This window comes from Nycticebus coucang, chromosome 6 (genome assembly GCF_027406575.1).
Source record: "Nycticebus coucang isolate mNycCou1 chromosome 6, mNycCou1.pri, whole genome shotgun sequence".
NCBI classification, from domain to species: Eukaryota; Metazoa; Chordata; class Mammalia; order Primates; family Lorisidae; genus Nycticebus; species Nycticebus coucang.
Window position 1 is genome coordinate 71104789 of NC_069785.1, and position 142433 is coordinate 71247221.

Here is a 142433-nt window from a genome sequence, read left to right on the forward strand (position 1 = left end):
TTTTCTTTTCTTTTTTTTTTTTTTTTTTGAGACAGAGTCTCACTTTCTTGCCCCCAGTAGAGTGCTATGGCATCATAGCCCATAGCAACCTTAAACCCTTGGGTTCAAGTGATTCTCTTGCCTCAGCCTCCCAAATATCTGGTATCCACCACAGGTATCCACCACAACACCTGGCTATTTTTTGGAGATGGGGGTCTCGCCCTTGCTCAGGTTGGTCTCAAACTTGTGAGCTCAAGTGATCCGCCAGCCTCAGCCTCCCAGAGTGCTGGGATTACAGGTGTGAGCCACCATGCCCAGCAAAATTATATTGTCTAATTTGCCTTTGATTTTTAAATTTGGTGTGCTCAGTTCATGAGAGAGGAGGACTGAGGTTTTTCCTCAGCCATTGGGAACAAAGTCTTGGAGATGGCATTTATTGAATACCTACCGTATGTCGGGTACTGTACTGAGTATGTACATATAAAAATAAAGCTGATCCTTGCCCTTGATAAGCTTGTTGTTTAGCTAGCTGTACTGATTTGACAATTACTTTTCTGTTTTTCCTCTAATTTTTCTTTAAACTTTGGATATTTTTTGACTCTGGCTTGGGCCACCTTCATTGACTTGCTGCACATACTTTTTAACACATGCCTGGGAGATAACAACAAGAAACATACAAGACTGATTAGTAGGGATGCATCTATCAAGGTGTGGTATCCCCATCTTTTTTAAAAAATAATTTTCTGCCCATACTCTGCTTTCAAACCTGGTGAATTTGCTAGGTACAGTTTAGACAAAAGTTTTAAAGCCCAGGTGCAAGGCTTCCAGTCCTCTCCACGCTAAGCCAGTGAAGCCCTGTTCCTGTTTCAGTTTCTGTTTGGGGACATGCTGTCCTACTTTAGTGTGATGTTGAAGCTAATATAATAGACGGTGGCACAGAAGCACTATGCTGATTTTAATGTGGCCGATTAAGCTTGACTGCCCTTTGAACCTAATTGATGTTTATTAACATAAAGGTAATTTGGGGGATCTATTTTTATAATGGTAAGAAGCTGAAGATAAAAGCCAAGGCCAGTGTAGTGGTGAATGAAAACGGGACTATTCATTACTAATGACTGTTGTAAGCGCCTAAGACCACATTTGGGTGGTGGAGATGCCTGGCTACCTCTTTCTGGGTGTGAGGCCTGATTGCAGTGAATCATTATGTCAGGAAAGGAACATGATTGAGCCAGCTGTTTCTATTACAGACTGCTTGGCGTCCTGGGCTTGAAGCCAGAGGGACTGACTCAAGTGTAGTATCTTATTCTGGGAGAACACTGATGCAAAAACCTCTCATATATTGTTGGAGGTAGCAGTTTGTCTTGTAGAGACCTCTAGGGAAGGAAAGGTCAACTCCATCTCTGAGAAGCTCTTCCGTATTTCCCTGGGCAGAGTTAGTCCATACTTTCTCTTTGTGTTTGTTTTTGTACTTTGCTGTTTCCACCTGGATACCTGCCTTGTTAGGAAACACTACCTTCCTTAATAAAAATAAAGCCCAGAAATTCCACTGTTTGCACCATAGCACCCCTCGGGGATTTGTGTTGATTATTGCTGCCCTCAAGATAGGCGCCAATGCGGAAGGGCAGCTGAGATACGCCAGACGGTTTAAGAAGCTGATGTTGGAGATTAGGGAATAGCAGAACAATGTGGCTGTACACTGCCTGTTCTGTGAAGTTTAATGTGTTCAGAATTACCTCACAGAAATTGAAGCTGTGAGGTCTGAGGTAGAATGTAGCCTTTGGTGGTTCTGACAGAGGCAGCTGTAGAAGCCCACTGCTTGCATGCCCGTGCCATCCAATGCCAGAAAGGAGCAGCACTCCCGTCAAGATTCTTCTTTCTCACTCTTTGCTAACTGGACCTGAGGGATGCTCCACTTCCCTAGAACGCTGTAGAAAGGCCTCTTTAATCTACCCAAGCTGCCCCACAGCTTCTGTATCTTCTCTGAGGACCTGTCCCCATCTGATTGGTAGGGACTCAGGTGGGCAGGGGTCTGCTGGCACACTGTGTCAGAATTCCCTCTGAAGCCACCCAGGATTGCACATCTTGCCTCACAGCTCCTGTCTGTCTCTTTTGCTACCCCAGAACTTAGAAATCCTGACAGTCTAAGGACCAAATTCTAAAACTATCTTCTGTTGGTAATTTGGTTTACAAGAGTCAGATCTTGCCCCAGATGTGTATTTCTCCGGAACACCTAAGTTTATTTAGAGCAGTGTCTATGGTGGGCCAATAATGCCTTTAAAGGGCAAAGCATTTGAAAGTTGGTTATATTTCCTGTTAACACAGAGCCTTAGCTCTATGATATTTTTAACTATCTGATAGAACATCAATGTTCTGTGAATGATAATGTACATCTGTGAACTGCAATATGGTTTTAATGTTGATTTGAGGTTGCATTTTTGGGCCACTTGCCTCTAAATGCCAAAATTGTCTTCAGAGACTGCTGTTGAACTTTCCTTCCAGGCAAAAGCAAATGTGTCCAATTCCACCAAGAGCGGGGGCTCTGAGGACCCTAGAAAACTGGGCAAAATCTCTCCCCACCCAGACTTGATGTAATAAGGACTTCCAGACTCTGGGCTAGAGCTCAGTTAACTTGCCTGGCACTGATGATGACAGGCAGTTCCTAGTATTCGTGGGGAAGTCACCTGGCACCTTAACCCCTTGTCTCTTCATTTTCTAGCCTATGTGTTCACTTTCCTGTTGAGCTCAACTCAAATAAGAATTATCTGGGGAAGTTTGCAAGCAACAAACTGAAACCCCTCTTCCAACCAATGAAATCTGAATCCCTGGGGGTCGAGCCCTTGCATCAGTATCTTTTACAGCTCCTAAGGGATTCTAATGTCTAATGTGCAGCCAGGATTGTGAAACACTGCTTTAGCCTGAGACTTTGCTCCCCATAAGATGCGTCTTCTTTGTTTGCCCTGCCAGGCACTCCTAGTCCTGGAGATTTATACTCCAGAGTAAATAGATTCAGAAGGGGAGAATTGGTTAAGAGGAGAAAAAGGATTAATAAAACGCTAAGCCTAAAGCAGCGGTTCTCAACCTGTGGGTCATGACGTATAGGAACTGTATTAAAGGGTCATGGCATTAGGAAGGGTGAGAACCACTGGCCTAAAGCACTTGAAGATACAAATCTGTCAATTTCAATACCTTTTGACCATTTAGTTGGTTTTAGTGGAGGCCCAGGGAAGGGTGTGGAGGAATGTGGAGTCCTGGGGATAAAGGCTACCTGCCTCTGACCTCGAGATCAGGGGTTGCAATTCAGTGGCCTCCAGGTTGCATCTGACCTGCAGATACATTGTTTTGTCTGCAGTGTTATCATACATGGCAGTTTCTAAAAAAAATTCCAACTTCTAAAAATCAGGTATTCCATAGGAGCATTCTCTCAGATCTGATGGGATTTGAACAGAAGACTTGGTGCAAAATCAAACGATGCTCTTCTGAGTGTGGGCTCATTAATTCTCACTTAGCCAGGTTGCCCATTCATAAGGTGATGACTGAAATGGAATATGATTTAACGTTTTCTGCTGGTTGTGTTAGAAGGAAAATGGGTTTTTTGTTCTTTTGAGACAGCGTCTCACTTCCTTGCCCATGCTGGTCTCAAAGTTACCCTCCTCTGTAGCTGGGACTACAGGTAAGTACCACTGTGTCCAGCTGAAAACTAGTTTTGATTTTCAGACTTTAATTTCACCATTTTTGCCCTTGAGATGCTGGGCTAGAGTGACAGAGTCTGGCTTGGGAGACAGCAGTCCTGGTTTAGTCTGGTACTGCTGAGGGGCCTGGGCTTCTCTCTCTGGTTTTGAGTGTCCTCATCTATGAGGAAGGTTCTACTTACTGGGATTCCAAGAAGTGAATGGTACAGGAATAGAAATAGAGACACCTTGTTTTAAGAACAGCCTGTGTGTTGAGAAGAAACTAGAAGTCAGAGTGTAGCAATGAAACTCCATCCTGGAGAAGTCTGGGAGGCCTGAGAGGGCAGGGCTGGAACGAAGGGCAGAAGCTACAGTGAAACATTCGGGTTCTAGCCATCACACTGGCCAAAAGTGGAATGGGCGATCTTGGGAGGAGACAGTGCTCTACCAGTGGCGATGTCACGCGGAGGCAAGGCGGCCCCTCGGAGGGCATGTTGTAGGGAGCAAGACGTCCCCTCCCAACAGATACTAGGAAGGAAGCAGAGAGCCCCTCATCTACCTCTCCCCATCAAAGAAGAGCATAGCTCACCGAGACACCCCGTGCCCACAGAATGGGATGTCAGTGCCTTGGTTATTTTTAAACACTGTATTTTTAAAAAATATTTACGACAGTGAAGGTCGTACTACACATGGGGGACACGTGCCTTTGATGTATACCCTTTCATTTCTACCTGGAAATAAGGTTAAAAGCATAAATTATTCTGCTGGGCACCAGGCATGCCCCTTGTCTTTGGGGTGCCACCATTGGCCATACCACTTGTCCCATGGGCTGGTGGATGAGATACTTGTCACTGAGGCTGCACAGGCTCCAGGGTCCTTGCACGGGCTTTATTCAGTGCATTCCAGAGAGGACCCTCAACAGCACCGGCTGGGCCCTACTCCCGTGCACTGATGGGCAGGAGGGAGGGATGGGAGGCAGTGTGTGTGCAGGGAGGGTGACCCAGGGAGGCGAGGCTCCCCATCCCTGTTCCTGCTGCCCTGCTGCAGCCAGGCCAGCATATCAACTGCAGTGGGAAGACAAGTGGAAGCAGGGAGCCCCAGGGACTGTGTCATCCACATGCTTCACATGAGGTACTCAGGAACAAAAGTAGCCCTGGAGAGGTGGCAGCCAGGAGCATAAGAGGCTGTGAGCCCATTGGGGAGTATGTGGGTGGAGAGCCTGGCTGTCTCTATCTCAGGATGGTGCCAGTATCCTGAGTCCCACTTGCCTGGTCGTCACTCCATGAGTCTCCACATCCAAGTCTTTTTTCATGCCTGGCCCCAGCTGTTACCATCAAGCCCTAGGGTTCAAGGTTCATTCATGCGGAGCCCCTGGGCCTATCTATGGGCAAGGGCGGGGGATGTGACTTGGGAACCAATGGCAGGGTGGGTGGGGGAGGACATGGCAGCATTCAGATCTGCTGTCTCCTGGGTCCTTTTGGAACTAGAGGCCTGCAGTGTGTACAGAGTGGGTTTGTATACACAGTCCTCCTCTCTGGGTTTCTTTGGAGGATGGGGATGATTAGGCATTCCTAGCACCTTAGTGGTTGGGCAACAAATGCCCTCCACAGAGCCCAGGAGAGGTCTTGGAATGGGCCTGGGGAGGGAGATCCCTTTAAGTCCCTAAGGATCTGTGTTGGTGGTGTCCCAGCCTCCCAGTAGGGCGGTTCCTCTTCAAGCCGACTTGAGTTCCATTCTAGAAGGAGCAGGTGCCACTGCTCAGGAGATGAGGTCAAGTGCAAAGCCGGCTGGCGTTCTCTCTGCTCCAGCTCCATGGGGCCTGGGCCTGGGCCTGGGCCTGCTCACCACCAGGACTGGTATCCTGGCCCTCATCAACTCGAAGCCTCCTCTGGAGCCTCACTCCAGCACTGTGGGGGTGTGGTCCAGGCCAGGCTCCCTTCTGCGCCTGGCACTTTTAAAGAAGCCGAGCTGTGGGGAGGCAAAGGGAGAAGTCTCAGAGGTGGACAGAAAGGACAAGGCCTGTTCCTTCCTACTGACCTGCCATGATCCCTCTCAGGCTTCCTCCTTGAGAGGGTTTCCCTCAATACCCCAGCTCACTCCAAGCACCCCTGACCCCAGAACTCCTGTGTGGACTGGAACAGAGTGGTGGATCCCTGGGGAAAAGGATGTTGGTTCCCACCATCTTGCTGTGTGATCCTGCACCAGCCTATATCCCTCCGTCACTTCATTCCTAACAGGGGGTTGAAAGCAGCAGTTCTTAACCAGAGGTTCAGAGACAGAGAAGGGATTTGGGAGGTTTATTAATGGCCTGATATTGTTAGAGAAATTTTGTGTAGTTGTATGTTTTTTGTTCTTTTTCTGATAAGAGAAGCTTGGTTTTTATCAGGTTCTCAAAGGGACCACAAAAGGATCAGAGCCATAGCGTGAGTGCCCTCTGATGGCCCTAACCAATCTGCCCACCATGGTCAGGGGCTAGATGCTGTGGAAGCCCTCAAGCTCTGGGAGGAGGTTGGGTGGGTGATAGCTCCCATGGAGAGGAGAACGTGGCCCAGGCCACAGATCCCAGAGGCTGGAGCCCCAGACCTAGGCAAGTGAGCCAGGCTGCTGCTCCATCCCTACTCTGTGGTCCTCACCTTCCACAGTGCCAGGACCAGCAGGGCCAGCAGCAGGAGGCCTCCCAGTGTGCTGCCCACGATGATCCAGATGGGGATCTGCGAGTCTTCCTGCTTGGAGACCTCAAACATGATCTGCAAGGGGGTGGGGATAGGGCCAGACCAAAGGCATTACTATTGTGGGGCTGGGGTGCAGCCTGGGCAGAGTAGCAGGCAGGGGACAGCAGTGGCAGGGTAGAGTGGCACCGCTTTCCTCAGGGGCAGGCCAGAGGGATGGGTGGCACATGCCAGCTGAGGCCTCAGGGTGACCAGCTGTGCAGGCACAGTGGACGCTTACACAAGAGGTCCTGCCTCCTTGAGACACTCTGCTTTTGGCCTCGGGCACAGCACTCTCCCTGGATTCCCCTACCAAGTTGCCTACTCTTTCTTCTTTGCTGCTTCTGCATGGTCTCCCAAATGCCTAAATGTTGGTGTGTCCCATCGTTCAGCTCGTCCTTTTCTACAATCACTCCCTGGGTGAACTCGGGGCTGACTTACCCAGCAGACACGAGTCACAGCAAACGTGGACCCAGGGGCCATAACACTCTGAGGGGCCCATGAATGCTTACAGTCTCACCTGAGTTATACATTCAATTGTCTTTATACCAACATGGTTGTAAAACATAGTTTTTAGTATTTTTCTATGGAGCAAGGGGCCCCAAAGGCAATGGTGCCCAGGCCCACGGAGGCACAAAGCAGCCCCGCATGGACTCAGCCTGTGGCTTCCACCAGCTACACGCTGACCCCTCTCACCTTTCTTCTGCCTGGATCCTCTGCCTACACCAAACTCTCGACTGCCCTCCTCCTCACCTCAAACCTGCACCTTCCACCGCTTGCCAGTGGCGTCATCTTCCCTCCTCACAGTTGCTCAGGCCAGAGGTTACAGGTTCCTTGCTGTCCCTTCTTGTCACACCCCTATGGAACCCATCAGGAGGCTGTCCATTCTCCCTTCAAAACACCTGCGGTGTGGCCATCATTCCTCCCTGTCAGCATCCAGACCTCCGTCCGGGGCCTGAGCACTCTCATCTCCTCTGGCTCGCCCCTGCAGCCTGCTGTAGGGACCCTCTAAGTAGGGAGGTCTCTGCTCAGTTCAGCGCCTGTGTGTCCCCATCTCACACCAAGTCTTGCCCTCACTGGCCTCATCTTTCACCCCCCACGCTCTGCTCAGCTGCCACCTCTGGTCCTGGTGCTGCTGTCCCTCTGCCTGCAGATGGCCACGAGACACTCCAGCATCCCTCACAGTCTCTGCCTAATGACACTTTATTGGTGAGGCTTCCCCCACTCCCCACCCCCCTATAAAATAGCGCCCCCGAGTCCACCCTTCTGTATGTGTCCCCTCTGGGGAGGCCTTTCTTCCCACCGAGCATGCCAGCTGCAGGAGGGCAGGGGCTTTATCTGTTTTACTCCTGCTCTAGCCTCATTCCCAGGAGCAGGGCCTGGAACACAGTGGGGGCTCAGCAAACGTGCTGGGCGGATGCGCCCCCTCAGCAGCTTGGAGAGCCCGCCCTGGCCACTGCCTCGCAGTCAGCTCCAAGCCAGTGCTGCTTCCCCCTGCTCTGTCTCACATGGCCCGGAGCCTCCAGATGTGAATGGTGGGGGCTGCAGGATGCACCTCTCAGTGCTGCGAGGAGTGAGTGAGCTAACAGGGGGAGAGTCCCTCGGCAGGTGCCTTATACGTGCGCATTCTACCTCTGAAGCCTGGGACAGTGCTCTGCCTCCTCAGCCCTGGCACAAAGCCCTGCATGCAGGGGCCTAATCTGGGGGCTGCTGGGTTTCTAAAACTGCAGCGAGGCATCCGGAGGAGATGAGAGGGCCTGGGGTGGGGGTGGGGTGAAAGAAGAATTCGCCAGAAGACACACACCAGTGTGGGGACAGGGGTGGTCTGTGTGTGTGCTGGGGGTGCCTGTACCACACCTCCCCTCCCTTGGCTGCCTAGAACATTCCAACATACCTTTTCATTCAAAGAGACCATCTCTAGAAAGCTTTCCCTGACAGCCCCGCCCCCAGGGTCAGTGCTCTCTCCAGGTGCTCACACCCACTTGTTTTCCTGTCTGCCTAATTTATCCCTCTGTCCTCTGTGGGGCCACCAAAGGAATGAATAAACAACAAAATGCTCCTTAGGTGGTCCCCTGAGCTGCTTTTGGGCTTTTACACCTGCTAGCCCCCTGCCTGGTACTCCCCCCATCCCAGCCTGTTTGATTGATTTTTCACTTGGTTGTTTGATTAAGGGCTGTTTCTGACCTTCCCTGGTTTGCTCTGGGCATCTCCCTGGGGGTGGCTGCATGTTCTTGGCCTGTTGCAATGCACCCTGAGCCTAGGCCAACATCTTCAGGATGTTATCTCCAGGATGTGGCCAGTGGAGGGCAGCAGCATCCCACACCCAGCTGCCCCATCTATTTTTCACAAGATCAGGTTTCTAAGACTCAACTTCCTGTTGCCCCAGGAGGGCATCTCACAGAACCTCACCCCATTCCTGGGCCCCGATTTAACCCAGTGTAATCTGTAACAGTCTGGTTTTACCCAGTGAACAGTCTCAATGCAAAGACATCCTTTGGTTTTCACAAATTCAGTTTGCACCAGACTTGCAAGCTGAGGTATAGATGGATGGAGGGGAGAGGTGTGGATGTTCATTCCAGACTCCCAGCCTGCCCAAGACAGCCTTCCTGCTCTGGGCGGCAATCGTTGAGCACTCCCAAGCAGACAGGCCTGGGCTCCAATTTCAGTTTACTCTAGTGTCAAATACCTGGGTTTTCTTTCCTCCCCATCCCATGGCGCAGTTGTGGTTCAGGGAGCAGAGCCTGGGAATGCTTACTTACATGGCCTTCCCCAATTTTGCCCCTGAAGACCCACTTGTCTTGCTTTTTTTCTATCCTCAGTGCTGCCTGACTCTCACCTGCTGGAACACGTGGGCAGGTGGTGCAGGAAAACTCCATGGGCAGGGTAAACCCTTTCCAAGCTGGCCCAGATCTATAGGGGTCCCAGGGGCTCACCAGGCGGCTGGGATCCTCCTCCCGGAAGATGAAGGGACTGTGGAACTGCCTCTGCAAGGCTGCGTGGACCATAATTTTCATGGACTTGAACTTGAGCTGTGTAATCAGAGCCCTCTTCAGAAGCTGGCCCTGAAAGCTTCTTTCCTGCCCCCTCCCCAAGAAGCCCCAGGTGGAAGATTCCTGGCAGCCAGCCCCTTCCTTCCAGCCCCAGCCTGAGGGCTCTACTTACTGCTTTTAGGGACCTCAACCACAAGTTCCCCAGCAGATGGAAATTGATTTCCTGGTTGGGGGCCAGCCTCAGGTTACAGCTGATGGAAACTACATCAGAGTTGCTGTGATTCTGAAAGAGAAGATGGGTCTTAGGGCTGAGCAGCTGGGCTGTGGGGAGCAGGGGGAGGCAGCCAGCCTGGCTACGTCCTGTACAGGGACTCAGGCCACCAGGGAGATGGCTCAGCTGTTCTGCCTGACCAGCTTGGAGTGGGGGACTCATGCGCTGGAGCTGCCAGGTGAATTCTGGAAGACGAATTAAGGATGATATATCTGATGCCCCATTTGAAGTTGTGCATAACGACCAGGCTGGGTGTATTCCAGGAACAGAACTTGGGTTCAACGTTAGGGAATCTATATCATTTCCATAAGAGAAAAAATGATGTGTTCACTGTAACAATTGTAGAAAAGGTTATTTTAGGAAATCAACTTCTGTCTTCTGTTCATGACAGAACCTCCCATGAACTTCTTGAACCTTTAAAAAAAGATTTTTTTTTTTGAGACAGAGTCTCAAGCTGTCGCCCTGGGTAGAGTGCCATGGTGTCACAGCTCACAGCAACCTCAAACTCTTGGGATTAAGCTATTCTCATGTGTCAGCCTCCTCCCGAGTAGCTGGGATTACAGGCACCTGCCACAACACCTGGCTATTTTTTTTGTTGCAGTTGTCATTGTTGTTTTTAGCAGGCCCGGGCCGGGGTTGAACCCACTAGCCTCGGTGTATGTGGCCGGCCCCCCACCCACAGGAAGCTACAGGCACCGCTACAGGCACCGCCAAACTTCTTGAATCTTTTAAAAGGGTATCTTGCAGCAAGTATCATATTTAAGAATAAAAAAATTTAAAGATTATTTTAAAGATCTGCTTTCATATCTATTTACTATTGCCTTGGAGGTCCCAGCCAGAGTAATATGACAAGAAAAACAATTTGTAAGAATTGAATGGAAAAAACTAACATTGATAGAAAACCCAAAGAAATCTTCAAACAATTCGAATTTACTAGGTTATAGTTATTTTTATTGCTATCTTCCTGCCACGCCAATCCCAACTATGCCCAAATCTTTGGTAAGGTGTACTACCTCCACAAGTGGTATACATGAGGTACATGTTTTATAAAACTAAAACAGCTAAGACTTTTGTCTGGGTAAGGAATAAAGAAAGCATGCTGAGAAGTTAGTATTTAGAGGCAAGAGGCAATCCTGAGAGCATGGGCCTGGGAACTAGCAGATGTCTTGGGAGGGCTTTGGAGTTGAAGCTGAGCTGCATTCCATATCCAATGGCAGGAGGTGCCAGTGGACATGGTCAAATGTCTGTAGTGCAAGTTGTGTGTGTCCCAGCCTCCATCTAGTTTCTGCCCCCTCCCCCTGCCAATCTGTATCCACCTGGCCCTTTTAGCCCAGGTGCAAGTCCGCTATTCCCATTCCTTTTTGCTGGATCACCTGACACACCCCGGCTGTTGCCTAGGCTCGTCCACACTCACTGTTTGTTTCTGTCTGCTTCAGCTCCTGCGAGATGGTGGGGGGCTCGTACTGGGCAAGAATCATTTTTCCTCATTATTTTGTTATTGTTGTTGTTGCAGTTTTTGGCCAGGGCCGGGTTTGAACCTGCCACCTCTGGTATATGGGGCCGGTGCCCTACTCCTTGAGCCACAGGTGCCACCCATTTTTTTCCTCATTCTGTTTTTACTTGGTGTGTGTGGTTTGAGACTCGGCACATATTGGTGCTCAATAATCTCTTGTTCACAAAGTATTGGGTCAAGAGAGAAACGGCTCCAGAGTGTGGGTGGTACTCCCGATGCTCCCCAGGGCTCCTGGTTTGGGGGATACTCACCAGTTGTGGGGCATGACTCAAGTCCTCCTCCGTTGGGGTGGGCCGGTACTCAGTGCTGTTTCCCCAGATGTTACAGGACGTGTTCACCTGCACAGAGGATACACACACTCACGCACGGCCTCACAACCAGTTCCAACAGCCTCAGGATTCCAGGGATGGTTCTTTTCTCCTCTTCCCAGAGAAGGCTCAGCAGTCCTGGTCCTGGGAGGAAGGCACTGGAGGCTGGGGACTTGGGGACACACCTAGGGGTTATGTCTGTCTCCTTCTGGTACCCTCCCCTGAGCCAGGGCACTGGTACCTGGTCAGTGAGGAAGTCCCTCAGTATCAGCAGGCGGTTGCCGCCCCTGGTGGCGATGGGAACTGTGATCTTCATCATCATCCCATGGATGGGGAACAAGCCCAAATTCTGGATCTGTACTCAGAGAAGGGGGAGGTGTCAGCACAAACAGCAGCAGTTGGAGGTGGGTGAAGAGCAAGGCACATGGCTTATCAGCCCCTGGGTGCAGTGATTCCCCCAGCCAGGCCTGGGGACCAGGCCCAGTCAAGACCCCTGGTGTTTTCACCGTACCTTTGGCTCTGCCACATCAAAGTGCCAGCAAACCCTGACGGGGCAGGCTACTGAGGCCGAGGACAGGTCTGTGGGGCTGTGAGTCTGGCACTTTCATTTCAACTTCTCTTAGCTGAGGGGGATTTTGTTGAGGGTAGGGTGAAGGTGGTGACATCAATTACACATCAGGAGACAGAATCATTAATTAATGAAGGATTCAAATCGCGAGTGTGTGATAGTTCATATTCTAGCAGCGACTAGAATTCCAGAGCTGCAGTGATTAGAAGCAGAGCTGTGGAATTAGAGAGATGGGGAATCTAACCCTAACCTGCCACCACACGTGAGCTGTGTGGCCTCGGGCAGGTCACTAAACTTCTTTTGAAGCCATGCAGGGCTCGGAGTCTGAAGTCCCGTTTCCAGCTGTCTGCCTGCCCTCAGCTCTCACACAGCTGTAGGACATAAACTTACAGCAGTTCAGTGGTGGTGGCTCACTGTAGCAGAGACTGCTAGGTTCTTCCTAATTGTCTCCCTCCTTCCTTCGTGACAGAACTGGGGCTAAAACCACATTCCCTAGCCTCCCTTACAGCTAAATCACGATGGTTTGGATATGAGCGGCCCCTGAGTCACAAGCACTGACTTAGGTACAACATGCATTTATGGACATAGGGTATTGCAGGTAACAGGTAAATGTACCTGTTCTAACTTACATACACATTCAGCTCAAGAACAAACCTACAGAACCTATCTCTTTTGTAACTTGGACACTGCTTGTAAAGAAAGGTAACTGGAAGTTTGAGGAACTGCCAGGGAGGTTCCTTACTAGGGAGGGGCCATGCTTTTTTCTCCCCTTCTTTCTTTAAGCTGCCTGGAATGAGGGTGTGATGGCTGTAGCTGTAGCTACTTTGGACTGTGAGGTGAACTGGAGGTCAATAGTCTCATGCTGCTGGTGGTGGAGCAGAAGACCCAATCTTGGGTGACTGTGTGAAGCTGCCAACTCTGGACTCTTTTATAAGAGACAGTAAACCTTGGTGTGTTTAAACTACTGTTTTTCAATATTTAAAAAATTTCAGCAGCCACATCTTATCTTCAGTGATGCATTTGTGCCCTCCATACTCCAGTCCAGTCTGGCTGTTTTTCAGATGAGCACTGAGAGGCCCAGAGAAGGCAAATGACTTGCCTACAGTCACACAGTGAGTGGGTGGCAGAGTTGAGGCTGGACTCCAGGAACTAGTGATGACTCCAGATTCCTCTCTTCCCCAGTGGGGGGAGGGGTGTCCTCAGATCCTTTCCTTCACTCTCCACCCTGCCTCCCCTCCAGCCTTACCTTGAAAATGCACTTGAAGGGAGGCCCAAGGCCATCATATTTGTCCAATGAGCTGTTGGACTTGACCTCGTAGTGGCTCAGGCTGCTGCTCCTGCAGAGACAGAGGACAGGCCGCTGTGAGCTCAGAGAGTGTTGGCCGATGGATAAATGAATGAAAGAGGGTGTGGGCACACACCTACTTCCCCCCCTGGACCACAAAAGACAGATTTTCTCTTGTGTCTCTTGGGAGTAGTGTGTTAGTAAGGATCCTGAAGTTCAGCAGGAATAAATGCCACCATGGACTAGCAGTGTCTGCCTCGAGTGAGGGTGGCATGTGTTAAAAGAGTCTGTTATCAGTCATCCCTGCCCTGGCCTCTCTGCCCAGGGGTGCCATCTCTTTTCAGCATGGCCTTACCCACTGTGCCCGCTTCCCCTCTCTAGGGACAGCTGCTGTGGGAGAGCCCGACTGTCCTCTCTGTATTTGCTATTATGTCCTAACTTCTCTGTCTGCCCGTGAGCTCTCGAAGGATAGGGCCTGCTTCCCCCATCAGACCAGGGTCAACAGCACACCAAGAGGGGGAAGTGGGGAGTGGTCTGCCCTGCAGGGCAGTCTCTTCTCACTGACAGCCATCAGAACTGCCAGTGCAAGGCAATGGTAAAAAAGCAGATTGGCCTGCTGTGGGTCTTATTACTGTTTTTAAATTCTCTACAGACCCGGGGTGGGGTGGGGGCATGGTGGATACTTCCTGCTGCCCCTCCCTCTTCTTTCCCCACTTCTGGGAGCTCCCTGGGGGTCGGGCCAGGCGTGTGACCTCTCCTCCCTCTCCTTTAGTACCCCTCCTCATCTGACCCACCAGAGACACACGTGTCTCCATCTCACAGTCCCTCAGTGCTGGGGCCAGGCTTCAGTCCTTCCACACCTTCCCTCTCCCCGGGCCCCCGGCGTCCACTTACCTGGTGAAGAGGACATCAGCCTCGTATTTGAGGTGGAAGCGTAGGAGGGCTGTGTTGTCTTCCTTGGTGCTGTCCTGCTCGTCACTGTCACTGCAAGGAGAGCCAGGCAGCATGTTCAGGAAGGATCCCGCCTGCTCCTTCTCAGCAGCACATGTAGCAGGAGGGTCTGAGGCAGTCTGAAGAAGCAGCACCCTGCTTCCTGGGGTGGTCACACTAGACCGCCGGCGAGGGGCCTGAGGCATCCCCCAGGAGAGAAAGGGCTGGGGGCCGGAGACTGATGACATCAGCGTCCTTGCTGCCTTCTCGGGTGCAGCCCACCTGGGCTAGTGCAGGCTCCGAGAAGGGCTTGGGGGAGCTGGGAGGCCGCACCTGGCCTGGCCATGGGCCCCCTATGTGACCCCTCACCCTGAGGCCCCATCTGCCAGGCCAACCCTGGACCTCTGCCAGACTCTCCAGGGGCTGTGGGAGATGGCACCTGTGAGAAAGGCTGTCCGCTGTGCCCGGGGAGGGAGGGACAACAAGGAATTAACAGTTGGTTAGTCCATTTATTCCTGAATGGACAGGGTCCAGCTCTTACGGGGCAGCTGAGGGCGCTTTGCAGCCATGAGGATGCTGGAGAGTGAAATACAGAGACTTGAGTGGGAGTTCTGTCAAATGTGCTTCCCTTTATATCGGAGACTGAACTACCAGGGCAAATGATTTTAGACATAAAACTGTCTGATTCCTGCTGGTTATAGGCAGTAGGTTTTATTCCCTTTGGAAGCCTTACCCGGGATTGGTGTTGTTGGTTAGAAAAGGGACCCCTCCCCCACACCTCTAACTCATAAACACCCACAGCTGTGCCGTGCAAGCCCATTCAGTTCCTGGGAGGATGGGACTGTGTCTTTAAAGAGCAGAGAAGAGCATAAGGGAGGGCTTGCAAACTTTGTCACGTAGCAAGTGACAAAGGATTCCAGCAGAACTGTAGCTGGGAAGGGAACTGTGACTGTAGGTGGCGTGTGGGTCCCTCGCTCACTTGAGACCTCCGACCTGTGTATGCGTGTTGGAATGTTGGTGTTTGGTTTGCCTGGAGTATTTATTTCTCAGCTAAGGGTTGTCGCCATTTACAAGGGTCTAGAGGAGTTGGAATCCCTCTCTCGTTCCCCGCACAGAAGTAATTCTGTGAAAAAAGAAAAGTGTGTTTATGACTCACACAGAGTGATTCATGGTGTCAATATATAGCAAGCTACCTCAAGGAGGCCTGGGAGGAAGCCAGGCAGAAAGACCACACAGAGTAAGGAAAGGTCTCTTAAAAACGGAAAAACTTCCAAGAGGAGAGACGTGACCAGGACAGCAAGAACGTTGGATGAGGTATAGTGACAACTAGTGTTCAGCTTCCAGTTGCACTATGTCTAAGCTGTGTATCATTGGGAAATTCACTCAACCTCTCCGAGCTTTCCTTTTTTTACCTATAACTTGGAGGGTAGGTTGGGGAACAACCCTGCTTTGCTGATCATAGGGCTGCTGTGAGGACTGACTGTGATGTTGTATGTACAGTGCTTCACAAGTGAAGGGTTTTAAATAACTGCTTTGCACAGGCAGAGATAAGGGACTGGCATTGTGATTTACAATAACAATGGTGGCAACAGGGGAGCAGCAGGTTGGCCCACACTTGTGACTGACACCGGACCCCCCAGGTTGGGGCAGTGAGGAGCAGCAGGGCTTGGTGGTGGGATTCAGTGTGGGGAGGGGCACTTGCTAGTGTGGAGATGAGAGAAAGCAGGGCTGGGGAGCAGGGAGCCTGGGGGAGAAGGAGCAGGCAGGCCCTGACCTGCCTGCAGCGAGCTGGATCTCCAGGTGGTGCAGGAAGACGGACTTGCTGAACTCAAAGTCTAGACGGAAAGCCACCTGCAAGGAAGGGTTGCAAGTCCGGGCCTTGCCGGACAGCCCTGGCCTGCCCCCCACAGCCCCCTGCAGGCTCGCTGGGGAGGGGGTTGTTGGTTGGGAATGGATGGCGGGAGGTAGGGGGCAGACCAGCCACTGGGGAACCTGAGCTGAGCTTGGGGGCGCTGAGGAGGACCCAGCTAAAGACAACAGCCACAGCAAGTTCTCTGCTGAGGAGCCAGACCCTCCCCCTCCTCCTCTTTTGTTTTTAATGAAAGGCAACTAGAGGGCAGCGAGTCCATAGGAGGGACTTCAGACTCTTAATGCAGGATTTCTGGGTGGGGGCCTTGATGGCAGGAGGGGAGATGGCCACCACCTTCTACCACCAGGTGCAAGTGGTGGGATAGCCACCCCTGCCCTTGTTCTTGGGAGGCGGGAGGGAGGAAGGCCCAGGGGGGGGTGAAGCCTCTGCCTCCTTGACCAGCAGCCCTCCTTCCACACTGCTGACCGGGGGCCTGCACCCCCCTTTGCCCTCTGCCCAGGGTGGCAGGGGGACCCTGACTGTGGCTCATCACATCTTTGCTTCCTCTCCACCCCACCCAGCTAACTGGGGCTCTGCACAGCCCTCTTCTTTTCTCTCCAGGTCTGACCCCCATGAGACAACAGGAGCCCCATTTTCCCCAAGGAGCCCTAATCCCACCTCCTGTTTCTTCCTGTTCCCTAGCCTGGGACACCCTGTTCCTGAGGACGTGCTGCTATCCAGCGGCTCCTGCCTCAAGCTCCTCTCTAATTCCTGTGTACAAGCAGCCTGGCCTCATCTTCCTCCTGCTCCAGCACCTTCTGTGTCTGCCCACTGCCCATGGCTGATGACCAAATCCCCCCGGTCTGGCATCTCCTGCCCTTTCACAGCCATCTTCCTGCTCCCTCACACCACCTGACCCTCTTTTCACAGGTGTATTTAAGCGGGTTTTTGAGAGATGGTCATTTCTCTCCCTGCCCCTGCAGCTCACAGCCCGGAGGCAGGGGCTGGAAACCTGAGAGACTGTGAGGATGAAGGATGGTGGGATTGGCCAAGAGGGGTGAGAGCATGGGGGGTGGGAGTGTAAGGATTCCCTCCAACATGAGGGGGTCCTGGGTGTTCTCCCAGGGGGCCTGCCGGCCCATTCATTCTTTCTTCTGGGAGAAAGACCTAATAAAAAGTAAGGTTTCTCTGCCCTCCCTTCTCTTCTCTGTTCACCCCAGTTGCTCTCGCCTCCCTGTGCCCCCAGGGCCCACCCTGGTCCCTTCCTCCACATTGCCCCCAGCCTCAACCTTGGCCTTGGCCCGAAAGAAGGGGTAGCTGACGTTGCAGACTTTCCTGTGGAGTCTCCGCTCCTCGTTCACACACTCGATGCTGCCGTCTGAGTCCTCCTGTGGGTGGGTGAAGGACATCAGGACAGCAGTTAGGGAGGGCCTGAGATCAGGTCTAGAGATACCCTCACCCCAGCCACTCCCCCAGGTGCTGTCACCATCCCCAACACCCATGTTGACTCCTGGAGCACAGTTTCACGGCACCAAACAAGGAAGAGCAGGGATGCACTCAGCGCTGTGGGGCTGCAGAGAGGGTGGGCCTGCACGCATGGTTTGTCATCCCCCCTGTATCAACCAAATGCTGGTCGTATCCATTTACAGGTGGGGACACTGAGGCCCAGAGATGAGAAGTGACTAGTTCAGATTCCTGGAAATTGGTATGGAGCTGGGATTTAAAGCTGACCCCAACGCCTGTGCTATTTCTACCTGAAAGTGGACGCAGTGACTCTGTGGTCTCTGGCTAGCCTTTCTCCCTCTGACTTCCCGGCCTCTGAGCAACTGCTCATCTGCTCATTGGAAGGATTGGGAAGGATCTCTTTGAGACATTAAATGAGATTTTCCAGATCTTGCATGATTTTGTAATCCAGAAAAACAGTGAGCAGGTTGTGGGCTGACCTCCCCTCAGGGGCTGTGAGGGACTTTTCTGAGGCTCTATTCTGCCCCAATCCAGGGCAGGGCTTGCTGCAGGGGTCCAGGAGCTCCCAGGGCCATCAGACAGCAGGTAGGGTGAAGAGACAGCAGGGGACCTGGGATTTTCCCCCACCGCGTGACACTGATGTCCTCAGACATGTCTTGAGGGCCTTCTTATGTACTCAGCCTGGCCCAGGCCTGGGACAGACATGGTAATTTGGGGCACTGGCCTTCATGGAGTTGAGGGTTTGGACAGGGCAGGGCATTGCTCAGAGACTCGTGATTTCCTCAGAGCACCTGTGAACCTGTGCCAGAGGCTTTGCAGGGCTGGAGGGGCCTCCATGGCCTCTCGGGGCTTCAGGAAAGACATCCCATGCTGCATGACACGAGGACTATGCTGTCACAAAGTGCAGGCTCAGGGTCCAGCCTCGGGGTGGGTATTCTGCCCTGCTGCTTACTAGTGGTGTGGTACTAAGTGGGCCACTTAACCTCTTTTCATGCCTGTTTCCTCCTCCGCTCTCACTCTGGCTGCTACCACCAGCACCACTGCTACCTCCAGAGGGTGTCGTAGGGTTAAATGCACCTTGAATGTTAACATGGTGCTTGGATATTTTAAGTGGGCAGCACGTGGGCGGTCACCAAATGGGACCGAGGGCTTCTCCAGAAAAGGAGAAAGGGAGTGCCAGGTAGAGGACATGGTGGGAGCCAGCAGGGCCCTTGGTGGGGGTAGGAGGGACTGAGGGGAGAAGCTGCAGGGGAATGCCACTATGAGGTGTCTAGAATCTGTTGAGACAGCAGCTGGGAATGTCCAGATGTTTTAAAGTGGGAACCACCAGCTCTGAGTCGTGGTGGAGGCCCTTCTGAGCAGTCCTGGGGGATGAACGGCAGGCGGGTGTGCATGTGCTGTGCGTGTGCGTGTGTGTGCCTCTGATGAGGGTGCAGGAGAGGGTGGCATTCCTGAAGCCCTCAGACTCACCCAGCCCAGTGGCTCTCAGCTCTGGCTGAGCTTTAAGAGCCTCCTGCTGGCCAGCCCCACCCCAGACCAAGTCAGTTAGGATCTCCAGAGCGCAAGTCTGGAGGCAGGTATTGCAGGTATTTTTGGCTCCCCAGCTGATTTCCCACCAGCAGCCAGGATCCTTCCTTTTCTTTGCATCAGGCAGGCGGCTAAAGTCTTACCTTCTGGATCAAGCTGGCAAACTGCAGGTTTGCTGACTGTGAGATATTTAGGACTGTGCTGTAGGCATTCTCGCCCCTGTTCTCCAGCATGGCCTCCACTGCCACCCGCCGACGCATACTCTCTATGATGAACACGGTGGTGTCAAAGGACAGCGTGTATGCGGAGCAGTCTTGCACAGGCCTCCTCAGCACCCTCTGGCAATACTCCCTGTGAAAGAGGCACCAGGGCTCAGGCAGGCGGAATGGGGAATGCAGGGATGAAGCGGAGCCCCAGGGTTGGGGCAGAGAGATGGGTCCTTGGCTGGCCTCTGCTCATGGGAATGGCCACTGGGAGAAGAAGTGAAATGGATGGCAGGGCTGGAAAGAGCCTAACCTGCAAGATCATATCCTGCCCCAAAGCCCCAGTCTTCCTACCACACGGGTCATAGCCTTCTTTGAACCCAGAGTTCTTGTTTGACCTCACTACCCCTGCATCATTCTACTCATGTTTCCCTTTTGGCCTTGGCTGCCAGGAAGCTCAGAGCTAAACATAGTGATAATCCTGATTACTAGGCTAGAAGGTTAAAATATGTGCTTCATTTTCCTTCTGCAGTATTTGGATGTGCTATTTTCATTTATTGTCTGTGTCATGGAATATATATCTTCTATCTAAATCATTTCATACTTGAGTAAAAGTCGAGCATAAATTATTAGAAAATACAGGGTGGCCATAAAGTTCATGTGCAATCACAACTATTTAAATTGCACACAAACTTTATGGCCACCCTGTATATTAAATAAATTTAACAAATGGTGTTGTTCATTATTTTTCCTTATGTGCTGGTTTGTGTCTTCCTGGGGATTTTGGGTCCCCTGCTCATCCTCTGCTCATCTCCTTAGCATTCTTCCATCGCAGGGATTGGGATGCCCAGGCATTCAGCCAATGGATCCCAGAAGTCACCTCATCCCGGGGGGAAGGGCAAGCACCCAGAACTCCGGGTTCCCTGTCTCTACCTTTTTTGTTTTATAATGTGGCTCCAAAGCAAAGGTTTCTTTTTTAAACAAAATGTATAGAGATTTGATTCGACTTAGTAGTATTTGTTTTACAAAGGAGGTAACTGAGGCCCAGAGAAGGGAGGGGACTGTCCTGGGGTCACACAGGAGTTAGAGGCAAAGCCTAGGCTAGAACCCAGATTCCAGGTTCAGTGTTTGACCCATGATGCCTGTGAGAAAAATGTGCAGGAAACAACCTGGGGTCCTGGGAGCCCCAGAGCCACCAGCAGTGAAGGGGAAGGAGCCGACTCACATGGCTGTGGGCAGGTCACTCCGGGCATCCAGCACGAGGTCAGGGACACAGTGCTCGTCCTCATTGCAGCCGTTCCAGAAGGGTACCTGGGCCAGGGAGAGCCAGGTGTGGGCATCTGGGCTAGGTAGCCATAGCCTCCAGTCCTCGATTTTGTTGTGGGCTCCTCACCCCTGGAGCACACTGGACTCTGCCTCTATCACTGTCTGGCCTGCCCCTTCCCCAGACAGCACACTACTTTTTCTCATGCTTTTGCATAGATGCTTCCCTATTTAAAACATGGCCCCAAACTCAGCTCTTCCTGTTTCTCCTCCAGTTCTTAACTGAGCTGGTAGCACTGGACCCCCTCCCCCCACTCACCCAGCAGAACAGATCTTGTCAATACTTATTTATCATCTACTGTGGGAGGGGGGGCAAGGCCTTTGGTATTAGGGATACAGGATGAGGAAGACCCAGTTTCTATCCGCAGCTCGTACAGAAGATTGGTATGTGAACAAATAACTATAGTGTGAAATGTACAAAAAACCAAAAAAGAACTATGTATGAGAAATAAGAGAGGCAGACGGGAGAAACAGCTATTTTGGCCTGTAGGTAGTCAGAGGCGGCTTCAAAGGAGGGACAGTAGGTCATCGTTCTTAAAGACAATCAAATTAGCTGGGTGGACCAGAGGGAAAGGGAAGTAAGTCCAGGAGGAAGGGCAAGCCTGTGCAAAGGTCCTAGGGCAGGATGGCATGGTGAGTTTGGGAAATGACAGGCAGTTCAGTGTTGCTGGAATAAGAGACACAGAGGTGGAGGAAATAAAGAGATGGTCGGAGGCAGTGTTTACAGGGCCATGCAAATGATGAGTCCAGGAATCTTTAGGCAGGGAGTGTCCTGCCAGACCTGCAGATCGAAGGTGCCCCTGGTTGCTGTGGGAGTGTGGGCTGGAAAGGTCAAGGCCAGAGGCAGGAAGAACCTTGAGGCGGCTGCTGCAGCATTCGTGCAAGGGATGGTGCTGGAGTTACTGCGGTCATGGGTGTGGAGGGAAGAGACCAGGTTTGTGACCTCAGAGGTGGGATTAATCGTATCCGGTTCAGTCTGGGTGCTTGCAGGGAGCTGCATATCCAAACCTAGAGCTGAGGGGCAAGGACTACCAGTACCAGGGACACAGCCCAAACCCAGGCCACACGTATCTTAAATTCACTAACTTTCCTCAAAGTTACTTTCCCCATCCTTACTCATATCTGTGAGCAAGCTCGCCCCTGGGCTTCCCCACCACACTGCGCAGCTGCGGCCACACCCAGCACACTGATGGCAAAGCCACACAGTATAGGCAGGGCAGACGACACTCAGGACAGTGACATAGTCCCAGACGGGGGCCTCACTGTATTCCAGCACCCAAGTTCATCCTGCTGAGTTCAAGTCTGCAGTGAAACACTCCCTGCTCCCAGCCACCATACTGGGTAAGGAAGTCTGAGAACTATATAGTAACTTTTGCAAAAATTTCTATCCAGCTAATTAAAAGAAAGAATTTGATGTAATAAGCAACTGCTGCACTCAATTATATGAAACAGCTTACGCCTATCATGGTGTTAGAACAATGTCAGGCATTTAGTAGAGACTTAAGTCTTAACAATTTGTGGAGTGATGAGAAGAATGTGTCTCGTTTGCTGGGGGCTAGAAAGAAATCCAGATGAACAAAAGTTGTAGGAAGGTAGCTGCTCTTTAAAGCCCTCCACATTATGCCACGAACTCTTCTTCAGCTCTATTGAAGAAGAGTTCTTTTCTCCTTTTCTTTCCACGTCCCTTCACCCTGCTCTTCCCGTTTCCCAGTCTTGGTGCTACCGTCAGCTCTCCTGGGATGAAAGCCCATCCTCCCCATCTCTGAAATCCTATCCCTTAAAGTCCAGCTGAAAGCCACCTCTTCCAGGAAGGCCCCCTGCCTCCTCACTCATTGCTTGATTATACTTCCTCCGCCCTCAGGCTGCTCCTGCCTGGCCTGTGACGCTCCTTGTCTCCTCTCATGGAGATCGCCAGTGTCGGGCAGGAATAGCCCGCATGTCCGTCTGCATTGTGGGCCTCAGTACGTTTGCAGAATGAGGTAGGTACTCATTCATGTGCTACGGTCAATTTGTAATTACTGTGATAGGGAAAAAGGTGACTTAGTGTGCCCGGCTTGGCCCCTCTCCTGGCTCACTAAAGAAGGAGCTGGCTTTGCAGCTGACGGCAGATGCACAGGAAAAGGGGAGGCGTGAAGGGCGAAGGTTTGGCGGAGGAGTGTGGGAGGTCTGGAGATGGGCCATGGGGGTGAGGGGCAAGAATTGAGGGTTCTCGGGTACTGCTGTGACCTGTGCAGTCTTTTCTTGCTGTTGGAGTAGGACCTGGTATAATTCTAAAATCACCTGCTGTCTGGTCTCTGCATCACTCAGAGCCATCGCTCAGTGACCACATCACAGAGGTCTTGGGTTATGAGCACAGTGTGTGTTGAAGTTGTTTCCTAAATTCTCAAGGCGCAGGCATTAGATATTCTATTTCATAAATTTTGCCTGCCACGTCGGGTGCTGCGTGTCACGCCTCTAATCCTCGCACTCTGGCAGGCTGAGGAGGACAGACCACTTGAGGAGTTCAAGACCAGCCTGAACAAGAGTGAGAACCGTCTCTACTAAAATAGAAAAAATTAGCTGGGGGTTGTGGTGGGCACCTATAGTCCCAGCTACTTGGGAGGCTGAGGCATGAGGATCACTTGAGCCCAAGAGTTTGAGGTTGCTGTAAACTTTGACAATGCCATGGCACTCAATCCCAGGGTGATAGAGTGAGACTCTGTCTCAAAAAAATGTTTTTTGCCTGCTCTACCAGCACAGCTTTGGTGTTTGCAAAGGAGGGCAGTGGGTGATAGAGAACTCATATCTCTTCTGATCCTATGATTCTCTGTATTTCTCCAGTGCTCCCCTGAGAAGCCTGGGGGAGGGAGCCATGCTGTGGGTTTGCTGGGATGAGAGATGGGAAGGTGTGTTGGGGAGAGGACTCCTTGGGGCCTGGCACACAGCGGGCCTGGGCTTTGGGGAGGAGGTTGGGGTTGAGGCTGGGGATGTGCCAGAGGTGAGTGCCCTGCATGCCAGGCTGTACCGAGACTCTGAGGGTAGTGGGCCAGCCGTCATCCAGTATGGGGCCGTGGTCAGGGTCCTCCAGGGAATATTCAACTGAGAAGGTCACTGGCTTCACGTAGTCAGCAGTATCCTATGAGGTAAAAGACAGCAGGGATGAGAGAGGAGGGAACATTATTTTCTGGGCCCGAACCACTGATGTTGAGCTAGAATGCCCACCTCCCCAAGGCCAGGGGAGTGGGCAGCTGCACTGTTGGCCATCTGGTGAGTCCATGGTGAGTGGAGGCTCCCAGGGGGACAGAGAGGGGAGCCTAGCGTGTGCCTGCCCAGCTGCCTCAACAAGCTTCTGCTTCAGGGCCAGGCCCCCATCACTTGATGCTCGGCCTGCAGCAAGCCTGTCAGCACCACCACCCCCACTCACCCCCGCCACTGCTCAGACCTGTTACCGCCACTGCTCCCACAGGGTCGAACCATCTGACTGTGTGAGTCTTCCCTCCCTAGCATGGAATAGGCCAGAAGTCTCTCAGCACAATCCTGCCACCGTAATAAGGGCTCAACAACGTTGAAATGATGAATGAATGAACAGACATGTGAATAGGACAGAGCATTCAGCTTGGTCTTGAGCACAGGTGGTAAGTGAAGGGGGATTGCTCTGATCTGTCTAAAAATCTCCCCTGGAACCTGCGAGCCCTGACGTGAGTGGCTTTTGGGTATTAAGGCAGTGGTTCTCAAACCTGAGTTGGCATCACAATCCCTGGGGGGGGGCCTGTTAACACAGTTTCTGAGTCAGTAGGTCTGGGATGGGGCTGGAACAAGCACATTTCCACCAGGTTCCCAAGTGACAAGGTTGCTACTGGTGTGGGACCATGGTGTGAGCTGCCGCGCACACACGTCAGAGGGCGCCACATTAACAGATCCACTGGCTTCTCACCGGCTCCTGCCTGGGGCCATGTGGCTCTGAGTGCCTGCCGCTTGCATCTCTGATGTAAGAGCTGTGACCTGGGTATCTGGTGTTTCTGGGTAGAGGCAAATTTCTCATCTTCTCTAGCCATGAAATAGAGCACCAGGCCACTGCCCTGCTGTGACACCACTTGTCCCCTCTCTGTTCCTCCTCCCAGCTTGGCTTGTCCATACACTGTCCACCTTGTCTGGTCTTCATCTTCAGCTGATGCCCACTTATCCCTTGCTTGGAGTCACTCGCCCTGCTCACTGACCCCTCTCTCTGACAGACCTCAGCAAACCCATCTCCTTCCCCTGAGCATCTGAGAGCTGGGGGTGGGGGTTGGAGAGTGGTACAGGGAGGTGTTCAGTAGTGTGTCCTGGTGGTAGCCTCTTTCTGAGGCATGAAGTGGGATCTGGAATGGTTGAGTTCTGAACACTGCCCCCACTGGCCTCCAGGGTCCGTGGGGGGCTTAGAACCAGCTTGGCAGTGGGCTCTCCCACAGCAGGTGCTGCTGGCTCCTCTTCCTGTGGGAGCCTGGGCTCTGCTGGTGGGGCTGCCAGGCTTACCAGGACGTGGAAGTTGATCCGCTCACAGTGCTCCTGGCTGGAGGACAGCAGAACTGCTCTGTTGGTAAATCGGTCCCCGCCCTCGTCCAGGTGGGCCCTCGGTGTATACCGCCTCTCATCCATGGTGGCGTTGTATCTGATGCCTGGGGAGGAGAGGGAAGCTGACCAGACCACCAAAGTGAGCCGCATTCCCTCCTAAGACTGTCTGACTTTCCCTTAAAATAGCTGCTGGGAAGTCTGCCTCATCCAGGAAGTCCCCCAGGCTGGCCAAGTAAGGGCTGCTGTTCTTGCCTAACAGGAGCCAGCGTGGGTGGGAAACTCCCACACAGAGAGCAAGTGTGAGAAAGGGTAAAGGATGGAAGCAGAGAAGAAGGAGTGGAGAAAGAGGGGAGAAGAAATGGAGGTCCATGCCACAGAGGAGAGGGGACCAGGTGGGAGGCTGGGTGGTGCTGCATCGAGCCCGGGCTGTGCCAACACCCCTCTGCACCGCTCCCTTCCCTGGCCTGGCCTGGGGTCCCTGCCAGGGCTGGTCAGGGGCTCTGCCACTGGGGAGGGCTGGCCAGGCCCCTCCTGCTGGCTCCTCAAGTCTATGACTCAGTTCTGGGTCATCAAGGCATGAAACTGCCTCCCTTTAAACTGGGGTAATCTTTTGCCAATTCCAGGAGCAGTGTGGTCTCTTCTTCTGTACCCACTCACCCCTCCAGGCCTTGTGTCTCTCTCATCTCATGGATGGACACTGAAAGAGAAGGGCAGAGCCACCCAGGCCCGCCTTTGTCTTCATCTTCCCCGGGACACCCTTGTCTTCTTTGGCCCTGCTCCTGGGCTGTGGGATGTCACCTACAGTCCCATTCCCTGTGCTGGCCCAGTCAGGTCTTGGTACCTGCTGCTGTCACTTCCTAGGGCTGCCTGGGCCCAGGACTGTCGTAGATAGGACTGTCGTGGATAGGCGTCTGACTCTAGCTTAGCATGGAGTGATGGATTCTCAGAAGGAAATTGCCCTGCCACAGACTCAGAGCCACTTCTGAGCAGGGACCTCTGCTCCTGGGGCCTCACTGGTCTGGCCCCCTTGTTCCCAGCTCCCCTCTGTTGGACTCCTAGATCGTACTCTTTTTCTGTGTCCAGAAAAGGCTTCCATAGCCCACCACCTTGCTCCTCTGCGTTCAGCCCCATGTTCTGATCCAAACTCTGCATTCAGACTGTTTCCTTCTCCAATCTGCTCTCTCATTTGGTCACCCTGCTCACTGCTACCCTCACCCCGGCATGACATCCCCTGTTTGCCCCTTGATGTTAGAGCATCAAATGGGCATCCGGCAGTCATCGGAGGTGACTTACTATCCATCTAGCACTTAGTATCCATTTCAGGGAAAGCCCAGATTTTGACCCAGAGTGACACAGAGTCCAGGGGAAGATTGAAGCTACAGGGTCAGGAGGGGAGGGGGCCCCGGTTTACCAACAGTTGCCGTTTGGAAATGGGGTGCGAGGAAGATGGGCGTGAAGCAGAGGAAGGCGGCCAGGCAGGTGGCGTCCCTGCCACTGCGCCTGCAGTCCCGGTGGAAGATGTTGATCTTGGAGGGCTCGAAGTGGAGGCTGGCATTGATCCGAACCACTGGGCGGGACCTGGAGGAGGAGGCCAGTGAGTGGAATCTGGAGGGTGGGATGGGGTGAGGTGAGGTGGAGGGTGGAGAGGGGATCTGGGTATCAGAGGCTTGGCCAGACAGCATGGGGGTAGCGGGTGGTAAGGGCCTGGAAACCTCACGGTGCCTGAGGTAGCCTTCCTTGTTTTCCTAGAGGCTGTGCCCACTGTTGACCTCTAGCCCTATAACACCTTTGACAGCAGGGGTTCCCAGCCAGGTATATGTATTCGGGGCATCCGAAGAGCTTTAAAAACTCCTGCTGCCTAAGCTATACCCCAGGCCAAACCAAGTCAGAATCAGGCATCAGGGTGCTCTAAAGCCGAGCTTCTCGGTTCCACTGTCTGCACATCCCTGATGGTGGAGGCAGATTCTCATCCCAAGTGTTGGCTCTGGTTCTGCATTTCTTTTTCTTCCCTCCCTTCTTTTCTTTTCCTCTCCTCCCCTCTTTTCTTTTTTAGACAGAGCCTTACTCTGTTACTCTGGATAGAATGCTAAGCCGTCACAGCTCACAGTAACCCCAAACTCCTGGGCTCCAGTGATCCTCTTGCCTTAGCTTCCCGAGTAACGGGGACTATAGGCATCTGCCACAATGCCTGGCTAGTTTTTCTCTTTTTAGTATAGATGGGGTCTTGCTCTTGCTCAGGCTGGTCTCAAACTCTTGAGCTTGAACAATCCACCTATCTCAGCCTCCCAGAGTACTCAGGTATCAGGCATGAGCCACTGTGCCTGGTTCTGCAGCTGGGTTCTGCATTTCCTTTTTTTTTTTTTTTTTTGTAGAGACAGAGTCTCACTTTAGGGCCCTCGGTAGAGTGCCGTGGCCTCACACAGCTCACAGCAACCTCCAACTCCTGGGCTTAAGCGATTCTCTTGCCTCAGCCTCCTGAGTAGCTGGGACTACAGATGTCCACCACAACACCTGGCTATTTTTTTTTTTTTTTTTGGTTGCAGTTCGGCGGGGCTGGGTTTGAACCCGCCACCCTCGGTATATGGGGCTGGCACCTTACCGACTGAGCCACAGGTGCCGCCCATGGGTTCTGCATTTCCAACAAGCTCTCAGGTGATGATGTGGACTTCCAAGAGCAAGACGTTAAAGCTCCTCACGTGATTCCTGGTGTGCAGACTATGCTAGAGATTCCTCCCCAACCACCCCAACGATGCTCCCGCCAGGTGGCCAAGGAAATACAAATTTACTCTTACATTGGTCTAGTCAAACCTAATTAGGAAAGGAAACTTATTGCCTCTAAAAGCCATGGATTTGTACAAAATACAATATAAGCAGTGTGATTTGTATGTTTCAAGTTTCAAATGACTGTATGTGCCAACGCTCTGCTCTTCTTAGCAAGGTGACTGGCATGGATTTGAGTCTTGGCTCCACTATGTCCTTACCTGGACCTTGGCAGGTCACATGACCTCTCTCGTAGGGGCTGGAGAGAACAAGGAGGTGGGTGAGGATGCCTCTGGCAGTGTAGAGCATGGTGCAAACACTGGGTTAAATCAGCCATTAAACCATTGGAATGGCCTGGGGACTTTTAACTGCTGCCTGGGTCTCTCCAGTAGAATTCAGTTTTAATTGGCCAGGTAAAGCCCAAGCAATGATGTTTTAAAAGCTCCCGGGTGACAGTCACATTTGCGAACCTCAGGGTTTGACCATAAAGTCTTCCCCAAGGGCTTTGGCCCACAATTTCATCACTGTATAGGTAGCACATAGGTCTAGAATGCAGAAGCTAGAGTTTGACCAATTCCCTTTCGTGTGACCGAGTGTCTTTGGGTATACACAAATCTGTCATTTCCTACAAAGAAGTTTATGTGTCGTTTTAAAGACCTGCTAGGCTACGTCTATCCTCTACCCCAGGCCTTGGTCACTGTCTTGTTTTCTTTGCTGAAACCTACAGGGTGAATACTTTTGCTATGCCTTCCAGGCTGCTGTTGCTGCCACCACCACCCAAAACCTAAGAGCCCCACGTATGGCACAGACCTTCAAAGAGAGACCACATGTCTATGCACTGGCTGGGCTGGACCTGCACAAACCCTGCTTTCCACTGCTGCCCAGCGGGCCAGGGCAGGGCCTGGGAGTGGGGAGCAGTGGATGTTTGGCTGTGAAGGGATCTGAAGGAGCTGGCAAGTCTGCTGCTGCCCTTCCTCCAGCACAGTGGGCTGTTCTGTGCTGCCGCTCTGCAGATGCTGAGATGCTGAGCGAGGTGACGCTGGCTTGCTCAGTATCCGCCCTCCTTCTTCTCTGCTTCACTCCTGCCTCTGGGACTGAGGCTCCCACGGCACTCACACAGAGGCTTTTGCCTCAGGCCCTGTTTTCTAGGGCACCTGGGCAAAGACATTTCCCTACAGGATTGTAATATTCTTGAGGACCAGGAGAGCATCCTTCCTTTATTCCCCCTGAAAAGTCACATATTTTTGTTTAAAGCCCTTTCAAAGCTATATGAAAAGTATGATTGCCTTTACATAAAATTATGAGTAGGTGGGAAACAAGATTGGGAGGAAATATGCCAATACACTAATTCACAAATTGTCTTCACGTTATTGTATTTATGATGAAAAATATCTCATCAATATATATGGAAAAAAACTCAAAATTTTTTGGCTTAAAAAGTAGCCAACACTTGGTAAAATGTATGGGCTTTTAGAAAGCATTAAAACAAGGCCCCAAATAAAGGAAAGGAAACATTGAGGGCTTTGGAAGAAAGAAACTTCCCTGTTACATAAGCACTCCTCCACAGTAGCAGAGAGGGAAAGATCCTCCCAGCTGCTAAAAATACGCTGCTCGATTTGAAAAGCTGAAGTAGAAGAAAAGCCCAAGTAGCTAGAACTCTTAGGGAAAATTCTACGAGGGGCTTTTGAGGACCTCAAGGACCTCAAGGTAACTTTTAGTGATTCTATGAAAAGGAAATTTGTAATCAGCATGGAATAAGAAAAGGGTGAGTTTGGCTGATGATTGTTAAAGACAAGGGACAAAGAGATCCCAGGGTATATCTTCTGTTGTTGTCTTTTTTTTTTTGAGACAGATCTTGCTCTGTCACCTAGGCTAGAGTGCAGTGGTGTCATCATAGCTCATTGCAGCCTCAAATGTCTGGGCTCAAGTGAATCTTCCTCCCTCAGACTCCCAAGTAGCTGGAATCATAGGAGTGCGTTACCATGCCTGGCTGATTTTTGAGTTTTTTGTGGAGTCAAATTCTCAATATTGTACATGCTAGTCTTGAACTCAGACTTCCTTGGCCTCCCAAAGTGTAGGATTACCGCCTGAGTCTCCACACCCAATCCTGAAGCATATCTTTTATTATTATTATTATTTTTTGAGACAGAGTCTTACTATGCAGCCCTCAGTAGAGTGCCGTGGCATCACAGCTCACAGCAACCTCAAACTCTTTGGCTTGAGTGATTCTCATGCCTCAGCCTCCCAAGTAACTGGGACTACAGGTGCCTGCCACAATGCTTGGCTATTTTTGTTGTTGTCATTTTTGTTTAGCAGGCCCAGGCTGGGTTCAAACCCACCAACCCTAGTGTATGTGGCTGGCACCCTAACCACTGGCTGCCAAATCAGCATATCTTTTAAATCCTGTATCCACCATAACCCTCAGGAGAACCCAACAGTCAGAAGTGGGGAAACCAACCACAGAATCACAGCGTTGCCCAGGGCACCCACTGCCAGGTCGACAAGCCCATCCTCATTGAGGTCCAATTGCCCGTGGATGCTGCAGCCAAAATACTGGAGGCCTGGAGCCAGCTCTGATGCTGCGATTCTCTGCAGGGAAAAGAAAGAGTGAGGTGTTGGCATGCTGTGAGTGTGAGTGCAGGGCAGGGAAGCTCTAAGGTGGAGACACAATTGAGAGCCATGGGGAGAGCCTGTTTGAAACCATCAAGAAGCTTCCCCATCCTAAACCTTCTCCTTCCATGTCCTGTCACGGGCATCTAAAATTCCCATTAATATAACCATTAAAGTTATATTCTTAAAATAGGTAAAGAATTTATAACTGCAATACTAAAAGCAATTATAGAATCCTCAATTTTTTTAAATTTATTTTTTATTTTTTTAAAGAGACAGAGTCTCACTTTGTTGCCTTTGGTAGAGTGCCGTGGTGTCACAGCTCACAGCAACCTCCAACTCCTGGGCCCAGGTGATTCTCTTGCCTCAGCCTCCTGAGCAGCTGGGACCACAGGTGCCCGCCACAACACCTGGCTATTTTTTGTTGCAGTTTGGCCAGGGCTGGGTTCGAACCTGCCACCCACAGTATATGGGGCCAGCGCCCCACTCACTGAGCCACGGGTGCTGCCCACTAAAAGCAATTATAATAAAAACAAAACCCACAAAGCTTCTACACTGTAAAAGAAATAGTCAAGAGTTAATAGACGAACAGAATGGAAGAAAATATTCACAAACTGTGTATTGGACAAAGGACCAGTATCCAGAATCTACAAGGAACTGAAGCAACTCAGCAAGGAAAAAAAAAAAAACATTAAAAAGTGGGCAAATAATCTGAACAGGCATTTTTCAAAAGAAGATATACAAATAGTCAATAAGCATATGAAAAATGCCCAATATCACTAATCATCAGGGAAAAATGCAAATTAAAACCACAATGAGATACTATCTTACTCCCATTAGAATGACCATTAATAAAAAGTCAAAACACAATAGATGTTGGTGTGGAGGTGGTGGAAAAGAATGCTAACACACTGCTGGTGGGAGTGTTAATTAGTACAAACTCTACGGAGATCAGTATGGACATTTATCAAAGAATTGAAAGTAGATCTACCATTTGATCCTGCAACCCACGGCTGGGCATGTCCCCAGAGGGAAATACATCATTATATCAAAAAGATACCTGCACTCATATGTTTATTGCAGCATAATTCACAATTGTAAAGATATGAAATCAGCCTAAGTGCCCATCAACTGACAAGCAGCTAAAGAAAACATGGTGTATATGTACCATGGAGTGCTGCTCAGTGATAATTAAGACTGAAATAATGTCTTTTGAAGCAACTTGGTTAGAACTGGAGGTCATTATCCTAAGAGCAATAACTCAGGAACAGAAAAATAAATGCTGTGTTTTCTCACTTGTAAGTGGGAGCTGAACTATGGCTACAGAGGGACACACAGAGTGATATAAGGCTGCGGTCCCCAACCCCTGGGTCTTGAACTGTTGGTCTGTGGCCTTTTAGGAACCAGGAAGCACAAGAGGAGGTGGGCCAAGCAAGTGAAGCTGTATCACTCCCCATCACTCGCATCACTGCCTGAGCTCCGCCTCCTCTCAAAAGGAAGCAGTGCCAGATTCTTGTAGGAGCCTAAACCGTACTGTAAACTGCACATGTGAGGATGTAGATTGCAGGCTCCTCAGGAGAATCTAATGCCTGATGATCTCAGGTGGAGCTGAGGCGGTAATGCTGGCACTGGGGAGCAGCTGCAAATATAGATTATCATAGTAGAGAGGTTTGATTGCTCAGAGACCATAATAATTCAATTGCTTGCAGACTCATATCAAAGCTACCACCCTTTCCCTCAGTCTATGGAAAAACTGTCTTCCATGAAACTGGTCTCTGATGCCCAAAAGGTTGGGCACGGCTGGTATAAGGGACATTGGAGAATCACAAGGAAGGGATGAGGACAAAAAATCACCTATGGGGTACAATGTACACTTCTTGGGTGATAAGTACACTAAAATTCCAGACTTCACCCTCATATAATGTGTACGTGTAATGGAATTAAACTCATATACCTTAAATCTATTTCTTAAAAAACCTTAAGGAAAAAAAAAAAAAGAAGAAAAATCCCCGGGCAGAGTTACGATTAGTCCAGCTTGAGTTCATTTACCACTCCTGTGGCCAGGATACAGAGTTTTGTTTTTTTTAAGACAGAGAGAGGGGTGGTAGGCAGAGAAAAGAGTAGCTAGTATAGGTCACAATGGGAAAGATGGAAAACTAAGAACAGAGTTGGAATAAATGGCTACCTCGCCATTTAAAAAAATATTAACCTAGATTTCTATGTATCTCCTTAAACCAAATTCAATTTTAAGTAAATTAAAGATTTGAATGTAAAATTAAAAAATACACATTGTGTCTTGAAAGAGTTCCCAAGGAAGTGTAAATACCTGTTACCTGGCTGGTAACCCATTAGCTGCTCTAACCTTGGTATATTTATTAGGCTATCTAAGCCAATAAAACATGTGGGCAAAATGGTGATCCCGACGGGATGGGACATGGTATGGGTCAGTTCTGAGGGGAGCGAGGTTTCCAGCATGAAGCATTTCTAGAGAAGAGTGAGCCCAGATGGGACCTCTCCACTCCTGGTTAATCCATTGCTCGCAGATTTTTCTACTGTCTTGTTGGGGGGATAAAGTTAAGCAAAGAGAGGGTGCAAAAGGGAGTGATGGAAGGTCCTGATGATAAAATGCACCCATTTCAAAATTTAGACTAGAGGCAAGTGTAGCTAGGGCAGACTGGAATCCCCTCCTATGTGAGAACACAGAAGGAAACTGGGGACCATCCGACCACATGCAGGCTACAGGGACGCCTACGGTCATCTCTGCACCACCCACTTCCCAGGGGGCCTGACCTGCTTGGGCTTCTTCAGAATGCTGCCTCGGAAGCCATGGAAGAGGTAGATGACTCCTCTGTGGTTGTCCTCCAGAGGGGCTCCCACCACCACGTCATTGTAGGAATCTTGATTGAGGTCTTGAACTGAGGCGATGGAGGCCCCAAATCGGGCATTCTGGTAACTGTGGGAATCCTCCAGCGTTCCATTATAAACACACCGATTCTGCAAAACCAGGGCCAGGAAAGGCTCAGGGGAACTCGGCTAGTGCCTTTGTGGTCCTGACTCCCTCTGCCTGCTCCACTCCACTTTCCCAGAATCTCCTTTCTTATTACATGAGCCTAGTGACAGAGGAGGATCCCATTGTCCTCTGGCCTGGCCCCGGCAGGGGGGCACTGGCCTTTTAGCAACCCATTTTCCTCACGATTGCACATGTCAGAACAGGTCAGGTGCCCCCGAGATGCTGCCTGGTCCCCGGTCAGCCGTACCTGTCTCAGGTGATAGACGTACACCTTGCCTCGCTCACGGCCCTCGCTGAAGTACATGGGTGCACCCACCAGCAGGACGTCAGTCACACTGTCGCCATCGATGTCCATTGAGGTGATCTCACTCCCAAAGTAAGAGCCTATCTGCGGCACACGACGGGAAAGGGGAGTGGGCTGGCTGCCCACCTTGCAGAGCTGAGAGCCCTCGCCTTGGCCATGGAGGGAGGCCAAGGTCATCCTTTGACTCCAAAGTTTTGGTGAACAAATGCATCCCCCCTTCCCATGCGCTCCCTTTCTCTCCCTCCTCATGGAGTGGACGCGCCTGTTTTCAGTTTCCCCTTCTTCCTTTCCTTCCCTCTCCTTCTGTTGCTCATCCCTTCCCCCACTCCTCTTTCTTTCCATGATTTAACTTTAGCGATGTCCATGTGTTATGTTTGTAAGTGATATAGTGGCAAAAATAAGGAAAATATTTAAAAAAAAAATAAAGATGAAAGCAAGGTACCCACAGTCTCAACATCCAAATATAATTACCGTTCATGGTTTGGTGTATTTTCTTCTAGTCTTTTCTTTCCTCTGAGTTGTGTTGCCTGTGTGTATGTGTGTGTGCTCTTACTGTTACAACTTGAGATCATAATACCTATACAGTTTCATACTAATTTTTTAATAAAACAATGTATCACAAGCATTTCTCCATGATGTATGTTTTTTCCTACAATCTAGTCACTGGTGAGTCCATGATAGTCCAAATTACACACGTAACAGAATATATTTAATCAATCCTCTATTAGCTTGTTTTCAATTTTTAACATTAGAAATGACTCTGGGATTAGTGTCTTGGATGGTAAATTATGATCTCTTTCAGTGCCTGTGGACTTGCTGTGTTTCTCTTCTGCCTAGGGTGTAGTGGGTACCCCACTTCGGTGACAGCACCACTCACCCCCTGACCAGAAACCTGAGGGTCCTTCCTGGCTCTACCCTTCACTTCCTTCACCCCAAACCCCATGAGCAAGTTCTGCCCTGTGGATGCCAATACCACCTGCCCCACCCTGCTTCTGCCTCTTCCCTCAGCTTCCTCCCAGCCTCAGGCTGGCCCCGCCAGCTCCCCCCTACCCCCACAGCAGCCATAGTGGCCTCTAATTGCTGACTGTGCAGTCACTTTGCCTTAGGAATAAAGCCTAAACTCTCTAAGAAAAAACCGGGTTTGGCAGGAGTACAGTGTGACCCTGCTAGACCAACCTCAGGGGTTGCGGGGACAGAGGCTGGGGAGGGAGTTTGGTCTAGCAGGGTCACACTGTACTCCTGCCAAACCCAGTTTTATCTCTTCTTCAAAAGCCCCAACGCCTGGCTGGGTTCTGGACTTCCCCTGCACAAGCTATTTTTTTGCCTGCACCCTCATCCCCTCTGCCCTACCCAGATGATGCCCTGCCATCCCTCAGGTCTCTGCTGAAGTGTTACTTCATGTTAGAAGTGACACTGTCCCGACTCCCCCCGCTGCACTCCCTGCAATGGGCGCCCCCTCATGTGCCCTCTGACCCCCACTCCCCCACCACCCTCTGTGCCCTCCACTGGGGGCCTCACCAGGGTGGGCATTGGGCCCTTGTGTTTCCTTGGGGCCTGGAACCTGTGCCTGGCACACAGACAGTACTTAATTAATGCGTATTGGATCCCTGGGTTGTTTAGGAAAGAAGAAGGCACCCCTTCCCATGGGCAGCCCCGGTGAGATGCTATAGCACACAGCCTTAGGTGAGAGCATGTGAGCCCCACACTCTTAGGAGAGATGGTCCTCCCCACTTTACAGGGAAGGAGCCGAAACTCCGAGCATGGGAATTGCTTGCCCAAGGTCGGAAGGCTGGTCTCGGCGAGGCTGGTTGGAACTCAGATCTGACACCCTTGCCCATGCATGGCTCTCCCTCCCCTGGCCATCTCCTGCTCAGGGTATTTTCAGAAGAAATCTATTGTAAAGCATTAGAAGCTTTTGTCTAAGGAGAAAGATAAAAAGAAAGCTGAAGAGAGACAAGTGAAATAATAAGCACAGGGCAGGCAGAGGGAAGAGATGTGCCTACACAGAGTAATTAGGAGACAGACAGAGAGCAAGTCGGGGAGCAGGGGGGAGACATTTGTCTAAATATGTGGCCTCAGCTATGTGGGTCACTGCGATTTGGAATCCGCTTAATTTAGCTGCCTTCAGCTCTGCGGTTTCTCGTTCGGATGTTGGAGGCGGAATTGGGCAGGAAAAATGTCATAAATTCATCAGCAAATTCCCTCCAGCTCCCAAGGTCTAGCCTTTGATTCCCGAGAGAGTTGGCCCTGGGGGGAATGTGGCGGGGGGCAGGGCCAAGGTTGAGAGCCCAGCACCAGGAGACAGAGGAGGAATGGTAGCCCGGTGGCATTCTGCAGTGAGAGGGATGCAGGCTGGCCACAGGGAGGAGCGGTTGTCACGGTGACAGGACAGGAGCAGGGCTGTTCCCAGGCTCAGGAGAGCCAAAAGGAGCTGGAAACAACAGGGAGGGTCCCATATAGCGTTCAGCTCGGCCCCAGGGCCATGGACACTGCTAGTCAGGAGGAGCTGAGGCCTGGTTTGGGGGATATCAGGGGCTAGGAGGTGGCGTCATGCTAGAAAGCCCCATCAAGGGGTTTGATCCAGCCACAAATCTGCAATATAATCCAAAAAGAGCCATGTTGCTTCCCTGGGCCCCAGGTCTCCTTGGCCTGATTTCACCACCAAAGACTTCTCATAGCTTTCCTAGTGCATTCATCACTATCCGACGAGAGACTCTCAGCAGCAGAATCTGCTTGCCAGGTGTATCTCAGAGGGGCAGTGGCATGACAGCCTTCCCATTCTGCATCTTCACCAGGAAAAGGGGTGATGTTAGCACCCTGGTGTCCCCTGGGGCCTTCTGTAGGTGGATGCACAACTCCTGTCCATGCCTTCAGGACGCCTAGCAGCACCGGCCTGCCTGTGTTCCCTGCCCTTCCCATTTGTCCAACCCCCCGCCCCCTCATTACCTGCTCGCCCGGCAGAGCCTGGTGGATGGTGAGACTCCTGTTATTGTGCATGGTGAACAGGATGACTTTTCCAGTGTGGTTGAACCGGGGGGCTCCAGCCACGTACACCCGCCCCTGCCTGGAGGACACGACCGATGTGACTGTGTACCCTGCCACAGGAGGAAACAGGCTGGTCTCTAGTGCTGTGTCCTCAGCAGGTCTTGCCAGGGCCTGGCTGGTGGCTCAGCTGTGTCGTAGGATGGGCCAGAGATAGGGGTGGGTGCAGGGTCGGCTGGGCAGGTGCAATCATGCAGGGCAGTAATTCGGGAGGCCTGGGAGAGGCAGGACCTGGGAGAGGGGTGTGGAGGGGTGCGAAAGCCTCACTGCACCCCACCTCATGCTGGAGAAAATAAAGGAAGCCAGTGGGGCCACTAAAAGACATTCCTGACTTGAAATGTTCACGTCCCTTCTTTGCCCACTCATGAGCAAGGCAGAGCAGGGAGCAAGGAGCTGGGCAAACTCGAGCCACACTTCATTTTATGTGGACAGACTTTGTGTGTCCCTACCAATCTAATCTCCTCTCTTGGGGACCAATCAGCATCCTTTCCATTACCCCAACCCCCTGCTGAGTGGCTTACTGATGGCTAGCTGCGGAGGAGGAAGGAATTGCTCCTCTGGGGTATTTACATTAGTCTTAGGGATCCTCGCAGCCCCATAGCTTTGCAGACTCAAAGAAGGAAGCTCCCAGGCTCCTCTCCGTCCCCCACACACCGTGCAAATGAGAAAGATGAGAAAAGCCAGGGGCTCTTTTGAAACCGCTGTGGATCTGCTTTCCTGTATAGTGTGCCCGACCCGTGTGGGTCTTGGGTCTCCCAGGAGATGAATGGCAGCACCCTCAACCAGTCTCCTGAAAGTGGGGCCCCAGCTGGTATGGCAAGCCCACGGCACCCCAGAGTCTCGGTTTCTGCCAGACAATCTTGGATACTGGATCCCAGATCTTAGATGGGTGTTGGGCCTTGTTGGCAGTTCCAGGGCTATTTCTGGGGGACAGATGTCCCTTTCTGCTGTGAGCGTGTGTCATTCATGTGTGTACATGAGTATGTGCGGTGCAGGTGCACGCACACGTGTGTGTAGCCACTGTCACTCAGGTCCCACCAGCCACTTCCAGAGAGGCTGCAGGATGTGCCCACGTGTGTGGGGAGCACAGGGTGGCCCACCCTGGTTCCAGACACGTTTTGACTGTTGGCAGTGTGTTCCGGGAAATGGGGCTTGATAGGTTTGTAAGGCCAGGACCTTGCACTGGTCTGGGTAACACTGCCCTGTATTTAGAGCGACCATAAACATACAGAAGTGGGGTGGGATTTGCCTTGTGGTGTGGAGCAAAAATTTCTTCCAAGTTGCATCCTCAGTGGCACTACTGAAAATGTCCTCAGTTGGCCGTGGGCTTGTGGGCCTTCTCAGAAGGAGGGACACTGCAGGGCCTGGCAGCAGCTCTCAAAGCTCATAGAGCTCCCGGCTTCCTAGCCGCCATCTGTTAGTTGTGCCTTCCATTCCCAGGTGGCGCTGAGACATTCTGAAGCTGGGCTGGGCTCCCCAAGGGCCTAATGAGAGGAGCCGTAAATCCTCACTGCTTCCTCAGTGTGGGGCTGAGGGCCAGGCCTTCCCGTCTCCTCCCCTGGAGGGAGGAGTCTTCCAGCAAGGACCTCTGCCCTAGCAGCGAACTCAGACACTGCCCTCCCCGGATGAGTCCCAGAGGGAGGAGGAGGAGAGAAGGCACCCTCGGGACCTCTCAAGGAGGCAACTGTGGTTAGGACAGGACACCTGGGTCTCATGAGTGTCCTTGAGCTTGGCTCCACCTTGCCAGGGCTCCTGGGAGGAGAAGCAGGCTGGCTGTCCTGGGTAGGTGGGATTCATCCTGCTGTGCCCTCGCTCAGATACCTCCAATTGTTCCTTACTGCCAACAGGAGAAAGCTCAAACGGCCCAGCCTGGGATCTGAGGCCTCCTGCTGCTCCAGCCCTAAGCTGCCTTTCCCTGTGCTCCATCCGTAACAGTCTACTTCTCAGGTCCTGAAACTGCCTGCCACTTCCCGTGCCTCCCTTCTTTGCTTGGCCCTTCTTGACTTATTCAAAACTTGCCTGTCTTTGAGGCCCAGTGTAGGCTCTGTGCCCAGAGTGTGCCAGCCTGCTGGGCCACAGCCACCCTATCGCTTCCCTCTTTCACTTGGAGCCCTGGGACATTGCTGATGGGATCTGTCTTCTAGCTTGTGCTGTGAGACACCTGTGCCTTGCACCCCCCATCCTTGGTTTCCTCACTTTCAGCACAGGGCTAAGAACCAGTCGGTTCCAGGTAAAGGGGTGGTGGCCTTCGTGCTTCTTTTTTTTTTTTTGTCCGGGGCCGGGTTTGAACCCATATGGGGACAGCACCTTACTCCTTTGAGCCACAGGCGCCGCCCAGCCTTCGTGCTTCTGACAGCGTTCCCAGGGCTGGAGCATTTGCCAAGCAAGGACTCCCTTATCTGTGCTGTTATCTGAGCCCTTACCTTACTGTGTTATCATCATCCACGCACATTGTCTCTGACCCCACTGGCCGGGAGGTGGCTTGGGGGCAGGGGCTGTGTCCTGCTCACCATTGTGCTCTGAGACCTCAACCACGGGCACTCGTCACACAGTTCAGATTTAGCACCTTGTCGATTAAATGGAACCCAGGTCCTGGAGCCAGGTGCTATTGGGAAATTTCTAAAGATCTACGCCTCTGAATTTTCCAGGATAGTCCCAATCCCAGCATTTTGTCCTATTGTTAGCAGAGAATCTCAAAATTGGGGTGAAATGGGGTAATAACAGTGTGGGCAGCATGTGGCTGGCAGGGTGTGTAGCTGAAGGGGTGAGGGACAAAGGTGGGGATGGGATGAAGTGCTTGTCACATCCTGGGCATGGAGCTGGGTGTGGTAGATGCCAGGCTGGAGAGGAAATGGCCTCTGCGTTGCTGCTCTTCAGGGCTGGTGCTCAGATCATCGAATGCACACAGCCGCCTCGCCCAGTTGTGGGGGCCTCTGCAGCACCTTGGGGTCCCTCCTTGCCCACGACCCAGCAGCCACCCCTCCACCAGGCTCTTACCCAGGTATGCACCATGGTTCTTGAGCTCCTCGGGAAACTCCTTCAGGTAGGACTCGCGGTAAGGAATGACCTTCCCGCCGCTTGTTTCCTTCAGCACAGCTCCGTTCCAGTCATAGGCACCAACAGCTCCCAGCAGAATCCCGTCCTGGCGTTGGGCAGGGGGCACACATCAGCTCCTGTTCCTGCTGGCCCCTTGCTGGGAGCCACACCAGGTCCTCTGACCAGTGAAGCATCTGACAGCCTTCCTTGGGCACCTTTTTCTGGGGTCATTATCAAGCAACCTAACTTCCAGCCAGGGCTCTTGGCTTTTGAGTGAGCCAAGGAGACCTGCTTAGCCCATCCCATCTTCAGCACAACATGGATTAAGCTGATCCCTAGCACAATAATTTAGGAAAACAGGAATGTTCTAGAAACAAACTCCCAATCCCGAGCCAAACCTCCATTCCTCCTTGGGCTTCAAAACCCTCTAAAAACTCTTTGGTCACCATCCGCTCCTAAACTCCTTCCAGCTGTAGCCCTGCCCTTCACGCCTTCCATATTCTCTTGGGGGTCTGAGTAAATCCTGTGGGTAAATCTGGATTTACCTTTTCCTTTTGTCAGGAGACATTCTTTGAAGTCTACTTTGTGCCAGGCACTTACTTGGCTCTGGGGATATTGTTCCTGCCCTCCCAGAGCTCAAAGATACTAAACAAATACTCAAACACACATGTGGCGGCAAACTGTGATCAATGCAACCAGGGAAAACCACAGTGAGCTTTAATTTTGATTGGGAGAGGGGTAAGGGAGAGCGTTTTGAGGATGTGATATTTATCCAGACACCTGAAAGCTGGGGAGGGCTGGACGGTAGGAGGGAAGGGCCAGGAACAGCCTGTGCAAAGGCCCTGAGGCTGGTGGGAGTCCAGAGCCTTTGCTTTCAAGGAACTGAGAGCTGTTTGGTGTCACTGGAGCACCGAGGAAAAGGGGGGCAGAGAGGGTGGACATGAGGCTGGACAGGTAATCCAGGGCCACACCCTGAGGACAGCAGTTTGTTTCTTAGGAGGGTGTTGGCTGCAATGCTTGAGGGGGAATTTCCAGGTGCTGACCCCATGGCCATTTCCTGACGATGGGGTCCACTGCCCAGCTTAGATAATCAAATGACTAGTGGGGACAGGGAAATAAACACTAAACACTTGGAAGAGGAATAAAAGTTACCAAGAACAGTGAGGGGCCCAAGGAAGGTGGTGGAAGCAGGGAAGGGTCACGTTTCTGGGTTGCCTTGCTGATCATGGGGGTAGGGGCAGATTGTCTGTATGACAGCTTTGGGCTTTTAAAGCTGGTAAAGTCACCTGTCTTCCTCAACCTGGCTGGATGGCTGGGTTGGAGGTTCCCCACCACTTTAAAGAGTAAAGTTGGTCTTAACAAAGGCTTAAGGAATCCTAACCCTCTTAAGGTAGACCTGCCTGTTCAGACAGAATGTTTTTCTGACTATAAATAAGCTGGTCTTGGGAGAGCCGATGTGCTTGGTTATGGTTAAGGCTACTTTCTAATTAGCCTTCTTCCTCTAAATCTGTTTGTGCCTCAGCCTAGGAGGCTCTGACAGTCTGTCAGGGACAGAATTGGAGCCAGGGACTCAGACATTCGCGGGTCCCCAAAGTCACCTCCAACATTGGTTGCATGTGGGGTGTGCTCCTTTCTTTCTGGGGCACTTTCTCATCCAGCCACCTGTTTGGGCTCACAAATGCTCTGTGACCCCAGAAGGATCATAACTGCGCTTCACAAAACAGCACCCGAGGTTCAGAGAGGGGAAGGGACTTTCCAAGGGTCACACAGCAAGTTAGAGGAATGGTTTGGACTTGGACTGGGGAGAGGGGTTGGGCAGAGAAGAAAATATCCATCTGTTGGGCGGTGCCTGTGGCTCAAAGGGGTAGAGCGCCAGTCCCATATGCCGGAGGTGGTGGGTTCAAACCCAGCCCTGGCCAAAAAAAACTGCGCAAAAAAAAAAAAAAAAAAAAAATCCATCTGTTTTCCCCAACCCCAGTAAGGATCCTGCTTCCGGTTTTCCACCTGGAGCCTCCCCTGGGAGGGAGGAGGTCAGCAGACCAGCCTTCTTTGTTTCATGGAGAGACCTTTGAAGATGAATTTTTGGCTTTGCAGATGACAGGGAGGCCCTGCGAGGCTTTGAGAAGGTCTGGGATTCACTGGGGAGCCCCCTCGTGCTGACTCTGCACTGGGGGGTTGGGAGGAGGTTGGGAAGTTCTTTGTCTGGATCTGGCAGCTAGGGGCCGAGTGGTCACTCTCAGCCTCCCACCTATGCCTCTTTACCCCTGGGAGCAGCTGCAGCCTTGGGCTCTCAGTGGGAGGCCCCTTTCCACAAAGTGGGTTTGTTGGGGTCAGAGGACACCTCCCTGAGGACAGGGAGACTGTGTGGAGTGGGCAAGTCGAGGCACCAAAGCAAACCTCAGTCTGCCACAAACTTTTCCCAGCTGGAGAAGACCAGACATTTTGAGTTTGGAAAAAATCTGGAAGGGTGGGGCAAAAAAAGAGGGCCAAAACCCTGACAGGGGAAGCCAGGCATGTGGGCCCAGCTGGGAAACAAACAACGGGGCATTCTGGGGCGAAGCTGCATCCCCAGCTCTGCAGCCCCAGCACAGGCTCCCTGAGTTACGGTCTCCTTTCCCGTAGGGCCACCTGAGCTCCCATCAGATGTTACTAAGGTGTGCCTGGATGGCGTGACTTGGATGGCCCTTCCCACAGGCCGACTTTCCTGGTGTTCTGCGCAGACATGAGGTTGTAGGTTTGGTAGCTTTCAGGTCTGAGGCCAATTCTGTGTCTTCCCCTAGGACTCCACCTACTGGAGTGCATGTGGCACCCACTCACCCTCAGATCCTGCCAGCTCAGCTCTTAGCTGCCCTCTGACCTGGCCTCTGCACCGGTCTGCTGAATGCTCACTCGGCGTGTGACCCTATCTCCCAAAGTTCTGTGTTCTGGCCAGTCCTAAGCCAGGGTAAGGCCCCAGCCCCGGCACTGTAGGCAGCATGGCCTCGGGCAGCGGGTCTCAACTGGGGGTTGAGTTTTTGCCTCTCAGGTGATGTTTGGCAATGCCTGCAGAGATTTTTGGTTGTTACAGTTGGGGGTAGGGGTGGGGATGCTGCCTGCACTTGGTGGGCAGAGCCCAGGGATGCTGCTAGATGTGTTGCAATGCACGGAACAGCCTCACCACAAAGGGTTACTCAGCCCCAGATGTCAGTGGGGCTGAGGTGGCGAATCCCTGGCCTAGTGGTTACAGCATTATAGCATGAACTCTAGGGATAGACATTTTTGGGTTCCATTTCCTGCTCCCAAATTCTAGCTGTGCAACTTTGGGCAAGCTTCCCTCTCTCTTGCTCAGCCTCAGATTCCTCAACTGTAAAATTATTTTAATTCTTTTTTAATTCTTAGCACAGTGTTTGGCAACCAGTGGGTACTTGGTACATAGTAGCTGGTCTCATTCATGAATTCATCTATAAAGCCTCTCCCAGGAAGGCCAGCGTTGGAAGAACCAGATCTCACAGTCAAGGGTGTTGTTTTGGTAGCAGGTGAGAAGTGCTCTGATGGAGTCAAGGGCAGGCAATTTTGGGAGTCCTGGGATTAAGTGACCTGCAGAGTAAAGGGTGAGTGCCTAGTGGGTTAGTGAAGGATCTTAGGAAAACCTTACTTGATTTATTAGTAAGTCTCAAAAGGAACACTTCCAGGTCCAAGCCTCAAGATTCAATTTCACAAGTATTTTTCAGATATCTACTCAAAGACTGACGTTCAGAGAGGTTAAATGATTTGTCTGAGACCACACAACCAAGCAGGGCTTTCCTCTTGCCCAGCACAAGGAAATTAGGATACCAGAAGTCAGCATTTTTTCCTTCCAGCTCTTCTTGGCTTTTTCTAGGCAAGACTGTGGAGCCAGGGGTAGCTAGTTGTTGGTGGGCCTTGGGCTGGTGTGATGGGAGACCCCTAGAGGGCACGAGACTGTCCTTCTCCAGACTCCCATCATAATAGTGACTGCAGAGGGCATGAGGCTCTGTGCCCAGGAGCCCCTCCAAAGGCACATACATCATTTGCAGGGTGGATTACGCTTTCACCGGTTGCCCAAATTCTGTCCTTAGAAGCCTTGTTTCAACAAGCTTAAAGTGGAGCTGAGCAAGTAATGAATGGATGGCCAGTAGGTTTAGATGAGGTGTGGCAGGAAAGGCCCAGAAATAGGCCCTAAGCCTTTCTGTGGAGAGGAGGCCCTCCCTACACTGGAAGCCAGAGGCTGGGGTGGGGGGCAGGGGACACCTTGCACTGACCGCTCGTTCCAGACCAGAGGAATAGTTGTCAGGGGTCCTGGGAAAGAGGCCCAGGAGTGGAGTGCCGGCCACTGGGGCTCATCCTGAGGACATGGCTTAGGAGGACCCAAATGAAGCAGAAATGATTCCTGCCACTAGGACTCAACTTGAAAGCCAGAAGGCCTTAGTTACCATGTCCTGCACCTCGGGGGAGGGGGCTGGGGACAGTCTTGACTGCCTATCCAAGCTGGCAGGTGGAGGAGTCCATTTTTTAGGGATATGGGGGTTCAGAAGGGGTTTACTGCTTTCAAGATCAACCCCTCAGTTTGCCATTATGGATCAGTTTTTCTTTCTCTTTCTTTCTCTCTCTTTTTTTTTTTTCTCAAGATAGTTTGCTCTGTTGCCCTGGCTAGAGTGCCAGGGTATCATCACAGCTCACTGCAACCTCAAACTCTCAGACTCAAGCAATCTTCTTGCCTCAGCCTCCTGATGAGTTGTGATTAGAGGTACCCACCACCATACCCAGCTAATTTTTCTATTTTTTTGTAGAAACAGGGTCTCATTCTTGCTCAGGCTGGCCTTGAATGCCTAACCCAAGCAATCCACCCACCTCAGCCTCCTGATGAGTTGTGATTAGAGGTACCCACCACCATACCCAGCTAATTTTTCTACTTTTTGTAGAAACGGGGTCTCATTCTTGCTCAGGCTGGCCTTGAATGCCTAACCTCAAGCAATCCACCCACCTCAGCCTCCCAGAGTGCTAGGATTACAACCATAACCCACCATACCAAGCCTGCATTTTTGATTAAATCAGATATATAAAACTAGTTCAAATGCAAAACTCTTCGGGAAAATTACATCTTTAAAGGCTAAGAACCTTAGATAATAGCAGATGCCTTTCCCTTTACTTCCCAGGAGGGCGTGGGAAGGGTGGTGGCTGAAGAGGCAGGAGGGTGGATGGAGCAGCTCATTTGGAATCTAAGAGGGTTCCCTGACCTTGGTCTGCAAAACTAAACTGGGCACATGACCTGTAGGATAACCAGGTGCAGGGGAAAAACAGAAATCACATTCTTAGATGAAAGAAAAAAATGACCTCTTCCCATCTTGTGTGAGTCACCAAGGTTTTTGTGTAAACAAGACCTACCCTAATAAAGCTGCTTCCTTCTGTAAACCTTTGGAGTGGGGGCAGATATATGAACTCCAGTGCAGGAGGATCAGTGTGCAACTCCTCCTGCCCAGAGGTGTGGGAGGAGTTTCTCGGCAGCTTGTCACCCAGGGCATTCCTCATTCACCGGCTTCTAAGGCTTCCACAGCTGCCCTTCAGGGCCCATGGGAATCACAGACTCTTAGCGTCTATTCCCCCTTGGAGGTAAGGATCCTTTCTATAAGTTTTCTGGTAGAATCATGTAGCTCCTGCTTGATTACCCAGCTTGGCAGGGAGTTCACCACTTCGGCAGGCAGCCTGCATTAAGAGAAGCCACACCAGCTCTCTCTGCATTTATTTCCAAATGCTAATGGAACCATTGGCTTAAAAATCCATTCTAAAGTTTGACCAGAGATCTATATCCAGCCTTCCTGATGGTAATTTTGGGAGTATTTTCTTTCTTCTTCCTATATTATATGAATCAAGACTAGTTTCCAGCTACCTGGGTTTTCCCAATGGCTCTGGTCTTCTGCCGCCAGCCTTGTGGCTTAGGACCTTGGACTCCGCATGTCATGTCTTGGGGTCTCCTCTCTATCCTGGGCTCTGGTCCTTCCTTTCTCTTGACAGTTTTACTCTTGCTAATTCAAAGGCTGGTTTCCTCACTAGATAAGCTGGCAGCAAACCAGGATATGAGGAGGCCTTTCTTCTGCTATCGGAGAACATTCTCCTAGGCCCCTCCCTGGGGCTAGAGACTATTTCTTCTCCCAGAACTGAACTGGCCCAGGGACACTTTAGGCTCCTCAGCACATGTCCAGCAGCAGCTGTGTGGGGCCACTGGTGGCACGCTTCTGCTAGAGAGGGCTCCCAGGGGCTTATCTGGGACCTGCTCAGGGCAAAGCTGAAGGTCTGGACCTGCTGCCCCCAAGCCCCAAAGAAGTCTAACTGACCTTGAGAGCCGAGCAGCTGGACCCCTGGGGACAGGATCGCTGTGGCCAATCATGATGGGCATCAGTGGCCTGGCACTGACAGACCTCTGTGCTCTCAAATAGCCACCCAATGGCCAGTCACAGAACAGAACAGCCCTCTGTCACTGTACCATTCCTTTGGATTTGGAAAGTTTTGTTTGTTTTTAATGCTAAAGCATCTCAGATTCAAATGTCATCACTCTCTCTTTAAAAGTCCTATCATATGAACATGTGAGGGGTGATAGAAAAACTGGTGTGTGTGGGAAGCAGCAACCTGGTTCTTGATGGCAAAGAAACTGTCAAATGCACATTGAAATGTCAAGTCAAGACTTTGACTTGAGTTTAGTAACAAGATGGGGCTCTGGGCTCCCCAGTCTGGAAGCTGGGGATGCCAGTGGTCCCTCAAGGGCCTTGGTTGACACAATGAGCTGCTTAGGCCATTTTCAAAGCTCGGCTCAAGCTTTGCTGGTCTCTGAAGCCCATCTTACTGTCCCCTTCTCTGCAGGTTCCTCCCCGGACATTCACAGATTACAGTTTTAGAAGCAGGAGAGTAAACTAATTATTGAGGAGTCTTTTCCCCCCAACTAGGCTGTAAACTGCTGTCAGCAGAAATGTTACCTTAATGTCTATCCGCAGGTACAGAGCCTGACACATGGGAAGATGCTCAAAAATGGTTATAGAACAGACAAAGGAAATACTGGGACATTCATTTTTCCTTACTGTCCCCGATGTCAGGGCTGGCTTCTGGTCTGTGCTTAGATTTCTCCCAGACTGTGCATCCCTGCTGTCCTGCTCACTGCTGCCCATGGCTGCCGAGCCCCTGTCTTCCAGGGTCCCGCTTCAGAGCCACCCCCTTCCCAGATTCTTCCTGACCACCCCCTCCCCAGCCAAGGCTTTCCTTCTGTGACACTCTGGTCACATGCAGCCTTGGTTAGCATTAGATCTGGACCTGTCTGCTCCACTCACATCAAGCAGGGGTCTTTACAGGGGCTCTAGAGCTTGGGGGGGGGGCTCCAGAAGCTGCACATTTTTACCCAAGAGGCACATACAGTTTCTTTTGTCCTCCTCGCAAAGCTAAGGACTGCTCTTGAGATTGCAAGTTGACTCCTGGTGGCAAGAATTGTTTCCAGTTCTTTTTGGAACATTAGTTGCATTTGACAAATGCTTGTGGGATTTGATTATATTGCATTTCCTTGTTGTGTTTCCTATTCAACTCTGATTGCACAGTCTAGAGACCTGGGCTGATCCTGCCGGAGCACGTGACTCACTGCCTGCCCTCATGCGAAAGGATGCTGTTGCCTCTCTGCACCCAGGCTCTTTACCCTTGGACTGTGAGCTCCTTAGGGGCAGGGCTCCCACCTCTGATTCTCCCAGGACCCAGCACAGGCTCAGCACAGAGAAGGCGCTGAAAAGATGGCAGATCCAAGCACTGAAAGTAGGGTTACCATCACCACCTGCTGACTTTGCAGGGCTGTTCTCAGAGTGAAATGAGGCGCAGGAATCTCCTGGAAAAGTTTAAACTGCTGTGCATATGTAACAGGGCTGTTGGCCAGGCATGGTGGCAGTTTATAAATTATTCCTGTAATCCTAGCACTCTGGGATGCCACGTGGTGGATTGCTTGAGTTTAGGAGTTCCAGACCAGCCTGAGCAACAGCAGGACCCTGTCTCAACTAAAAACAGAAAAACTAGCCAGGGATGGTGGCGGGTGCCTATAGTTTCAGTTACTTGGGAGGCTGAGGCAAGAGGATCTCTGAGCCCAAGAGTTTTAAGTTGCTATGAGCTATGATGCCACGGCACTCTACCCCAGGGGGTAGAGTGTCTTAAAACAATAACAAAACCTCAAAAAATAAAGAACAAAAAGCAAGGCTATCATGATGATAGGGCAGTTCCAGCATCTTGCTGTGTTTAAGAGCTGTCCAGATGCAGCTCAGAAAGCTCTGAGCATGAGTGGGGTTTCTGTCCATCTGCCTTCGTGTGTGGTAGGTTATGTGCCCCTCTGAACTCCCAAGTTTGGGGCTTCTAACTCAGACCCACTGAGATTCCTGCTCCTGCCCTCTCACGGAGGAGTTTTTGCTTCAGCAGATCTCCTAACCCTTTCACGATTCAATTTCCTTATCTGTAAATGGGGAACAAGGAATCCTGCCCTACCCACCTCACAGAGAGTTAGGAGGATCCAGTGGGATGATGGAAGGGGTGTGGAACTAGGATGGACTCGTAGGCCTTGCCTGGCAAATTAGAAGGCATAAGTACATTGGTGTGGTGCCAGGCCAGGCAGAGCGCGTGCGCGTGTGTGCACACTCACACACCTGGGACACCTGCGTTCCTGAAGCACACCAGAGGAGCGCCTACTGGCACTGACACATACAGTCAGTATGTTTCCCTGCGTGGAACTTTACAGTTTATAAACAAGGGAGGACTTTATAGTTTATAAAGTATTTCACAGACATCAGTTCTCTGTCCCTCTGGCAAGCCTGTGAGGTTTCAGCCCGATTTTATGAGTCAGCACCAGGTGAAGCACACGAAGGTCAGTGACGTGGAACCCCGGATACCATGTGTAGCTGTGATACGACATACCCCTCACTGTGCAAGCCAGGCCCCTCCGGACCTGTGCTATCTGACACAGAGTCTGCACAGGGAAGGGGACCACACGGGCCACTTGCCAGAGCATACTGGGACATCTGGACACTCTCCCAACATTGATATAGGGATATGCCCCATGCCGTGGTGTGCCCAGGGCTGTGGGGGTACCAGGGGTATGTGCCCTTGGTTTTGCTACCATAACTAGTTTTTGCACAGGGCGCTATAGACTAACTGGGACCCTTGGTCCTGCAGGGGAGATGCCCCATCAGCACTCCGTACGGTGGGGTTCACCAAGCACCTTCTAGGTACAAATGTGGGTTTGCAATTATAGTTCACCTGAAGAGAGCTTATAAAGACAGTATAAATAAGCGGAAACCCTTGAAAAAAGGAGGCAGAGAGACCCCAAGAAAGAGAGAAAGCAGGGCTAAGACCTAGCCTCTGTGAGAGGCGGGGTAGCAGACCTGGAGAGCTGGGCACAGTAAGAGGACACATGGGAGACAGAGGGAGCTGGCTTTAAACTCGTACCTCCACCACGTGCGAGGAGAAGCCTGTCTGTGACATCTCCAGCCCAAAGGAGGTTTCATTCTTGTTGGTGCCTACAGCAGAGGGACAGAAAAATGTTATTACTTTGTGCCTGGTTTCTGGATACCAGACAGACCTGCGGCTTGACCCGCGGCTCCTGTTTCCCAGGGCATCATCAGAAGGTGGGGGGCTCACTGTTAAGGGGATGCTGAGGCTGGGGCCAGTGGCACATCAGCCTTGTCTGACTTCCCTAGCACCCTGTGCAGTGAGGGGTGCAAAGTGCCTTCCAGGTGGTCATGCAGAATCATGACTAGCACCAACTCACTTCTGAAATGGGCTCAGGACAAGTTATAATACAGGGCATGAATACTACAAGAAAAAGTGCATGGAAATAAATAGTATACATTTTTGGCAGGAAATAGGATTTCCCTCTTTGTTCATTCCTTTCATTCTCCAGATTTGGCTCCAGATGCCTCTGGATGGCTCCCAAACATCAAATCGACCCTCACAGGGAGACTTGTCACTCACCCCAGGTTTGCATAAGAAATCCCATGTGTGCTGAAAGCCTCTTCCCACAGAGGGGCTCCCTGAACGTATCCTTGGAACGGATGCTCTCAGCACCCAAAGTGACTGTTTTGAGGAGAAATACACTGATTTGGGTGTTTAGGCTCTGCAGTGGGTGTCAGAGCTCATGTTCATATTTTGTGTTTATCTCCCTTTGCTTATGAGAAACTCTTTTTTCTTTTCTTTTGAGACAGAGTTTTACTATGTCACCCTCGGTAGAGTGCTGTGGCATCACAGCTCACAGCAACCTCAAACTCTTGGGCTCAAGCGATTCTCTTGCCTCAGCCTCCCCAGTTGCTGGGACTACAGGCGCCTACCACAACACCTGGCTATTTTTTGGTTGTAGTTGTCATTGTTGTTTGGCAGGCCCAGGCTGGGTTTGAACTTGCCAGCTCCAGTGTATATGGCTGGTGCCCTGGCTGCTGAGCTACATACAGGCCCCGAGCCACGTTTTTGTCTCCTTCCAATGCAGACTTCTTAGGCTCCGGGATGTTGCTTCTATGTTTTTCATAATCCTCCCATGTACAGAAAGCCTGATATTGGAAGGGCCCACTATAATAATAATAATATAATAATAATAATATAATAATGTATGGTGCAGACGCAATCTATGCAAATAAACATGGAGTTTACATCACAAGCAGAGATGCCCTCTGAAGGAAACCTGCGAGAAAAGAAATGCTTTTGGTGGAGTGGGAGGCATTGGCGCATGGGAGTTGCAGGTTTCAGACTCTGGAGTCAGGCCCAGCTGGGTTCCAACAAGGGTTGCCAGATAAAATATAATCAAATTTGAATTTAAGACAATGAATAATTTTTTAGTGGAAGTCTGCCACATATATTGTATTTTATGTTTGCTAAATCTGGCAAGCCTAGTTCAAAGCTTACCACCTTCCCAAGCTGTTAGAGCTCTGGCAGGTCACTCCTTGGAGTTTCAGTTTCCTCTGTTATAGAATAAGAATATCAGCGAAATGATCTTTCAGGGGGTTACGTATAAAGCACGCAGCCTCACACCTGGCACGGAGTAACACCCAATCATTGGCATTTATTATTAATGGAGGACTCTAGCTAAACCATTCCAATCTGTGGGATTAGATTTTAATCTATGAGGTTTACCTGAGGCAGGCTCCAGAGCGTGGACACCCTCTCAGCAGGTATTGCTCACCTTCCAGGCTGAAGATCCTGTCCCCCAGGGCATCGACAATGTCCTTCAGGGCCGCCTCATCAGTGACATTGAAGAAGTGCTTGTCATCGGGGTCGCTGGCGATGTATTTGATTTCGTTTAAAAAAGTTTCTGGATTGATCCCCCTGCGGTTATAGTAGCCCAGGACCTGCCAGGGAACAGGGGCAGGAACAAACCAGACTGTAGCAGAGATGTCCTCATGCACCCACCGTCCCTGACCCCAGGGGTTCCCGGGGAGGTGGAGCAGGACTGTTTTGGGGAGCCATGGGCGTTCCCTGAGGTATCACTGCATTTCAAACAGACTCTTTTAGAGGCAAGATGAGGCCCCCATGCCAAGCTAAGGTAAGGGAGTGGGGAAATTTGGGGGTGTTTTTAGTGTTCTGAGGTTACAGAACCTTCTAGGCAGTGGAGGGGAAAAATGCCCCCAACCCCCATAACTTTTGTGGATAGTCTTCAGCACTGCAGAAAGAATATTCTCAACTTGTTCTTTAGAAGAGAATGAAATGAGAGGTCTATTTGTAGGCCTGTACACCTGTTATGCTGGCCGGAAAGCACCCTCTTGCAGCCCCTAGGGGTCTGATGGCAAAGTCTTTAAGGGCCAACCCACAGCCCTCGGGCAGGGGAGGGACTTACAGCCACGGCATATCTGGTCACATTGTCCCGCTCGCTCTGCTGGATCACTTTCTCCAGGTCGGGGCTGTCATGGGACTCCCCATCTGTGATGACAATCATCACCTTCTTGGCCCCTTTTCTTCCACCCTTCTGGAAAGCCTCTGAGCTGGAACCCAAGCACAGGAGCAGGGTCATAAGAAGGAAGTGGCTATGGGGCAGCCCTAACACTCCTCCAGAGGGTCAGCCACAGACACCAGGGCTGAGTCCTCCTTGGGTCAACTGGTGTTAGGACCTTCTACCAAAGAAGTTACTGGATTGAGATGACCCAGCTACTCTTTCTCCAGCTGCCCACTGTTGTCTTTAAAAAGTGACTTTAAAAAGCCCCTTTGGAGTCCTGGTCTTGTTGTTCTGGGCAGGCCAAAGGGAGAAGGTGGACCTGGGAGAGAAGTTCAGGGGCAGATGGTGACCAGGAGCTAAGCTGCTGGTTCAAAAACCCAGATGCACATTAGAACTCTTGGGGGGAGGTTTTAGCAAATATTGGCCAGGCACCATGGCTTGTGGCTGTAGTCCCAGCACTTTGGGAGGCTGAGGCAGGAAGATCACTTGAGGCCAGGAGTTGAAGACCAGCTTGGAAACATAGTGAGACTCCATCCCTATCAAAAATTTAAAAATTCCCTCGTTGTGGTGGTACATGCTTGCAGTCCCAGTTACTCAAGAGGTAGAGGCAGGAGATTGCTTGAGTCTAGGAGTTTGAGGTTACACTGCGCTATAGCCTGGGCAACAGAGCAAGACCCTATCTCAAAAAAAAAAAAAGAAATTGATACCTAGGCCCCACCTTGACCCATGAAATTAGAATCAAATCCCTCTGGGGAGGGATGAGGAGAATGGCTTAGGCATCAGAATTTTTCGAAAGTTCTAATGAGCATTCGGAGTTGAAAACCACTTTCCTGAAAATTACAGAAAGGTGATGTGCCAAGGGTGATTAACATCCAAACTAACTCACAAAATACATGTGACACAACCTGACCGAATTCAGACTTTTCCCATGAAGGTGACGTTGATTGTATTTTGGGAAACATTAAATATCATATTCTATTAAAAATATTTCTCTTTCTCACTTTTTGTCTTGTTTTTCAGTGCCTGAAGCAGGAGCCTGGCCCACCTGTTGGGCAATCCAGACAGGAGGATCGCAGGGTTAGGGGTCTTGACCCTTGACAAGGCAGGGAGGCCCTTGCAGCTGGCCACTGGTCTGCAGAATGTGAAAAACTACACAGGCACTGGCTTTTGCTGCCTCTGTGGCCAACACTCTTTTACACCATGAGGTTCTGAGAAGCACAGACACAGTCTCACCCTAGAGTCTGGCCCAGGGAGTAGAAATTTCCAAGAAGGACTTCAAAATAAATGTTACTCTTAGACTTCTCTTCCCCTTGCACCTGGGCTGGTCTTAGTAATTGCTCGACCAATAGAATGTAGCAGGAATCATATTCTGGGACTTTAAGGCTAGGTCACAGGTAATCTCTTGGTTCCTGCCTGGGTCTCTTGGGAAGCTCCCTCTCATACCCCCATTGCCATGCTTTGAAGAAGCCAAGCCCCATGGCCATGTGTGGGTGCTCAGGTCACTAGCCCCAGCTGACCTCCCAGCCAACAGCCAGCAACAACTTCCAGCTACGTGAACATAGTGGGATATCCAGCCCAGTGGAACCTTCTGATGGCAGCAGCCCCATCCAACAGGCTGCAACCAGATGAGGAACCCGAGAGAGAACCAAGGAGATGATCCCAGTCAACCCCCAGAACGTTGAAGAATTGAAACATTATTTTTTCAAGGTACCAAATGTTGTGTAGTTTGTAACACAGCAATAGATAACTAGGACAGTATCTGTGTTTTTCTTTCATTACCGAGCAAATTCAATGCCAAATGCTGTCCGGGTCTCTGTGCCTCCTCTCTGCTCAATGTGGCTGGCAGCTTCCACCACATCTTTTACAGACCTGTAGTCGTTGAGGTGAAACTCATGCACCACATCTTCCCCGTACTGAACGACTCCAACCTGTGGGACAGAGAGGAGAGGGCAACAGATCATTGTGACTCCCTGAAGCTTAGATCTTTGGTGGTAAAGACCCCCGGGAATTGTCTCTCTACCTGGGATGATTTGGGAGTGAGGAGGGCTGAGGACCTTCCCAAGACAGTAGCTGCAGCTGAAGGGAAGGAGGCTCACAAAGTTCCAGGAATGAATGGAAGGCTTGGTGGGACAGACTGGGGTGCACACGGAGAAAGGAGACTGTGGTTTGAAGAGAGGCCCAACAATTTACGTTTCTTTCTCAGAAAGACAAAAGTTGAGCATAGAATCAAATCTAAGATATTAGGACCAGTGTAGGTGGAAGACCATGAAGCTGAGGTTCCTTACGATTTGGAAGAAAAGAGGCTCTTTTACAAGAGGGACTTTACCTAACAATTGCAATCAGTGTAACCTGGCTTATTGTACCCTCAATGAATCCCCAACAATAAAAAAAATAAATAAAAAAAGTAAAAAAAAAATTAAAAAAAAAAGAGGCTCTTTTATACCTGAGATTGATAAAATGTTGGTGACATTAAAGACCTATAGTAAGAACAGAACAATGAAACATCACTGTAGGATGGGTCCACAGGGTTTGTTTAGAGCAAATGCCCTTCTAATGCTGTACTCTCAGCTAGCAGTGGCTCTCAACCTTCCTAATGCCACAATGTATTTTCATTGTTACAAAGGGGTCATGACCCACAGGATGGGAACTGCTGCCTTATAGAATGGGGAATTTGTTCCTTCAGAATGTTCACTCCTTGTTTAACTGCTCTAATTGTTGTAAATCATTTCCTAGATTGATTGGAAATCTGCCACCTTGTAACTTCTATTCATTTGTCCTTCCTTGGCCAAAATAATAGGGAATAAGTCTACCCCGCACTTATCCAGGCAGCATTTCAAATAGGAGCTGGCAGCTCTCACCTCCGCCCCCGCTGTCTTCTCTCCTGATTCTCCCTGTGTCTTGCCAACAGGGCTCAAGTGTCCACCCAAATGTTCCTGCCTTTCTTCTCTCTCTCTGGCTGGTCACAGTCTTCATAGGTGGCGTCTCCTCCAGAAGACAAAGTTTGACCCATGAAACGAGGCCTCCCCTAAACTGTCCCTTGATGTGCTCACCGGAGGTGAGTGTCCTGGGCTGCAGACCCTGATGCTAGCTGCCCTCTTACACCTCCTTGGTGTATGCAAAGATGGTCCCTCACACCCCAAGGAAGCATCTAGAATGAGTCTGGGGGCCCAGTTCACAGGAGGAAAGAGCCCCAGAGATGCTCACCTGGATCTGGCCTGGGCCGATGTAAAACTTCTTCAGGATATTGATGAGGAAGTGCTGAACTTCCACCCATGGGTAGATGCTGTTGGAGCCATCCAGGACAATGATGATGTCCATGTAGGTTTGACACCCTGGGAAGTGGGGTCATGGTCATAGCTACCCAAGGAGCCAGTGTCTGCAAGTCTCTGATTTGCCAAACAGTTGTCCAAAGGATGACTGAAGAATGACTGTGCTACATGTGGGTCATTCCCTGGGCTGGACATTTATTTGGGCAACAAGAATGACAAGTCCTGGAGTTCCTGGCTCTGTTCCACTATTCTGCTGGCTGTTTAAGCAAACCTTCAAGTAAGCCTGAGCCCCTCTGGTTCTAAGCAGGGACTGACCTGACCGCTGCTGATTGGTCAGTGCTCCTGAGGCAGCCAGGACTATCCAAATCAGTGCGTGCTTATCATTTGTTTCACTGTAATGGGGAGGCTGGCATTTACCCCTTTCAGCCTGAATTAATGGAATTCCCTTTTTAGGAGGCAGATATAATGTCATGGCTAGGAATGTAGAATCCGGACTGGCCCCTGGCTTTGCCACTTGCTAGTCGTGTGGCCCAGGGCCACTCTTATAACTTGTCAGCCTTCATTTTCTCTAGTAGGTATAGTGATAGTTAAGAGTTGCCATGAAGAATGACGGAGAAGATGCTTTAGTGGGATGAGCACAAAGTAAGTGCTCAATTAACCTGAGCCGATCCCATTCTGCACTTTTATTACGCAAACCACCAAGTTAATGCGGCAGTGACATCGTCAGGTTGAGCTTTCATGCCTTTATCTCTGCCTCTGAACAGAAAGGTTTTTATATTCTGTAATATTTATTCCCAATTAAAAGGAAGACTAACAATCAACAAAGTATTCATAAAACATCAGTGCCATAAAAACATAATAAAAAAGCCCACCTGTTTTAAAATCTAAGTCATTTGTTTCTGTTTGTCAATGGTTCAAGTTACCTCGAACTATTGCATACAACTGTGTGTCTGGGCATTTGCTTCCTTTTACTGGAGAATTTTCATACTGTTATAAAATCTACTTTACAACAGTGCTGCAGGAGCCTTTTGTGTGTTAGCCATTCCAGTAATTCTTAAATCTCAAAGGGGTGGTATATTGAAGCTAGGGGTCACCAGACAGAGGAAGGTGAGGTGGCTTTGACCCAGGTGTCTGCTGCAGGCCTTGTGTTTAATAGAGCATTTTTGAATGCATGGGTGACTTAGCCATTCTGCCACTCTGTGTCCCACCCCAGGCTGTGTCTAGCATGTGATGATGACCTGACACTTCTGGTGTGACAGGGCCTGATAGATTTGTCCTTTTCCAGTTGGGTTTAGCTCAACACATGTGGCCTGAGGACTGGCTATGGGCTGCAGCTCTGCATGGTGCAGATGGCTGCAGGGGTGACTAAAGCAGAAACTTCTTGATTTAGAGGAATTTATGACCCAGAGTAGGGACAAGGTTTCTTTTATTATAAGCCAGTTACACTATTAGAATGCATCTATTATTGGTGATTTCTTTCTTATGATTTTGAGTTTTTCCTTTTAAGACATGTTGAAAAGAAACTGGCTTTAGGTCTGTGGTTGCTAAACATGGCCAGACACCCCAACCCCTTGGGGAGCTGACACACACAGTGCACGCACACACATGAATTAGACACACACAGGGGTGCCCTGAAATCTGTATTTGATAAGCTGCAGGGCAATGCTGCTGCCAGCCAGGCAGGGAGGCCTGCGCAACAGATTTAGGGATTCCAGGATGGTCACATCTTGCCATGGCATCTAGGGGTGGTGGCAGCGCTCACGTGCCCTGACTCCAGCCTCCTCCTCTGCCCTAGCACTAACTTTCCTGCTGCCATTTTGGGTGAATAGAATCCACACCTTCCTGTCCCTGAGAGGACCCCTCTCGTGCCTCTGCTGGACGGATGCTTCTGCCCAGTGCCATCTTTCCTCCTCTGATGGGGCCTTGTTGTTTGGAGGGAGGCTGCCTGATTGGAGGCAGGCAAGCCAGAGGTGCTAATCCCCTCACCCTCCATAAAACGGGCAGCAGCTGCTTGGGTGATGGTATTTAGCAAAGAGGAAACAATGAAGCTCAGAGCCAGAAGTCTGGGCTTGCGGGAGGCACAGTCTGAGCATTATTCCCCAGGCTTTCTCGGCAGTGGGGGAGTGAGCGGGAGGTTTTGTGCTCCATGAGGCTCTGGCAAGCTGGACAGAGCTTGCTGGCACCCAGGAGTGCTGGCTATCACCCAGGAGGTCTCTGCTGTCCTCAGCCCTCCACCTTCAGAGCTACTGCAATGTCAGGGCTGTCATCCCGTTGTCGTCTGAGGGAACAGTGCCCCCAGAGCTGTGCCACACATGGCTTGCTTGCTGCACATGGTGACCAGCCTGGCAACTCCTTCCATGCTCAGGGTTTTGCAGGGAGCCTCCTGGATGCTGGGATTGGCCCCACCATGTTAGCTCTTTCGCTCCCTGCCATCACTCTGCGGGGCCCACAGAGGACCAGACAGGTGAGATGACTCCTTCCTGGTTGTGCAGATAGCTGGGACAGGGTAGGGCTACTTCCTAGTCCCAGGAAAGCCATGGTCAGAGGCCCGAGCTTCTCTGGACTGTTCACTGCTCAGCCCAAGGATGCAGATTGGAAGCCACTTACTTTGAAGAGCTGGGGCCACGGTCTTAGAGAACCTGAAGTTGGAGTTGACTCTGGAGCACATTCCTGTGGTGTAGTAGGAGCTCCCACACTCGTGCGACCAGAGGGGGCTGCAGGCCTGTGAGGCACAGTGCAGACCCCGGTCAGTGAGGGGGCCTCCGAGAGGGGCCAGGGCCCATGGCTTGAAGCCCAGCTCCAACCTCCATGACCCAAGGCAGACGTCCCTTATGTGAGTGCTGGTATCCCAGGGGTCGAGGATGTTCTCTGAATCTAACTGAACTCTCTCTTGTTGCAATATGCAATAGTTCCCTTTGTTTCAGATGTGATGGAGCAAAACCAGTCTTGGAGTTCTCTCTTATTGTTCAAGGCCCCATTCTCCATCCCATCATTTAGGGTTCGTCACCTTCCCTGCCCACCCCACTCACCACACAGGATCTGAGGAAGCCTTTTCATTCATGAGAGTGCACCCTTCAAGGGTCACTAGAATAATTCCTCTGTTTGAAGTAGTCACCTGAAGGTCTTTACAGGCAAATTTCCAGGACTGGGTCTCAATAACATGCTGTGGCTCTCAGAGGGAAAAAGTGTCTCTGTTCTTTCTGTGAAAATTACTACCCCAAACACTGACATCAGCCTCTCTTTGGAGGACTAAGTAATGAGCTCCTCTCAGCCAGAATCATTAGAAATGAAAACCCAGCTCCAGGCCTCCATTATTGCCCTGCTGTCAGGAAACCCAGGGCTAAATTTCATGCTATAATTTATTTTGGTTTAGGGGAGTGATTCTTCTATTTGGAATCCCTTTCTTTAATTAGCTTTATTTTTTTACCTGGATCTTAAAGGCTATGTTTTATCTGTGTCATTTGTTGAAGCTGTTATAAATGATTTTTGGAATTAGGGGGAGGACAAAGAATGAATGGTTAGATAGAGAGATGATGGATTCATGGATAGATGAATAGATGATGGATGTTAGGTGGATGAATGATAGACAGAAGGATGATGGATGGGTGACTGATAGATGGAAGGATGATGGATGGATAGTTGGACAAATGATAGATGGATGATGGATGGATGATGATGGATGAATGACAGATGGAAGGATGATGGATGATGATGGATAAATTATAGATGGAAGGATGATGGATGGATACAGGAAGAGATGTATGGGAGGAGGGATGATGGATGGATAGTTGGACAAACGATAGATGGATGATGGATGGATGATGGATGGATGAATGACAGATGGAAGGATGATGGACGGATAATGGATGGATGATGGATGGATGATGATGGATGAATGATAGATAGAAGGATGATGGATGGATGATGATGGATGAATGACAGATAGAAGGATGATGGATGGATGATGGATGGATACAGGAAGTGATGTATGGGAGGAGGGATGATGGATGGCAGGATGAGTGAGTGGATTGATGTATAGATGAATGAATGGATGGATAGAAGAATGGAGGGATGGATCCCTGGTAGGGATATGGACTGATAAGTGAATCTATGACTAGGTGATGAATAAAAAATCAGGGACTTAACCTATCCACCGAGGGTCCCAGTGATTGTATCCCACTATTCCTCTTGGGCCTTTATGTCACCTTGTGAAGTAGGTGAAATCAAGTTAGTCGGAATGTAACAAGGAGCCTGAGAAGGAAAGGGGGGTAGAGACAAAGCCCCCAGTGGCCATATGTGTGGATGGGGCCGGGGGCCCTGCAGGGCAGGGTCTCTGTTTACTATGGAATCCCAATGCCGGGCATTGGCTTAGTACATTCTAGGTGCTCAGAAAGTGTTGTTTAAATGAATGAAACTTTCTACCACTTCAGCTCATATACTCTCTCTTCTCTTTCTTTCTTTCTTTCTTTTTTTTTTTTTTTGCAGTTTTTGGCCAGGGCTGGGTTTGAACCCACCACCTCCAGTATATGGCGCTAGTGCCCTACTCCTTTGAGTCACAGGCGCCACCCCTCTCTTCTCTTTCTTTCTTGCTAAGACCTGCCTCTTCTTTAAAAACAAAACAGAAACCCCCTGTTTTGTTTTCTTTTAGCTTTCTTCATCTAATCCTGGATAGCCCAGATGGCCTGTGGCTCTATATCCCTTCCCTCAGTTGCAGCAATTTGCTCATTTATGTTTTCTTATTTATGATTTCCCTTCAAAGTGTTCTTAGGGTGTGAGGTGAAGCCTGTTTCGACCTGGAGCAGAGATTCAGTCTCTGCCCTAAAAAACTAGCTTCCCAAGGGAAGGGACCAGTCCCCTGTAAGACTGTCTTTATTCCTATTCCTTTCCCTGTTCTCCCCTCCCCTGGGGTATCCACTCAATCCTTTTTCCTGCCTGGACTGTCCCCCACAACACACTCCAGGCCCAGCTGCAAAGCATGGTGTAAGCAGGAGCTGGAGGAGGACGGGTTCTGCTGCCAGGTTGGTGGAGTAGGGGCAAGCAGGTGTGGGGTGCACAGGAGCGTGTGCCATGGGATGGCTACCTTGCCCCCCACTTTTCCGGACCTCAGGCAGCAGCAGGTGGCGCTTACCAGGAAGCTGTTGTCCTTGGGGTTGGTGGCAAGGCTCAGCCCAAGACGCATGTTGTCCTTCCGCTCTGACACATTGGACAGGGTGACCCTTCCTAGGTGGGGGGAGAAGCTCAGTCTGCAACCACATCCTGCCCACCCTCTGCCCATAGCCTGCTGCTGCCACTGGTCACCCTGTGGGCAGGGTCGGTGTCAAGCAGAGTCTGCCCCAATTCGCCCTGCCCCCAGGGCCCCTGGCTCTCCTGCACTTTGGGACGGCCCATCAGGGTTTACTAAAGCCTTCCCCTGACCTGGCTCACTACTTCCTCACAATTCCCTGTGAGAAGAGGAAACTCCATCTGAGAGAGGCCAAGTAAGTTGCCTGAGGTCACATAGTAAACACACAGCAGGGCCTTCCATCTCCTGGTCCAGTGTTTTCCTCCAGCCATCTGACTGGGTCCTGACATCCCCCTGTGCCTGCACCCTGCCCCTAAACACACCGTGGCACCCCACCTAGGCTGGCTTCCTCTGTGCAGTGTCCCCTCTGCACTCCCCTTCAAGCTGATGCCCATGAAAACTGACCAGTCCCAGGTCCTACTCTTCCAATGCCCACTTGTCTGCACATCTGATAACTGACATGTGACAACTGAGAGGACTTTCTTTCCCAGGCAGCCATAGCCAACTTCACAAGAGCCTTCTAGAGGTGCATGGCCTTGCCTGGGAACCTCTCTCTGTAGTTGGCTGCCAAGAGAGGTGTGCAGGACGGGGTTATCAGCCGTCCGGGTGTCGGCAGAGGGCTGGCTCTGATAAAAATCTACACCAGTTTAGGTGTTACTGGATCATCCCATAAGCCTCTGAAGGAAAGGAAATGAGCTCAAAGTGCCCAGAAGTGTGCTGGGGTGCATATTAGAGGGATTGGGGGCTGCTGGGAGAAGAGGGTTGGCACCTCATTAAGACAGAGTGTGTCAGCCCCAGCCAGCCGTGAGGACCCTGCTTACCAGGAGGAGCAATTCCTAACAGGCTTGGGAGGCCTGACCAAGAAGGCTTTGCATTCTTCTTTCTGGGTGCCTAGAAGTGTGAGGCTCTGCCTGGCCTCTGGGGCCCAGGTCTGTAAGGCCTGCTGTGGGGGAAAGCACTAAAGGCTTGGTGCCCATCAGAGCCCACTTTGTCGGACAGGTGACTGTTCTGTGGACTGGAGGATGAGGGCAGCTGTGTTTTTTGTCTTTTCCTGTTGTTGGTTGTCCTTAGTTTTCAGTAAGGCTCCTTTTGAAATCTGTCCCTCTTGGCTGTGCTAAGTGACTGTTTTCTGTTTCGTCCATCTGAACATGCCAGAGAGAAAATAACAGAAGCCCTGGGGTTTCTAAGGTGCCTTATCATCTGCAGAGTGCTGTGTGCACCTGCCCTCGCAGACCCCTCATGGTCCTAGCTGGCCCTGGTGACACTGTTGCCATTTATAAATGAGAGAATAGAGACGTAGAGAGGGTTAGTGGCTTTCACAAGGTCAATCGCTGATAAATGAGAGCTGAGACTTTAATCAGACTATCTGATGTTTTGTCCTGAGTCCTGTGTTTTTCTCTATCTGATGGCATCACGGGCCAGTGGGAACCAGGGGAAGCTCTGAACTCGACTGGGCAATCTCTGCCTCTTGCCAGACAGGAGAATCCTGCCCTCTATTTGCCCCCTTCCTTCCTACCTCTCTACCAAGACTGAAGTCCTGGCTGGAGGCAAAGGGGCCTGGTAGAAAAGACCCCTGCACTGGAGTCAGACGGGCTCAGGCTCACGTCCCTCCAAGAACTGGAGACACTGCCACCTTCTCAGCCATTCTCAGCCCCCACACAGGGCCTGGCTTCCAGAACCACATCACCTCCCCTAGCCCAGGCCCCTCATTTAAAACCCCAACTCCATGCCTGTGTAGGGAACACAGACCCGGGTAGCCTCTTTCCCAGCTCACTGGGATGTAGGCAATGGACACCCTCTCCGCTGCCCTGGAGAGGAAGGAGAGAGCGTTCCTGGCACCGTGTGGCTCAGCGCCTGGAAAGGCTGTAGGAAAACCCAGGACTCAGGTTTCCCAGCCTGTGTTTTCCACTGCGGGGATGAACTGACAGATGTTCTTTCTGCCATGTGTTTCCTTAGTGGGAGGGAGAGCACCACCCCTCAAACAGAGGGTAATTTTCCTCTGTCCCAACTCTCTTCACTACCCACTGCCTCCTGGGCTCAGGCCCCAGCTTGGAAGTGTTTTCCAGGCTCTGAAGGCTTTACATCTCCTCCTCCCTCTAGAGGGAAATGGAGTGCATTAGGAAGCCTGAGCAACAGAGAAAACTGAATGACTGGCTCACGTGTCCACATCCCTACCTGGACCATGAGCTTTTGTCAGTCGCCTGGACCTGAGCACTGTGCCCACCTCTCTCCCTACCCCTGGCTCCCTCTGCCCACCCACATGGACTTTCTTACATTCACCAGCAGAGCAAACTCCATTTCTACCTCAGGGCCTTTGCACGTGCTCTTCCTCTGTCTGGAATGTTCTGTCCCCACTTGACTCCTTCTCACCATCAGGTGTTTACTTAAATGTCACTTGCTCAGAGAGGACTTTCCTGACCACCTTCCTAATGTAGACCCCCTCCCCCCGCCAGCCACCCTGGCCTCTTATCACAGTGCCCCGGTGCATTGCACAGCGTTTATCCCTACCTGGGATGATCCTGCTTCCTAATTTGTCTACTTGATTATTGTCCCCTCTTGGCTTGGCCCCTGGGCCTCTTGTTTCCTGCTGTATCCCCCAATAACTGGTATAGTGCTTGGGGGACAGATCAGACCAGGAATGGATTCTAGGGTTGTTGAGTCCATCCTCTCTGCTTTACACATGAGCAGACTGAGACTCAGAGAGAGGGTGTGGGCTCCCTGTGGACACACAGCAAAGACACTGCAGCTGGGCCTGTCCTGGAAGCCTGTGCTCCCAGGGGGTAATAATTGGGAGCCACAAGCCACCCACCAGGCTCCTGCCTCCCTCAGACTGTTTCCTCACTGGAGTCTGTGCCCCAGCTGCACTGGGTTTGAACTCCCCAGCCCTGGCGTTGATGCAGATGTGGACAGCAGGAGCCTCCACATGTGACAGAGAGCTGGCTGTCCTGGTGGTCCTGGGGATCGGAGTTTTTGGGCTTTCTCCTGAATTCCGGCCTTTCATCCCTGGCTTATCTCCTGAACTTCTGCCATCTCTCCTCAGCAGGCCCCTGCTGCCCTGCCCAACCCCCACCTCCCCAGGGAACCCTGCCCCTGCTCTAGGACAGAGGGTCCCTCATGGGACAGAGGAGGCCCAAGGTCCTGGCCCTGGGGAAGGCCTGGAATGGAAGCTTTTCAGCACAAATGAAGAGCAGAGCAATGGCCCAGCAGCTGTCTGACCTTTAGGACAGGGGAAGTGCTTTAGAGGACTGGCGTGCATGCACACCCACCCACTCAGACACACATGTGTGCACACATACACACTGGGAGATTTTACAAGGGCATGGAGGCTGGGCGCTGCTCCTGTTGTCTCCAGAACACGCCTGGAAGCTGTGCAGTGAGGAGCAGCCTTCATTTCAGAGGGCAGTGCTGCGCAGTGGTTAAAGGGAGCTGCAGGCTGCCTGGATTGGAGCCTTGGCTCTACTCCTTGTAAGCTGGTGACTCTGGGCAGGTCCCCTCACCTCCATGTGCTGTCATTTTCCATGTGTTTGATGGTTAAATCTCATATAGGTAGTGCAGGGATTAAAGAGTGGAAGTGTTCCAGGCACACAGTGAATGCTACCTGTGATACGTGAATGTTAGCTGTTGTTATTATTTCAAAATCAGAAAGAAGACAGGACATACTTCTCTCCTGCTGGGAGTGAAAACCCTGAGTTGAGGGGCAGTGGGTGACTGGGGCATTGGAGGTCTAGGTTTAAATCCTGGAGGCCCCAACAAGCTATGTGACTACTGGAAAGTTGATTCCTCCCTCTGGCCTCAGCTCCTCATCTATAAAGTGTGGGAGCGATGTCAGCCGGGTCACCTCACCATGGGGTGGCTGGGAGAGCCAGACACGGATGTGCATAAGGGCCTGCCTTGTTCTGGACCAGCAGCCCACGTTACCCAGGTTGAGTTTGGTGCAGTTTCCATCCATCACCGGACACTTGTACACGTCTCCTGTCTTCTGGTGGCCATTGATTTCCAGCGGGGCACCCACGACCAGCCTGGAAGGAAGAAAGACAAGCAAAGACGCTGGGGGAGGTGCTCCCAGCTGACGGAGGGTGGAACCTGGGGTCAGTGTTGAGGGAAGAGCGTGGGCAGGGAGGGAGGGAGGGAGCTCCAGAGGAAGTCGTGGAGGAGCAGCTGCATGCAGACCCTTGCGCTTGGACCTCTGTCCCCCTGGGGGAGGGATGCTGTGCTTTTAGCAGAAAGTCACTGTGGCCCATTCCAAGCCTTTGCCAGGGTCTGGAGAAACGGAGATGAAGATCACATGGGCCCTGCAGCAATTGGGATGGAGGCAAGACATTGGTAGAGGAGGAAGTGATGCTTGAGCTGGGTCTTAACGGATGAACGTGACTTTGGCAAATGGTGAGACAGGGTCAATGGAAGTCATTCTGGCAGAGAATGATGTTTTTAGAACCACAGGGTGTTGGGAATCTGTTGTTTCCTGCAGGGGTCTCTTTCCTCATCTTATATGGAAGGAAGATTTTCAGCTGGTGGGCTGAAAGTAGTCCCAGGTGGGCTACTAAATCTTTGTTCAGGGTGGACAGGGCAGTTGGTGGGCTGAAGAGTGACAGGGAAGCCACACAGCTGGGGCTCCTGCCTTGAGCTTGTGCCTTTGTGACCTAATTTGGAAAAAGAGTCTTTGCAGATGTCATTAAGTTAAGGATCTCCAGTTGAGAGCATCCTGGGTTATCTGGGCAGGGCCTAAATCCGATGGCAAGTGTCTCTATGAGTGACACACAGAGGGGAAACAGGGAAAGAGAAGGCCATGTGAAGGCAGAAGGAGAGGAGTGACGCTGCCACAAGCAATGGGACACCTGGAGCCACTTGTAGCTGGGAGAATCAAGGAAGGTTCTAGGGCCTTCAGAGTGCAGACCTGCTGCCATTTTGATTTGGGACTTCTGTCCTCTAGAGCTGAGAGAGAATATACGTACGTTTCTGTTACTTTAAGCCATCCAGTTGGTGATAATTCGTGACAAAAGCCCTAGGGCACTCACACACCTTGCTGACACACATACGTATTTCAGGGGCACATGAGGAGCCACTTATTCCTGGACTGCCAACCATGATGGCAGTGCCCTGGAGGAAAGCCTGTGATCCTTGAGGCCAGGGAGAATCCTGCCTCAGACTGGAGGCCCCGGGTGCTCTCCTTAGGGTTCCCATGCCCGCCCCCCTTCATCTCTGGCCCAGAGTGGGTAGCACCATCTGGGGGACCAGAGTGGCCCAGGATGCTGTCTGGAGTGAAGCCCTCCAGGGCCACCTGCCTGCTGGGTCTGCGCAGGTTGCTCTGGCACTCCTGGGGCTCTCTCAGCCCGCCGGGACTAGCTCAGCTCTCTGCTCAGGCTATAAGCTACTAGTGTAGCTCAAGAATGGTCCCTTCCCAGGAAGAGTTGTATTGTGTTAGGAGGGCCACTCCAGTCCACAGCCCCAGAAGCCTCCAGATCCCAAGGAATTGAGAATAGATGATGGTGGAATTCAGGGCACAGGGGCAGTGAGACTTTCTAGAGCCCTTTACGCCCTGCTCTTCCAGCAGCTTCCCACTGCTTGGCCACATAGCACAAAGGAGAAGCTGCCACTCGTGTTCTGACTTAAGATGGCTGTGAGGTTCAGGCTATGTGGGAATTAAGTGGCTTCTTGTGGTTAGATGCTCCCCTACCTCGGCCCCTGCCCACCTCAGTGCTGTCAGGAAGGAAAGCCAGGTCTGAAGTGGGAGTGAACAGACCTCTGTTTGAAATTAAGTGTCAATGAAATAAGAGCTGAGGTTTCTCCCCTGGGGAGCCAGATAATGACAGATTCTAAATATATTCCCCTATTAAGCATGCCTAATTTTGACTGGCAGGAATTAATTGGATCTATAAAATCTGTTTGTCTAGACAAGGTGATTTTTGGCTACTTAACTTCAAAAGTGATAGGGTGGTCAAGGTCACTCCATTCTTTCTAACAAAACAAGAAAGAGAGAGAGAGGTCAGTAAGGGAAGCTCAGGCTCTGAGCTTGCTTCTCCAGCTGCTCCAGTTTTCAAGGTCAACCTGAAGTGTGACCAAGCCTTCCCAAGGGCTGCATTCCCTCCTGGGCACCACTGCTAGGTGGTGGGTGCTTTCTGGGAAGGGTACTTTTAAGGAGTACCTCACAGGGTGTCTCTGGAAGGAGTCAGGCCAACACATTCTAGATTTGAAAAACCACGTCCACTTTCTAGAACAGCTAGTGCCATGTGTCTCCTAGAAAACATCCATCAGCCCCCAGGGGCAACTCCTCACGACTCTTCTTATTCTATAGGTGGACTCATGGGGTCCCATTGCCCTACTTGGAGGGGCTGGCTCCTCATGCTGGTTCTGTTACCAGCTTCCTGTGTGGCCTTGAGGAGTCATTTAACTTTCCAGACCTTGTTTTCTTTTCCGCTTTGAAATGGAGCTAAAGATTCCTGCACTGCCTCCCTCCCAGGGTCACTGTGGAAAGTGACAGGAGTTAAAGGGCATTGAGAAATAGAAGGGGCCGTGTCTAGGTAAGGTATGCACAAACAGTGGTGGCTTCCTGGAAGTTACGTGTTCCTGGCAGTGACCAAGATGGGCAATCTGGCAGTAAATTTACTAGGTTGCTGTGACCCCAAATTTGCAACAAGACTGGGCTTTGTCCTTTTCAAAGAGCAAGGGCCACTCCCTACATCTTATCTCCATTCTCTCAGACCTCATTTCTCTGGGGGTCCTCAGCACCTCATGAGGTAAGTGCTGAGGGCTTACTGTTCCCATCTTGGAGATGAGGACCCAGAAGGGGAGCTGACCTGGGCATTCTCCTGAGACAGCTTCCCTGGTGTTGCCCCAAATGTTTCTTTGCTATGAAGGGAGGGCCTGGGTCAGGCCTTCTCTCCGTTTTTGAGTCTGGGCATTACGTGTGCCTGTCGGGCTTGAGGTTTTGAGGATATGATTCAGTCTCAGTTTGAGGGGATAACTGCCGAAGTGCAGGGAAAATGTTCACGTCACCACTGAGACCAGCAAATTGTTCCTGGGGTCTGGCACCCCTGCCACCCCTTGCGGCCTCAGCCTTATTTAGCCATCTGCAGCCTAGGGGCCTGCTGTGGCTCTCGGGGGCCGGATACTCTATACTTTCTGGCGGAGCACCCGGTGGCAGGGCAAACCCAAAGGTCGTAGTGAGCATCGGGCCATTTCCATGGGCTGTGAGCAGTGAGTCACTGGCTGCGGGCTCCCAGCATTCTTCCCCCGCAGGCGCGGGGAGTAGGGCTCTGGCCAATGGGAGAATTGGTAGCAGATGTTCCAGTCACAGCCCCAGGGGACCCCTTCCCTGGTGACTACTCTCTAAGAAGGGCCTTGCTGAGGGAGGATGTTCCCTGAGGAGATGGCCACCTGAGAAAGGGTGCTGGTCTCTTTGGCTCCCAGGACACAGGCTACGAGAAGTGCCCCCTGGCTCTTGGGATCTCCTACCTGACCCCCTACTTTGCATCCTCTCCAACAAGGGCCTTTGGGGACTCATCCTGAATTCTGCTTATCCTTAGTGTCATCCTTTCAGGCAGTTTTGGTCTCCAAACTATTAAAATTGCAATCTCCTGTCAGAGGAAAGATGGCATGTATCCCCACCATGTGTAAATTGATATGGAAATCACACCAGTGTAAACCAATTTGTATAGTAAATATAAGTGATCCTGTTTTTTCAGATTAAATATAAGCCTAATAGAACTTGTATCATTTTTTTCTGTACCCCAACATACCACCCAGCCAACCCACCCCCCTTGTTATGCCCATCCTGCGCTGGAGAATGTCCCTTGAAGCCCACGCTGATTAAACAAATCAGCAGGTAAGCCTGCTGCCTGGTGTGGCCAATGTTGTATTGTCATGATTTCTCGAGGTCTGGGATGTTCTGATCTGCCCTGTTGCGGCAGCAAGGGTGGCCTTAAAGGCACTTGGTAAAGAAGTACCCACTGATTGAGCTAACCTTCTGTATGACAGTCTAGGGCAGTAGCGACTTTGGGAGCTTTTGGTTTTGCCTCTGGCCTAAGATAAGTCCCTGAATTCAATACTGGAAAAGGGATTGCTGAGAAATCAAGTATTTTCCATGCACAGAGGTTCCATGCAGAGACCCTGCTTCCATTCGAAAGTCAGTATGATTGCTACCCTGGTTTCCACTTCCCTCTTCCTGACAGTTTTCATTTCTGTTTGAAAATCCAGGGAATCTAGCTCGATTCCCAGTTCTAAGGATAGATCACAGAGCTCAGTTTAGGCCAGTTTAATCCTGCAGCTGCAGTGATTGAGTCAGGGTGGGCAAATGACTTAAATCACTCCAATCAGAGTGAATCTGAGGACTTCTATGTGGCAGGTAGGCAGCTAAGTGATCTCTTTTCTCTGGATGCCACAGTGTGTGAATGCAAAGCAATTGCATTCATTGTCACCTGAAACTCCTGGCAGGTGTCTTGTGATGATGAGGGTTTGAGCTGATGCCTTGAGAGGGGGAGGGATGAGAGAAGCATCAAGAGAAGGAGTTGAAGTCCTGATGCTACTGTGAATGCCTGGATGAAACTGTACGTGAAGACCATACTGCCACTGGACCTTTCCAGTATATGAACAATAAGTACCTTTTGTAGTATTAGTCTGTTTGAGTTTTTATAACTGAAAACATTCTAATTTTTAGAGTCTATAAGGCCAAAAAAAAGCACACATAGTTAAAATTACCCTTCAAAATCCCGTAGTATTACTATGCCAGAAGAGAAACCTCGCAACCAAGACCAATGAGGGAAGAACAGATTCACATCCTCCAGCTTATGCTCCATCGGGGGCCTATACTTACTGTGTGAGTGGTGGGTGGAATTTCCAGCACCACATATATTATTTCTCTCTTGTTTAATTGAATGCATAAAATCATCCCCTGGCCCAGCCTTGTGGGAACAGGAACCCCTTGTTCTATGCACATCCCACTTAAAACAGTTGCTCAGAGAGGGAGCCCAGCACTCCAGATGTTTCCAGTTACCTGCTAACTGGCCTTGAGACCATCAGAGCTGGGAGGAAACGTGGAAGTTCCTTAGACCAGTCTCAGGCAAGGCATCAACGCTTCACAACAGGGCAGTGCTGTGTGTCAGAGTAGGCCTTAGCAGAGCTGGCCCTGGGTGTCCTGACTCCCAGGGCAGTGCTTCCCCCAAGCTACTGAAAGCCTGGAGGCAGGGGCTAGGGCTCTAGATCCAGGTCAGCCTTTTCTTGGCTGTGTCTGATGAGGCAGGTGGGAGAAGCTCAGCTCCTCAGCAGATGTGGTGAGCCTGAGGTCATGGGCACATCAAGACCCTTAGATGCTTGGGAGGGAAGAAGAGAACCTTCAACTGATGGGCCTGTTGGTGGAGGGGGTCCTGAGCCCAGAAGCTGGCATGGAATTCCTAGGAAGAGCAAGATGTAGGTTCAGTCTTGTCCCTGGCCAGCCTCATGGTCTCTCTCTGAAAATCCAGTTATTACGAATTATCCTTTTCATTTTAATGAATCACTTTCAATGCAATTTAATTGCACCTGATTTTGATCAGTGGCGGGGCAGTTTGTATTTGAGGCTCAGAACATGGGTGCAGTAAGTCTGCAGAGAGACACTTGTCAGTTGCAGATCCGGGACTCCAAGTCCAGAGCTCTTGTCACCATTGTGAAGAACTAGAGAGCTCAGCACCCAGAGTAGGGAGAGGCCTGCCCTCTCCAGAACCCGTGGGGCCTGTCCCTACATGGCTTCTTGCCCCTCTTCTCTCTCATTCCATTCCCTTCCTCACCTGTTTCTCCCCCTCAGCGCCCCCATCCTCTCCCTACCTTAAGCCCACACTGGTCCCTTTGTCCCTTTTCTCTCCTGGCTTCATTTTCCTTTTCTGAATTCAGGGATCTCAGGGAGGGAGTTCACTTGAGAAGCTGAGAACCCAATGGAACAAAGGACAGACTTTTCCTGTAGTAAGGCCTTTTCTCTCTCTCCACGAAAAATGTGATCTCCTCCAGCCGGCGGGAGCACGGAGCCTAATGGGTTTAAGACAGGGCTGGGGAAGCACCGAGCACAGGGATCCCAGTGCCTGCTGGGTGGGGGCCCTGGGGCTTCACTGGTTGGGGGTTGGGTATCTAGGGAGAGCCTGCCCAGGGACCAGCTGGCACCTGCAGGTCTTCCTGGGGTGGTTGCAGGAGCTTGTGGTTCACCTGGGCTCACACACCTGGCAAAGCCTAGACTCCTGGAGATGTATCCCTTTCTTTCCCTGCCTCCATTAAACCCTCATCCAAGATGGGAAACCCGTGTGTGGGTTTTAAACGCATATGTATATGTGATGATTAATTTTATGTGTCAACTGAGTCACAGGGTGACCAGATATTTGGTCAAATGTTAGTCTGTGTGTTTCTGTGAATTTGCTTTTGGAAGAGATTAAGATTTAAATCTATAGTCTGTGTAAAACAGGTGGACCGCCCTTACATGGGTGGGCCACATCCAATCAGTTGAAGGCTCGAATAGAACAAAAAGGTTGACCCTTCCCTGAGTGAGAAAACATTCTTCCTGTCTGACTGCTTTTAAACTGAGGCATCAGCTTTTTTTCTGCTTTTGGACTTGAACTGAAACAGCTCTTTCTGGACCCTGAGCCTGCCAGTCTTTAGAATGGAGCTACCCCATGGGCTCTCCTCAGCCTCTAGATTACAGACTCACCCTGCAGATCTTGGGACTTCCAGTCTCCAGAATGGCATGAACCCATTCATCATAATAAATCTTTCTATATATACGAGGACTATCCGGACAGTCATATGGCTATCCAACCATGTAATATGAAAAATAGAGACATACCTGGTGGGCTACTTTTTGGACAGCACTCAGCGTCATGTTGTACTGTTTATCTGGATAGCCCTGATTAATGCATATACAAAGTGCTTATAATGTTCTAAGGGCTTTTCATGTGGCAGATGGTTCAGGCCCTCATTCATTCATTCATGGATTCATATGCATCTCCTGAGCTCCTGCTGATGCAGCAGTCCCCAGTCTTTTTGGCCCCAGGGAACAGCTCATGGAAGACAACTTTTCCACAGCGCAGTGGGGTGGAGGATGATTCAGGTGCATTACATCTCCCTTGTAGATCACCAGGAGTTAGATACAAGCAGCAGTCAAGCTAGATCCCCCACATGCGCAGTTTCCAGTAGGGTTCATGGTCCTGTGAGAAGCTAATGCTGCCACTTCTCTGACAGGAAGTGGAGATCAGGCAGGGACGTGAGCGATGGGGAGCAACAGTAAATACAGATGGAACTTCTGCCACTGCTCACCTCCTGCTCTGTGGTCCAGTTCTGGTCCACAGCCTGGCAGTTGGGGACTGCAGTACTAACACCAAACCCAGGGGCATAATGGTGAACATGATATCACCCCTGTCTTCAGGAGGCCTCCGGGAAAGCAGAGCACACCGGCAGGCCAACAGGCAGTTACAACACAGCAGTGGCTCGCTGACCAGCAGCATCAATCTTCTCTGGGAGCTTATTAGACATGCAACATCTTGGGCCCTACCCCAGACCAGCTACGGAATCAGAAACTGGAGGTGGGAACCCGCATCTGTGTTTTAAAAAGGGCTTCCAGGACATACTGATGCACTTCTAAGTTTGAGAAGCTTGAGAAATGCTTATGTGGGAGAAACAGAGTCATGGTGACCTTTGCTGGACTCCTAATAAAGTCCACCCTCTTCACTACATCTTCTGAGGCTTGGCATCGCCTCACTGCTGCTCAGCTCTCTGCCCCACTTTTACCAGGGCTGCTGCGAATGCTGTGCACAGCCAGGTCTTCATGTAGGGCCTACCTCCCCAAAGAGGCCTTTCCTACCCAGCTGTCACTCCCCTGCTCATCAACCTGCCTTATCTTCCTCAATTACTTTGCAGTTTCGGATGCTGCCTTCTTTGTATACCTTTTCACTGTCCTTTTCTTCCTGTGGAATCTGCGTGGCAAGGGAACTTGGGCCTTGTCGAGTTTTTAGCTGCAGATGCCCCAGCACCCAGAAAAGCATCTTGCACAGAGTAGGTACCAAACTGTCATTGTTAAATGAATTAGCTAATCACCTGGCTTAGTGGGATGACTGTGACCTGATAGCCTGCAGCTGGGGACCATTGGCTGCAGGTCCACTTGCTTTGTCTTCTGACACCTGTTGGCCCAGCTGGGAGAGTAGCGCAAGCTCTAGCAGAGGAACCAACAGATTCCACACTATGGCCTGAGACAAGGCCATTAACTGCCCTGGGCCTCAGTGTTCTCATCTACCAAATGGGACTGAACATACCTGGGTGCTTATTTTCTAGGGTTAGGAGATGTAGCAGTTCCTAGAATCACCAGGGGAGTGACAAATACATGTTCCTGGGTCCCACTCCAGAAGGTTCTGATTCAGCCAGTCTGGGGCAGGGCTTAGGAATCTGTATTTGCAGAAGCTCTTGGATGTACACGCAGTGTTGGGAGTCCTTGTTGGGAGGAGCTACCAAGGAAGGAGATAGGAGCTTCTCTGGACAAGTGAAGAAGGACTTCTGGCCCTGGGACCTTCCACTACATCTGAGGTCATGACCACAGGGACCTCCTTCACCATCCAGATTACCCTGGACTGGTTTTGCTCATTTATTTTTTAAAAAATCATTTTGGTCATAAGAAAATATGTAAGAAATACCTAGTTTAATTGGTACAAAAAAGTACTAACTTATTTTAAAAAGTATGATAAGCCGGGCGGCGCCTGTGGCTCAGTGAGTAGGGCGCCGGCCCCATATGCCGAGGGTGGCGGGTTCACACCCAGCCCCGGCCAAACTGCAACAAAAAATTAGCCGGGGGTTGTGGCGGGTGCCTGTAGTCCCAGCTACTCGGGAGGCTGAGGCAAGAGAACGCGTATGCCCAAGAGTTAGAGGTTGCTGTGAGCCGTGTGACGCCACGGCACTCTACCCGAGGGCGGTACAGTGAGACTCTGTCTCTACAAAAAAAAAAAAAAAAAAGTATGATAAGCCAGGGTGTGGTGGCTTATACCTGTAATCCTGGCACTTTGGGAAGCTCAGTGGGAGAATTGCTTGAGGCCAGGAGTTCAAGACCAGCCTGGGCAGCCCAATAAAACATATCTCTACAAAAACTTCAAAAAATTAGCCAGATGTGGTGGTGCACGCCTGTAGTCCCAGCTATTTGGGAGGCTGAGGCAGGAGTATGTCTTGAGGCCAGGAGTTGGAGGCTGCAGTGCGCTATGATCATGCACTCTCGCCAGGACAAGACTCTATCTCTTAAAAAAAAAAAAAAAAAAGATGATTAAATTTCTTTTAAACTCGACAGTTTTCTCCCTCTCATTCTCAATTTAGCTCTCTGTAGAAAACTACCACAAGCAACATGGGGCACAGACGAGCTGGAAGATGATCTAGAATTTAAAAACAGAGTCATGGGTGGCGCCTGTGGCTCAAAGGAGTAGAGCACCGGCCCCATATGCCAGAGGTGGCAGGTTCAAACCCAGCCCCAGCCAAAAACTGCAAAAAAAAAAAAAAAGGAGTCATTCTTCCCATGTGGTTCGGTATGTGCTCTTTTCACTTAATGTTTTGTCCATGGACACCTTATAGCAATGCCCCCCTTAGACCCTGTGATTAGTGCCGTTGCTCTCTGGGCCCTACTCCAGCTCTTCCCTGGCTGTGCCCTTCCTATGGGGTGAGGAGTCAAGGAGATAGGGCACAGAGAGAGCCATGTCCTCCCTCTCTGAGTACCTGGGATGCTGAATCCCCTGCCCAAACAGCTTGGGCCTGCTTCCAGGGCCTGGCCAGGCCTCTCCTCTGGATATCTTTCTGGTGGAGGCTCATACCACCAGCGTTGGTAGCTAAAGAAAGCTGTTTGCCCGGAGTGTGGCCAGAACTTAGATGTGTAGGCTAGAGTGTCCTCACGTCTAAGGCCCTTTAATTACCTAGAGGAAACTGCACATGGTAGGCTTTGGGCTAGAGCCTCTCTTTGCTTTTTTGCTCCAGGCCCCTGAGATGTTAGGAGTGAACCCGGTAGAGACGGGTAATGTAGTTTGGCCTCATTCTTTATAGTATTTGCATAGTGCTACACTTTTCTTTTTAACCATTCTCCTATTGATGGATATTTACGTGGTTTCAGCTTCTTTTCCTACTGACAGATGTTTAGGTGCTTTAAAAACATTTTCCTATTGCATACCTTTTATCCATACGAATAAATAAAATGGCCTCCATGCACTAGTAGTTATGCTTAGCCATGAAACCTGTGAACACAAAGCCCCTGCATGTTACTCTAAAGGCTAGATGTGGCCTTGCTGGTCTCGGCACATGGCCAGTGGACCAGCATCATCACAAACGTTGATTTGACAAGCTTGGCCCTCTGGTTTCTTGTGGGCCACTTTTGAGTCCACCTCAGTTTACATCCAAACAGCACTTTTTTCCTAAGTTGCAGATGTACTTGGAAGAGAAGAGGGAAGCGTGAGGGAAGGTGAGTACAAAGGAATTTCTTAATACATACGAAGAGGAAAAGAGAACCTTCCTCACTAAAAGTGGCCAACTTGTGTCATTTAGTTAGAGGGTGTCAAACCCTTTGACACCCTTCCCCTCTCACATCCTAATGGCAATCATACAGGGCTGCTTGGGGGTTCCCAACATTTTCACCTTCCTGCCCCTGTGCATGTAGTCCCCTCCTTTCAAACTCTCTAACCATCTCAGCTCCATCTGCTCTTAAGTGCCTCTTCCTCCAGGAAGGCATCCTTGATCTCTCAGCTGAAAGCCCTCTCAGTTTCTACCATGCTTTGTATCTCTTTTGTTTGTATCTTTTCTCTCCTCTAGATAATTTGCCTCTAGCTAGCAGAGAGAGACCTGGATGCATCTTTATTTTTAATTAATTAATTTCTTTTTGAGACAGAGTCTCACTTTGTTGCCCTTGGTTGAGTGCTATGGTGTCACAGATCATAGCCACTTTAAATTCTTGGGTTCAAGCAATCCTCTTGCCTCAGCCCCCCGAATGGCTGGGACTACAGATGCCTGCCACAATGCCCAGCTATTTTTAGAGAGGGGATCTGGCTCTTGCTTAGGCTGGTCTCAGACTCCTGAGCTCAGACAGTCCACGAGCCTTGGCCTCCCACAACGCTGGTATTACAGGCATGAGCAATCGCGCCCAGCCTTGGATGCATCTTTAAATCTCCCCCCTGTGCTGCTCAAAGTATCTTGGACATAGTCAAGGCTTAGTAAGTATTTCTTGGGTGGGATACATGGATGGAGAGACAGAGAAGTTTGCTCATTTTGCAAAAGTGAGTCTCCACTTTGATTCTTGGGATGTTTCTGGGAGCAGAGCTGGGCTGAGCTCTTTAGGGTCCCCTTTGTAGAGAGACCATCAAAACCTTGGTAAGCCCTGGGCCCAGCTCTCCCAGGAAGGTAGCTGTGGTCTGTTCTCTACCCCCAGAGAGCACAGCGTAAAAATCTCCCCTTCTCTTTTCAAAATGCCTGATAAACCTTTACTTGTTTTTCCAAGTCATGTTCAGAATGTTATTTTCTTTTGGTTTTATAACAGCTCTCGCCTCCAAAAATGAAACATAAACACAGCACTAGTTTGGACAGATGTTTCTCAGTTGAATGTATAGCTTTAATTGCTTGGTATGTGTGAGTCTGACAGTTCCTTAGCTATTGCTTGCGAGAAAAAGGTCCTCAGTATTTCACCTATTCCAGGGGGGGATGCTTCTTTTCATTCATAATTAGGACAGTGACAGTCTTAACTGTGACCAGCATCTACACACCCAACAACTCTGTCCGTGATATCATGGACCAGGGAGGTGGCCAAGCCAAGGACAGAGACTCCCAGTTGACTGGGGAAGAAAGCAAGGCCCGGAGAATGTCAGGATTGACCCCAATCACACAAGTCGGGAAGAAGCTGAGGCATAATCGGGGTCTTTGTAATCCCAACTGTGTCCACCAGCCACATAGATTTGGGTAATGTAGAAAAAGGAGGAACCCCGAGGGCTGAAAGAACAGACACTTGTTTCACTCATGAACCTGTTGACAGGTAGACCTGTGATCTACCCCAAGATGGACTAAGTGACCTGTGGTGAGTTAGCTTCTTTGGGCCTCAGTTCCTCATCTGTAAGGTGAAGAACTTGGGCAGGTTCAGTCCATTAAATAGTTAATGAGCATGTCTGAGTGCTGGGCTCTGTGAATGCAAAATCGGTGAAGCCCAGGCCTGGTATGGGCTGGGAGCCCTGCACTGGAGGCTTCAGTGTGCACTGCAGTGCCCAGGTATGATGGGGGTGCAGAGGGAGGGATCTTGCTCAGCCATCTGGGAGCCTTCTTGGAGCAGGCAATGGATAGAGGCTTGCACGATGAGTGTCACTCAGACAAAGAAAGACGGGGTCCATGAGGAGAGTCCTGCACAGTGACAGTGCTGATGTGTGTCATTTCTAAGGTGACTTCCGTAGTGGAGGGGGGGGCCCAGGATTGACCCAGAGGGATAGACAAGTCCCCACCTTCACAGAGCTTATGGCAGAGTCACCCTCCAACCAGGCTCATACCATTTATCCCTGTTCTTCCTCCCCAGCCATGCCTCTCTGGTTTTCCATGTCCCCTTCCTTCCCCCATCACTTATCCAGACAGCTCTACGGATAGTTTGACCCAAGTACAGATGGTTCCATGTCTGCCTAGGTTGATAAGCATCACATCGTCCCCCAGTCAGGTCACTCTCACCTGTTTCCTGGGGTCCCTAAATTCCTGCCAGTGGTCATCCCTTTGGATTCAGGCATTGAGAGTTGCTGTCAACTTAAGCTTGGAAAGGAGTTAGCTTAAGAATTCATGAGAACACACAGACCTCTTAAAAAGGATTAAGTCAGTGATTCCAGCACTCGGCTGGGCATTAGACTCACCTAGAGATGTTTAAAAACATAGATTCCCTTGGGCGGCACCTGTGGCTCAAAGGAGTAGGGTGCCGGCCCCATATGCTGGAGGTGGTGGGTTCAAACCCAGCCCCAGCCAAAAAAAACTAAAAAAATCCCCCCAAAACAAAATAAATTGCTTTAAAGAAAAAACAACAACATAGATTCCCACCTGCTACCTCTAGGGAGTCTGTCTTGGCAATTCCCGGACTTGATTGACAAATCTGTATTCCTTTTTAACTTTCACTGGTGATTCTATTCAGGGGCCAGCACTGGGAGCCCCTGGATGATATTATCAGGCCATTACTGGGCTTTGAAATAATGCAAAACAGTTCACATGGGGACAGGGTGCCCAACCAATAAATAGTTAACAAACACTGGGATACCCAATCACCCACCTTCAAAGCACTTTATAGGAAAAAGCAAATAAATGGTGCACAAATGGATGTTTGGGGGACTGTGCATATCACCAGGGGCTTCCTCTGACATTAACTTAATATTCACAATAACCCCCTAGGCAGAGAGGTAGCCTTCCCATTTTGAAGCCAACGAGACTGCAACACAGAGAAGCTAAGTCTCCCCTCTGGTTAAGGGGCAGCAAGTTGGCTGCACCCCTTCTGGGAGGGAGACTGGGCACAGGCCAGCAGAGCACACAGAAGCTGTTGCCTCAGGGAATCACTGGTTATGCAGGCGCCTTCAGAATACTTTGTATCAAAGCTAGGAGTTAGCGTCATCCTCTCTCTCTGGATTCTGACTAATGGCTATTCTTACAGAATTATTCTTATTTTGAGAAGCCATACAGAAATAGAAAGTCTAAATTGAATGATTGGAGGGTAAAGTCTGTCATTACATTTTGGAAATGTCCTCCTTCTGGGTTACAAATCATTGGCTCAAGAGTATGTGTCCCTCAGGGGGGACAGTGCAAGCAAGAGCTGCTGTCACTGAGCAAGCCATTCAGCAGATAGACCCGTCCTCTGTCTACCAGCCTCCTGCCCTCCTGCCCGACTTTGCTTTGGATGGGCCCTTCTAAGCTTTGCAAGAAGAAGGAAAGGACAGGAAATCTCAACCTTTCCCACACAGGGGCAACAGTCCCCCAGCCCTGTATACAAAAGACATTCAGCTTCCAGCTTTCCCGAGATTTAGCTTGGGTCACACCCAGACATCTAGAACATTCTCTCCTTCTCTTGCTGTGTCTCCTTCTGTGGGCCTATGCCAAACAGTGAGGATGCAAAGAAAAATAAAAAGAAACTTCATGGTTTCCCTCCCTTTATTACTTTCTTATTAGCTCCTTCCTTTCCATCTCATCTTTTCCTCTTTTTTTGCTTTCCTGTTTCATTTTCCATTTCTCTTAATTGGGTTTTTCTAAAACTCTTTTTCCATCTCTCTGTGCAAATTATTGGCTCAGGGTGACTCATCACAGCCAAACCAGAAAGAAAAAAGGAAAGAGGGAAAATGAGGAGGATTTAGGAATTCAACCAGAAATGACAGAAGCCTTGTCAAGATGGTCTTGCCCTTGGTGGTGTGTCTGAGTGCTGCAGCTGTGTAGACGGAAAGGTGCCAAAAGAGAAGAAAAGTAGTTGAAAGGTTGTGAAATCCCAGGGGGCCCTTGATTCTTCATGAGAGAGTCAGGGAAAGTTAGAAGAAGGGATACTATCCAAGCCTGGGGAAAACAGGGGTCAGGTTAAGTAGTAATTGATCAGAGTTAATTTTCGTGAGAAAAGCATTTATGTCATACTGATTTGTTTTTCTAATTGTATATAAGCTTAAATAATGCCCACTGCATTCTGTGGTTTTCAGTAAGAAGTTCTAATGGAAGCCATGGTAGGCTCAGAGTTAGGACATAATGGGAAGCCCCTGTGATTGGCTGAGGAGCCCTTAGCGGGTCACCTGGCTCCCTCTAGTGTCAGATATGATTATTATAAGTAAAGTGTCAAGGAGAAATTAAATATGAGGAACAGCCTTGAACTTTCAAACCCAGGAGCTTATAGAAGAAAGCCACTCTCAAGATAGAGAAAATTGCAGCATGAGTTTATCCTCTCTCTCATGTGAGGAACTCCTCTTTTCTTTCCTTCACTGGCCTTAGGAAGGGTGTTGGGGTCACAGGGAATGGCATTGGCTTCAGAGAAGGAAGGAGGTAGGGGTGGGGGTGTGGAGCCCACAGGCTGTTGGGATGGGGGGGGAGGGTTGAGGGCAGGAAGAGGCAGTGGAGAAGATGCAGAGTTGGCAAATCTCTCTGGCTTCCCTGAACTGCCCAAATTAAATTTATTTCTTGGAGGTTAGTAACCAGGAGACTTTGTTTTCAATGTTTCTACTACTGAGATTGTGAGTGTTAGCCCTAAAGCATGGAATGGTTGGCCCCCTACCTTTCTGAGTTCAGCACTGAGGATACTCTGTGGCCCTGTGGACTGGCCTTAGCTTCATCTCTGGTTGTGTGTGTGTGTGTGTGTTTGTGTCAGAAGTTATGTGGCCCCTCACTGACATATACTTCTACTTCTGGGACTTTCCTGTGTTGGTTTAGCATTAAAAAAAAAAAAAAAGAAAGAAAAAAAAGAAAGAAAAAGGAGAGGGGAAGAAATAGCTAGGAGAGAAGAGAAAAAAAATCACACCTTAAACACAGGCACCGCCCAGAATCCTCGCCTGGTTCTGGGGCTGAAGGTTTTCCTTGGTTGTCTCAAGGCTGCCTTGTGCTTTTGAGGGCCCGAAGATCTGGACTGATATCTGGATTTGCAGTCTCCCAGTGCTCTGCAGCTCAGCCTCCTCCTGTTCATGTGTGCCTGCCAGGGTCTGCTGGGTAGCTTGGCCCTGGGCCCTGGGCTGACATTTCCTCACAAGTATAGTTTTTTTCTCTCTCTCTCATATTGGGTGGTTTCATCCTATCCTGGGCTTTGCTTCTATAGTGATTTATCCTTTAACCAGAATGAATCATGGTGCTGGATTTTATATGTTCCAAGAGAAAAATAGCAGTGGGCATTTATGCAGGGTGGTGTGGGGAGCCTTCCCTGGGGGCCCAAGACAGAAACAGAACTTAGAATGTTCCTCAGCAAGACTTCTACAATAATAAAAGCTGAGGCTGCCACAGGCCTGACAATCAGCATGGTCACTGTTGAAAAAGGTCAGACTTGGATGTGTCTTTCTGCCCAAACAACAGATCCCAGGGGCCTTTTCCTCCAAATCTCTCTCTGGACACCATATCCTCTCTTTTGGGGGAGGCCAGCACAGGGAAATAACTCATCCAGCCCCATGGTAGACACTTTGCACACTATTTTCTATTCTTTCCTCTTAAGAGTCTTCTGGGATTTATATGAACATGCCCATTTTATGGATGGAGAAACTGTGACCCAGAAAGCAGATGTGACGTGCTTAAGTTCCCATGGCTAAGAAGTGCCAATCTGTGTAGGGAACCCAGCCCTTGTGTGGTCTAGAAGCCTAAACTTCCCCCGCACCGAGGAGCCGCTTAGATGTGTCTTCACGCAGAAGACCTGTGTGTGCCCTGAGAACCACTCCACGCCTATGGAAAGGGCCACACGTGAGAACAGGGAAAGCTCAGGGTTGGGAGAGGAGAAAATGGTAGGGCTGAGGGCATCACTTCTAGGCCCAGGCTTGATAGCTGGTTTTTGCAGATTTATTCCTCATGGATGTATTCTCACCCCTCAAATTTCACCATTAGTGGGCTTCTGGTTTTAGATATGTAGACTCTAGTGAAAATGCAAACTCAGTATCTGGGAAGGTCAGCATAAGGCCTTCATAAAAGAGTTATCACCTTACCCAAATTAGAATTTAGTTAAGTAGATATCCAGTAAATCTTGAGATGTGGGCTCCAGGATGGTTGGTAGACTAATCTTTTGGCAGTGTTCACCTGAATGTTGTTAACACATTGCTGACCTGTCACAAGTTACCTGGTGACATGGATAATTTCTGCGTAAAATTGCTGGTCAGCAATGTGTTAACATAGCAGCTATTTCCTGATTCACTTCTCCTAGTCTCAGTTCCCCGTTGTCCCAATTCAGCCTAGTTTATTCTTTCTCCTCTCCTATTTCTCAGCTGCTTATAATATAGAATCATTAGTGCCTCTAACATCTTAACACATTGTTGACTGGCAATTTAACGCAGAAACTGTCCATGATACAGGATAACTCAGAACTGGTAGCCAGGCAGAAACACCACAGAGTGGAAGCAAAGCTGGGCTGGGAGTTGGAGACCTAGGTTTTGGTTCTGGTTTTTGAATTTCTGTATGACCTTGGTCTAGTCTCTGGGCTTCAGTTCCCTTGTTTGTAAAATAAGCGTGTTAGGGCAAATAATTTCTAAGACCCTCCAAGGCCAGGGGAGACATCGCAGCTGGGGGAGCAGCCTCAAAGGCCCACGCACGGACCAGAGTGGTCTGTCTCTGACTCCTGGGCCTCCTCCAGCCATCCTGTCCTCCCTCCCCCCAACCCACTTCTGCCTCTGAGGATCAGGGCCTGCTGAAGACCAAGGTAATGGTGGCCCTGTCTTCAGGCCAAGGAACTGCCCTGAGGTCTCCATTAGTAGAAGACTCTGTGTCCAGACAGAGGTCTCTGGGGGAGAGATGGGTATCAACTTGTGCCAACCTTTGTTCACCCCAGAGGCTGATGAGTGACCATGCCCTACATGATGCCAAGCCTCTGGGAGGTGGTGGTGAGGGCTCTTGGCAGGATCTGCACTTATCCTTGGTGGGCTATTTGCTTCCCAGCCTGGAGGGTTTCTGGGTCTCCCTCCCAGTCCGCTGCTCAGTCCATCCACAGGATATCCAATCCCACAGCACTTTTGGCATCTGGTCACACAGCCCTAAGTTAAATTGTTGCAAAGGAATCCCAAAGGACCCTTCAAAGAGACAGGAAGGCTGTCTAGGACTCCAGGGAGTCCAGCCACCATGTCTGTCCCTCCATTGCCAAGGATGGTGAAAGTGAGGCTTAAAATATTTCTTTTGCCAGGTGTGGTGGCTCACACCTGTAATCCTAGTACTCTTGGAAGCTGAGGAGGGCTGATTACTTGAGCTCAGGAGTGTGAGACCCTGTCTACTAAAACTACAAAAAGTAGCTGGGACTTGTGGCAGGTGCCTGTAGTCCCAGTTACTTGAGAGGCTGAGGCAAGAGGATCTCTTGAGCCCAGGAGTTTGAAGTTGCTGTGAGCTGTGACATCACAGCACTCTACCCAAGGTGACAGAGTTGACTCTGTCTCAAAAAAAAATGCTCCTTTTTCCCCAAGAGAAGGTTCTGTTTCCCAAGAAGACACCCCAGGATTTAGAGGACGGAGGCTTCGGCATGCCCTACAAGTTCTGGTGCATCTCCTAGCCCCTCCTTTCCCTGACTCTGCTGGGACGCCCTTCCTCCATCTCCTCTGGGCCCAGGGCCCCTCCCTCCTGCTCCCCCTATTTTGCGCACCTCTCCTCCCTCCCACTCCCGGCAGCCCAGGCCCACTGGCAGTAGGTTGGCAGGGGCTAGGCACCTCCCTTTCTGGGTACAAGACAGATGTCATTGGTGGCTTCACATAGAAGCAAGGAGGGGATAGGACAGGGTGGCCTTCTCTTGCTTTGGCCACTCCCAAACCCCATCTCTGTCAGAGACTTGGGTGAGAGAGCAAAGAAGGCAGGGGGGGAAGGACAGAGGAGCAGGGAGGTGGGGACTGAAGGGGGAAGGGTGGAGGAGGAGGAGGAGACAAGTTGAGAAAATAAGGAGAAGAGTAGGAAATCCTCAAATGAGGACGAGGAGGAAATAGGTAAAGAGAAGAAAAAGGGAGACGGAAAAGTCAGAATTGGCAGAGGAAGGCCTAGGAAGAAGGTGGGGGGGGGGTCCCTGGTGAAAGAGGTATGAGCAGATCCCCTCAAAACAGCCCCTCTCTGTCCTCCTTGCCCCACCTCCGGCTCCCACCCTGGCTGTCTCTGGGCTCCCCAGGGCCCCACACATAGGAACAGTGACATGGTGCAGGGAATTCTGTCTCTGTGTGTTGTCACCAGCTTAAGACACTGGGCAAGGACATCCCTGGGCCTGTAGACTGCAGCTCCCAGACTAGCAGCACCAGCACCACCTGGAAAGTTCTAGAAAAGCAAATCCTTAGGCCCCTATGAATTCCAACCTATGGATCTCTGGAGGTGGGTGGCCCAGGCTTCCGGGGGTTTCTGGTGCCTGCTGAGGTCTGGGAATCTTCACCCTAAAGTACTTAATTCCAGACATTTTACATGCATGACAGTAAACTCTTGCGTGGGCTCTAGACTTTTCTGTGTGATGATGTGTACCCCAAATATTCCTTCATGTGCCCAGGGTTCTGGTCCTGGCCAAGGCTGTCCAGTGCGGTGAGCTCTCCAGCTGGCCCCCCTCAGCAGCTTCCTGTCCTGGGCTGATAGGGCCTCAGGGTGCCGTGCCACCCTCCTCTTCTTTGCAAGCCTCCTTGCCCTCCAGGTCTCACAGTCCCTGCCGCTCCTCAGCCTTCTCTCCCTCTTCCCCCTCACACTCGTGACACCCTGCAGTTCCTCCTCAGCGGAGCTTCCTTCTCCCTGCAGAATGGAGCCCTCCTGATACACATCTGGGTTTCTGCCCTGGTATCCTGACAAGTGGAAGGCCCTGGGCCCTGCTGCCATCTGTCTGCCTGCATCCAGGTGACCTTTGGGTACTTCACACCAGTAGATCCAAAGCCTCGCTTACCTGTTCCCCTAAAGCCTGCACCCTGTTGCTGGATTTTGCTTTGGTGTTAATGGCACCACTTTCTTCCCAGTCAGCAGATATGTCCTCAGTCATCCTTTATTCTCTGTGGCTCCCAGCTTGCTTCCTTGTGCTCTTGCCCTAGCTCACTCTACTCCAGCCACTTCTGTTGTTCCCTGAATATTCTAAGCATGTTTCTACCACAGGGCCTTTGCATTTACCATTCCCTCTCCCTGGAATTCTCTTTTCTCAGGTATCCCTAATTATTTCAGCTTCTTCCTTTCTTTCCATCTCCATGCCATTGAGGCCTTCCTTGCCAGCCTGTATAAGGCAGCAGCCCCCGTCCTTAATGCTTTTCCATTGCATGGATCACCATCTAACAGATGATGGACAAACTAATAATACGTTTGCCCCACTGGAAGAACAGCTCCATCAGGGTAGGGTCCTTGCAATTCTGTTCAACATTGAATTCCCAGGACCTGTTATAGGTACTCGAGTATTAATTAAATGAACGAATGAACTATGGGTACTCATAGAGTATGCCTCTTTGTCAAGCCCCCACCCCTTAGGTAGAGCAGCCCCTCTGCTCACCTACCTGTCTACAGCCTTCCCCCAGACTCCTTTCCTCCAGAGCCTCCTCCTTCAATTCATCTTCCAAACTTATCATCCAAAAGTACAACTCTGGTGACCCACCCTCCTGCTCTAAAACCTCCAGTGGCTCCCCATTACTGCCCAGATGCAGTCCCCTCCTGCTGGTAGTGAGGAATCTTGGTGATCTTTACCACTCCAGCTTTCAGACTCACCGCTCTGCTTTCTGTACCTTCTCTTGCAGTGAGGAGGGACAGTGTCCTTTCTCTGCATTCTTAGCCACGCTGCACCCTCCATGTGCTACTCTCACCCACGTCCACTCTCAACACCAAAATCCTGCCCTTCTGGAAGCCCCTCCTTCACAACCCTCTCCTGCCTCACACAAACTCCCGGGATCCTTCCCACGAATCCATCTCTTGGTACTTATCCGGAGTACTGGGGTTCTGTGAGCTATGCCCTCTCTTTGGGCTCATTGGATCTACCTCCCTGCATTTATGCAAATGCCTAGTGCTGGGCCCTGGGACACCACCGCTTCACTCTCAGGGGGCCAGCAGCGTGTCTGGAGGTGGGGGGCATAGCAGCAGAAGATTGTAGGCTCCTGGCCAGCCTTGGGGCTGGGGCGGTTTCTGTTCTGTACGCCCTTAGGCCTAATCATGCCCCTACCCTGAAGAAGATGAGGGTCAGACTGACGAAACTTCTTTTGGAGTCTCATTGGCCTCCCATGTAAAATAGGGACAAGCCTACCTCCCTTGTAGGCTGCTCTTTCTCTGAACCTGTGCCTAGAGAGGTGCAGGAAACCCAATGTCTGTGGCGGGAGACAGCTGGTGGGTCCTTCTCCGTGGCAATGCTGGGATGGGATCTGGGGACAGGGGCTAGGGAGTGATGTTCTTTGCCACCTGCCCACCTCACCACTCCCTTTTGGAGCCCACTAGGGGCTGCTAGTCTCCTGCTCTCCAACACCTTTCAGGGAAGAAGGTGAACTTCCAGGAGCTGAGGCTTCTCCTCTCGCCAGGGGTAAGCACTCCAATGACAAGCTGGAAACTAGTGGGGCCCAGCTCTGTTTGTTCTCAGCACCAGGAGGCTTACTGTTCAAGAAACCAAAGGCTCTGAGAGGCCCTCTGCAGACCCTGCACTGGAGCTCTGGGACATCAGATGGTCTGAAAACCAAGTGATTTAATAATTTCAATGTAAATGCAGTAGAGTCATGTGGATTAAATTTCTCTGAAAATACACAAGGCTTAAAAAGCAGGGGCAGAGAACACTCAGACAGGGGGAATTTATTTTCTCTGTCCTTTTGTGTGTCTGTGAGTGTTGTTATTGCTGCTGAAGCCAAGGCTTGTAGAAAACTGTTCAAGATGTCTGAAGCGGCAGTGTGCAGTCAGCTTTGCTTCATTTGAGTTTTGAGTTGGGGATGCAGTGGGAGGGGTTAAGAAAATAAAGTGGCCACCCCACCAGGCCTGTCCCCTCATCCTCCAGCCTTTTACTTGGGACTGTCCATTGACATTCAAGAGGCTCACAGCTGGGTAAACAGGACACGTCCCAATGTCCGTGGTGGGAGACAGCTGGTGGGTCTTTCTCTGCAGCAATTCTGGGATGATCTGGGGACAGGAGACTGATGTTCTTTACCATTGCATCTCCCTATCCTTGGTGGAGATGGATCCTCAGGAGGTCTCAGTCTCCCTGCTAGAATGTCTTGGTTCCCCCATAGGACCAGGAGACACAGGCCAAGGTATGTGAGCTCTGCCTAAAGGGCTGGAGGCCAGGTCCGCACCCAGGAGGCAGGAAGAGCCCGGGGCAGAGGGAGCCTCTCAACCATTTCACCAGTGGCCTGGCTTCAGGTTTGGTTGCTTACTGGCTGCAAGCTGCTTGATCCTCACTTCCTGTTTTTTGATTACAAAATACATTCACATTTTGGGTATTCTTTGATCTTGCCTAGCACCTTGAGACAGGTAAGCTCATTCCATTTTACATGTGGGTGAGTGGAGGTCCGGGAAGGATGAGAGAGCTTCTCCCAAGGTTGTCCTCCAAGTGGCAGAGGCTTTGCACTTCAACCTTGCACTTGTCCTTTCTCCAAGGTGCCCCAACCTGAATCAACACACCCCACTGGGGTCACACATAATTGCCAGTGTCTCCAAAAGGATGTTGGCATCGACCTCTTTTTCCCCATAATCAATGCTTACAGGGTCTTGGAATGCTGCCTACAGGAGAGGGGAAGTGGAGGCCAGAGGAGAAAGCAGAGAGGAGAAGGAGCCAGGCAGGACCTGCAGTGGGGAGAGAGATTCCAGAAAGGCTCAGAGTGCTCCTGTCCATTCTGCATGCGGCTTGGCCCCCCAGTGTTCCGGAGGCCACTGTATCTGTTTCTCTGAGTTCAGTTGTGGCAGTAAACATGCTTAGGTCCACTGGCTGCAATAGATGTGACCCTGCCCGTCCAGGGCACCAGCTGTCTCCCATGATGCTCCTGGCTGCACTCAGATCGGCAAAAGCCGCAAAGAGTTGGTTCTATTATATCTCTCTGCCCCTCTAAGACCAATCCCCAAGACCCTTTTCAAATGCCCCTCTTATAAGAAGCCTTTCCAGGGACCCCAGGCATAGGGCTTTCTCCTTGAACACTCCGACTGAGTTTCTGCTGTGAGCAAATGCTGTGCTTGCTCTCAGGCTGCAGAGAGGTGCAGCTGGTGCCCAGAAGAGGAGAGGGGCTATGGAGCAGCTCTGATACCAGGTGGGAAATGATATGTGCCATCGAAGAGAAGGCAGGGGGAGGTAAGGTCATTTTAGGCTAAGAGAAGGATCCAGAAAGCCTTTATGGAGAAAGTAGCCTCACAAATATGATTATAATTAACACCAGGTCATATTTGGTCTAAAATTGTTTTTAAATTATTTCAAGAATATTAATGTTGACCCCTCAACCGGTCTATGATTTCCTTGAGAGTGAAACCACATTTTACCCATAACAATATTTTGCAGAGTTCAGTAGAATTTATTAACAGATGCTTAATAAACAAACATTGGTCAATAAATTCTATTTTGGAAAAGTCAGTTCGGCTTAATCTTTAACCCTTTTAACCCTTGAACAATCTGGATGCTGTGCATCTTACATCTGGGCTGGTTGAGAGAGGTTCAGATTATTTAGTCTGTTAAAACATGTCTTTGAGCACCCAGTAAATGCGGGGAATTATACTCTTAATTTCAGGAAGAAAGACAATGAAGTAGGCAGTTACTATCCAGGCAATTCAATCTATGAAAGGGGAAATACAGAATTCTATGGTGGTAGCTAATCTAGTGATAAGAAGGGATAGTCAGAGAAGGTTTCTCAGAGGAAGTGATGTCTAGGTTGATACAAGAATGGGAAAGAGAGGCTTGGCGCTTGTAGCTCAGCAGCTAGGGTGCCAGCCACATACACTGGAGTTGGTAGTTCGAATCTAGCCTGGGCCTGCCAAACAATAATGACAACTACAACCCCCCCACCCCCCCAAATAGCCAGGTGTTGTGGTGGGTGCCTATAGTCCCAGCTACTCAGTAGGCTGAGGCAAGAGAATTGCTTAAGCCCAAGAGGTTGCTGCGAGCTGTGATGCCAGGGCACTCTACGAAGGACGACATAGTGAGACTCCATCTCAAAAAAAAAAAAAAAAAGAATATGAAAGAGGACTTTCAATTCCAGCCATCAACAATGATGAAAGCTAAACAAAATATATAAAATAACAATTTCCAGGCACGGGACAGCAATCAAAGCAAGCTCAATACTGTGAAAAGGGGAGTACCGGAGCTGACTCATACTCACTCCAGTCCCCTCTCTGCTACAGCACAGGAAAATACAGTATAGACAGAAGCACTCTTGCTGGGTGGAGGAAATGGTGATTGGAGTTTGGGTTACAAAGATGACTACGATTTGGGAGGGGCAGGTACTAGAAAGGAGAGAACCATAGAAAGTGAGTCTCCAAAAACTCTTACAAGTTCCCTTCAGGTTCTTGACTGACTCCTAAGTTCTGTGTGCATAGCGTGAGATCTAGAAAATCCATCAAAAAATAGCCCCTGGGAGCACAGATTTAGAGGCTGCCACTCAGTGTGGGGGGAGAGATGTTGCTGGGGTTCATGCCCAGCCAGAATGGAGAGACCTTAGTGAATCCTCTGGGTTTTCATTTGAGACCTCAGAAAATTATGCTCTAAGACTAAAGATCACATCTTGAGAATGAAGGCAAAACTAGATTAGACCTACCCCGACCAAGGCCCAAAGCCTGCCTTGGTAAGACCTAGATTTCACCAATAATTTAACTGCCTATCAGATAAAAATGTAGCATCCTTTAAAGGAAGGTAACATAATCTATAGTGTAAAATCAATAATACTCAGCATAGAATAAATAAATTACCATCTGAAATAAATACATTACTATTCTTTCCTTGTCAGGGAAGGTTTCTCAGAGGGAGTGAGAAAAGAGGAAAGAATCAGGAAAAAGTGACCTATAACAAACTATAAGATAAAACAGCCACTAGAAACAGACCAGAGATGATATAGATATTGGAGTTGATAAGAAATTCAAAGTAATTATGATTAATATGTTAAAGACAATAGAATAAAAGATGGAAAGATGGGACAAAGATAGATTATTGTGACAGAATTAAAGAAAACAGAATCAAATGGAAATTCAAGAGCTTCAAAATAAAATATCTGTAATAAAGATTACATTGGATGGGTTTAACTGCACACTGGATACAGCAGAAATCAGTATTAATAACCTTAAGAACAGCTCAATAGAAGATATCTAAAATGTAGGGAGAGAAAAAATGGATTAAATAAACCAAACAGGGATATGAAAAACATGGCAAGAAGTCCAAACATCCATACAATTGGAATTTAAGAAGAAAATAATAGAAGAAATGGAACAGAACCTATATTTAAAAGACTACGGGTAGAGAGTTTTCCAAATCTGATGAAAATATCAATCACGGATTCAAGAAGCCTAGGCAATCCTAAGCAAAACAAATACAAAGCAAACTATACTTAGATATATCATAGTCAAACTGACTGCTGACACAGAAGACAACCAGGAACGCGATGACAGGAAATTGTCATTTGAATGTCACAGCCAAACGATTAATGATGGAACTGAAGGTTGACATCTCAACAGAAAGGATAAAGCCCAAAGACCTGAAACGATGTTAAAGGGCTAAAAGAAAAACTGCCAACCTAGTATTCTATAACTAGAAAGATATATTTCAAAAAGTAGAGTGAGACAAATCAATGAAAGCCAAAAACAAACCCAACTTTCAAAGCTGAAAGAACCATTGTCAGCAGACTTGTACTATAAGAAACACTACATAGAGTTCTTTGACGAAAAGAAAATTATCTCAAAGAAGAGCACATGGCTGTATGTCAAAAACTAGAGAGCACCAGCATGGATAACTGTGTGGGTAAGGAGACATAAATATCAGCAGTTTAAAGCACCAATAATAATGTTATTTTGTGGAACTTCTTTTTTTCATCTTATTCTTGCTTTTTTGTTGCAGCTACAGAAATGTTTCATATCTTGTGGAACTTTTAACATGTACAAAGGTAACATACTTGACAGATGTAACACAAAGAACAGAATAGGTAACTAGAATTAAACTATTGTAAAGTTCTCATGTTATTCAGGAAGTAGTAAAAGTACAAATTAATACATTAGTAATAAATCAGGAAGGCATATTGTAATTTCTAGGGTGAGAACACTAAGAGACTAATAAAAGAAAGTACAACTAAGATAAAATCAGACAAAAAATATCCAAAATGTGGAATAATTCAAAAATTCAGAAAGGAAAAATATAAAAGGACAATAAGTAGGTGGGAGAAATACAACAGAGATGAAGTTGGACAATTAAGTTTGCGAACTCATCCTAGGAAAAGTGCTGCATGCCACAGTGCTGAATATCACTACAGTCACCTTTGAAGTACTTCCCTTGGGAAACTAGAGACTAATGCCAGTGCCTATTCCACCCTTCAAAGCAATGTAGAACTCTTTTTCTGTAATGGATATCAAAGCTGTTGTTGTACAAGCTTTGACAATTAAGTTCATGAGCTCATCCTGGAAAAAGTGCTTTGAAGGGTGGACTAGGCATTAGGATACACATGCTTGTGGATTAGAAGACTTGCTATTATCCAGATTTCATTTCCTTATCTATAAATTGATCTATAAAATGGAATCTATAAATTCAGTATAGTTTCAATAAAAATCTCAGCAAATTTTCTTAGAGGAAAATTGACAAGTCTGATTTAAAAATTGTATGACAATGTCAAAGACCTGACATAGCTAAAACCATCTAGTCAAAGAAAAACAAATATAGGGAGCTCACACTATTTGACTTCAAGACTTATTTTCAATCTACAATAACCAAAGAAGCTTTCTATTTGTGCAAGTTTAAATCAATAGACAAATGGCATAAAATTGAGTCAAGAAATAGGCACACATATGTACAGTCACCTCATTTTCAACAAAGATTTCTCTAGAATTCAGTGGGGAGGTGGTCTTCTAACAAACGGTGACAAATCATCCGAATATCCATATTAAAAAAATCCCCCAAATCTTTAAACATCAAACTTCTAAAAGAAAACAAAGGAGAATAGCTTTGTGATTTGCAGAGAGGCAAAGATTTCTTAGATGAAACATACAAAAACACTAGCCATAAAAAAGACTGATAAGTTAGACTTCATTAAAATCTTTAAAGTTAAGAACTTCTGTTCATCAAAAAATACTATTAAGAGAATAAAAAGGCAAGCCACAGACTGGGAAAGATAGTTGCAATGCTGAGTGGTGCCTGTGGCTCAATGGAGTAGGGTGCTGGCCCCATATGCTGGAGGTGGTGGGTTCAAACCCAGCCCCAGCCAAAAACTGCAAAAAAAAAAAAAAAAAAAAGATAGTTGCAATGCTTCTAACAAAGGATTTGTATACAGACTATATTTTTTAAAGTCCTGCAAATCAATAAGAAAAAGACACTCAACACAATTTGAAAATTGGACAAAAGACCTGATCCAATATTTCGCAAAAGGGGATATCCAAATGGCCAATAAACTTATGAAAAGGTGCTCAACATCATTCGTGAATACAGAAATGCAAATTAAGCCCGCAATGAGATACCACTCCACACAACCAGAACTGGTAATACCAGTTAAAATGACTGGTAATACCATAGGGAACAACTATGACTCTTATTTTACTAGAGATAGTTAACATTGCTAAACCATTTTGGAAAAAAAACTGCTTGGCAGATCTTAAACTTAAAGGCAAACTTATACCTACCCTTGAACTCAGCAATCCTATCCCTGAGTATAACATACCCAATAAAAATGAGTACACATGCCTATCAACAAAAAGACATGTACAACAGTGTTAATAGTGGCTGTATTTGAAATAGCCTCCAAATGGAAACAATCTAAATATAGTAGAAGAAATAACTTGTGGTATTATATTAATACAATGGAATATTATCCATCCATGTGTAAGTGTGATACTTTTGATAAAATGTTAAAGCTTATAGATACAATGTTGCATAAGAGAGGTGCGATTTCTTCTATATGAAGTTCTGTATAATTTCTTCTACATGTATATCTACTATATAATTTCACATATATGAATTTCAAAATGGGTAGAACGAATCTGTGGAGTCAGAATAGTGGTTACCCGGAGGGGCACTTGGCTGAGCTGGGGGAGTAGACACAGAGGAGCCTTCTGGGAAGCTGGATACCATATATCTTGTCCCAGGAGGCGTTTACATGAGCATACATGTAAGTGAAAGCCCACTGAGCTTGTGTACTCAAGATTTCTATGTTTTATTGTATGTAAGGTGTGCCTGACAGAAAGACAACTAGAAGAAAGAGGCTCTATAACAAAAGAAAAAAGAATAGGAGAGAATTAACCAGATCCAAATGGTAGGGTGGGAAGAGCAGGGAAGGAGGAAAGGGTGTCCCAGGAGGAGGGAAGAGCATTTTGGGAGGAGGTCTGGGGAACTGGAAACCTGCACTTAGGCAACTTGGCCATAGTCAAGTGTTGGAAGTAGGAGAAGTGGGGGCGGGGCCAGGGGCCAGACTGAGGAGAGGGCAGCACAGAACATCAATTGCCGGTGTTCATGCAGTCCCTTGATCTGCAAGGGCTTCTCAAAGGGCCAAGCAGAGGCCTGTCCCTTTCCCCCCCAGGCAGGCAGGAAGCAGGCCTTGCCTTTTGTCAGCTAAAAACCAATCCAGAAGGAGAATAGCGATTAACAGTAAATGTGAAAAACTGATTGGTTGTGATGGCTGCACGACTTGGTAAAATTACTAAAAAAAGAAAATATGGACTTGTATACTTGAAATGAGTGAATCATATGATAAAATAGGCTACAGTAAAGTTGTTTTAAAAATCGGGCACAAATCCTTTCCTCCTCTTGATTGCCTGTGCCCTGGGGGGGGGGAATTTTGGGATCTTTTATTTTGATCTTAATTTTTATATTTATGTATTTTTTAGACTCATGAACTTGCTCGGTCACCTAGGCTGGAATACAGGACATGATCATAGCTCACTGTAGCCTTGAACTTCTGGGTTCATGGGACTTTCCTGTTTCAGCCTCATGAGTTGCTGGGACTACAGGCGCCTGCCACCTGGCGATCTTTCTGGCCTTCTTCCACCACTGGCTCTTGCTCTTCCTCCCCTCTGATAAAACTGTGTTTTAGCTTGTGAGCACACTCACATCCATCCCAACAGCACTCCAAGAAGGCAGGACCAGAGATGCTGCCCCCATTGATGAGAAACCAAGGCCCTGAGTGGGGTTGGCAGAGGACTGCCTGCTACCTGTGCTGTCATATAAGCCATGAAAGTCGAGGTGGGGTGGGGAATTCATTCCCCTTTCACAGAGGAGAAGATAGAGGTCCTGAGGCGGACATGCTCCGGCTTGCCTAATCAAGGGCAGAGCCTGTGCAGCCTCCGATCTCCTGGGACAGAGTCAGGTCACTGGAAAGAGGAAAGTCTGCATGTGAGGGCCAGTCAGGCAGAACGGAGGGGCCAGGTGTGGGCAGCCCCTGTCACTCACCACTTCTTGCCATTGATCTCGTGCTGCTGCACCGTGTAGCCAAAGAAGGCGGTCCTGGAGCCAGGGATGACCCGGGGCTTCCTGGTGTCCACGTTGAAGGTGTCCGTGAAGCCTGGGGTGGGGGCAGAGCAGAGGCAGAAGAGTCAGACAGGTGCGGGTGCAGGTCCAGGGCTGTGTTGGGACCCACAGGCAGGTCACCCACCTCGGAGGGTCTTGTTGGGGGATATGCGTAGGCTCCCTTTCCTTGGGGAGCCCCCATATGGAGCAGTTGACATAGTCCCTGCTTGGAAGAGCCCCTGGGCTGATGGGAGAGCTTCAGCCCCTGTCCTGGTGGAGCCATACAGCTGGCTTTGAGGGAGACCCAGTCTGAGAGGAAGACCCAGCCTCCCCTCCAGAGAATCCTGCTCTTACAGGAACAAGACGATTTTCTTCTGACCCATCCCCCCTTCCTCCACCCGGCTCGTTCCAGCTTTTCTTGGTCTCCTTTTCATTTCTTCCCTCTTTTCCCTCCTCTCTCCCACTCTCTCTTCTTCTCCCTCTTCTCTCTTTTCTCATCTCTTCCCACTGAAGAGTCAGGGAACTGGCTTCCCTCCTCCTCTCTCCTCAAAAGCCTGGGTCCTAGCGACCATGGGCTCCAGCACTGCTGGCCGCTGCTTCCTTCTGAACTTGTTGGCAAAGCTCTGCCTGGTTTCAGCAGGGGCTACTGCTTGGCTGGGGCAGCTGAGGCAGAGCAGAGGAAGTCCTGTAAGCCCCTTGCTCCGGCCCCCAGAGTCTTCCCTGTTTGGGTAAGTCACACGTCAATTAACTAATTCTTCCTGGCGAGAAGCCTGGATTGAGCTAAACACTTGACCTCTTTGGGCAAATCACAGGAAATGACATCTCACACCTGTGTGGCAGCTCGGCTTTCGGGATCTGCTCACATCTGCCATCACCCACTCTCCCAGGACCTTGGAGGAATGACCAAGCATCGTCCACGCTTGCCAGACAGGCTGGGTACAGCAGCAGAGAGGTTCAGGGGAGCACAGTGGGTGGGTGGTAGCACCAGGGCTGGGACTTCAGATGCCTCCTCTGCAAGTCCTTCCCTCCATGAGGCATTTTCAGGCCACATCTGACTTTGATACCTATCCAAGTCACACCTCTGCCTGCTTGTCACCACTAACAGGATCAGCAAACTTGGGACCGTGGGGTTTAAAGGCTGGGATCCAGGCACGAGCCAAAACTTTTAGATAAATGAATCAGAGTAGAACTTTCACTGTTGTTGCCTTTCATACATGCAGCACCTTCTAAGTTTCAAAGAACATTCACGTGTATGTCATCATTCAGTCTCCATGACAACCCTGTGAGGGGGGCAGTAAGGGCCAAAATGAGCTTCAGAGAGGTTTTAACTGACCTGCCCAAGGTCCCAGAGCCTGCTGTACAGGCATTCTGAATCTGAGGCTTGGACCCTCCAGTGCGGCGCCCTCCTTCCCCTGGGCACTGACCCCTTGGTCTAAATGTTCAAGGGTGATGCCCTGGGGCACCTACTCGAATAGGCCTATTGTTCAGAAACCCATCTTTGTTTACAATTCCTTTTTTTTTTTGTCCAGCAAATGCCCACTTTTGTTCCATCGTTAGAGTCAGAATTAGAGTCCCCAGAGGTAAAACTGGAGGACTGGTGAGCAGGGATGCTAATTATCAGTGCTGTCTGGAGGGAGCACTAAGTTACTTTAGATTTGGAGGTCAGGTCTGTGCTCAGTGGGGAAGAGTGGAGTGGAACAGGGAGGAAACAGTTTTTTCCTGTGGGTTCAGGGCAGGATGGTGGCAGCAGGTGACTGCAGCAGCTGCCAGCCCTGTCTTCAGAATTCCTAAAGGGCCATGTGAACTTAAGTGTCATGGCCCTGGAATGGGGGCAAGAGAAGAAAAGTGCGTTGACCAACTAGTGCCTGGTTGACACAGCCCGCACCATGAATGGACTTAGCCTGGTTAGCAGCCACTGGGTTTGGGATGTGGACTCTGGTCAGGTGAAGACAGGAATGAGAAGCACAGGTCCCTGGCAAATGAGGGCATGTCATGGAGCAGAGACAGACATTAGTGTCACCTGTGCAGAGCTGGGAGGTGGGAGGCATGGGGGGACCAAAGGGCTACATTTGCCGAGGGAATCTCACTCTCCCTCCAAATGTGTCCTGGGAGTGAACATACACCCGTGTACGCCTGCACACACAGAGATATGCATGTCCATGTATGTGCACACACAGACACACCCCGGCACAGGGCACACACTTTCCCTGACCGCGGGGCAACACCAGCTCCCTCGTGACCCCTGGACACTAGGTCCTCCCTCACTGCGTTGGACCCTAGCAGGGGAGGTATGCTGAGCACGGGGAAGCTAGAGGACAGCTCTGGGTGTCAGGAACTCCAGACCACCCACCACTTCCCAGCCTGCAAAGGGGTCAGTGGAAATGAAGCCATCAGTTGTGTCTCAGGCCTTCACTACCCACACCCTCTGTCAGCATTTCCTGGGCTACCACAGCCAGGGGGACCCTTCCAAGCCCTGTCAGATCCCGTCACTCCTCAGCCTGTCCCCTCCATTGAGGTTTTCTCAACTCACTCACAGCAAACTAGACTCCACATGCAGAGCCCTGCGTGCTGCCACCCCACCCACTCTCACCCCTACTCCTACACTCCCCTCAGCCTGTGGCTCTGGTCCCACTGTCCTCTGGCTGCTTTAGTGTGTCAGACCCGTGTCCTCTGCTCAGCATCTTTGCCCTGGCTGTTCCCTCTGCCTGGAATGCTCTTCCTCCCGCCCCTGCAGCCCCTCCCCCTCCCACCATGTCGTTAGGGTCTGTGTTTCAGCTCCATCTTGCCCAGCATCAGGCCTCCTGGCTCTCTAAGTCCTCTCGCTCTGCTTCATTTTTCCTCGTAGCACCTATCACAATATTATACGTCTCGTATTCATTTACTTACTGTCACCTGGCCCATACTTTATAATATGCCATGAGATTCTGCCATACTCTTGCTTATCCTTAGGTCACAGTACTGCTACGTACTGTACCTGGTTGAAAAACAACCAGAACCCTCATTTGGTTGGGACACTCTTTCCCCTCAAGAGAAAGGAAAAGGGAAAGGAAAGAACGCCCGAGGAGCACTGACATATTCCAGACACCAGTCTAGGTGTCTAACCACTAATTCTACCTGAATCAATTAACTCTCACACCAGCCCTGTGAGATAGATAGTGTCATTACATAATTTACCCCAAATCACTCAGCTGGGAATATAACTAAAGAATGTGGGGTGCTGGGTGATATGTTACCCTCTTGATCAGCCTTTCATAAGAAGCACCCACTAAGGAGAAGAGAAGACTCTTTTCAGAGAAGAGCTTCTCCCTTTCCTCTCCTCTGCCAGCCAGGAGGGAAAGCTGTGGCCCAAGGGAGGCGGCCTCACACGGGCTTCACGTAGGGTCAGTCTTGCCTTCCCCTGTACTCCCACCCCATCTTCACGGGGGACAGGATTAGTGAAATTTGGCCACAAGGAATAGGCATTAAGTTACAAAGCACTGGTTTCTTCCCCAGAGACCAGTCGGCATTTGCTTCTGACCAAACCGAACCAACCAGAGAATGAATTTCCTAAAATGATGTCAAGTTCATGTCTCTGACCTTGGCTCCTGACAAGATCCCTGGCCTTCTCCTCTAGTGGTGGGTGGTTTTCCACGTTCGGGGAATGTACTCCTTCCGGAGATTTATGACCCCCAGATACCAGCAAAAGAAAACAAAGTTGTTTATGGGAGTCATTAGGCTAATCGCAGTGACGCTGGGAGGCGGGTTGGGCGGCTCGCCACACTGCTGGCTTATATTGATGACGGAGGGGAAAAAAGCCACAATTCCTGGGCTGCTTTCTCGTGGACTGTGGCCAAAGTTAAGTCATCTGTTGCTCCCTTTCTCAAAATCTTGTATGTCTTTTGAAAAAAGCATCAGTTAGTCCCAAGGAGGGACCAACCATCACATGATGTTTGACCTCAACATCACGCTGTGGTCTTCAAGCCACGCACTGCAGGTTAAGGTGGAGGCCACCTCCTGCCACCAGGTGGGGCAGCCCCAGTCCCTAGTGGTGACCACAGCCATGGACAACTCAATAGCTCCACAGGGAGCATTCACTCCAGGTTAAGGAGGCCTACTGTGCCCCTCCACTTTTACTACCTCCCCTCCTCCCTACCAGTGTGGAGTGTGGCCCCAGGAAGCACAGGGAGAGTAAGCCCACACTGTAGGCAGAAGGCCACGGGTGTGGGAGAAGGGAAGGACCTTGGAGGGCTGGGTGGTTTCTAGAGATGTCACATTGGTCTCAAAGGGCAATATGTAGTAATAGATGAGGTGGCGCAGAGATGACAGTTAGGCTTTCCTGGTGTGAATGTGGAGCCAGGAAAAAAGAAGAGAGGAGTCTACCTGGGCAAAGGTGTCCAGAGTTTCCATCCAGCCAGCACCTTGAGGGTGAGGCCAGGCATGGAGGGAGTGTAGGCTTTGAGTTCAGGGAGAGCTTGGTTAGAAGCTTAGCTCCAGCATTCATTCACTAAGTGAGTGACCCTGGGCTAGTTACTCTACTTTTCTGGTTCTTAGTTTACCCAGCTGTAAAATGGGAAGAATAATACTTACCTGGAAGGGTGGCTGGCAAGACTAAATGGAGTAACATGTGTCAGTGCCTGGTACGCAGAAGGCACCAAATAAATCTTGGTTAAATTGAAAGAATCAAGATGCCCTGTTCTTGGGCTGCCTCAGTGCCTTTGCCCATGCCTGGGAGGCCTTTTCTCCCCTTCCTTTCACACCTGTAGGCTCAGCTCTGATGACAGATACCTCTGCTATACAGTGATCCTTCCTCTGAGCCTGCGTGGCCCTTGGCCTGGCTGCTCATAACTTTGTAACCCCCTGCCTTGGATTACCACTGTTTCCCCATGTATCTTGATCTTTTATCAGGTTATATACTTTTCAAGGCCACATCCATGAGGGGCTTTTTATCCTTGCTCGTGTCCAAAGGATGCAGATAGACTTGTCTGTTGGATTCCTCAATTTCTGAGAAGACTCATTCTTAAAATGAGTACCTCTTGGCTTCTTTCTGCCTTGCTTTACCTCCTAGATTCCCTGACTGAGGTACTGACAGTCCTTTACCATTTAGGGAACAACAATAAAAATAATGGTATACATACACACACTAGGTACCAAGCTCTGTTTTAAATTAATTTAATGCTTACACAACAACCTTTTAGAGTAAATATATTATTATCCTCCTTTTATAGGTGAGAAAACTGAGGCACAAAGAAGAAGGTCAGCAACTGGCCAAGGTCACACAGCCAGGGAGCCCCAAGGGTCCTGTGCCATCCTGCCACCACCATCAGGCCTTCTCCCATTTGAGCTACCCACTCTCCTCAGTCAACAAGCCTTCCCTGGAATGGTCTCACCCAGGCTGTCCTCCCACGCTACCTGTCCTGCAAACTCATCCACCTTGGGTCCCCTCCCCTCAGATCCTGCTCGCTAGAGAAATGGTTGATGACTCCCTGACCAGGACAGGTAGAAGATGGAGATCAGGAATATGGAAGGATGGAGCCTTGAACGTCTGGATGAAGGCCCAGATCTGAGCTGCCAGCCAGAGGAAGCCCCTCTGTGGAATCTAAGAGGGAACCTCCCTGGAAGCCTTCCCGCTGCCAGGCCTCAGGCCCTTGCTGCTCTCTGGGTTCTGCTCCGTGAGGCAGACACGTGTAAGCAAGAGCTTTCATTTTCCTTGGTGGGAAGGAGCTGGGATGGGGTGAGGGAGGCTAGATTTATCGCTAAGATTCTCTGGCATTTTCTCCCTCTTGCCAGTTTTACTTGGATACCAAGAATCTTCATGTCCAAAATCCAATCACAGACAGGGACAGGGGAGGGAGGAAAAGACCATAAAATTGTCCTAAGCAAAAAGATATGGCAAAGTGAACCTCCCGCTTCTAGGAAGAAGAAGAAGAAGAAAAAAAAAGAAACACAAGCCGTCCCAAAGTGAGAAAGAAATGAGCTTTAGATGCCCAGCTGCTTCAGATCCTCTGCATTCTAGCCCTTCTTTCTCTGCTGCCAGCCAGCCTTCCCTTCTGCTCTGAGGCTATTGGTCCAAGAGACAGCTAGGTGGAAGTGCCAGGTGTGGGGGCATTGCTGGAGGCCAGAGGACCCTAGTCTAGGCTCTTGTAATAGGCCCTGGTCAGATAGCAAAGGAGGGCCAGAGGACGTGGTCTAGAGATCAGAGAAGTTTCCAGCTAGTTGAAGGAAGAAGCTTCCACTGGAGAAGAGGGATTTTCCAGCTTGGAGCCCTTCAACTCCAGAGAGAAGTGGGGAACCTACCATCATCAAAGGAGAGCTAGTAACTATGCCCTTAACCGGGGGAGCCCCCAGGCAGGAGGGCATCGGGGTCCTGCCCTTGGGAGTTTCCAGGCAGGTGGGGAAAGTGTGTAGTCCCTCCCCAGGGGTAGCTGGACTGTGGGCTAATCATGGGCTTGTGGTGTTCAGAGCCTACAGCCACGCTGGGTAGGCAACAGATATGTTTGTAAGTCAACAGAGCCTGAAGCCAAGAGAAGATTCGCCTAGGGTGCGGTGGTCTGGGTTCTAGTCTCAGCTTTGTCATGGACTTGGCTGTATGTCCACAGAGAGTCATAACGCCTCTCTGGGCTTCAGTTCCCTGTTTGTGAAATGAGAAGCTCCTGCTCTCTGACATCTCAGGCCCACTCCTGGCACACGTCCGGAAGGTTCTCTTGGGCAAACATGCAGCTGACTTCCAGTTGTCAGCACTCGAGCATCTATCTCGAGTCTCCGCAAACAATTTAGAATTGGAGGCCAGGCAGCGTGAAGGAATGCAAATTCATCTTACTGTTGGCTGGAGCCAAACACATTTAGGAAGGGAAATCTCCAGGCAAAAATGATAATATTTTGCATTCCCAAGCCAACGAACGGGAAGGATTAAAGAAAATCATCATCTCATACTCTGCATTAACCAGGCCCAGCTCCCTCTCCCAACGTTTGCACCATGGAGACTTGGCCACCGGGCCCTCCTGCCCTGGATGGGGCTTCTGGACACTCCCAGATGTCAGAAAGATGGACCCTTGATGGGGGTCCAGGCGATGTGGTCACCTTTCGACAGAAAGCCCTGCCTCGTCCCAGAGCTGGGCTGTGCTGAACCCCAGCCAGACGCTCCAGGGCTAGTGGTGAGGTGGGGGCCCTGGCTCTCATCAGACCTCTCTTAGTTCAAAGAGGGGGGACTGTGTGCACTGACTGCTTGAGACCTCACTGTGTGGCCTTGGAATGACCTAGGCATCTCTTTCTCAGGGGTCTTCTAGGAATGGGAGCAATATTCACCTCTGTGAGTACATAAGGCTGGAGGGCAGAGTGCCAAGGTCAAAGTCCAAAAGGCAGACTTCTAACTTTTGGACAGACAGCTGGTTTTAGGACTCAGAAAAGGAGCCATGGGAGTGAACTGCCCCCCTTCTAGGAGCTAAGACTGCTGTGGTAAGAACTCAGCTGGGCATCAGGATACGTGGTTTTTGCCACCAATGGACTGTGTGACTTTAAACAAGATACCGCCCCTGTCTGGGCCTCAGTCTTCCCTTGTAGAAAGTGAGGAAGCTGGACCAGGGCTTCTAAGAACATTTACAGCACCAGTGTTCTGAATCTGTGTGCTCTGCCAACTCTGATTCACTTCCAAAGCCACTCCCGTGAGAGGGGAGGGGTAGCAGACTGGAGCGGGGGCACCCCTGTGGACAGACAGATGGTCGTTGCCTCTACAAGTTTCCATCAGATCAGCTTCTGAGACTGAGAGCATTCCCCTCTTCCCACCAGTTCTTGGGTCCAGACAAATGTCCCTCAGCCTCAAGCCACTTATGAAAGTAAACTATAGCCCCTCCTCAAAGAAACTTAGCACCCAGCCAGGCCTGTGATTGGGACCAGCCTGGTGATGCCAAGACAGCCCTAACCACCAGGCCTGGATGCTGTCCTGTACTTTGGAGCAAACTTGCCAAAACTCAGGTCTTCCCTGGAGAGGGATGAATCTCTCCTCTTCACTCTTGCAAAAGATCAGCCTGTTTTCTAGCTTTTCTAATCAACTCATCAGCATCTTGCTTCTTTGCCAAATGACTGCCCTTCTGAATGGGACTTCATGTCTCTCTACTAACTAAGCATTATCTCTGCCTTTTCCCCTGAAGGAAACCCCCCTGGATCCCTCTTACTTTATGCTCCTTCAGCCACCCACCTCACCAGCCAGCTGCCTGAAGAAGCAAGTTGGAGTCTTGTCTAGGGGCGGGTCTCAGATCTCGGTTCCGGCCTCCATATGGGTGAGAACACTGCTCACCAGGAGTCTAGGGTGTGTCACAGCACAGCCAAGGGATCGGTCTATGAGCACAAGGCCGGGAGGGATAACTGGAGGAAGAAGTTTTATCTCCCCACGGAGATAAAGAAGAAAACTTCTTTCTTTCCAAAGAAAGAAGAGGGTTCCATCCATTTGAAGGCTGGCCAGAGACTGGCCAGAGAGGGGAGGGAGAAGGAACACAGCAGCACAGAGGCTTCTGTGGAAAGACTTCATCTCTCCCCGTGGTATGAGCACACCACTTGTTTCTTAGAGGAATCTCTCAGGGAAATTATCTCATTTGGGAAACAGCATGTCCTCAGTCCACACCCTCTGCTGCTTCTGCCAGCGAGTGGCTCTGGGCGCGCCAGCGGTTTGAAGCGAGGCCCGCTGCATGAGAGCTGCGGCCACACTGGCCTGTGTGTACTTGCACATCCTCTAATGTCAAATCTGTGAAAAACACATCAGGAACCAGTATGTGTGGTGTGTATGATGAGGGGGCTGGATATTAGACGATTTCAAGAGTCCACTTTAGCTGGGAGTCTTGAACACTCAGCTGGCCTTGATGGAGATGCTCGCTCGGAATGGGCAAAAGATGTGCTGCCTGGGTTGAGTTTCTCAGATTAACTTGATTTTCATCCAAGAAGGACCTGAACAGAGGGACACAGGGTGGGCTTCCCTTTACCTACTGCCCTCTGTCCATCAACCTCCCCTCTCTCCAGCCAGGTCCAGGTGTGTCCTCATGGTACAATCCAGGAGCACCCTGGACTTGGCCTGTCTACCTGTCTTCTACTTCAGTCTCATTAACTCACCAAGGGCCTTATCTGTTCTTTGGCCTGTCTTTTCATATTCTGTTCTGGAGAACAGTGTCATATTCTGTTCTGGAGAAATCAATGCATGCAAATGGGGGACTTATCACAACAACCTCCCCTCAGTTCATTCTCCAAAGTGTCTGCAGCTCTATCTAAGGGAGAATTCTCCAAATCAGAAGCAAACACACAGGGCTGGGAGCCTAGGGAGTAGTAAGGGCCCCTTTGCTGGGGTGTGCAGGAGACCAAGCGCTTGCCAGGGCCTGTGGCATGTGGGCTGCAAAAAGGACACTCGCTTAGGTGTCCAGAGAGGGGGATACAGGATAATTAGGTGCTGGGGAGAGCCATGGCTGCTCTTTGCATTTTTTCCTGAGAAATCAGGATATGCCAGTGTGCTGCTTAAGCAGATGTTGGGCTCATGGAAAACAGTCCTAAAAATTGAAAACAGTGGATAGCGTGCTGAAATTTGCTGTAATTACTTTTGTTTTTCCTCTGAGTCCTGGATAGCCATCTCATGCCTCCAGTGAACATATGGATCACCTCCGTGTGTTCCCAGTTTTAGAAAAACCAGTGTATTTTTCTGTCTTACACCCTTTACCATTTTCTCTAAGTAGGAAAGTTGATCAAAATGGATCTCCTTCTTCAAGTTTTCAAGAGTAGCTATGAAGGATATAAACACAATAATCTTGACATCATGAATCTCTTAAGTTCTCTTAAAGTATATAAAGTCTTGGTCAATTAAAGCACATAAAAACATACGTCCGAATACACACACATACATGCACATACCCACATGTATACACACACATACACAGACATGATCATACACACATATGAGCTCCCCACTGACACACATTCACACACGTCCCCCCCACCACTGCCACACTTCCACACTGGGTGAGAAACTGAAGTCTGAAGAGCTGTAACCACAAGTGGACACCTGCAGGATCTTGCTGACACAGGATCAGCCCACGTCACATTCCAGTCCAGCCCAGCCTGCCCTCCGAGCCCCATGGACAATTGTCCAGCCACCTGTGGGACATTCCCACTTGGATGTCTCATAGCATCTCACATTTCCTTTTTTTATTGTTGGGGATTCATTGAGGGTACAATAAGCCAGGTTACACTGATTGCAATTGTTAGGTAAAGTCCCTCTTGCAGTCATGTCTTGCCCCCATAAAGTGTGACACACACCAAGGCCCCACCCCCCTCCCTCCGTCCCTCTTTCTGCTTCCCCCCTCCATAATCTTAATTGTCATTAATTGTACTCATATCAAAATTGAGTACGTAGGATTCATGCTTCTCCATTCTTGCATCTCACATTTCACGTGACCAAAGAGGAACCCAGACTTTCCCTTCTGAACTTGTTTTCTCCAACCCTCCTCATCTCGATAAATGGCATCACCACTGCCTGAATGCTCAGGTCAGAAGCTTGGAAGTCATTCCTCATGGTTTTCCTTTACTTCCCATCAGCAAATCCTGCAGGTCCTACCCCTCAGTTCCTCTTAGATGTGTCCCCTCTTCCCTGTCTCCTTTGGTGTCACTCAGATTAAGTCACGTTCATCATTTTGTGCTTGTATTTGCCTCACAGCCACCTGGTCCCTTTATTCTGATTTTGCTCAGTGGCCAAGCTATGCTCATTACAGCAGCCAGAGTGATCTTTTAAAATTGCTGATCAGATCCTGGCTACTAAGAGTCCCTACGCAGCATTTAGAATAGATTCCAGGCCCTGGAGGATCTGCCTTCTTCTGCGCCATAATCTTCATCACTTACTCCCTTCAGGCCACACTGCTTCCCTTCTATTCCTCAAACACACCAAGCCCTTTCCCCCTTGAGGTCTTTGCACTTGCTTTCCCTTTGTCTGGAATGTTATTTCCCAAGATCTTTGTTCAGCTGATTCCTTCTCAACCTCCAGTTTTAATGTCATTGCCTCTGAAAAACCTCTGACCATGCTATGGAGAACCCAGTATTCTTCCTCATAGCATCTTGTTTATTTATTTTCAATTAAAAATAATTACAAATGTTTATAAGAGCAGTTTGCTTGCTTGGACACTGGCTCCTCTCCCACTGGAGAGGGGCAGCTTGCTCTCAAGAGCTGATGAGAATGCAATCTTTCCAGTCAGTGATGTCACGCTGGTTGTTTTAAATTGACTATGGTGGGAGGATTTACATCGTAGTAATTGGCAAATGCTACAAATAAGAATGATAGGAACTCTCTCCATCCCATCCCAAGAGCCAGAATCAGTTGGTAAACATCCACTAGCACTGTCCTGGAGGAGAGTGTATCTGTCTGTCTCTCCACTTTATCCTCCACACCGAGAACAATGTCTAGCACACAACAGGCAATCAATATACACTTGTTAAATGAGACAGAAAAGATGAAAATAAGTGTTCAGGCCTCTAGGATACTAAGCTTCCATCCAAGGGTTGAAGGGGAATGTGATTCTCAGAGCTGCAAGGAGGGAAGGCACTTGAGAGTACTGGATTTTGGCTTCAGAAGCCCCAGTTGTAATCCCAACACGGATTCTAACTTGTTCTGTAGCTTCAGGCCAATTTCTCCCTCTTTCTGGCCCTCAGTTTCCTTCTCTCTAAAAAGCAAGTGTAGAACTACATGCTTTTAGTCCTTGTGCAGAATTTAAAGAAGCCCATTTATGGACACTCTTACCACTTTCTTTGTGCCTCCACTCCTGAGGTCACTGTTCTGCACAACTGCAGAGGATGATGTTTACACTGCAGTTGATGTAAACTATGCAGTGTGCAGCTTATACAGCTGTATGTGGCGGCCCTGCCCACTCTCATTCTGGCCTTAGGCCATTTCAAATAGAGCCAAATTGGACAGAGAGTCCCTCCCTTTCCTGACATACTAACCAGCTCAAAGGGCTCAGACAGTTTGGTTTTGGTTTTCCCACTCCTAAGCTTGTCTCCTGCTTGTCGTGGGGGTGTGGATCAAGAGCCCTGTGTATCTGGGATAAGCCCCAGTCTAGGGAGAGCACAACAAGGCTCAGGATATGCAATTTGTGGCAGGGTTTTCCCTCAGAGGAGAGGAAGTAGGGCAATGAGGACCCAGAGAGCTACTGGGCCAGTCTGCTCTGCTCTTTGAATGCAAACTAAAAAAAGGAATTGTGGGGCCCGTCCCTTCTTTGAAGGATCCGCCCTACAGTGGATATACTCACACCCATCTGAAAAGTTCTCTGGCTGCAGGGAGCTCAATATAGATCCACCAGATGCCTTTGGCTAGGTGGGGATGGGGAACTTTGGGGAATGGAAATGTTTTGGTTCTCTGACTGTTATTCAGAAGTCCTTTGGGTTTTTAGTATAGGTTAATTTTTCATGACATGGTTGCAAAATTATTTCTAATGTCTGCTGCCACTTATAGGAACATAGAGGAGTGAAGAGCTCGTGACTCCATCTGCCCTGATTAGAAAAGGAAGGACTGCCACACAGGTGGTTAGCTCCCTGTCACTGGAGAGATACAAGCCGAGGATGGTCACTTGTCTGGATGTTCAGGCTCTGTTAAGGGCCCTCCTCTCCTCTGGGAGCCTCTGAGGCCCAGGATGCCCCATCCACATGTGGATGAGGAAGGGCCAATCATGCCCTGGATCTACCCATGCTCTAGAGGCGATGGTTTTGGAATAGAATTGCTGCTGTCACTTTGTTTCTCATGCTACATCTGCCTTTATAATTGCAGTTCAGGTTCTGGCTCAGGAAATGTTCACAGAAGCATGGAAACGTAGAAGAGATGAAATACTTTTTAGAAATATGAAGGCCAAACGTTTGTTTTAGAAGTGACTAAATGGAAGTCCTGAGAGGGTTGGACTCTGGCCCTCTTGTTTAGCAGCAGATGTGTGACCTTGGGCAAGTCACCTGATCTCTCAACATCACAGTCTCTGGGGTTAGTCTGCCACGGTTCAAATCCCAGGCTGTGACTTCATCTTCCTGGCGATCTTGGCTACATAACTTAACCTCTATGTTAGCTGGTGTTACTGTTGTCATGAACATTTAGTAAGCACCTCATCCTGCCAGACATTGTGTTTGTTAATGAGCATTACTGCTAGTTAGTCATATTAATCCTACAAAGTAGGCATCATCATTTCCACTGTACATTCTAAAGAAAGGAAGTGACTTAACCAAGGTCACACACTTAAAAAGTGTCAAGTCCAATATTGACACCCCATGTCAGTAGCACATACTCCTAACATTGTTGGACTCAAGACTCAGTCTCTCTACCTGTACAAAGGGTCTCATGTCATCTCCCAAGCTACATGAGCAGATTCTGGTTTGGTGGTTCCCAGGGATTGGACCATAACCTGGGGTCTGTGTTCAGCCACCACCATCTTCCCTGGGCACTCCTGGATCCTTGGTGGGTACTAATAACTAATAACAAGGCCACATTCTGCAGTGTATAGATGATGTCTGAACCATTCCCTTTTGTGGGAAATGAGGCATTTTAAACTTCTGTTGCAGCCTCCCTTGTTTCCTAGGAAGTCCCATTACAGATCTAGGCCTTTCCTGTCTCCTCTGTCCTCTCTGAGCCACGGTAAGTATTGATGAACACCCTGGGGCCATCTGGCAGCCTGGGTGAAACAAATTGTCCCTTTTCAGGCCTTGTCCTTCCCTTTGCCCTCCCTCCCCTCAGGAGCCCTCCCTGCCCTCCCTACCCATGACTGATACCACCAACCTCTTCTTATTCTCAAAGAAAGCCTTTGATGACAAATGGCCAGGGAAATGTCAGGCCTGGACATGGGCCCACCTAGCAGACTGGTATCTTAGCCCACATTACAAAGTCCTGAATCTGCAGATGCTGGTGTAGATAGAGAGAGAAGGGAACACCTTTGCACTGTTGGTGGGATTGTAAACTAATACATCCTCCATGGAAAAAAGTATAGCGAATTCTCAATGAGCTAAAAGTAGACCTTCCATTTGAACCTGCAATTCCATTAGCAGGTATCTACCTAGAATAACAAAATTCATTTTATTTTTTATTTTTATTTTTTTGAGACAGAGTCTTACTATGTTGCCCTTGGTAGAGTGCTGTGGCATCATAGCTGTCAGCAACTTCAAACTCTTGGGCTTAAACAATTCTCTTGCCTCAGCCTCCCAAGTAGCTGGGACTACAGGTGCCTGCCACAATGCCTGGCTGTTTTTCAGTTGTAGTTGTTGTTGTTTGGCAGGCCCAAGCTGGATTTGAACCCGCCAGCTCCGGTGTATGCAGCTGGTGCCTTAGCTGCTGAGTTACAGGGGCCAAACCACAAAATTCATTCTATTACAGGACATTTGCACCAGAATGTTTATTGCAGCTCAGTTCACAATTACCAAGATATGGAGTATGCGGTACTATTCACCCACAAGTAAAGATGAAGACTTTACATCTTTTGTGTTTACCTGGATGGAGTTGAAACACATCCTTTTTAGTGAAGTATCTCGAGAGTGAGAAAAACAAGTATCCAATGCAGTCAATACTAATAAAATACAAGTATAATCCATCAATGGAGAGGGGAAGGAAAGGAGAGGAGGGAGTGCAGTTGGAGGGATCTCATCTAATGTGCACAATGTGAGGCTGTCCAGCATGCTCTCTGGATAAAGGGCTCAACTACAACTTGAACTTGGCCTTAGAATTAAAAACAATGTAACCTAAACTTTGTGCCTGCAAATTAATCTGAAATTAAAAAAAAATATGGAGGTTAAATTAAGCTAGAATTAAAGCCATGTAAACTTCATATTTAAACAGAATTACATGCACACTTGAAAAAAATGTTATAGGTGACTGTAGGTGAATGTTTCTCTTTCTTTGCTACTGTTGTAATATCATCTGTGTGATAAATCTTTTTTAATATAGTTAAAAGTTCCCTAACTATATTTCACTAGAACTATAGCATGGAGGGCCGCTCTTTATACTTCGTTTTTCCCTAGAAAACTTTTCATTACTTATTTATACTGTTATATGTAAAATGCAGTTTTAAACAGAAAAAGGTGGTAGGGAGGGGGAAGAAGGGGATTGGCTTACCTAAAAGGGGTGATTGATTGGTGAATGGGATTGTGGGCGATTGCTACAGGCTGGTGGGGAGATTTTCATTGATTTGTTGATTGATTCATTCTAGTACCATGTATTACTTGCCCAGTCTGCCCAGGCACTGCTGTGGATCCTAAGATACATAAGGGAATGCCATAGACAAAAATCCTTGCTCTCATGATGTTTACCTTCTATTGGGGGCAGGCAATACACAATATGAATAAACAAACCCAGCAATAATGTTGCAGTGAGACCAAAGCCAGTTGGGAGGGTAAGAGGACATTTGGGTAGATGAGCACAGGTTGAATTTTGGGCACAAGCACCAGGTCAGGCCTCAATGGGAGAAGGATGTTGGAGTAGTGACCTAGGAAGTGGGAGAGGCTCTCTGGGAAGAGCAAGGCAAGCTCAGGGCCCCAGGTGCCTGGTGTGTCTGCCAACAGCTGAAGGCTGTGGGGGTGGGGAGGGCGGGCCGAGGGCGGGGGACACTGGAGGGATGAGATCAGGAAGGCAGGGGAGCCAGATCACTGGGGCATCTTACTCAGAGTGAGGAGGGGGGCCCTGGAGGGTTTGGAGCCGAGCAGGGAGGTGACATGATCTGACCTACATTCTGGTGGCATCCCTCTAGCTGCTGGTAGAAGAGCCTTAAGGGATAAGAACAGATGCTAGGAGACCAGTTAGGTGACTGTGGCCAAAGCCATGGGAGCTTTTCTGGACCCCCTCCCACAGTTCTCCCCCAGCTTCTGCCCACCTATTGGTTTTAGTCCCTAGGGCTGAGGTGGACGGGCCAGATGATGGGCGACCAGGGCCTTCACATTAAGGGTGATGTGGGATCAGCCTTGGGGGGAGAGGGTGCAGCAGACCCACACTGAAAAGAGAGAAGAAAGCAGCGCCAAGCGCAGCAGCAACTTGGACACACTTGGGACAATCGGCAGGGCCCCTTGCCAAGCCTGCCAGGGCCCCTGCCCCTGCCGGCCTCGCCGTCGGCAGCAAGCACATTCCACAGCTGACATTTGGCTTGTGGTCTGGCCTGGTGCTCTCGCTGGCTTCTTCTGCTCTAAAAGGATTTTATACTCAGAATCTGAGTTCTCTTTAACTGTGGGGCACGAATCACAGCTTTGGGGCCCGGAAAGGGATGGAGGAACAGGGGCCTCCACACTGCAGGGTGCTCCCCTGAGGCACGTCTGTGTGGCAGCTCCCGGCCAACATTCCTCACTACCCAAGGGCCACCTCCACCTGCCCAACTCTGCACTTCCACTGCAAAGTTGACAGTCCAGCTGACACAACCTCCCCTCTTCAAACCTCTCATCCTCCCACATCTCTCCTTACGGTAGTGGCACTATTCTTTGACCTCCCAGACAAATTTCCTTCTCTGGTGACAGGGCCTTGCTAGATTCTATCCCCCACAGGTTTCCTCCTCTTTCACTGACCACCGCACTTCAGGCTCTGGGTCTCCTTGCCTGGGCCACCGCAGTAGCCACCTTATTCCACCTGCTCCCCATTGTTTTCCTATCTGCATACAACCTTCCCACACTCCCCTCGGGGAGGGCCTCCAAGCACAGATTAGAACATGTCACCACCCTCCCTCAAAAACCTTCAATGACTCCCATCTGCAAAATCCAAATGCCTTAGTTGGCATTCAGTTTCCCCTCAGCGGCCTCAGCCATGGTTTCATTCTTGCTGGAACAAGCATGGTACACACTCCAGCATCCTGCTGACCAAACAACAGGCGGTTTGCCCAGATGAACTCTCCACCCACCCCTCTCGCTGCCAGAGCCAGTCCTTTTTGCATTTACAAATCATCTCTCTTCCACCTCTCAAATCTCAGAGTCCTTTATCTGACTCTTATAGTCATTACTTCCCCCTTAGCATTGTGGTTGTTCATCTGAAAATCTCCCCTCCCCTACTAAAACATAAGCTCTTTGAAAGCCAGGGGTTATCTCGTCTCATCTTTTATCCCCCAGAGCATCTAACAGGGCCTGCCTCCTGCAACCTACTATATTGGGACCTTTTGGGTTTCTTCGGCAAAGAAATTTAAGATACATATCCTTGCCCTTGAATTTCTTTTACTTGGACACACAGTTCTTTCATTCATTTAACACATATTATTGAGCAACTGCTATGGCTGGTCCTATGTGAGAGCTGGGGATGCAGAGGTTGATAAGAGATGTGGTCCCACTCTCAGCAACCCCAGTGCAGTGGAGAGGGTGTGCATGCAGTTGGAATACAGTGTGGCAAGCACAGGATCCCGGAGATCCACAAGTGAGGCCTCAGCTCTGACTGGGGAATCAAGGGAGGTTTTCAGGAGAAAGCAGTGTCTAAGTGGAGACCTGAAGAATAACTGGGAGGCAGCCAGGAAAAAAGAGGGGGGGCTAGAATCAAGTACAGGCAACAAGGTGAGTGTCTCCTCTGCGTGTTGGAGACACTAAGTAAGAGAAGCTCAGTCTCGCTGGGGTGCTGTGGGTGCGTGCAGGTGCCCACACCTGTGTTTTTGCCAGAGGTGAGTCCTGAGTGCAGGCCAGGGCCAGACATTCAAGGTCTGGTTAATTCTGTGAAAGAGTCTGGACTCAGCCTAATGGTAGTAGGGAGCCACTGACCGTTTAACAAGGGAGTAAGATCCAACTTTGTGTTTTATCCTCCCTTTAGCTGCTGCTGAGAAAGGTCTGGATGGATAGGTGCAAGAGGGACAATGAAGCTCGAATTTGGGCTGGGTTCTCAGAGAGGCCCTGGGGTCCTCCTCCTCTGCCCCAAGGCCGCCCCCTCCTTCTCTTTGGTGGAGCATTCCTTCTCCATTTGCCCAGCTGGGCTTTGCTGGTGCCCGATTCTGAGGCAGAGGCTCCTTCTACCTGCACGCCCACGCAGCTTCAGCAGACGCAGCGTCACAGGTTTAGAATGACCCTCATGGGCTCCTCCAAGGCACACCCTCCATCCTAGGTGCTGGTCCCTCTGTCTGTGGGCAGCTCGGACTGGGGACTGGGATCTTCAGCTAATCTTTCTGTAGCTCCTCTTTGGTTTTCCAGCCTCGGGCCACACAGTGATCAAGTAGCTTACGGCCTTGTAGGGGACATAGTGTCACCAGTGAATGAGTGTCTACCCCTAAATCCCACCTTGCCCTCAGCTTCTCAAGCTGTCTCAGACTGTGTCTCTAGCCCTGTGTGGCCACAAGTCCTGCAACTTCAGGCTGGAGCAATGGAGAATTGTTTAAATCTTGGCTTTACCACTGATGTGTTATATGACCCTGATCAAATCATTTCCCTCCCCTGCTTTTCTCTTCTGCTTGACTAGGGATTGGGGTTTAGATTGCATTTGGGCTATCAATCTTGACTTCCCATTAGAATTATTGGGGAGCTTTAAAAAATGCCACTGGAGTCCTCACTGTGGAGAGTGATAATGTGTTCGGGGGAGGGGGTTGTCTGGGAGAAGGTCTTGTTTTATGTCTTTGTTCCCCCTTCACCCAGGATTGAGGACCACTGAATTTGCTGGTCCCTTCTGTCCCTCCTCGCACTGATTATCTCTCATTTCATGCCAAAAGAAGTGGGCCGGTGGGAAGGAGGTAGGTAACCCTTATTTAGAAGTGCTAGCTCTGCGGCAACTGCCACTACAAATACCTGGGGCTACAGAAAAGCCAGTAACTCTAAGTCTCAGCATCGTGAATTTATCAAGGTGGCCACTCCAGAGTCAATGTCAAATGCTCAGAGGTGGCCCTTAAAAGGTTCTCAGAGGAGTATTGGGAATGTAACTGGAGACAGAAGGACCTTCTGGATTCTATGGCTTCAAAGTGACCTCATAGCCCTAGCTGTCTGCCATTAGAGCTGCTTCATGGATACCCCTGCCCTCCATGGACATCAGAGCTTTGCACTACAGTCTGTGGGGCTGTGAGGTGCCCTCCTCCATGTTCCTTGAGGCGGAGACTGTGCCTTATCTATTTGGAATCTCCCAAACCTGGAGGGTTAGTAGGTACTCAGAACCTGCTGGTGAAATGGACAAGCCACTCAATTTCTTCATCTGTAAATTGGGATCATGGCATCTTCCATGCCAAATGACCAGCTTGTGGGAGAGCCACATGAGCAGGGCTGGCTTCCTGGGTGCTTGCCCTGTGCAGTGGCTAACACTCTCAAAACTAGAAGGGCTCCTCACTCCTTTTAATGCCCTACTGTGATCATCTTGAAATTTTAAAACACACCTTGATCTTGCACTGGGTCCCACAGATTGTGGATTTGGCTTATATGTATAGTAAGTGGTGAGAATAAATTCAGAGAAGAGCTCTGTCTACAAATTATTTATGAGACTTAATGATTACTAGCAGTCACTGAATATAAGGGGCAATGAGCTCCAGGGAAAGAACAATTCTAAAAGGAGAGGAAATAGACTGCATTGTGGCCTTTGTCCTGGAGGAGGAAGGACAGGCTTAGGAGGAGGATGGTGGGGATTGAGGATGCCCCCAGAGGCCTATAGAGAATAATTTGAGGTAGAAAATCCACCATTAGAACTTCATATCTTTGGCTGAAGCTTACTTACTCTTTAAGTTCTCCTGATGAGTATAGCATATTAGGTTCCTAATTTCAACCTTGGTCAGAAGACCTGGTCCTGGGTCCCCATGTAACCTTGGGAAAATCACTCACCCTTGAAGAGCCTCAGTCTTCCCCATCCATCTAATGGGTACACCAGCCTCGACAGAACCTTCTGGCTTCACCTGTCCTATCTTTTTTTTGAGATAGAGTTCACTATGTTGCCCTTGGTAGAGTGCCGTGGCGTCACAACTCACAGCAACCTCAAACTCTTGGATTTAAGCGATTCTCCTGCCTCAGCTTCCCAAGTAGCTGGGACTGCAGGTGCCCACCACAACACCTGGCTATTTTTTTGTTGCAGTTGTTTAGCTGGCCCAGGCTGGGTTTGAACCCACCATGCTTGGTGTATGTGGCTTGTGCTGTAACCACTGCACAGGCACCGAGCCCACCTGTACTATCTTGACTGATAGAAGGAACATGGGGAGCACTCTTTGCAGACTGTTAGGAGCTGTACTACTTTGCCCATTTTAGGATCTTTCCTGGCCCTCCTGAGGCCCAGTCCTAAGATCTGTAGGAAAGAAATGGGCCCTGAAAATCTGCAGTCAGGATTTCTGGTAGTCTGGGCCAACTGAGTGATGCTGCTGGGGGAAGAAAGCTGTCAGCCCCAGCTGTGAAGGCCGAAACCCCTTCTCTGTGTCATCCTGTTTGGAATCCCAGAGCACGTTGCTACAGCAACTTGTCTAACTTGCCCCACATGCCACGTGGAGAAACCTCTGCCCACTTCAGAGTGGCATTACCCAAGCCACAGGCTGGGTCCTTCCACGTTCTAGGACAAGGCTACCCATCAGCAACTAAAGTTGGCATAAGGTGCTTCTGACTGGCGATGGGGCAGGAGCCTCAGTGCTTGGACCCAGCCAGGGGGTCTCCCTGCCTCATCTATTTCCTCCGCTGGCTGACTTGCTGCCAGAAGTCCCACCACTAGCTCTAGTCTTGGCTCAAAGCACAGCCCAGTTAAAATTAAAATCCCTTTGGGTAGGACACATGAAGTTGTCCTCACTCATTAGTGCGGTCAGTATACAGACAGCCACCCTCACAGGGGTGCGGGATGAAAGAGTGGGCTGCATGGATTAAGAGCAGGGGCCTTGGGGTCAGATCCTGACAATGTCTCCTCAGATGTAACCTGCAGTTCAGAGAGGGTTCTGATTAGGGGCAGAGAGGAGAGGATTGCTAGACCTTGACCCTGAGGATGGGCTGAAGTTGGAGCCCTTGGGCAATCAGAGTGCCCCAGAATACTGAGCTGGGGGCCGTGGGGAGTGGGAGACAGGTGAGGGAAGTTGTCACATAAAGAGGCCCCAGGTGAGGACCACTTCTTTCCAAGCCAGCATCTTACTGGAGTCATAACAACCTTGTTGAGTCCACTGGAGGAAGCTGCCAGGCCTGACCCTGCACCCCTGTGAGGGTGGCTGTGTTCATACTGACCTCATTACCCTTAAAGACAGCTCCTTCAGGAGGGCATCTTATTGTGTTTCCATGTCCTCAAGGCCCATTCCCCAAAGAGAGTGGGCTGCATGGATTAAGAGCAGGGGCCTTGGGGTCAGATCCCGACAATGTCTCTTACTCTACTGACAGGTTGAGCCATTTACCTTCTCAGATGTAACCTGGTAACTGCAGTAGTATCTTCATTTAGCTGTGTCGAGGCCTAATTGAGATGGGAGAAAGTGCTCAACACAATGGATTGCATAAATAATGAATGATGGGAAGGCTAATAACTGCTCCTGTTAACAGAAGGCTCGCTGGGTGCCAGACGTGGCTGTGAGAACTGACATGCATGAACCACATATGGATCATTTAACCTCAGCCTCAGCCTGTGAAGTCATTATTCTACCCATTTTATGGGTGAGAAAATGAGGCCTAGTGGGCTCATTCAGAATCACCTAATTAGGAATAATCTGGATCCAGGTGGCCTAGGTCCCAAGCCCATACACACACTGATTCTTACTGCTGTCTGTAAGGAATAGGACACTGCTGTCAGTGGAACAGGACCTAAGAGACGGGGGTTTGGCCACACTGACTTTTTTCTCCAGGTGGGAGTTCACACATCTTGTGACTCAGGTCTTAAGCACACATAAGAAAACCCTCCAGGGAAGTTTTCAGAGCTCATTTATTTTTGCTTTATAAGATGACCAGCTCCAGTCTCCCTCCTCCCCTTCTTCCCTCACTGGTAATAAACTTCTGGGCATTCAACTAAGAATTTGCAGTTAGAGTTCACATGACCATGCTGGGTCTGGTCCCCATGTGGTCCACAGAACTCCACAATGAGCGTGTGTGGATGTTTTGGGAGCTTACAATAGCTTGAGGAAAATAGTTTCAAATGGCTATGAAACCTTGGTTGTAGCCATGGTTGGTGATGGGGGGGTGGATGAGTAGGTGGGAAAGGTGACTTAAGTGACGAGAAACAGTACAAATACTATTTTTGACCTGTGTTAGAGCATTTTTTTTTTTTTTTTAGTAGAGATGTGGGTCTTACTCTTGCTCAGGCTGGTCTCAAACCCCTGAACTCAGGTGATCCACCTGCCTCGGCCTCCCAGAGTACCAGGATTACAGGCATGAGCCACCATGCCCAGCCTGTGTTAGAGCATTTTTGAAAGCTTGCTTTGTAGCTTGACCCTGAAAGGGTCAGCCAGAGCCCATCACTGCCTGGGGAGGTTTATAAGAGCCAATCCTAGAACAATGTTGAACTTCAGTAAGACCTTGAAGTCTATGGTGAGACAGTAATGCTCAAACTCAGGGGTTATGGAGAAGAAAGGGCTTTTAGAATTCCTACATAGCAAAAGCCAAGCCAGGCCAGCCTAGAACATATTATTGTCCCTAGTGATGGTGGGAGGGAGAGGAGGGGAGGCTGGAAGGGAAGTTCCCTGCTGTTGGGAGAAGGAAAAAGTTCCCACTACAGGAGAGGAGAGTTTCAGAGAGGACAAGACGGGATAAGATACTATCTGAGCTCCTCCAAACAGCCCTGTGTGGATGGGCTGGGAATGATCTCCTCTCTGTAGAGTCCACTGATGGGTAGGGATGGGGCCCAGAGAATGAGGAGAAAGAGTGAGACCCTGCTTGTTATACAGAAGGGTCCAGAAGCTGCACAGCGGATGGCGGCTGAGGGGCTTGGCTGACCGGCTCCCAGCAAGGTGGACAATGAGGAGGCAAGGTGGCAAACTTCACCTCCCTCCTGCTCTCCCAAGCTGGAACCTTTGTAGTCTTTGTGGTGCCTAGCACTGTGCTTCTTCACACAAGGCTTTCTGTTGAATAGGCCCCCTACCCACACAGACATGTAAGGGCCATGTTGAGCAGTATAGCTCTTCTCTCTAACACCACACTATACCCACATGGAGATCACACTGACTTCAAGGCAGCCTCAATAGCACTCAAAAGAAATCTCAGAGTTTCTGTTATGATCAAGATTTTGGGCCAGGTGTTTTGGCAGAAGGGCTAGTAGAGTCTCCATTTATCCAGAGCCCTGGCTCTTGTTTTCTCCCCTGAGCCTCCAATACACTTCCTCTAGACTTCTTTTATGAACTTGAGTTTGAAAGTTACATTTCTGTGTATCCGTAGATCTGTACTGGATGAATGCTCAGTACCTTGAACACTGATGAAGATGATGTTGGAGAAGAAAGACAGCCTCCCTGAGTGCTTATTATATGCTTGGCACTTTCCAAGCACTTTATGTACCTTTGTTCATTTAATCTTTGTGATAATTCTTTAAATTCTATTATTATCCCTACTTCATAGTGAGGAAACTGAGGCACAGAGTCAGGTAGTCAGTTGCAGAGCCCAGACCAATCCCAGGCAGTGAGGCTGCAGGACCTTTCTACACTGTGTGTGACCTTGCTTTGTGTATTTATGGAGCCTAGCAGATAACAGATGCTGGATAAAGATCGTGCTTTAAAAACTCATCATCCTTACTACACACACGATTATAAAGTTCTGGTCAATGGGTCTACTCTCTCTAAATGTCAGACCATGAAAGTGTTTGGATTTGTTTACTTCTTTCTCCCCAGGCTTTCTTGATAATTTTGTCTACCCCATCATAATGCTCAGCCTGCATCAGTTGCTATGGAAAGGTAGAGGTTCTGAACTCCTAATGTCCTTGGTGACACTAAGTCCTCACTCCCTACTTGGTCTTTGACAAGTCGCCGCTAGGAAAGCTTCCTGGCAACCATTACATCAAACCCCCATGATGAACGGATGAGATATCAACATTGATCCTGTCCCGGAGTCAGGGGAATGGACCCAGTGACCCCTGAGACCTTCCCAATCTCGAGTCTAGACTAGTTTTAAAATATTCACCTTTTTCTCCTTTAACGATTCCCAGGAAATAACACTCCAAAATGTGAACATTCCTAGTTTAAGAACATTCCCAAGCATACTCTACAAACTCTTTGGGGGCCAAGATCAAAAGATGTACCTCCTCCAGGTACATCTGCCCTAGACCGACAGGAGGGTGCACTTGTTTATCTGGTTGAAACTGAACTTGTTTGAACGCTCAGCCCTTGATTTCCCTGCACCATTCACTCCCTAGTGTCTCCATTTAGCGTTCCCAGTAGTGCCTAATTCTCAGTTACTAGCAGGGCCCAAACTGCACACATGCTTGGGCCCCACCCCCAGCTCCTTGCAAGCAGATGTGGTTGTTCCAGCATTGATTGATATGTTTAATGAATCCCACATTTCAAGAACCCAAATTGACCAGACATAACTCAGGAGTGGTTTTCTCCATATAAACGGAGCTCTGAGTCACAAATCCTGTGTCTTCAGAGGGCCTTTAATATCCCTGTCCTTCACAGCCCCCAAAGCCTCCCCAGCAACAACATCAACAATCATAGATTAAAACCTACTGTGCACAAAGGCCAGTGTCAAGGGCTTTGCTTATAGTGCCTCACTTAATGGTCCAGGCCACTTTACAAACTCAAGATTTTTTATTTCTCAATGGGAAACCCTCATTTTGGGCGCCCACACCAGGCCCACACCAGGGTCCAAGGTTTTGTGGACTGCGCAGCCAGAATCGGAAACCAGGTCTGATTCCAAAGCCTTTGCTCTTTGCTTCCTGAGGTCCGGACTGCCCCAGCTCCTGAGGCAGCCACTTCGTCTCAGGTTCTGATGGAGCCACCTATCTGGAGTCACACAGGAGCGTGTCTCTCTCCCAGCAAGTTGAAGACAGTTACTGGAGTAGTCTCGCCTCCTGTCTAAATGAACCTAGAGGTTCAATCGTCCCCGGATTATGGAATGATTGCATAATTCCGAGAGAGTTTTGCCTCCTCTTGCAGCTGGTTTCAGTTGCATGCTGGCCTGGGGCAGTTCTTCCCCTGCCCTCTTCCCCAAACCGCTACGACATAAGGCATCAGGGTTTTAAAACCCGAGACTCCACGATCTGAACTGAACCCAAGCAATTAGAGCCTCTGTTCAACTGCAGGCTCTGCCAGAAGCTCTGCCCTAGACCGACAGGAGGGTGCACTTGTTTCTCATAGTACAGGGGGTGAGGGTGGGGAACCAGGGCGAGCGACTGCGATCTGGGGGCTCTCCACCTGTGCTCCCCGAGGGCACCGCTCCCTCAACCACTTCATCTAACCCCCACTACTCGCCTCACTTCAGGCGCCCACACCAGGCCAATCTGAGGCGCTGGCTCCCGCCAGACCCCTCGGCCTCGACGGGAGGGCCCCTGAAAACTCTGCCTTCCCCAGAAGAGCTCCGCTGACGGCTGCCCACGCGTGGAGGGTCCGGTGTTTAGCCAGGTGGGAGGCCCGGGTCGGGGTACCAAAGCTTGGAGAGCTCTGGGATGGCCTCCAGCGCCTCAGGCCGGAAGTTCCCGCAGCGACCGGACACCTGGAGTGCATTAGGCTGCTGCCCGCATCTGGGCGACTGCGGCTGTCCCCGGATTATTGATTAATTGCATAATTTCGAGAGCGGGGCGATGGCCCATCCCTACCCCGGGTGTCAGAGAACGTTTCCAAGGGTCCTGGACTGGTCTGGCCGGCGAGGACTAGCCACCGCCTAGGGGCCGATCGCCCTGGGGCTTCGTTCGGTCTTTCGCCGGAGGGACTTTGGTCAGCCTTCCCAGCCCTCCGGAGCCACCGCGCCCGGCCCTCCAAACTTCGGGCAGGAGGGCAGTCGGGGCACGCTCGCTCTGCGAGGCCGATGCCCTTCCCCAGCCGGGGCCGCACGCCCTCCCAGACCCAGGGATACCCGAGTGCCCCGGCGACGGCGTGGGAACCCCGGCGTGGCTCTCAGAGGCACCCAAGGCGCCCAGAAGAGCTGCCAGCCCTCGGCGCTTTTCACTCAAGCCTCTTCAACTCTCCCCAAACATTCCAAAGAGTCCGGGCTCTAAGTACCTACGCGCACCTCCCTCTTTTGCAGAACTTGGTGGAGCTGCTAGACTGCAGCCTGTCTTGGGGACCTTTGTCCCCCAGACCAGCCAAGGTCTGACCCAGGAGGCGCGGAGCGTCCGGCTTCTGGCAGCTGGATCTGAGGCCCCGGCGGCCCAGGGAGGGGGTCCGAGAGGCAAGGACCGTACATACCTGGCCACAGGCTGAGCGCCCAGGCCACCACGAGGCCCCTGGGCAGGTCCATGGCCCGCGGCGCGGCGGCGGGGGTCCGGAGCGGAGCCGAGTGGCGGGAGCGGGCGGCAAGCCAGAGCCGGAGCCTCGTCGGCGCGGCGCCTCGAGCCTGCACTGCGCCCGGCTCCCTGCTCCGGCTCCGTGCTCCCGGCTCCCTGCTCCCTGCTCCCTGACAGTCCTCATTCAGAGGAAGTGGGAGGGCTCGAGCGGCGGGGAGGGGCGCCCGGACACCACTCCGGCGGCTCTGGCTCCAGTCCAGTCTTGGCCCGTCTGTCACCTGGACGTGCGACGGGCTGCGGTCTCGGCGCGCCTTTCATCTCTCCTTTGCCCCCACCCGTCTCTGCTTAGGTGAAAATCCTAAAAAACCGCTCCTAAGAACATCTCACCTTCCTTCCCACCACCAATACCAGATTCAGAGTCTGCTTAGGACAAAGTGGTGCATCGTCCGGTCTCCCAGATTCACAAAGCTCAGGGGGTACCCAAGGTGCCGCAGGAACACCTGCTGTGACGCAGGTCGCCTTCGCTCCAGATCTCTTCCTTCAAAGGTCCATCCTGAGACACACCTCTGTCTCCCCGCACCCTGAGGCTTGAAATGTAAAGGCCACAGTGCTGCTTCTGACCTTGAGGTAACTGCAGACCTTCCTCCACTGCTCCACTTCCCCCAGCCTCCCAAGTATCTGGGGAAACGCGCACCCACTCTTTAAGGTAACATGACGCTCTTTGGAATCCAGCCACTTTCCTTCCCAGTCCCTCTAGCCACTGACAAATTCAATGTACATTTATAACAAGAGCTTTTAATCAGGTGCGGGACAGCAATCCGTGGGCATGGGGTCTGGCCTTCCCAGACTGAAGAGAGGCAGAGGGTAGGGGGACCAGTGACAGAGGACGCCTCAGGGACTCAGGAAAGGTTCCTTCACTCCCTGCCCCCTGGCGCCACCAGGTCAAGTCCCAGGTACGTGCTTATACCACCCCCACCCCCAGTGATTCCAGTGATCATTTGATTACCTTTTCTCTCCTTTTTCAGACTGAAAAACACCTTTAGGGTAGAAATCTCTGGTTCACAACCGAGTACTCAGCCCCCACTACCAGGAGCAAAGTAGGAGTGGGGACTGGTGGATGAGTGCAGGTGGTGTGTGGGGACAGAGGGTGGAGTTTTGTGTCTGCTAATTACTGAAAGAGCTTCCCAGAGCGGGGGATGTTCAGGCAGGGTCCCTGAGGCCGAGTTAGGTTTTGAGAAGGCCAGTGGTCACTTATGCATAGTGGTGTGCTCTGTGTTTTCCTCCCAACATGGCTTTCTTTTTGATAGCTGCCCTGGTGTGTACTCCAGTATCTTTGGTTCTCTGACTCAGCCACAGACTGGGGGAGGCTGATTCCATTGCTGGTGTGTTGTGTGTGTGTGTGTGTAGGCATGTGGTTCAGGCTAAAACGAGTCAGTGCGTTGCCATCCCCAGGCCGTGGTTTAAGAAAGGGCAGCATGCCAAAGGAAAAAGTTTTTCTGGGAAACAAGCTTTCTTGCTTTTCTAAAAGACCTCTAAGAACAGATAAATGAATGAACTATCTCTCTCTCCTCTCTTCTACCCTTGCCTCTCTCCCAGGCTGAGACAATGAATTCTGTAGGCTCAGAAGTTGACAGTGGTCAAGGCAGGAAAAGAGGGGTGATGGCTCTGGCCTTGGGGTGAGGCTGACACTGGATGACAGAATGGAGACATCAGTTCCAGGAGGATCTTGCTGAGCCACTGAAAGAGTCACCCCTTGAGCTCACTCCCCTCAGGACTTTGTGGATGTGACCAGTGGATGAGTCTCCTTATTGCTGGGGTAGCTGAATCAGGACACTTTGAACCCAGAGCACCCTAACAAATAACAGCTCTCTGATAGGCTGCAGCATACTTCCCTGCCTTGCGCGCATCAAGCTCTGCCTAATGGGTCTCAAACTCCAGGTGCATAGGGATTACCTGGAAGCACTTGGGAAGAATGCAAATTCCCCAGGAGCAGGGAGCTCTGGTGGGCACCCTAGGGTCTCTGGCATATGGGTGGTCTGCATACAGGAGGTGTCAGGCTGCTTGCTAAGGCAGCTGTGTTGCTGCTGGTCTTGCTGGTAACAATTCTGCCATTCATTAACACCCCTTGTCCTCCTCTGGGGCCTGGGGGTTCTGAAGATCAGTTTGTGTACTTTTGCGTAATATGGGAGGGTGGGGCGAGGGGTTGCCCTCATTTGTTCTTTCAACCCATACTTGAGCGTCTGCTGTGTCCCCATGGTCTGCAGCATGTGCAGAAGGAGCCCACCCTGGAGAGGTTGCTGATGGAGCCGAGAAGATGAGAGACACAACCACATATTTATTTATTTAACCTACTCTATTATTAATTTACTTAAAATCATTTATTATTTAATCATTGTTAAACATTCTTCAAATGGCGCAAGGCCTTAGCGTATGAATGACAAATACACGATCCAGGTTCCAAGGCTGGAAAAGTGCAGAGAATTGAATGAAGGATTTTGTGGGAGGTGGGCTTTGAGCTGAATGATAATAATAATAACAACCCTTTATGTACACACAGTGATGTTTTTATCTTTCAATATTTTTATTCATATGCCATAAATAAACCCTATGATTCAATAGTTTTTCATATATTCACAAGATCGCGTAACTATTATCAGTCCTTTCATAATATTTTCTTCACCCCCAAAAGAAACCCTGTAACTGAGCAGTCACTTCCCATGCCCTCACCCAGCCCCTGGCAACTACGAACCTATTTTTTGTGTTTATGGATTTAGCTATTCTGGGCATTTCATGTAAATGGAATCATACAATACATGATGTTTTGAGCCTGTCTTCTTTCACTTAGCATATTGTTTCCAAGGTCCATCCATGTTAAAAGATGTGTCAGCACTTCATTGCTTTTTCTTGCCTAATTGAATTCCATTGCATGGCTATACTACATTTTGTTTATCCATTCATCCAGTAATGCTTATTTGGGCATTTCCAGTTTGGGCTACTACAAGTAATGATGCTATGGACATGGGTGTACAGATTTCGCGAACGTGTGTTGTCAATTCTCTTGGGTGTATACCTACAGGTAGAATTGCTGGGTCATATAGTAATTTTATGTTTGATCACTCGAGGAACTGCCAACTGTTTCATACGGTTGCATTTTTCATTCCCACTAACAATACGTGTGTGCTGTATATGTTGTTTTACTATTTCTGATATCCCTTTAACACCCTAATCTCATTTAATCCTCACAATAGTCTTGCAAGAAATTATATAGTTTTAATAGGTAAAGACATTGTATTGGTGAGGATTCTTTCAGTCATGAGGGACAGAAACTCAACACAAACTGAAAAACAGAAAAAGAAAGTACAATGTCATGTAACTAGGAAGTGCGAAGGTGTCCTGGTGCACATATGGCTGGGTTAAGAGTCACAATTCAATGTTACTGTTTTCTCTCTGTCTTCTCTAAGTTTTACTTTGCTCTGTTCTCTTTTCCTAAGGCAGACAGGGCTCCTCTGGCTATTTAGCAGTCCCAAGGTTATACTTTATAGATTCTAAAGGGGAGAGACAGATTTTCCTCCTAGATTCAGCAGAAAAGTCCAGGGCTTTGGTTCATGTCCACCTCTGAACCAATCCCACTGTCTAAGGATATGGTACTATGATTGGGACATACACCCAGCCCTGAGGAGTTGGGAAGGAAAGAGCACTGTGACTGACAGCCCCACCAAGACTACATATTATAGCGGAGGAATTCCCTAAAGGAGTTGGGAAAAGGGGGATGGCCAGTATACTGGACTGACAAATCCACACTTGCTAAGTCTACTTAAAAATCTAAGCTCAAAGTAGCATTATATTCACCCAAGATCCCACAGTGTCTATATGGCAGAACTGGGATTGGAGCCCAGGTGTTCTGACAACAGATTTAGAACTGCTCACCACATCTCAGCTGAGCAGAGGAAGCAGGGATTTCAGGCCAGGACTGCATGAGCATGGTCAGCCCAAAGAGAGGTCCTGTGTTTGGCTCCTTCTTGTTCCCAAACTTTCAATCTGAGCACCTTCCTCTGAGTAGGACACTGGCTTCTCTAGGGAAAAAAAAATAGGGGAGAGGCCATCCTCTCCGAAGGAACCTAGTAGTGGGTGGGGGGCGCTGTGCTCAGCTAGGACCGACGCCCTCTTCTTTAAGAGAAGTACTTGGGGCAGCCTGGTGTGCATTCATTTTGGAAAGGCACCTCTTTATTTCTTCTCTTTCTCTCAATTTTTCACCTCTTTGACCTGGGGTTATCAACTGCCCTGGTTTTCCTGAGACTGAGAGGTATTCTGGGATGAAGTATTTCCAGCATCAAAACTGGGGTGCAATCTGTGCAAACTGGGACAGATTGGTCCTCTATGTCTGTCTTAGGCCCCTGCCTCACGTTCTCCCACTTTCTTCTCCAACATTCCCCCTCTCTTCCCTCCAGGCATCTCTCTTTCCTACTTGCTGGTTATTTCTCTCCACCCTTCTCTCTGCTCCTGGTTACCTCCAATGGAGCCATTTTTCAAATAAGTGAGAAGGGGGAGATCCCTCTTGGGGCACCCCTGTATTCCAGGCTCTTTTCTGCACCCCCAGGCTCCTTCATGGATCTGGCTTCCTCTCTGTATCTTTGGTTGGTTTGTGCTTAGAAAATGCAAACTTTTCTTTCTTTCTTTTTAAGATAAACTTAAGCAAACTTGCAGTTACTGGGAAGTCATATCTTCTGCCAAAAAAATGATATAATAAATTCCAAATCCCCAAAGGGAAAAAAAAAACTGTAGAAAAGAAAGCCACAAGATTGCTTTTGTTATCTGCTGTTTGAATGACGTGCACCACTGTTCTGGGCCAATGTTGTGTGTGATGAGTGACTGTCACGCACAAGTGGGCTTAGAGACTTCCTTGGGTTTCTACTTGTCATGTCTGGTCTCATCTCCACCAACAAAGTGAAGCAGGTTAACTCTGAAAACTATGTTTGCACCAGTAATATGGGTTTTCCCCATCATGTTATGTCCAGTCCACAACATCAGATGCTTACTTCTGTGCCTGAGGGTCAGTGACTGGTATTTTTATTAGGATCAAGCCCTCTACACAACCTATCATGAAGCCAGAAAGTTATTTTGTGATCTTTGTTTCTCAAGCCACAAGTATGTACAGCATTTGCAGTAAAGATATCAAAGCAGAAGAGTATGGCCACAGCACAGACAGACACGAGGATGGAGAGGGAAACATCGCTTTGAAGAAAAAGCCAATAAATGGCATGGAAGAATACAAATTGCCTTAAAGTCTAGAGGTGTCAGTCAACACCACAGTAGAGAGGACATTTGTGATGGGGCTTAGGTGGGCTAACCCCTGGACATCAGCTCAGACTGCAAAAGCCACGTCAGCACCACACGTCACAGCAGCAACGATATGAAGAATAGAACTCAACTGAGGAATTGATACGGGCTAAAGGTAACTCTGACACCATCTCCTCTAGTCCTCAGCACCACACAGTGGGCTCTTCAGAACTTCTGTCCTGGCCCTGGGCTGGCCTGAGATGCCTGGGAGAAGCCATGAGAGTTAGGGTCTGACTGCAGTGCACCCGGTGAGGTTGGGCTTCCAGGGACTCTCGGGAAGCAGTCACGACATTACAGGAGATGTGAGAAGAGTAAGGAATTCTCACGGGGCGTAGATAGGGTTCACGGTCAAGGGTGCAGCTCGGCAAGGGAACGGGAGTGGAGCCATGCTCTAAACGCATTTATTTCACACCACCCTGGGGATGGAGTGACAACCTGGATGTGGTTCTTGACTCTCCACTAATCTAGGAGAGGCGCAGACATGCACAAGAATAACCCAAACAACAACTTCCATTTGTTGACCACTTACTGAGCCAGACGCTTTCCTTTAACCTTTGTGACCATCCTGCAGAGCAGTAAAATTACTACTTGCTTTTATAGGCAAAGAACTTGAGGCTAACAGAGGTAAGGTCCAAGAATTCATAAAAGGCAGTCCTAGGATTTGAACCTGATCTTGCCTGATTCCCGATTCCGAGCTCCTCACCATTCTGCTTCATACCTTTTTGGTGTTGAGTAATAAATGGGACTGTGATAAGGGCTAAAATGGGAGAGGGAACAAAGTGCCAGGGAGGCACAAAGGAGGGCCAGAGAAGGGGGTTATATCTGCGTGGGCCTTGGAAGTAGGAGGTTTTTTTTTTTTTTTATTTTTGAGACAGAGTCTCACTATGTCGCCCTTGGTAGAGTGCTGTGGTGTCACAGCTCACAGCAACCTCAAACTCTTGGGCTTAAGCAAGTTTCTTGTCTCAGCCTCCCAAGTAGCTGGGATTACAAGTGACCACCACAATGCCTGACTATTTTTTGGTTGCAGTTGTCATTGTTGTTTGGCAGGAGCTGGCTGGGTTGGAAGCTGCCAGGTCTGGTGTATATGACTGGCACTCTAACCGCTGAGCTACAGGCACTAAGCTGGAAGTAGGAGGTTTTCAGAGGCGAAGTGGGCATTTTAAGTAAAGGAAACTGCAAGCCTTCCAGAGTCTGTGCGAAAAAGAGAGCGTTCAAGCCCTGCCCAGGGAATGGAGGACAGTCAGGGGGACAGAAGTTTGAGAACAGAGTCAACCCACGTTTTAGTTTCCTGCCCCTTCTCGGGACAGCTTCCGCTGGTGTATTGGGGGGAAGGGAGAACCCCTCACATCTCTTGGTTTCTGAGTTAGCCCTTGGGGAACCACTTCTTTGGTCTGAGTCTGATCAACTTTAAGTCTCTCCGCTGGCAGAGGAGGCGATGTGCAGATTTGCCCACCCACTGCGGGCTTTTGGTGGGGGTGATGGGCACACACATGCACATGGACACACATGGAGGTAGGCGTGCACACGCACACAGACACTCCACTGATGGAACACAACCCACATCCACGTTACAGAAGAGAAACAATTCCCCAAGGAGGCCTCAGATGTACAAATCACCCTGTATGTTTTGAAGATGCCGTTTCCCGTTGTTTCTCAGAGCGGCGTTGGTTCCTCCTGGCTCCTTTTTCTACTTCCAGATGATGCAGGATGCCTCAGTGTTAGGAGTCACTGTGGCCATGTCGCAAGCCTCAGGGACAGAGCTCTCGAAGGACTCTCTTTGGCTATTGAAAGGCTCTGTTAAAGCTTTCACATTTTTTATCCTTTTCTGGGGGAAGACCAAATTCCAAAAAGGCAAATCCTAATCTTTTGAGGAGAAGTGGTAATAAAAAGATAAAAGGGAAAAAATAATGCTAATTATTTAGCATTATAAATATGGAGGATTTTTAATGCCCAAATGAAGAATATGCTTATTCCTGCTTTCCTTATTTTCTTTCTTACTTCTCTCCAAACCAAACCACATACTCCCATCTGGCAAGTCCTTGGCATCCTCAGAACATGAATCCCAGGACCAACAACCAGCGATGGCCAGGCGCTGAGCATGGGCCCGGCACCGGGCAGTGGCTCTCCTTGGTCCCCTGGCGTGCAGTGGGTTTTAGGGCTGCAGTCACTGACACCACTCTGATTTGCTCCCTTGGAATCACTATTATGGCTGTGAACCCTGGATCTTCCAGCCTCCAACTGCAAGCCTCTGTCCTTTGAGGGGCACCAGGGAATCGATGGGAGCAGTCCTCAGCCTAGCTGGAAGCTGACAGGTGAGCACCCAAGGGACACCTCTGCAGGTGTTCCCCTTGGTGTCCCAGGGTGCCCGCAGGGAGAACCTGCTCACTCCTACACCTTGTACTGACTTCCTTCCTCATCTTATTTCTTCATTTCCTCAACAGTGTTTCCTGGGATCACTTCCCACAAAAACTACTTACACTTAAACCCTCATATCAGAGTCTACTTGCAGGGAAACCAACCCAAGGCAAGTGGGTAAGAGAGGAGAAGCAACTTGCCCCAGGTTTTGTAGCTAGAAAGTGGCAGAGTCAGGATTTGAATCCAGGGGTTCTGAGTACAACACTGATAGCATCTCCTACTGCCCTAATGGCACTGCCTCCAGACTCATCTGGGGTATCTGGAAATACTGGAAATTCTGCCTTTGAGTTTCTGGCTCTGGGAACACTTTTTGAGAAAGAATATCCCCCTTGGGATGAAGATTAACCTATTATACTAATAGCAGCCATTACCCATAGTGTGAGCTTATTTATCACATCACACCCAAGGTCCCTGAAAAGAGTAAAACTCTAATAGGCAAGAGAAAAGTATTTGATCTTGCAGGCCACATGGTCAAGAGCACCATCCCTCCTGCAGAAAGAGAGCCCAGGAGGAGAAAGCAGCCTCTCACAAAGGCAGCTGAGAGGGTGATAAAAATTAGTGAGTTCTGTTTCTCTGTTTAGCTGAGACCTGATCCCTAGCCCTCTGGGCTGGTGTCCTCAGCCTGGAAGGCAATGCAGGGACTTCTGGACATCACGAGTTGCGTGACTGATCTGGAAAGTCAAAAAAGAGAAGACAGGAGAGCAGATCCCAAGACAAACCATGAAACAGTTCGTGACAAAATGACCAGTGACGGACCTACTATCTAATCTCTACCTCCCATCAGCCTTGCTCAACCAGAATATAAAAAGGATGCTGCCTCTTTTGGTCTCCTATTCTGCCACAGGAGGGAGGGGCTAGCCTTGTCCTCGTGATCAAACACTTGCCAGGCTGGGGCAGCCACCAGCGTGGGGCAGCCACCCGTGTGTGGCTTCTTGGAGACTGCTTGTCTACACTTACTTCTGCAAAGAGGATGAACTTCCTGCTCTGCCAGGCGAGGTTATCCCAGACTGTCCCAGCTGCTACTGCAGCTCCTCCCTAAGCATGTCCTGGGAATAAACATCTCCCAAGAGATTTGAAGCTGGGGGCAAAGGCTAAGTGGTTGTGGTGTGGGGGAAGGTATGGTGACTGTGGATGTTTCAGTTGATGTTTGGGGAATGAATGCTTCTGTGAGCATTTTTTTCCTCTGCTGAGCATTCGTGAGGAAAATGGGGGTGCAAGTGTTGGGTTTAAAGATTTTTTTCTTTTTTGGAGATAAAGTCTTACTTTGTCGCTGTTGGTAGAGTGCCATGGCATCACAGCTCACAGCAACCTCAAACTCTTGGGCTCAAGAGATTCTCTGGCCTCAGGCTCCCAAGTAGCTGGGACTGCAGGTGCCTGCCACAATGCCTGGCTATTTTTAGAGACAAGGTCTCATTCTGGCTCAAGCTGGGCTTGAACTTGTGAGCTCAGGCAATCCAACTGTCTCGGCCTCCCACAGTGCTAGAATTACAGGCATGAGCCACTGCGCCCAGCCCGGGGTTTAAGGTTTCTTGAGAACTCCCCACTTAGTGAGGGCCCCAAATCAAGTATTGTCTGGAGGATTATTGCAAATGAAATGGAGGAGCATTTTCTTTGGTCTCTGCAGAACCTCAAACATACTACAAAGGCTGATGGACCCTGAAGTTGCTGGTGGGGTTGGTTGTTGGGGAGAGATTGCAGTAATTGAATGTGGGCTCTGGGGTCAGAGAGACTCAAATCAGCATCCCAGCCTGGCCCCTCAACAGCAGGTGACTTGCTCCTTACCACTATGTCACTATATATAAAATGAGAATGATGAAAGGGCAAGCTCTCCTAAAGCACCTACTGAGTGCCGGCCACAGTTCTAAGCTCTCGACATATGTGAGCTCACTGAATAATCACAGCCACTCTATGAAGTTGATGCTATCATTATTCTTATTTTACAGAAGAGGAAATCAAGGCACCAAAGGGACCATAACTTGCTCAAGGACACTCAGCTGGTACCTCACAGGACCTCAGATGGCCTCAGGCATTCTGGCTGCAGTGCCCTTGACCACTCTGCCTGTTGGGGAGCTCCAAGGAATAGAGGAAATGGATGTAGGCTAGGATGGGCTTGGCGCAGTGCCCACCATGTGGCAAGCTTTCAATGAATGTTAGCTTTTATTATTAACAACATATGAAACAGCATAAAACAGGCTGGTTGAGCTATCCGCATTACTTGAGATTCTTAACAGTGCCTGACATTTGTTTAACTCTATACAATTCAAAGGGCTTTCCCAATTACATTTCTTGCAACCCTCCCTGAAATCCCGTGAAGGCAAGGAAAGCAGTCTAGAAGGGGCATGAGAAGGTCGGTGGTTTGAAGAAGGTCCCACCCCACCTCTCTAGTCATTCCATCCTTCAGCAAGTCTGTATTGATATTCAAGAGCTTGAATAACACACTAATTGGGATAAAAAAAATGCTAACAGGTCATTATATGTGACCCCTTAATATATTTAATTCAGATTCTATTCACACAAGCTTATTAAAATCAACTGAATGAGCTGTGATATGTGGGTCACTCTGAAAGTTTTGAGATACACAAAAACCAAGAAAGGTGAAATCCACATGGATGGAAATAAGTGAAGCCCTCCCAGCAACCCCTATAAGCCAAGCAAGTTAAAACTTGCACAGGTGACTCAGAAGGAACACTATCCACTGTGTTCCTTGGAAGCAAAATAATCAGCCCATAACCCAGTCCGTCTCAGAACTTTCATAGTGACCCATACAACAATTTATTTATTATTATTATTATTTTTTTTTTTTTGCAGTTTTTGGCGGGGGCCTGGTTTGAACCCGCCACCTCCAGCATATGGGGCCAGTGCCCTACTCCTTTGAGCCACAGTCGCTGCCCAACTTATTAATTATTTATACTGGCCCTTTTTGCAATAGGGATCTGAAGGGATTACAACAAAAACAGATACTACAAACATACCTAATCACCTAAAAATGACAAATAGAAATAGCAGACTTAGAGTCAAACAATAACTAACATTTTTATAGCATCTTCCAGTCTGTAAACACCTGTGATTTCATTTCAACCTCACGGCAATCTGCTACTAGACAATAATTGTGTTATAACATTTAGGTTCATGAGAGCTATTGTAATAGAGAATAAGATGACTATGCCCAAATTTCCTAAGTTACTGAGTTTTGCCTGTGTGTTTTGTCAGTTACTAAGAGAGTAGGATTAATGTCTCCCACTACATTTCAGTAGCAGAGCCATTGGTTTTAACTCTCATCCCTGATATTTACTAGTTCTGTGACTTTGGGCAAGTTACTTAAGCTCTGGGTGTTTCAGAATCCTCACCCAGTAAGTTGAAACACCTACTTCATGCAACAGTTTTTTTTTAAACATTTAAAATATTTAAAATTTTAAAACATCATCTCCCCCAAAGATTGCAGAGTTGTGTCTCTCCTGGTAGTGCTGTTAATTTTTGCTTCATAGATTTTGAACCTGAGTTATTAGGTATATACAAATTTAAAATTGTCATATCTTCTTAGTGACTTCAACTTTTTATTATTATTATAAGTGTTTTTATCTATAGCAATGCTTTTTGCCAAAAAATCTACTTTGTTCGATATTAACGTTGTTTCATTGCCCTTCTTTAAGTTAATTTTTGCATGGACTGTTTTTCTTTCAATTTTTCTATATCTTTGTATTTTAGACCTTCTTGTATGGTTGGTTTTTAAATTCAACATGTTTTTAAATTCAATCTGTTGAATTCATTTTTTAATTGAGGTACTTAGCTCGGCACATTTACTCTAATCACTTGCATACTTGAGTTTAAGTGTACTGTTATAGTATTTTCTTTTTGTCCTGATTGACTTATGCTCCTTTTTCTTTCTTTGTTTGTTTCTTCTGAATAGCTTGTTTATAATTATTCTATTTCTTCTCCGTAAGGTTGGAAGTGATAAACTCATTTGCCATTTTCTAATGACCCTCTAGAGATTCCAGTATGCATTTTGATTGATGAAACTCTAATACGAAGAAGTGCTTTTATCGTCCTCTCAGACAATGCAGGGGCCTCAAGACATTTGTGCTGCAGTCGCTACCCTTCTGGTTCAAAGGCAATTGTTTCTATGTTTTAAGCACCATGAGACATTAGTTTTTGCAGCTAGTCAATATTTATATTTATCTATATAGCTGCCATTTTTGTAGCTATTCCTGCATCTCTGACTTTCCATATGGGATCTTTCTTTTTTTCCTCCCTCCCCGATGGAAGAATACGATTTAGAATTTCCTTTGGGAGTAGGTTTTATTTATTTATTTATTTATTCATTCTTGAGACAGAGTGTCACTATATTGCTCTCAGTAGAGTGCTGTGGAGTCACAGCTCATAGCAACCTCAGACTCTTGGGATGAAGCGATTCTTTTTCTCAGCCTCCCAAGTAGCTGGGACTACAGGCGCCTGCCCAGCTATTTTTTTTTTTTTTTATTGCAGTTGTCATTGTTGTTTTAGCAGGCCAGGGCTGGGTTCGAACCTACCAGCCTCGGCGTATGTGGCTGGTGCCCTAACCACTGAGCTTGGGGCCCTGAGCCTGGGAGATGATTTCCTGGTGTCAAATTCTCTCAGTTTCTGTATGGACGAAAATGTCATTATTTCACTTTTATTCCTGGTGAATATTTTCTCTGGGCGCAGAATTCTAGAGTGACAATATTATTATTATTGGCACATTGAAAATGTCCTTTCATTGTATTCTCATTTTGGGGGAGGACAGGAAGTAGGATTTATTATTGGTAGGTGCAAATGAGAGGCAGCACAGTGGGAGTCCTCATGAGTGCAGGGCCTGCCACTCGTTCAGGAGGCCATGAATGGGGATATATTTGACTGGGGATCTGGGATGAACTGCTTCTCAGCCACCATGTCTTCCAATCCATCTGCATTAAAGCTGGTAAAGACTCGCTTCTTGGAGATGTGAATCTTCTGATGGCCAGGAGAACTTGAACTTGAACTTGAACTTGGCCCTGCAAAGCGCCTCAGTCACGTGTTCCTTGTTCTGTAGTTTGGTGCAGATGGACACGATGACTTGGCCAATGTGAACTCTGGTCACAGTGCCCTGGGGCTTTACAAAGGCATTGGGCATACCTGTCTGGAGCCTAGACTGGGAAGAACACAAAGTCTAACACATGAACATCTCTCGGAAATGAATGTCTCCAAGGCCCCTTAGAGCAACCCATACATGCAACAGGCTGCATACACTACCAAGGAGGCTGCTATTTGCGCTATTGCACACCAGGCTCCCCTGAGGAAAAGAGCACAGTCGGCTTAATTAGCTGCAGGGGTCTTCTCATTCTTGTTATTTCTGTTAAGAAGTCAGTTGTCGGGCAGTGCCTGTGGCTCAAGGAGTAGGGCGCTGGTCCCATATGCCAGAGGTGGTGGGTTCAAACCCAGCCTTGGCCAAAAACCAAAAAAAAAAAAAGAAGTCAGTTGTCAGTTAACTCATTGCACCTTTGAAAGGAAAATGTATTTTTTAAAATTATTGTTGCCTTTAAGATTTTTCTTTTTGATTTTGGCTTTGAGAAAATTTACTATGTGTTGGGTTTATTTTTATTTATTCTCCTAGAATAAATGAATAATTTGGATTCTTTTATGTGTGGATTTAAACCTTACATCAAATTTGGAAAAATTTTCAGTCATCCTTCTTCAAACATTGTGTGCATCTTTTTTCCTCTTTATCCTTGAGATTCCAACCAAACATTTGTTAGAATTTCAAACTGTATCCTTCTTCTCTTATCCTCTCTTTGCAGTTTTCATCTTTTCCTTCCTGATATTTTCTTCTTCACTGTCTTTCAATTTATTAAGTCTTTCTTCCATTGAGTTAAAAATCCATTCTTGAAGTTCTTGGATTTGGTTCTTTAAAATGCTCTGCTAAAATTTAAAATCTTACCTTAAACATAGTAAACATTATTATTTTAAAGTCTTGGTCCGACTCAGTGGAGGCCTTATGATGTGTTTCTTTCTTTTTTTCATTACCAAGTTTATTCTTATTGTCTTGAGGTCTGCTGAACGCTGGATCCAGCCGGGTCAGGAGGACTGTGTGTGCGTCTGGTGTCTGTCTCTATCTCCTGAAGCCCTTTGCAACCTCTGAAATGCTCAGCCTGCAGTCTCAGGAGAAGGGTGGATTCCCAGGAAGACTGTGGGAGAGATTTGGGGCCCAAGGTGATGATATAAAATATGCTGTGTCATCTGTGATCTTCTTCAGTTTGTAGGAAATAAAATAAATACATAAAATAAGCCATAATATTCTGGCTTCAGAGTGTTGCTGGGGAGGTTGGCCTTACTGTGTGTCTTCTATACCTTGATCTCCCTGAGAGATCTTGTTCCTGGTCTTGTTCTAAGGACTTATCATATTCTCTTTTTCTTCTCTGGGGATGGCATTTAGATCTTCTATTTTCAAACCAAGTTTGGACTCTTGGCTCCGGAACCCCAATTTCTGCAGCAAGTTGTTCTCTGCACGCAATCCCAGGGTAAAGGTCTTTCACAAGTGTCTGGATGATAGTGTTAAACTGTGTGGGATTGTAGGAGATGTGACACCATCCAGTTTCTCCTCTTTGCTTCTCTTCTGAAGGGCAAACTTGTCTTTGGCTTTGGCTCAATTCTAAAGTCTCCTCAAGTTCTGGCTTTTTCTCCAATCTGTGCCTGGCTTCTCAATTCTGAAACCAGATCTGGATTTTTGACTTGTCAGTGTTGGTTTCTAAAGCAAGGTTTTCTTTGGTGGCCTAATCTGGGTAAGGTTTTTGATTGAAGGTATCGATGAAGATTTTCAATTGATCATCTGTGAATTTGGTGCAACTGTGCCTATGGTTTGTTGCTATGGTTTGGGTAGCAGAGCTGTTGTGGGCCATGCTGGAGGAGAGATGGGGAGACCTGGAAACCCAGAGACCTAGAGCTGGAGCAGCTGTGTCCCTTATAATGTGTTTCTGTTGTACCTTATTTCCTCTGATGCTCACATACGTCATCTTATCTCCTCATGTGACTGGTTATCTTTGTGCATAAGTCATTGTATTTGAAAATTGTCTATAAAAAATAAATGGAGAGGGGCCATATGCGGTGGCTCATGCCTGTAATCCCAGCATTCTGGGAGGCTGGGGCGAGTGGATTGCTTGAGCTCAGAAGTTGGAGACCAGCCTCAGCAACAGTGAGATCCCCATCTCTAAAAAATAGCCTGGTGTTGTGGTGGGCAGCTGTCGTCCCAGCTTCTTGGGAGGCAGAGGCAAGAAGATCACTTGAGCCTGAGTTTGAGGTTGCTGTGAGCTATGATGCCACGGCCCTCTACCCAGGGGGAAAAAGTGAGACTCTGTCTAAAAAAAAAAAAAAAAAAAATGAATGAGAGAGAGAGAGAATGAACTTAAATTTTATCTTGCAAAGAGAATTGCTTGCTTCTGCTAGGTTCCTGAGGCTATTCAGGTTACCTTAATACTGTTAATATGTTAATAATATGACAGGAATTGAGATCTTCTTGGGTACTCTGGTATTGAGAGCTGGGTAACACACTATATGAGGTCTAGGTTACTGACAGTTCACCCTCCCTCTTAGGGTATAGCTCTTTAGGGTTTAAAAGTGTTGAGGGTTTGCCATGATCCCCACTTTGGCAGATACTGAACTGCAACCTTTCCCCCACCCACAAATATTGCTAAAAATGTTTCCCAGTCTCTCAGCATCTTTCAGATTTGCAAATGCTTCTAGGGCAAAAGCGGCCCCAAATATCAGGCTCACTTCTTTGAGTTTCCTTCCTCTTTTAGATCTCAGCCTAGTCATTTTTTCACTACCTTAATAGCTTTCTCAAACTTTCAAGCTGATTTTTGGAAAATATTTTGTCCAGTTTTTCAAGTTCCCCTTAGAGGGAGAATTTATCTGGATTACTCGAGCTGCCAAAATTGGAAGTGAAATCCAAAATATGACAATGTCATTTCCTCATAATAGCCTTTAATAATATGTCATAAAACTCAGTAAATATTTTTAAACAAATCTTCTAGAATTTCCAATCCAAGATCAACTGCTGCTGGGTTAGTGATTTTATCTGGCTTTATCTAATAACAGCTCAAGGACTAAGAGATTTATTCAACAAATATTTATTGAGTGTAATATTCTATGTCTTAGGCACTGATCTAGGGACACCCTCCCTTCTTTCAGGAAGTTTAAAGTCTAGACACAAAGAAGGACAAATTAAAAAAAAAGCTATATTCTTTGTGATGTCATGGCACTCTACCAAGGGTGATAAAGTGAGACTCCATCTCTTAAAAAAAAAAAAAAAGCTATATTCTAATGTGATGAGAGACTGAGAAGAAAATTGAGAGCAATCGATTGCAATAGGAAGAGAGTGTGGGTGCCAAATACAAGAAGAATGACATCAATTGTGATGCTTTGTCTGCAAGCAACTGGACCCAAATGGGCTTAAGTAATGAGTGAGTGTTTTAGCTCTCAGAAAATAAGTTCAGAGGTGGAGGACTCTCAGATAGGGGTCATCACAACTCTAACTCGTCTTCTGCCTTTGGCTCCTCTTTGCCTTCAGGCTAGTACAACACAGCAGTGAAGTTCCATTGATCTCATCCAGGCATGGCAACATCCAGAAGGAAAAAAGGATGACTTCCCAGAAGCTCCTTGAACACCTGTCCTCATTGTTCACTGGGCTGAGTTGGGTTCTGTTCCTACTCATGTGTCAATCCCTGACAAAGGGAATAAAAGTAGCTGTATGAGTTAGGCTAGTCACAATCTCTTCTTGGCTGGGATTAGGAATGTTACTGTAAGTCGTCTGTGGGAGAGACTAATTCCTCAACAAAATTGGGGTTCTGTTAGGAAGGAAGAAGGAAAGAGTAGAATGGTTTTGGGGCAGGCATCCAGTAGTCTCTACCTCAAGGGACTGGGAGGTAGGACATCACCAAAGGCCAATCACCTGTTCTACAATTCCCCTAGAGCTTCTTACATATGAATGCTAATGTGTTAGTCACAAATAATCCTGTACACCAATAATAACAGCTAACACTGCTGAGTGGTTGTATGTGTTAACTCATTTAGACCTATGACAGCCCAATAATGTAGGTTCTGTTATTACCCTCATTTTTGTAATGGCAAAACTGAATTTCAGAGTGTCAAGGAGCTTGTCCAAGGTTATGTGATCGGTGGAGCTAGGATTTAAACCCAGCTCATGTTCTAAGGTTAATAATTTTAACCTCTTTGGTAAACTGTTCTAAGGTTCTAAGGTTAATAATTTTAACCTCTTTGGTAAACTGTTTCAAGTAAGGTAAATGGAAATGAGAAATTTCAAATAAGAAAACTGAGTTTTGGCACTGAGCAGGAAGCTAGAGGCTGAGGTGGGAAGATTGCTTGAGCACAGGAGTTAGAGGTTGCTGTGATCTAAGATGGCACCACTACCCTGTAACCAGGGCAATAGAGTGAGATTGTGTCTCAATTTTTTAAAGATAATTATTAGAAAAAAATAAAATGGAGGTTCATAAATGTGACATTCATTCATCTCTTTATTCACCCAACAAAATGTTGCTTTTTTTAAACCAGATGCTGCCTTTGACCTAATGATGCTTACAGACTAGTGGGATGGTAATTATCAAATGCTTACGTGAGCAAGTTGGCACAAAAATAAAGACTCTAGGCTCTGGCATCAGATGCTTGGGTTCAAGTTCCAGCTGGCTGGCCTACTAGCTATGTGATCTTGGGCAATTTCTGGTTTTGGTCGCCTTCTCTTCACCTCATTGGTAGGGGGTGATTATCATCCTTGGGAGGAATGGCGAAACATATGACACCCAACACTGGACAGCATCTTATTAACCACATGTACTCACAGCCTGGAGGCTGCACCCAGGAATAGAGGAAATAGACAGGGGCTGTGGAATGCAAGCTTCGAGGTATCAAGAGGATGATGTGCCTCCTGGGTCCTGCAGGAGGATGCGATTGGCTTGTTTGAATAATTCCATGGCTGGCAGAGAACTGAGACCCACTATTCAGGGAAAAGCAGAAGTTTCACCTGGCTAAGGAAGGATGTTTAGCTAGAGAATCTTGTCCATGGGAGTAGAGTGGTGGTGGGGGAACAGTTAGGTCATTTGGGACCTTCTTCATGTCACCAGATGTCAAAGCAGCATATAATATTGTACCTTAATTCCTTGTCTTATACTATTGTTTCTTAACCTTGTTATACCTTTGTTTTTTTTATCTTAAAATGGGAGCCATAGTGCCTGCCTCATAGATTGGTTGTGAGTTTTGAATGGGACTATTTAATACAGATACTGGCACATGGTGAGCATAACTGTTACTGTGTGTCAGACCTGGGCTGAGTGACCCATGTAAGGTCATATGGCTGGCAAGCAGCGAGCCCAGATTTAAACACCTGTCTTTTGTATCCCGATTCTGGGAACTTTCTACAACACTGAACTGAGATCTTTTTCATATGGAAAGTCTGTTTGTCTATCCATCCATCTGTTCTTTTTTTTTTTTTTAGGGATGTGGCCAAGCGACCTCTTATTATTTATTTAACTTTTCATTAAAATTGTACGTGTATACATTTATAGGGTACGATATGATGATTTCACCTCACTTACTTGTTTTTCGTATGAAACCCTGAGAAAAGAAGTAGCAGAAGATGTTAACAAATGGAAAAACATGCCATGCTCATGGTTGGGAAGAATCAACATTGTTAAAATGTCCATACTACCCAAAGCAATCTACAGATTTAATGCAATTCCCATCAAAGCACCAATGTCATACTTTAAAGAAGTTGAAAAAATAGAACTTCGTTTTATATGGAATCAGAAAAAACCCCAACTAGCTAACACAATACTTAGAAATAAAAACAAATCTGGAGGTATTATGCTACCACACTTCAGGTTATACTACAAATCTATAGTGATCAAAACAGCATGGTACTGGCACAAAAACAGAGATGTAAATATACGGAATAGAATAGAGAATCTAGAGATGAACCCAGACACATATTATCATTTGATCTTTGGAAAGCGTAACAAAAACATCTGTCCATCCATCTGCTTACTGGTTCACTTATTCAGTAAACATTTATGAAGTGCTGGCTATGTGGATGGTGCTGGCACTAGGAAGATGGCCTTTTAAAAACTCACAGTCTGTTGGAGGAGACAGGCGTGGCTGGGTGCAGTACAGTGTGGTGGGTGCTATACCACAGAGGTCAGTGCCAGAGACAAACCTGGATGTGAGGTGTGGGTTGTAAAGACCCTGGGGATATGTTTCTCCCAATCCCATTGCAATATCTTCTATTCCCTCCCCACGCCAGCTGGGCTGATGACTCCTCTGTTACACACCAGAAAGGCTGACAAGTGATAATCCTGAGCAGGAGGAAACCCTTTCTACCTCCTAATCTATAGGTGCCACTCCCTGATGCTGTGACCTCAAGCAGGTCCCTTCCCCTCTCTGGGCCTTAGCTTCTTCATTTGCAGAATGAGGTCTTCCAGCTCTACTCGAGGATATGTTTTTAAGCACTGTACCTCCCAAGACTCTTTCTCTATGGAACCCCTACTGTTTGCTGAACTTGCTCCCACTTTTCTCCCGCCACCCCAATATAACTGCTGCACATCTCCCTCAGGTCTACACAACACACTCCTCTGGGCAGGGACCAGCTTTTTCAGATAATTGCTTCCAGAGGAAAGGGAAACGAAACAACGGCAATGAAATCTAGTAGGAAAAAAAAGGCCATTGCTAGCTCCTTTGTCTGTCTTTGAAGGCAGGCACATTTCATTCATCTGGGCAGCCTAACTTTTTCCTAAACAGGGTTCATGTTTAAATTAGACTGTGTCACGGCCTGGCAGCTCTGTTTATTTATTCTGTGCTTGGTGCTCCTGAGGGCTTCAGAAAGAAGAGCCAGCTTTGCAGTTTTCTCCAAATCCACTTGCCCAGAGATCATCCGAGGTTAGACAGGAAGATGGAAACGAAGCAGCATTCGATACTTCCCATGCAGGCTCAGCCACAGCCCTGTGGGTAGGCAGCAGTCAGGCAGCTGGGCTGGTGTTGGGAAAGGACGCAGGGATTTGCCTCCTCCTCCAACTGGTGGTGAAGGAGGTAGAAGGAGAGCTTGGCACTGACCTCTCTTGCTCCCCCTGTGTGTCTGCAGTCTGGCTGGAGTCAAAGCATCATAGAGCAATGTTGTAAGACTCGCCCTGGCCTGTGCGTTCTCTTCTCTCTGGAGGAAAAACCAGTTTCTTTTTATCAATGAAAGCCAACGAGTTCCTGGTGGACTAATGATTTAAAAAGACTTCAAACTGTCCAAAGCATGTGGCACATCAAAGGCCAGGCCCTTGAAGGTCACAAGGAGGGCTTTGAACTTGCCTGTTGCCCTGGGGCATCAAGACAAAATCACACAAGCCTGGCACTGCCTCGGGTAAACAACAGGACCTTGGGCCGGTTGCTTTATCTTTTCTAGAGTCTTCAAATGTTTATTTCAGATTATAAAGTCAGGATGGTGTGGTCTGAAATTACACAGAACTAGTTTGAATCCCAGCACCACTTACCGGTAGTGGGACCTTCAGTATGTGAGTTAACTTCTTTTAACTTCAGGATTGGCGTGAGAGTTAGATGAATTACTCCCTGTCCACAGCGTAGCACAGACTTAATGTAAAGTTAGCACTCAGTGGGTGAGTGAGGAGCTCTCAAGCTAATGAGAGTAATCAGCCCGAGTACTTAGCTGTGTTCAGTTTTTTTTTTTTTTTTGGCCAGGGCTGGGTTTGAACCCACCACCTCCGGCATATGGGACCGGCCCCCTACTCCTTGAGCCACAGGCGCCACCCAGCTGTGTTCAGTTTTTTGGACTTTTTTTTTCCTCTGGGACAGAGATCAAAAAAGTGCAGTGAAAGTGTAGTGAATGTTTAGGAGCAAAAGGTGGCTCTTTAGTTGCCAAGGCTGATATTTACTCTCCAGGCACCAGGGCTAATATCTGGCTGACCATCAGAGGGCCAGAGGCTCTGCTGCTGTGAGGCAGGGAGCCAAGAGAGGCCAGCTGAAACCTAGAACTTATCAGTGGATGGTAGGGAAGGAGCCAAGAGCATTTTCTGGAGTGGACCATCATTGGGAGGAAGCTCATGATTCCATCTCTAACAAGATTGACCGCTTCTTCCTCTTATGTTCCAAGCCCATGTCTGGTGAACCAGAAGGTGATGGCTTGCACAATGAGCCTGTTAGCAAGGTAGGGAAAGCAGAAGGTGAGACAGGATGGCAGGGTGCTGGGGACAGTTGGCCCTCCATGACCATAAACTGGAGACTTCTGGCTATGCTACCCACGGAGGTCATGGAGAACAACCTGCCAGGTCAGCCATGGCCCCAGGAATCCTTCTGTAAGCAATAATCTTAGTGGACTCATCTAACTGCTGAGTGGGTGGCTGTGAGCTGGCTTCTTCTCTCTGGACCTTGACTCCTCTTTTGAGAAATGACAGAGATTCCTTTTTCCTGCATTATGGAAGAATAGATGCCACAAATGGCTCTAACAAGTGATACAGTGGATAATTCTGTATAAAGCAGAAAATATTTTTAAACTTCCACTAAGCTGGCATAAAGGTAAGGTGTCAAAAATGAAGGAAAACCAGAAATCTTTGGAAGAAGGTTGGTACCAAAACTCTCTCTTGAATTTTGGGTTTCTGTAAAAATTTAGGGGACTATAGCTTCTAGCGTATAGTTTCACAGAAGCAGGAAACACAGTAGGAACCCCAGCAGTCACCCCAAATGGAAAATCTCATAGGAGATCTCTTTGTACAAAGCTAGGACATTCCCCCAAACTTTTATGTTCCACATGTGTAACAGTGAATAAGAAATAAGGTCTACACAGAAGGCAAAGCATAAAAAGAGGGATTTTTTTTGGACTGTAAATGGAGAGGAAAAAAACACTTAATTTCAAAACTATACATTGCTCTCTATGAGAGTTTGCAGTCCAAATTCATACTATCAGCCCAGCTCCAAATCCTCAAATAGAGAATTTAATTTTAAGTGCTCTTTAGGTTGAAAGAAACAAATATAAATAATCTCTGGAGGAGATATATAGTCCTCAAAGAATTCCCACCAAAAATTTCCAAAGAAAATGAGAAGCTCATAGGAAAAACACAATGAAAAGCACACAAGAAAATAAAGCACCAAAAGGTAGCGTCAGAAGAAACAAGAGTGAGCTGAAACAGATCCACAAAGACTTCCTACCTGTATACTGGATTTACCGGGCATAAAAACTATGTTTAATATATCAAACAAAATAAAATGTATCTTAGGAATATGAGTAAGAAACAAGCAGGTTTGAAACAGAATTAAGTAGACACAGAATTGTAAAAATATGGTAACTAATCCCCCAAAAGTATAGAAACTAAAACCCCAAATGAATTGGTTAATAAGCAGCTTAAGCACTGAAGGGAGAAGCTGAAGAGAGAATTTGTAACTTGGAAGTCATTCCAAAGAATTAGCCAGATGCAGTCTAGCAACACAAAGAGATGGAAAATATGAAAGGAGGGAGGTGTTAAGAAGTATGGATGATAGGATGAAAGTTTTAATGTATTTTAAATTGATTTACAGAAAGAGGTAATAGAGAAAACGGGGAAGAGACAATGAATTAAAGAGATAAATACTAATAATATTTCAAAAGTGTTGGAAGCTTCTAGTCCTTGTATCTAGAAAACCTAATACATTCCAAGAAAACCTACATACACAGACACAGGCGAACACAGACACACACACCCTTAAACACAGCACAGTGAATGTTTTAAAAGCAGCCAAAAAGAAATGACAGACTGACAGCTGACGTCTTAACAGAAAGAACGGGTTCAAGAAAATAACTACTAATGTAGAATTCTGTACCTACTGAAATAACATTTCAAAAATTAGAGTAAAATAAAGACATCTGCTGACAAACAAAAACTGAGCTCACCACAAAAACCCTTTATTAAAGGAATTTATAAAGTATGTACTTCAGGAAGGAAGGAA

General features: G+C 49.0%; 1 protein-coding gene and 1 non-coding gene across 3 annotated transcripts; both read right to left on the reverse strand.

The window, feature by feature from the left end:
- Positions 1-5008: 5008 nt before the first annotated feature.
- Positions 5009-119858, reverse strand: ITGA11 (integrin subunit alpha 11). 2 transcript variants are annotated; one of them, XM_053594146.1, is made up of 30 exons: positions 119674-119858; positions 93467-93578; positions 64270-64370; positions 60199-60290; positions 57678-57792; positions 55006-55133; positions 53581-53729; positions 51706-51850; positions 51055-51220; positions 49332-49402; positions 39840-39984; positions 36747-36895; positions 33744-33884; positions 33277-33480; positions 30335-30465; positions 26528-26694; positions 25078-25220; positions 23591-23701; positions 20489-20574; positions 19204-19411; positions 17359-17457; positions 15995-16071; positions 14185-14274; positions 13252-13342; positions 11679-11792; positions 11381-11467; positions 9518-9628; positions 9289-9384; positions 6281-6394; positions 5009-5615 (listed from the first exon to the last, which is right to left on the reverse strand). In XM_053594146.1, exons 1-30 carry the CDS (start codon positions 119723-119725, stop codon positions 5544-5546), a joined length of 3567 nt encoding a protein of 1188 aa, XP_053450121.1. In that variant the 5' UTR covers positions 119726-119858; the 3' UTR covers positions 5009-5543. The 2 variants fall into 2 exon arrangements, with proteins under 2 accessions (XP_053450121.1, XP_053450122.1); XM_053594147.1 differs by lacking the exons at positions 57678-57792; positions 64270-64370; positions 93467-93578; positions 119674-119858 and having other exon boundaries at positions 60199-60244.
- Positions 119859-132650: 12792 nt separating this feature from the next.
- Positions 132651-132784, reverse strand: LOC128589473 (small nucleolar RNA SNORA70). Its single transcript, XR_008381041.1, has one exon. It is a non-coding gene; the product is annotated as a small nucleolar RNA SNORA70 (small nucleolar RNA).
- Between the last annotated feature and the right edge of the window lie 9649 nt (positions 132785-142433).

Excerpts from the sequence above, each read along its gene's own strand:
- ITGA11 (XM_053594146.1), bottom strand. The coding sequence starts at position 119,725 with ATGGACCTGCCCAGGGGCCTCGTGGTGGCCTGGGCGCTCAGCCTGTGG. Across the intron at positions 55,134-57,677 it reads CGTGGCCCCAGCTCTTCAAA|GGTGTCAAACCTACATGGAC; the intron begins GTAAGTGGCTTC and ends CCCACTTCCCAG. Across the intron at positions 13,343-14,184 it reads GCTGATGTCCTCTTCACCAG|GAGCAGCAGCCTGAGCCACT; the intron begins GTAAGTGGACGC and ends CTGTCTCTGCAG.